This window comes from Erithacus rubecula, assembly GCF_903797595.1.
Source record: "Erithacus rubecula genome assembly, chromosome: 1".
NCBI lineage: Eukaryota > Metazoa > Chordata > Aves > Passeriformes > Muscicapidae > Erithacus > Erithacus rubecula.
Window position 1 is genome coordinate 84890527 of NC_136658.1, and position 134472 is coordinate 85024998.

General features: G+C 40.4%; 3 protein-coding genes across 8 annotated transcripts; 1 reads left to right on the plus strand and 2 right to left on the minus strand.

Moving 5' to 3' along the window:
- Nucleotides 1–21833: 21833 nt before the first annotated feature.
- Nucleotides 21834–52899, minus strand: TGFBRAP1 (transforming growth factor beta receptor associated protein 1). Of its 3 annotated transcripts, none has more exons than XM_079300644.1 (12): nt 52779–52899; nt 49744–50445; nt 43616–43810; nt 42530–42684; nt 36819–36901; nt 30904–31245; nt 29480–29537; nt 28079–28222; nt 26946–27092; nt 25523–25682; nt 23820–24253; nt 21834–23228 (listed from the first exon to the last, which is right to left on the minus strand). In XM_079300644.1, exons 2-12 carry the CDS (start codon nt 50426–50428, stop codon nt 23040–23042), a joined length of 2592 nt encoding a protein of 863 aa, XP_079156770.1. In that variant the 5' UTR covers nt 50429–50445; nt 52779–52899; the 3' UTR covers nt 21834–23039. The 3 variants fall into 3 exon arrangements, with proteins under 3 accessions (XP_079156770.1, XP_079156771.1, XP_079156769.1); XM_079300645.1 differs by having other exon boundaries at nt 52685–52899; XM_079300643.1 differs by lacking the exon at nt 52779–52899 and adding an exon at nt 52475–52620.
- Nucleotides 52900–56644: 3745 nt separating this feature from the next.
- Nucleotides 56645–63492, plus strand: LOC306799558 (ashwin). Its single transcript, XM_079300760.1, has 4 exons — nt 56645–56824; nt 58404–58570; nt 60830–61202; nt 63330–63492. The coding sequence occupies exons 1-4, from the start codon at nt 56693–56695 to the stop codon at nt 63384–63386; spliced, it is 729 nt and encodes a 242-aa protein (XP_079156886.1). The 5' UTR covers nt 56645–56692; the 3' UTR covers nt 63387–63492.
- Nucleotides 63493–66951: 3459 nt separating this feature from the next.
- Nucleotides 66952–119926, minus strand: FHL2 (four and a half LIM domains 2). 4 transcript variants are annotated; one of them, XM_079320623.1, is made up of 6 exons: nt 119784–119926; nt 79749–79924; nt 73069–73243; nt 69394–69563; nt 68571–68757; nt 66952–67822 (listed from the first exon to the last, which is right to left on the minus strand). In XM_079320623.1, exons 2-6 carry the CDS (start codon nt 79902–79904, stop codon nt 67671–67673), a joined length of 840 nt encoding a protein of 279 aa, XP_079176749.1. In that variant the 5' UTR covers nt 79905–79924; nt 119784–119926; the 3' UTR covers nt 66952–67670. The 4 variants fall into 4 exon arrangements, with proteins under 4 accessions (XP_079176749.1, XP_079176751.1, XP_079176750.1 ...); XM_079320625.1 differs by having other exon boundaries at nt 119780–119857; XM_079320624.1 differs by lacking the exon at nt 119784–119926 and adding an exon at nt 103238–103409.
- Between the last annotated feature and the right edge of the window lie 14546 nt (nt 119927–134472).

Consider the following 134472-nt stretch of genomic DNA (forward strand, 5'->3'; position numbering starts at 1 on the left):
AAGTTGTGAAGATCCCTTAATGATTTTATTTGACTAAGGCAAAATAAGAAAAGAAAACAATATTTAGAAAATTTCATTAGAACTACGTTTGCTTCTTTCTTTCTCTAACAGCCAGATTTCTGTATGATCTCTGCCTTAATTCATCGGGGATAGCTGGTTGCACCTGGTGTGCTGCTGGAGCTGATACTGATGGGCTGAGTGTGCAAAGCATACACATTACCCTCTGCAAGACTCGTGCCTCAGACCAGGAACATGCAAAACAGCTGCCCTATAGAGATACTCCAAACTATGGAACAAAAACTGGGCAGGAGGCAGAACAGCTGAGAGCAGCTGCAGAGAGTCAGGGGCAGCTGAACTTCCAAGAGCCCCAGGCCAACCCTGCCAGCTGCTGAAGTCTGGGGAAGCCCTAGGGAAGAGCCAGCTCTGTAGAGGAGCCACCTCAGGTGGTGAATTGCTGCTCGGTGTGGAAGTGTGGCACTGACTGATGCAGTGATGGGGTCTAGTGCTTCAACTGCTTGGGGTACCACCCTTCATTCATGAAGGATGGGGTTCCACATCACCCCCACCTGGCAGCTGGGCTGCTCTCAGATTGGCAGGAAAAAGTCTGGGAAGGGTTTCACTGTGGGAAGGAAGAGCTGGCTGGAACTCTCACGTTGTGCGAGGGCAGAGGATGTACCCCTTCCGTACAGCAATGCAGATGATTTTATTTGCCAGTAAAATGGGGACACTGGCTGTGTTTCATGATCCACTGTGAGCTTATTTTTATGTTAAGAAACTTATAATTTAGTATAGCATGTTATGTTAGCATAAAGTTTATCAGATGTTTAACTTCAAAAGTCAAGACTTCATCCACTGCCTGAATTTGGCATAAATCTGATTGGTTTCTTTTGTAGAAAGCCCATTTAGGAATCAATTATATATTGTGATGGGTGTGAAAACAGCTCTTCTTTGGTCATTGTAGTAGATTGCAGCTTGTAGTCTGACATCACTTAACTGCACAGCAAATTGTTTGAAAATGAAAACTCCTATTAGGACACTTAAAAAATTTCTGTTTCAAATGACTACTTAACAACCATTAAAGCGTCTTTATAGAAAATGTCACTACCCTCGTTACATCTGTACCTTTGGTTAGTTTCTTTCCCCCTTTCTAATTTTCTCCCAGCATCTTGCAGCTTGCCTATTATTTGGATGTATAATTAGAAATCTATTATTATGTTTTATGGAGATGTAAAGAGTAGGAAGAAAGCTGCATAACTACTTTTTACATACAGCATGCAAATTATCCACCTTGTGTATTTTGGCTCTGAATGTTCTGCAGATGTAGTTTCATTTCCCTTGGATCTCTGTTTACCCATTTTTATTGCTAGTCATCAAGTATAGAAGCAGAAAAATGAAAATAGGAGGGGAGGAGGGACCTTTCTAAAGAAGCAGCTTCTCCTGCCCCCATCACAGAGCAGTATCAAAATTAATGTGCTTCACCTACACAGTTCTGTGCATGGCCATTATTTATAATAGATGGTCATGGAAATGGTAGGGGTAATCAAAATCTCATGAGAAAATGGTCACTGCCACAGCTGAATAGTCAGGAAAGAGCTTTGAGGGATACAGTTTTAAATGTTCAATCCAGATGCTATGTGTGCTGAGGAAGGATGTGGGATGGGCCTTTGGATGTACCCACAGCTCAGGATGAGCAGCACCTCTTTCCTCAGCCTCACTCTTCCAGATGAATGGTGTTGTGGACTTGCCTAAGGATAATGTCAATGTCCCACTGTGTGCTACCCTCAGGACCTGATCTGACGTCAGTGGAAACCTTTACATCAGGTCCTTACATTTTTAAGGATTTAAGATCCCTCTGGTAAACTCTCATCAGTGCCTGTGGCACAGTGTTCTTTATGGGCTGCACTCCAGATTTTCCAGCTCACTGGAGAGTGAATGAGGTGGAGGTTTGTACTTTCTTCCTCTGCATCCCACCAGACAGAAATGTCTTGAGCCAAGAGGCTCCTCCATGCTCTGCAGCTGTTGATCAGAAAAATCTGGTGAGGCTCTGAAAGCTGGAAAAGCCTCTGTAGCTTGGCCACCCATTTTGATGCAGCACTGAGCACTGAATGCCTTGGGAGAGCTGCAAGCCTTGCTGTGCCTTTTGGGGTCCCTTGCTGGATCCCTGAGAGTGGGATCCATCCTCCCAGGTGGGAGGATGCCTCTAAGACAGGGAGGGCAATGTCTTCAAAGCAAAGGAATTACTTTAAATTGGCATTGGACATTGGGTCTGGTACCAGTGCATGAACATGGCTCTTGGAGAGGGTATAAAAACACATGATCTTTCTTTTTGGGGGGAAGGAGTAGGATGCCAGTGTTTGAGAATGAGCTGCCTTCACAAGAGAATGATCCTGCCTGGCAGAGGCCTGTGATGTGTGAATTAAGATTACACATAGCCTTGGTGATATATGGTTCAGTGTAACTTTTGAATATTAAATTCTGAAACCAAAAAAGGGCAAAGTGCACCTAGCAGGTATGCATTTTAAGAAATATATTCTGTTTTATTGAATATAAACTAATTTGTTTAGTTGCTGGCTGGACAAAATGAGATTTAACATCTTTACAATGTATTTTTCCCCATTTTAAGTTGCTGCTGGTGTGACTTAGCTTTTAATTTAATATAACTAGCAAAAGAATGGATTGCCCAAGAGTATCAACATCTTTTAGTCAGAGTTAAAGCAGGAAACAGGTTGTGGTCAACCAGATGCTAATACCTTATAATAAAATAATAGTTGATCAGTGTATTCTATGCATGTATGCATGAACACACATTTGCATCCAGGTATTACACTTATATCTATTAGAACTAGGGAAAATTCATAATTCTTTCTGATTTAAATAAATAAACTTTTCCTTGATCTAATTTGATAACTGTGCTATAAGGACTGGAACAATTCAGAATAAAGTTGCAGTTAGGAAGCTGTTATGATGCTGGACAAGCACACACTTAGCTCCTGCTTCTTTCCAGAGCTTGTATATGACTGTGGACAAATTGCTGACTGCCTGCCCATGAGCTGCAATACCTGAACAGTCTGTCCATCCTCTTGGCTGCTCTCAGGCAGCCTGCAGCTTCTGCTGCAGCCCTCATGCTGTGTCCTGAGCTCAGTCTTTGTGTCTGCTGGCCCCAGAGGTGCTGCTCTCAGAGAAGAGCAGTGCTACCTCCTCGCCTGCTCCCAGTCTGCCACAAGACCCCCAAGGGCTCAGTTCTACTGGCCTTTGGGACTTGTTGAACTTTGTATGGCTACACAGCTTGTAGCTGGTGCTCAAAACTGGCCTATGGCTTTTTGGAGCTGGAGAGGAAAGAGAATTGTGTTTCTAGGAGGAAAGGGGCAGGAGGCCACATCAGATCTTTCGTTTCTGCCATTAGCTATGCAGGAGATGCCATGAATGACCACTGCTTGGGGTGGCAGTGTATCATTCTTCAGAACTGAATTATATCCTTTCTCTGTGTCTTCCCCTCCTCCTTGATGTCAGCACTGGTTCCTGAGCTGGCTCTGGTAAGCATGAAAGAGGCACTAACACCGTGGCCAGTTTGCTGTAATGAGGAGTTTCCTCCCACAGGTGATGGATGCTGTGCCTGAGGCTCAGCTCTCCTGCTCATCAGGCTGGAAAGAGAAGCTTTGTCCAGCTGGAAGTCTCCCACAGTTATTCCCAAGAGACCAGAGAGCAACTTGGCTGCATTTGTGCAAACTTAGATAAGTTTTTTCATTTTAGGGTTGCTGTAACATTTTATCCTGACTGGCAGGAGAGGGTGGGATTTCGAGACATTGGGGCTGCTGCTTGCAGTGTCAGAAGTGATGAAGTTTGGCCAGGTATGGACCAGGACATCTCTAGCTCAGTCCTGTCCCATTTATGGATTGTGTCTTGCAGGTCCAACAGCTGTAGAAACCTTTTAAAACCACTAGTTTAAGAAGATATATCTCTGGATACACCCAGGGAGGAGATCTGTTGAGGAAGCAGGTGCCAGTTTTCCATAGTTACTTTTAAGAGCCAAATTGTGCCTTAGTGCTGATTTTTAGTTTTAAGGCAATATTGAGAATTTAAACACCCTTCTTTCTTTTTTATTATTTTTTATTTGATCCAGCTGGAGCTCATACTTCCTCTTTAACTTTTTCTTTTATTATTTAAAATCCTTAATTATCTGAGACAAAATTGGTAAGAAAATCTGCAGAATCTAGGGATTCCACAGAGCTCTCTCTATAAACACTCAGGCTATTCACTGTTGCCAAATAGACATGTGCCAACTCTGAAACACCCACCCACTCCCTCCTTCTGCTGCAGCAAACTAATAAGCACATTGATTACATTCATTTAAGGAAAAACACTGCTCTTTTAAACTTTACATCCCGCGTGCTTTAGATTTCTGATTACGAGAGATATCCTGTTTATCACACATCATGTGGTGAAAAAGCTACTTGACACACCTCAACGCATTAGATATTTTAAAAGAATATTTTATAGTGTACCAGCAAGTGGTAGTAAGAGATAATTATCATTTCCTGCAAGCTCTTGTACTATTTGCAAGATGAACGAGAGGTTTCTTAAATGTGATTTTTGTAAAGGTCCCTTAAATGCCTTCAATCCCCCCAAACAAAAATGTTCACGTGCAATCTCTCTCTTCCTTCCCTCTCTTCTCCCCATTTCCCCCCTCCCCAAATCTGGAAAAACTTTGTTACAATTATATGAGACATCCACTCAACGCCTAGTTTGCTTCTCTGTAGGAACCTGTATAGAATGACAATTCTATAGTTACATATAAGTGCATATGCATATTTTATATATATACAAAAGCAAAAAAATCACATATATGTGTGGTTCATACATTGATAAAATACATAGTGCATATTTAAGCCAAAGTTGAAACCCACATTTTTAATATCTGAGGGCTAGCAGGTATGTCCCAAGTTAGATGAAAATCCTTTCCAAATGTCCCATGCAGCTACGTGTAGTTATGTGCATAGACAAGCTTGCTTTCCTCCAAGGGACCTTTGTGGGAATCCCCCACCGAGCCCCAGGGCCCTGGAGCTGGCCAGCAGTGCTCCCTGGCTGTGATCCTGGCCAGGTTTCCTCCAAGTGTCAGTGCAGGGAAGGGGGGCAGATCTCCATGGAGCAGCTGATGCTGGTTACCACCTCAGAGCAGCTCAGAAACGAGCAACAAATTAATTGCTAAGCTGTGGAAAACCTTGCTTGGGAACCTCCTCTGGGCCTGTTTGAGATCACTGCAGTGAATTTTTGTCATGAATGAGTGATTTGGCCACTTAAAGAAACACTATGAAAGATAGTGGCAAAAGCAGAGTTTAATATTAATTTGTGAAAATATGACTGTTACAGAGTTTGATGGCAAGATTCAGTCTATCACATACTAGACAATTTAAAGCATCCGTAGGATGATTAGAAGCAATTTGGAATGATTTACATGGAAGCTAGGAATGCAAAAGGGGAAAGAGTGCCAAGGATGTGGATGCAAAGATAAGGTTACAAAAGGGGTTGGCAGCACTTCGAGTACTTTAACATTTACAAAGCGATTCAATACGGTTCACTACAAATATAACAATGACTTAACTGTAGATTTGAGAAAGTCACATGTATGCCATAATCAATTCCCACATACACAGGGCTGGTTTGTAAAATGGGGAAAATACCCAAACCCTAAGTAATAACCAGAATTCTGATTCATTCCTCTCACTTGAAATGCCCTGAATGAGGAGGGTTGATGGCAGGGCACCAGCCCAGTTGAGCACACTGGCTGAGCAGCAGCATCCCACAGGGATGGGACAGTGCCATCATAGCACCATGCTCAGTTTCCAAGGCTCAGTGTGTCACTTAACCCCCTGAGAGCTTGCAAGGGATTAATGACACAGAGGGATGGTGGCTGTACATTCCCTGGCATCCCACCCTGCAGTACCTCTCCAAGCAAGAACCATCATGTGCTGGCTCTGACAGTACAGGTTTGCATTTTCTTTTTGCTTCTCCAGAAAGGAGAGGTGATCTGCAGGTAGTAGAGAAATCTGTTGGGATCTGATTTTCCTTTGCTACTGAACTTCAGTATTTGTGATTCTGAATTCAATGCCAGGTGCTGTGGTAATAGGGAACAGAGACTTGTACATCTGTAAAACCAGTCACCATAATCCAAATAACCCCTCATGGGCATGGGGTAGTGTGAGTTTTTAAAATTTAGTCTGCTCATTTGCAACCTAGATTAAAACATTTGCCTCAGGTCCTGTTTGCAGACCACACAATGGCTATAACTGAAGTTGCATGGATGTTTCCACAGCTTCTCATTATTAGGCTGGGGCCTGCTTATATTTCATAGTATAAGCATGTATCCTCAGTTCAGATTCATTTTATTAGTTATCTTTAACCCTGTATATTGTTGTTCAAATCCATAAATATTTCTAAAAAGTGTGTCTTTTCCCATTCACCTATAGAGTACTAACGTAGATTGAATCTTTCAGTCAAACCCAGGTAGTGTTTGGCTTTGGGGTTTTTTCATTCCATATGTGTGCAATCTCCATAGCTAGTCTAGTAGACTTTTAAGGTGTCATTTACTAAGAATTCTTCCTAATATTTTGACTGCTAACCACAGATTTTTTCCCCTTAGAATAGCTTTTCTAATGGAACAATTCAGAAAAAGCACTATCATCATATCATAATGTACTGTGACAAGAACTCTTCAGCTTTATGTTTTGGCATTCAACGTATTCTCAGCTCTTCACTGTGTCTGGCAAGATATTATAGAGAAGTAGCTGAGAAAAATATTTGTAGTAGCAGATACAGGACAAATTGTAGCAGATGTCTTGCTGTTTTTCAGTTGTTTTTAATGTGCCTGTTTCTGTCTGACATCTTCCAGCAGAAGGGCAAGACACCAGCTGAAAACTTCTATGGTTTCTGTAGGCTTTCCAAGATTCAGCAAAGCTTGCTTCTGTCCTTGCAAAGAAGGGAGCAACTAACTCACACAGAAACCCTAAATATGCAGGAGTCATGGCTCAGAGTAGAGGGATTTAGTTGTAAATCTAAGTGAGTGAACTTAGTTCACTTCCAGAAACCTGAGTTCTTCAGACAAGAATTACTTCGTTTGGACATATGTCACAAATTAGGAATTTGTGAAGTTGAAGAATCCTCTGTATTTTCAAGTGCTGTTGAGAAGCCTTCTATAAAGGGATCACTAGAAATTTTAAAAACATTTCTCTGACTCTAAAGTCTTAGAAATAATTGACAATATAAATTTATGCTGTAGAACCTTGTTTCTCTTGCTACATATTTTTGTCGCTGTTCCTGTTGAGACTCTGCTGTAGTGATCTTTACAGGGACAATTCCCAGGAGGCCTGAAACCTTTCAGATCTTATTGCTTATATGTTTTCTTTTCTTGGCAGAGCAATATGAAATACCTGACCTTGCCCAGAGCAAGATCATTAAAGATAAACAAGATAACACTTGTACTGTGTCTTGGTCAGGAGCTCTCTAAAGCACCTCCCGAGTTCTCGTGGAACAAGAAGGAAGAAGAAAAATGCAGACAGTTGAAACACATGTGATGACAGAAAACTAATATTTCTTATTTGAACACAAGTAATAGTAATAATTTTTAAAAATAATTATATCTATCTATCTATATATGTTTAAAACAAATAAATGATGTGTTTTATAACCCAGAAGCTCATCTTGAATTTTTTTTTAATCATACAGTAAATGAAATTCAGACCTCGGTATTTTGAAGGACTTTTGTTTGAGGACCCACTAATGTGCTTTTACTAACAGGTGACCAGCAGAGGTCTGTCAGGATGTTTTCTACCTGATATCAAGCATAGGAGAAGATATGGAGCCCAGCTGACTTTATCTACCAACTGGCAACTGCATGTCAGTCAAGGTGATGGACTTGGGAGGGCTGCCAAAGGGCTAAGGAAGTGACAGCCAGCAGCTAAGGGGTGTACACAGCAATTTTCTGCACTGAACACAAGAAGACAAAAATTAGTTTTTGACAGACAGTAAATCTCCTCTTCCTTTTTTCCCTTACTTGGAGAGGAACTCAAAACACTTTATATATAGGTCCCATTCATGCAACACTTGTGTCCACACACTCAACTGGGCAAATATTTTAAAGTCATCATTCTCTTCCCCTTTTTCCCCTCAGTTTGAGGGAAGTCAGGGCCACATGCCTCTGGTGTGATGCTTGTGCCATCCAGTGTCCTGGAGAATGCAGCTGCCAGTTTAAGGAATGAGGTGATGCAGCCTGTTGGTGAAGCTCTGGGGGCATCACAGGCAATGCTCTGCTGTGGGCAGAGCTTTTTCCCTGCTTGCCTAGGAGCTCCATGCAGCTCCTTTATTTCAGTTCTCCTTTGTGCCTGCACAGGATCAGTAGCACTGAGGAGGGTGAATAGCTTCATGAAGAGGATTACTCTCCTTTCTGGATCACCTTTTCCCCTGCTCTGCTGGCTGTTATGTTCTTTTTCCCTGCACACCAGAGTTTTCCTAGGCTGGAGTGCCATTCAGAGCACACTTCCCATCCTGGAGATTGTAGTCAGCACAGATGGCTCTTTGTCACTGAGTATATGTGAGAGCTAAATTGAATGTGAGCTCTTGTCTAATATTTAACAAAGCACATATTGAGTTAATGACTAATGTGTCATTATTGCAGGAAGCTTTTAGTTCCAAAAGGTTAAGTGGTTCATTTGAATATTGCCCAAGTATCTTTGCCCTGTCAGGTTTTTTTTTTTTTTCCCCCTAAAGTTAATTTGCTATTGTTGTGATCATGTCTGACAAGTGGTGGGTAAAAGCAAAGGCAGGTTATGGGGGTCTGTTTCCATGACATTATTTTACTGGTTGGATTTATTTAGCTGAGTATCTCATTTGCATGGGCCCTTATTCAGGGAGGGATAAAAAGCCAGTTTTGACCATAGGGCATTGTCCACTGGGAATTGTTTGCATCAGAGGCATAGGACTTGGGGAGAAGTGATAGAAAAGTGGGCAAAGTTAATGGATCCAGAAGAGGTTACCAGAGCTACAAGAAGAGATTTGCTGTGCTTTCACAGGTAGAGGAGTAGGCTTTGGAATAATTGTTACATATAAAATTTTAATGGTTGAGTACTAGTAAAGCACCGTAGAAACAAATCTCTGCTATGCTGATATATTAATCATACAAACTGTTTATGACATGTGATCATGAAAATGGAAAACAAAACTTCTCCATGTTACTTTGCTTATGTTAAACTTTATGTTATTTGAATGAATTTTTCAGTGAAGAGCAGATTCCTCTTAAATTGATTCAGCACATATTTTTCTGTTAATCTGTTGGGAAGGGGAACACATATGCACATCATATGCACAGTGTCCTGCTTTGCTGCTTCCAGCACAGGAGCAGTGTGTGAAGCTCATCTGAACCTTGCAGGAGAACCACAGCTGTAGCAATTTATCAGCCCTTTTTCACCATGGTCACTGCAGCAACTTTGTCATCCCACAGCAGAGTGGAACACCAAAGGTTCCCCTTTGGCTTTGTAGCAATGGCATTTTTAGCATAGCTACTGCTTGATCCAGGTGTATTTTGAATAGATTATGGATTTTTAAAATTCTGGATCTTCAATTTAATATCTTTTTAAACTATTAATTAGTGATAACCTCCAATGACTCTACCTTTCTGGAAAGTAGTACAGCAATGCTAATACATAGGAAAAACAATCTTACTTTCAAGGTAGTGGGGGTGATTTTTTATTAGTTCATTTATTAGAGTTTCTACATCAATTCCTTGAATTAGACAAGCTTCTTTGTTCTAAATAATCTAAATTATTTTTTTCTAAATAATTTTTCTAATGCCACCTGAATTAAAATGGCTGTTTAATTAAGACTTGCTTGCAACCAAAGGTGAAATGTAGATAAATTGAAGTATCTCCTGGTTACATATTGTTTTTTAATTTGTAAGATAAAATTGAAGCTTCTTTTCAACTTTCAATTCAATAATAAAATCTGCCTTAAGCATTGGTAGGGAGAATATCCAGGAGCTAGACTGAGAACAAATATGCCTGTGTGCTAGTAGAGAGATCTGAATTAGAATTAACAATTAATTTGACACACTTGCAGGCTTCTTAGTCCAAACACCAAAAAGCTTGGACTTAAAAGTCCAAGCTTTTTGAAAACTTCTTTTAGAAAAATTAAGATTTATCTGTGGGCCTTTGAATAGCTTGGCATGTGTTCTTGCAGTGGAGTGGTTCTTCTGCAGTTAGAATTACAGGACTATTTAATTCCTTCTTCCTCAAAGAACAAACCCATTTCCTCTTTGTTTACTTTATAGTCTAAGCTCAAAATCTTTCTTCAAATAGTTTTCAATGCCTCCCTGTGCCTATTTTCAGCCCAATAACTATAATGAAAATCACATTCACATTTTTCATGTTTCAAGAGTCCAGAGAATTTTGATGTAAAGAATATTTTATTCTGCATTGCTTAGGGTACTTGAAGGAACTATTTTCTGGTGGGGAAAAAAGAAAGCTTGCCTAAGTGTGCTCTTGTGGCAAAGACCTTCATTTCCCAAGTCCAGATCTTTACCTTCCTCAAAGAGAAATGTCCATGATGGTTATCAAAGCACTGTAAAATCATATTGCTTTTCCATGTAAGTAAGCTTTGTTAAACCAGGGCTCTCTGTGCATCTCAGCATTGCAATTCTATGAAAGGACCAGTCTTCTTACTGTGAGTTTGGACCAAAAATAGGCACGAGGAAGTATTTTTGTAAATGTGCTCTAATTCATCCAAGGCATTACTCTGTAAGACTTAGTGAGCAAGACCTTACAGGAATGACCTGATTTCAGTCCTTGTTCAGGATCATCCTTTTTGGTAACATTTTCTTCCTGCCCTACTGCATCAGTAGATCCCTGCTTGTGGTGTCTCATCCCTTCTGACATTCAAAAATGAAACACATGGTCTGCAAAGCTCCTCAGAGCAGGGTGTTTCACAGTCAATTGGGCTCCCAGGGAAAGCATCTGAGCACAGAGCAACATGAGCATCACAGCAATTCCATACCTTGGGCCAAGACACAGAATATTCAAATGTCCAGGGAAAAAATGTTCCTTCACCACCTCAGGAGCACTTCAGGAGAGAGGAGTCACTGGGGGAAGGGTGACCAAAAGATCACCCACATTAGAGCACACACCTCTTCTGCTTCAGAGCAGAATAAGGCAAAGTGGCTCCTTTCAGCAGACACCTCACATTTCAGTGCCTCAACAGACACATAACCACAGAGCTCACCACAGTGGGGACCAGGGCAGCAGCTGTTCCCAGATGTGGGAACCTCTTCTTTGCCTGGCTGTGGGGCCAGACAGTGCAGTGCTGAGGCAGTGTGGAGTCTGTTTTACTTCAGGGAATCTGGAAAAGTTTGCCCATTGGCACGTTCTGCACAAAATGTCATGTAGCAATGTATTTGAATAGTTTAGGCCATAGTTTATGCCAGGTGCACCAGCCAAGCCATTTTAGCTGTTTTTCAGCTGTTTTATCAAACACTCTGGAATTTGTTAAGGCTACTGAAACATAAATTGTGCTAAATTGGGACAGAAGAAGCTTAAAAACTGAATACCAAGATTAGAAGGACCAAGATAAAGATGGGTGGTGAAGCACTGGATTGTAACCAATCATATTTCCTTCAAGGTGTGTGCAGAGTGTGTGGACAAGATAGAGGCACCAATAAAATAATGTGTGATTGTGTGGACATTAGTTGTAGAATGAATAAGTAGGGTATAAGGTAAACAGTAAAGTGGCTTCTGCATAATGACACTGATTTGTTGTTCAGAAGTCCTTTGTTCCTGCAGTGTCAGGGGCCATTAATGGGTTTTACAGACCTAAACCCCAAATGCATCCGAAGGAAATGCAGCAAGCTGCCAACCTCAGTGAAAAGACACCACCCTTCTTTTTCATGCATGTCAGTGACCTGAAATTGTTTTTACAAGAAGGAAGCTGAGGAAGGTGAGTGGCAGAGTGAAGCTGCCACATCTGTGGTTAAAGGCTTTTTTCCCACAGCTTTCTCCATTTTCCCCAGGCACCTGTCCAGCTGCAGCCTGCTGAGTTTCCCTCTGTCCTGTAAGCACAGCATTCCCCCTGGAGTTTCCAGTGCCTGCTGCTGGTGACAGTTTCCCTCCCTCTGGCAGGGGATGGTGGCTCTGGGTGTGCCCATCCTGCTGCTCCTCAGCCCAGCCTGCATCCTGCTCACTCCATCACTTCAGCAGATGTGCATCATTAATGGATTATTTACCTTTGCCTGCCTGATTATTATTTTTCTGCCTCTAACCTTTTCACTTTTACAAATATATTTTGAATTTGAAATTCTGGGGATTCCACATATAACCTTTATGTTTATTAGTGAAGTAGCTATTATTGGCCTGTTTTCCCCCTTCTTTCTAATTCTGGAGTTTAATTATATTTTTCCTTCTGCCTTTTAGTACAGGTGCAGTAATTAAATGGCATTAAATCTGTTTCATGATCATTAAGTAGGCTCGTTATTGTCCTTTTTGTATATATTTTAAAGCTGTAAATAAGTCACCTTTCTAGTGAATCTGCTTGGTATAACTTTGCCATGTCACTGAGATAATGATGCTATGGTTGTACACAAAAATGTCATGAGTCAGGTACAGTCCCTGTCCCTTCCCAGCCACCAGCACAGAGGGGTCAGGGTGACCAGAGGAGCACTGTGTTTGAGAGTGCAGCCCAGGACTTGTAGCTGGAATGAGCCAAGGGGAACAGAGGAGACAAAGACTTGGCTCTTTGGACTTCAAGACTTCACTTGGCTCTTTGGACCACCATTCTCAATGCCCTGGTGGCACATGTAGGTGCCTCCAGCCCTCAAGATAACCCTAAAAGCTGTGGGAATCTTATTTTTCTCTTATCATTTCTTTCTCTTGCTCTCTTGTGGCTGTTCTCCTCTATTCTCTCTGTAAAAACAACCCGAATTGTGCTGGACCTTAAATAATAAATGTAACTACTTAAAGCACTGACTACTATCAGGTAAAGATAAAGTTCATTTTTAAATTCAGGCTTCAAGCTCAGGATACTTGGATGAGACCCCTGACATTTTCTGTGGGCATGGGTTTTTTTTTTCAGTTTCTAAAGTACTATTGATGGAACAATGTAGTGTGACCTTTTTTTCAAACACTATTTAAGGGGTGAAACACTATATTGAAGCAGTGTGCATAATTACAGAAAGGCTGAATTAATCAGCTTTATGTGTTGGCTGTGCAGGAATGGAACTTGCATTATTACAAGGCCACACATTTTAAAATATGGTAGTGGGAGACAGGAAATGGAATAAAAATGTCTCAAAGGTGACTAGGGCAAGGAGCAGGGAGGAAGAAGAAGGGCTTCTTGCTAGCATAACTCTACAGTGTTAGAGCTCTTTTCCAGCTGAAGCTGGAAATTTATTCTCCAAGGTTACATGAGAGGAAAAATGTACTCATCTTTTGGGCCATGTCTACGGGTTTTAAAATTTTCTGGTAAGAATCCACACAGAGTGACAAGCATGACCTGAATAAACATTGCCTCTGCATGATACTTGCCTCCTTATACCATGAAAGATAAAGCTGCCAGTCTTTTTTATTGTGTGGATTTGTTTGGTGACCTTTGCTGGTGCCATCAGAGCACATTGCTCCTAAGGCCAGGCTGGGTAATTTGACTGAGGAAACAGCTCAAGTGCACAAGCTGGGGCATCACCAAGTCAGCTGAATGCTCGGAGTGAATATTCCTTTTTTTATAATATTGTTGTTGCTGTGCTGTAGGGTGTGTGGCACTGAAGCTGGTACCCATCTGTGATGCATCTCTGTCACTGCACTTTAGGAAGAGCAGTGTAGATCCTGTACATGTCCCCTCTTGAGTGCCCAGCCTCCCACCTGCTGCTGGGACTGGCTCAAAGAAGCCTCCATTGGAAAAGGATGAGTAAAGGACACCCTTGGAACAGCAGGTTTTGCTGCACAGCTGAGCCTGTGGCACATTTGCCTCTGATTTTTGTGCTCACCACAGTGCTGGAGCTGCTTCTGCCCCCACAACACCCCACAGCTGCAGGGAGCACAGTTATGCTGGAGAGGACTGGTTATACTGGCAGGGACTGGTTATACTGGCAGGGACTGGTTACTCTGGTGAGGACTCACTCTTGTCCTGGTGCTGCTTGCTTTCTCTACATTGTGGTTGTATCATCTACTGGAAAGTACAATCCATGAGATCACAGTTTTACAACCACCACTATCACTTCACAGGTAGGACATGACAGTATTCAAGGAGAAATTAGGTCATTTTCTACCTTGGGTACAGTTTTCTTCCCCTTAAATGTTGCAAAAGGAAAAAACTTTGTATATCAGAACATTCCCAGTGCTGTGACAACAGGAGGAGGGTTGTATAAAACTACAACAGATAGTTTTGATGATGCACAAAATAAGCACATAGAAGTTGCTAGGTTTTTTATGATTTTCATAGCACACAGCACTTAGGTCTTGGGTTATGCAGCACTCAAGTATCTAGATAAAACATGAGGAATAAATATGGATAGGGCTCATCTTTTCCTCCACTTCTGCCAGCTAACCCCCACCAGAGATACTTGCTATTTATTGTGTTATGCAAGTCCTCAGGCAGCAGGGCTGTCCCCTTGGCTTCCTCAGACCTCTGCAGAGCTGGACAGGAGGTGACAGGACTGCTTATAAATGCCTTCAGACCCTTTTTAGTATTAAAACAGTATGTATAAGATACTGATTCCTTAGTAAAATCATTGAAGACAACATTTCACCAAAGAGACTTCATTAAAGTAGTGGGTGTATGAAAACATTTCAACACAAAAAGATATTGCTACCAAGAGACCATGAATTGTTGAGTTAGAGCACAGCTTTGCTTTTATTTAATGCAACATCATTTAATAAAGACAGGAATCTCTTTAGTTTTACCTCAGTTTTATCTTCTAGCATTTTACTAAATCCTAATATCAAACTGTATGAATATGATACAAGACTGGAGGAGAAAAATTGTCAAATCCAGGCAAAGGGAGTGCTCCAGGCAGGGCCCAGCCTGCATTGTCCCAAAAGCCACACAGCTCTGCAGCCAGGAAGATATAGAAGAACAAGGTGTGGCCAAGTAAGAGAAGGTGGCCAGGGACCCACAGGGGCCTGGGGACAGAGCAGCCTGGCAGCCCCTGAGAGCTGGAGTAGCGTGGCTCATTCCCAAGGCAGGGAGGAGGGGCTGGGTGGAGGGAACTCTGCAATTTAAAAGTCACTGAAGTTTGTTCTGCTCTCACAGAAGTCAAAACCTGCTTGGAAAGTCACAAGGTGGGGAATTTTCTTTTCCCTACTCAACTCCTGAGCTTTTTCCATTTAAGCATTGTTCTAGCTCATTATTTCATGAGGCTTGGCTTTTGCATTCAGAGCCCATCAGGTGCTTTTAAGGGCACTTGCTTTGAAAAAAGGCCCTGTCAGGTCTTCTTTTTGGCTGCCTTCAAATCTTGTAATGGCATGGCTTCAATCAAGAAAATATTCCCCTTTTCCCTTCCACAGGGAGGAAAGTTATCAGCACAAGTGATTATTGGTATGAAACACAACACACTCCTGTGATTTGATATCAGACAGATGGGAAAACCAAAAGCTTAGGGTATTGAGGCATCAATAATTAACAGCAGCTTAGCAAGAGACTCCTCCCTCCTCTGGGATTGAGATTTCTTGGCTTTGTAGTTTTTAGTTTTGACCATCTGTGCTGGTTTTGGATGGGATAGAGTTGATTTTCTGTGGCTGGCATGGGGCTGTGTTTTGGATTTGTGCTGAGCACAGGGTTGATAATGTAGATATTTATTTTTGTTAGTGAGCAGGGCTTACACAGAGCTGCTGGTTGGGGTTAAACCATGACACCAGCACAGTCTTATGGCCATTCACACTACAGAATGAGCAGCCATGGGAAGTACTCCTGACACACTGACTGCAGTATCTGGAGGGGATGTACTGAGTGGCTGCTATCCAGAACAAGAGATTTCAGGAGGGTTTTGAAGCAGGAACACTAAAACTTCTGCTTGACAAATCAGCGTGTCACAAAAGGCCACAGAGATGCTTTGAAATGAGACATGACAAGTTAAAACCTAAAGATGGATCAAAAAAGGACAGAAATGAAAACCTTCTTTTGCTTTGCAAATACAAATCCCCAGTGAATGACATCTTTTAAAAAAGCAGATACAAATCCATCCTGTACTCCTCCCTCCCCATCTTCAGCTGCTTGTGATTCAAGTAGAAAAACCCCTTTTCTGTCACACTCTGGGAGCTTTCTGGCATGACACTGCTGAGTAACCTTGTATGTTACAGGGACTAAAGGGATTGAAACATCTTTGCATGCTGTCTCTGACTTTCAAACAGATATAAAGAATTTGCCTTTTATTTGAATATACTTCTCCAGGTTAGAGAGGCACAAAGTGCATAATCTTGAAGATGTCACCAGTAAGTAGCTAAGTTTTAGAAATCCCTGCTTATTTAGTCTTACTGTAATATTTGGAGAAACAAAAATGAACAAAAACAAACAAACTAGCAAATACCCTCCCCCAAAAAACAAACCAACAAAAGCACCCACACCACAAAACAAATTAAACTATTTATTCAAGACAAATGTAGCTTTTAGCCTTTTATCTTTCTTTAATAAAGTATTTTGGTGATTTAAACAATACATGCCTCTGGTAAAACATATCAGGAAGACCCTTGGGCCATTGCCAATCTGGTTTCAAGTTTGCCAACACTGGTTTAAAACAAGACAAGTAACCTAACACAGGATGACCCTGCATTAAGTTGGGCTTGGACAACATCATCTCCCCAGAACTCAACCAGCCTAGATTTTTCTAGGATTTAACAAGCATTGGGAGGTCAGGCCCCACTCAGTGCAAATACCATATTGACAAGGTGGTTACAGGACAATACCTTCAGGGGGTTATTGGCAATTATAGGCGTTGGTAATGATGTTCATGACTGCTATTGGATTTTTAGGCACTGTAATCAGCCTTGTTATCTACTGAAAACCTGTCATGTGTTCAGCCATCAGTTTTCTTCTGGCAGCCCTGGCCTCTTTGACCCCATGCTGTCCTGTTGCTGCAGTGAACTGGACCTTTGGGACTCATTTCTGCCTCAACTCAGCCTATACTCCATTGATTATTTGTCTTGGAAGGAGTTACAATCTGGATGATTAGCATTGACCATTTTCTAACCACTGTCTAGAGGCAAAAGTAGCTGAAATCCCACTGTGCTGGAGTCACAACTGGGTTTGGGGCTTAATGCTTTTTGTGTTACCTTTCCATGGATGGATGGATGGGAAATACAAACCAGGCCTCTCCAGGGTGTATTTCCTGCTGGCTGAGCTAATAAAGTCATGCTTGTTGTGTTAGCTTTTCATTCCTTCCAGCATTGTGCTGCACTCAACACTTGGATCCCAAACACCCTGTTAAGAGCATCCTGAGCACCCACCAATGCTCCCACAGCCTTCACTCCAGCCAAAGGAGCAAACCTTACCTGATGGGGCTGTAGAAACCTTGTCAAGTGAACACAGACCTGAACTCCTAAACAAGCCCTTCCCTGAAGCTCTGACTGTGTTGGCTTTTTGCCCTGATGGATCAGGTAAGCTGTGCACACAACCTGTCCTGCAGCACTGCCTGGCAGAGCTGGGCTGGAGAGCTGCATGCCCTAAACACTCCTCTTCTGCACTTCTCCCTTGCATTACTCTCTCACTCCCCTTGGAGATCACCAGCTTCCTTGGCTTACCACACTCTTTACCAGCCCTTGCACCCTTCCTTTCCAGGGGTTTCCTCATCCTACAGTGCCACTGTGGTGGCTCTGGCCCCTCTTGCTGGAGCTGGGGAGCAGCTGGTCCTTTGGCCCTGAATTAGTCCTGAGCAGTGAGGAGGAAGATGAGGAACACCAACACCAGTGCCTTCTGCAGAGTATGTAAGCACCAGCCTCACTTCCACAGGTCAGGGATCTGACCCTGATGAATCCTCTATCCTCTAATCTTTTCCCTACACTTGGACATTCCCATTCCAGGGTTTATGTATCTATGAATCCGTGACAAATGTAATTAAAAGATTCTATTTTATTAAAAATCAACATATTTATACATTTGTACATTCCACATACTGCTGTGTATGTTCACCAATATAACCACTAAATCCAAAAGCCTTAACAGTACAAACCTCCATCTGAACAAATTTACTGCAGGGGAACTTCAATTTTGAAATCAATCATACATTACAGAATGTTATTAACTTTTCTTCTTTTCCCTTAAAAAGTAGCAGCACATTTAATTACCAGTGTTCACAAGGCATAAGCCCCAAAGTGTTGTACAGCAAGAGAAAAATTAATTAGCAAATACAGGCAATAGGAAGAGAGCTCACAATGAAAATGTATTAGTTGCTGCCTGTTATGAACAGCAGGATATTAATAAATACTTAGAGCCATGCTGAATAGAGACTGCATCAAACCAGAAAAGTAATAAAATAAAAAAATTACTTCTTGATAGAACAGTATAAAACAAAATATTTTTAATGTCGTTCAGGACAGGAGTCCTGCGAAGAACAGATGTTGTTATAAAGACTCAGCAGTCAGGGTAATGCTTGTGTGTTTAAACATGTAATAAAGTTCTCAGAAAACACACACATACTCTGTCCCTACCACCACTTTTCCACAGCTCACATTAGTAGGGCTTTGTGTGGCTGAGTAATAAAGTGACATTTTACTGAAGACAGATCTGCTCAGGGGTCCCCCAGACCTCTTGAGATTTGTACCCATGTCAGTTAAGTGCTAGAAGAGTGATACTAATCAGGTAACAAAGGCTGGAAAGTTTCTGGAGATTGGGAGAAGAGGAGCAAAGAGAGAGAAATTCTCATTGTAGTCTGGACTCCTGTGCACACCTGAGCCATCTCAGTGTGGGCTGTCTGAACAAATCAGGTCATAGCTATCTGTGGTGTGTTCTGTGTAACAAACCCCAAGTGCTTGTTACAAGAATACTGATCTCAATGTGAAAACTTATCCATTTAAACAAAAGAAATGAAGATGCAACTGAATTCTTTCTCATGAATACACAGCCATGAATCTTATTTTGAGCAGAGTGACAGATTCTGAGCAATTTTTTTATTATTCTTCCTTTTACTTAAAGAGAGAAAACCTGCATATGAAGACATACACACATCATAGTAATTTTTATGTGAGGAAGTGTGGAGATATGAAAGTGTAGAATAAAGTTTAACAAGTGCTTTTTGTATGTACCAACACATCTGTAGTATGGCTAAAAAAGGATGGCTAAAAAAGTAAAGCTGCAGTATTTCAGTAACTGGAGGTCACAGGTTAGACAAATGTGTCTTGGTATCTGCAGAGGCATCAGTGTAAGAGAGTAATCTCATTTATTATGTTCTGAATCAGACAGGGTCACATTAAAAAACATTTGCACTACTCTTTTGGTTCTCACACATACAAAGTTGGAAGAGGCTCATTGGAAAAAGTGAGGGAGATGAATTTCAAATAATTTAGCAACAGCTAAATTTAGGATAAATATTTTGACAGAATCTCCACTCTCCAAGGGCAGGTCTTAGATACCATATTCCCTAACTAGAGATAAAAAGTTCACATTGAGCTTTAATTCCCAGAAAGCATTTCATTCCCAAACTAGAAGAATGGTCAGATAAATATTCCTCTTTTCTGGCTCTTCTCCTTCAAATATGCAGTCAGCAATTAACACCCAAATCTGGTTCCTTCCCTGTTCACTCCCTCTGTGCTGCTGCAGTCATAACTTACCACAGTAGCAATGCTGGCCCAGGATTTCAGGTGCATAAACCAGGAATCAGCAAACTCACAGTGCCAAAAAAAAAGAAGGAATGAACTCAGGTTCCCCAGAGGGAAGCTCTCTTACACAGGGGGTGTTCAGTTGTCCCACCTAAAGAAATTTGAATGCAGACCTTTCACCAATTTCCTGGTGACAAAGCACAGAACACCACACATGACTCTGATGTGGGCTGACATCTCCTCTGGTTGAGAGTTATCCCAGTTGCTCCTGTGCTGGGCACACATAGGATAGAAAATCATCCACCTGCCACCTCCCTGCTGAGCTCTTGCTCTGCCTCAGCCTCACATTGGCTTTCTTTGCTTTTTCCTTTAGTTACCGTGGGATTTCCATGTTAATTCATTCAGATGAGTTCTAGTAAAAACTCAACAAAGCAACAGGTAACAACATATGAATCCAACGTCAATTTTTTCCACTCCACATTTTGGGGGCTTAAAGGAACTAGATGTCCTCAACTTAAATATTAACCACACTTGATTGCAAAAATCTGGCTTGCATTATTCTGTTTTCTGAATTTGTTCTGTATGTACAATTATTGGTTTTGCTGCATTTTAGCCGAAGTACATTCCTGCAAAAAGATACTGACTTTTAATAAAGAATTGTTTATCTTTTATAGACATACTTTTTCATGCAATAGCAAGAACTTTTCTGAGGTCTGGAATGATCTTTATTCCATTGCAGCAGTAGTTCATCACTACCAAGTGGCTAAAATTACTCTAAATCATGAAGGGGTCCTTATTTCAGTACCTCCTTACTAAATAGAAACAAAACCACATTTAGGATGCTGGCAGCAAAAGAAAGTATTTCTTAAGAAATGCATGCTAGTGTACACAAAAGGTTTATAGGGTCTTTACAAAAATCACTTTCACTCTTACCAGCAAGTTTTTGAGGACAGGGGGCTACAAATTTTTCTATACCATTACTGCCAGTTGCATACACAGTGGTCAAAACCCATGACTACAAGATAGAGAATCTGCTTATACCAGTGCCACAGCAGAAGCACTTATGCCAGAACTGAATCAGAAATGCCCACACTTGCCTTCTTTCGAAGTGCCTCTCACTAAATGTGGCTTACATGTTTTAGTACAAAGCACTACAAAATTCTTAACTTGGGCTTTTGAAAATAAAATTCAACTCAACAGTTATACTTTCCTGATTTCAAAATCAGGAAGGAGAAAGATTCAAAGGTCTTTTGCTTTAAAGCAAAGTACTCCACACCTCAAGTAGAGCCTGGGACCCTCTCCTATGAAGGCAGGTTGAGACAACTGGGGCTGTTCACCCTGGAGAGAAAGCTCTTGGAAGACCTCCCAGCACCTTCCAGAAGCTGAAGGGAGGCAGCAAGGGAGCTGAAGAGAGACTTTGTACAGATGCATGTAGTGATAGGGCAAAGGGGAATGGCCTTAAGCTGAATGAGGGCAAGTATAGAGCAGATACCAGGAAGAAATTCTTTACTGTGAGGGTGGTGAGGCACAGGCAGAGATTGCTCAGGGAAGTTATGGACAACCCATCCTTGGAAGTGTTCAAGGCCAGGCTGGATGAGGCTTTAAAGAACTTGGTTTACTGTCAGGTACCCCGGCTTGTGGCAGGTGGTTTGGAATAAATGAACTTTAAGGTCCCTTTCACCCCAAATCATGGCATGTTTCTGTGAGAAAGTGAGGGATATCCTTTTTCCCTGGATGAGGTCTTGCTGCCCCTTCTTGGAGGCAGCACTGTACTAGAAGGCAGCTTCTTTAGCCAAAGAGGCTGCATCTGGACAACACTGAGCACATGGTGTGGCTCTGGGGTGTCCTGTGTGAGGCCAGGACCTGGACTCAATTATGCCAATGAATCCCTTCCAATGCAGCTTATTCTGTGATTCCAGAAAGGACCAAGCAGACATGCCATTTTGCTGAAAGTCTCTACTGATTTGTAATTCTGAAACAGGGAGCAGCCATATTAACTCAACTGCATGCTGGTCAGTAAGCCTGGTGTTTATTAGAGCTTTAAAGAATTAAAAGAAATGCTTCCATTTTGCAGTACTTAACTTTTATTTAAAGTTGTCATTTTAACCTCTCTTGGGGGAAGCTGCATCTTTTAAATCAACTGCTTTAAAATGGCTAAATAGCAATGTGCATACATATGAGGGCAGTTAAGTAAGGGGTCTGTGTTATTTGAAAAATTTTAGTTCACAGAATATTTAATAGAATATAAAAAACCCAGTACCCCTGTAGTGCACTTTTGCAGATTTCTTATAATTTTATACCTTCTCTCTGTGGTTTTGATTGCACAAAGTCATCCATAAGCACTAAAACCTATTTTTGTGGAGTTCCAACCTGCCTAAGTTATGTTATAGCAAACACTTAGCACATAATCTGTACACTTATGTATCAGCTACATCTTAATCCTCCAAGGAAATGCTAGATAAGATCAATTTATTCAACTGTATGTACAGCATATTTGCATATTAATAAATAAATCAGTATTAAAGTCAGGGCCTCTTCCCCCATATAAAAGTGACTACAGTCTGACCAGACAATTTTTTTTTTCTTCCAAGCTCACCATGTGATTGAGGCTATTGGTTTCCACTCAGTACATTACAGTAACTGCAAGAGCAGAAACCTCACAGAGCAGTGCTTACATGTAAATTCCATAGAGCAGGTGGATGGGAGGGAGGTACTAAAAAGTGCATCAAAAGCCAACATTTTGTAGAGCAAAAAATTGAAGTTGACAATGTGATCCTGGGGAAGATAATCCAGCCCAAAAGAAGACATGCTGCAGCAAGCACTAAAATCCATGGACATCTGTCTTCATAGTAAGCTGCACAATGCCAATCTTGTCCCATCACTCTTCAAGAATTCCAACTCCAATAGATGCCATCTTCCCCTCCACAAATTCATCAACACCACAGTCAGTGCAAAGTGACAATTCTTAAAATAACTGTTTGCCTTCACTCTGTAACATTCATCCTCACTGTGACGAGAAGGCTCCTTTTCTCTTAAGTGTTTACTCCTATTCACAGAAGAGCCCATATTTGCACCTCTCCATGTCTGGTAGTGAATTTTCTTTTCTATCTACATTCATTAGAAATCATAAAAGATAAGTAGCAGTATTTTATATTTACTGGAAGTCTTCCCATTAACCCAAAAACTAGCTGTCCATCTTGATTTATACTTAAAGTAGCTGCACCTTTTCCTTTCCAGCCCACTTTTCATGGGAACTGTGGGAATATTTCAAGTCTGATTGCTGGAGCTGGGAGAGTGATGAGTCACATTGGAATTGAGATGTCTGTTTGCAGCACAGTGCGTGTGGGCCATACTCCCATTCGGGTATCTTACAAACACAGGCTCGCAGAAAGGATTTTGGCACACCTGGCACACCTTTTTGTCTGAAAGAAGAATTGGGGCTCCTTTTTGTTTAACCTAAAGAGAGGGGGAAAAATCCAAATGTGAATCTAACAAGAAAGGAAGGGAAACGATGGAGCATAATTGCAAATGAATAAAACAAAAACAATTTAAAGAATCTGCTGTGAACTCTAAGCAACACTGTCCTACCTAGGAATAGAAGAAAGCTTCACAACTGAATTTACCATTAACAAAATCTACTAACAAGCTTCTATTAATACTAAGTACTAGATAATTTTTTTAACAAATTTTGACAGGTGACACTGTAAAAAAAATTTAATCCGAAATACTGACACTCCCTCCTAGTAAAAGGAATGCTAACTCACACTTGTTATAGTTTCTGCAAGAACTTTGGTAACCTGCAAATCCCAGATTCACTTCATATTCAGCCCAGAGGCTCACCAAGGTTATTCCTATTTTAAGACCCTATGTTCCCTTTGTTTTACAGAAAAAACATACAATTAATTTTGAATCTAGTAGTCATGGCAAAAAAAAAAAAACCAACAAAAAAACCCCCTAATAAATCCCAAAGACATGAAAACTTCTTTGATTACTGTATATCAAAGGATTCAATTTAAAGCTTTGAAGTGCTTTACCCCAGTAACATACCTTCTCGTGCTTGTAAATTAAGTTTTCAGCTTGTGCCAAGCCAAGTGCCACCTGAGTCATTCTTCTTGTGTGAATGCTTTGTCTCACTGCTCCAGCCAGGAATGGGGAGAGGAGCTGCACAGACCAGCTGTCAGGCACCACCTGCAGAACAAGCCCTGCATCAAACTCTGCAGGGTGGTTGTTCAAGAGATCCACAGCAGCCATGACGAGCTCGCAATCCGAACTGCCTGGAGCCAAATACACTGACAGCAGCAGATGGAAAAGCCTCTGCCTGTACTGCACCTCTCTGTTCTCAGAGTTCCACACACAGTAATCCTCAGCAGCATGGAAGTCCTTCAACTCATGGACAAGGATGTGCAAAGCCTTCTCATGTTCTTCCAGCTTCCCATATAAAATTGCACTTTCCATGTGAAGGTCTGTGCCCTGGATTTTGTCTGTTAAATGAGAAACAAGGTGATATGTGCTCAGTGGAGGAGACAAATGCTTCCTCTCCCAGTCATGTCAACTAGAGAGAAGGTAGATGCTTGTAAGTACAGGAATGCTCAGATGTATGGAAACACACCTCAAAAAAAAGAGCACCACAAAATATGGGACAAATAAATTAATAACAGGTGATAAACCACTGTCAGTGACACTTTTTAAATTCTAGCAGATACTGCTACCATGTACAACAAACTGTAAGATGAAGCAGCAATATTTTAAACTGCTTCTCCCAATATTATAGGAGGTCACAGAATAATCTTCATGAAAGACAATAAAAGTCAAATAGTCCTTCCCTTTAAGAAAAGGACACTACAAACGCTTAATCCAGCTGAAAGTTTAAGTGTCAGCAATAGGCAGGTAAAATGGCAAGTTCATCTGTGTTTCAAAATAAAGTAGAAAATAATCTAATTACTGTAAAGGTGACAAAGATTTGGCATAGGCCTATGTAAAATGCATGGAAATACAATGTTTTTCTCACCAAAATGTTTTGGTTATCAAGGAGGAAGATGCTAGCTTGAATTAATCTCACTTTCATGTAATGTAAGACTAGTCGTGAGAAATCCTTTATTTTTGAGTACATGGATTTCAAGAGAATAATCTGTTCTGTAATTCTTGCCTTGAAAAATTTGTTTAAAAATTGACTAAAAGATTAAAAAGAACAAGAGTTTCAATGACAATGTTCTACTTGTACATTATCCATCATATAACATTTTGCTGCCTGGAAAGGCAACACAATAATAAACAGTGGCAAATTATTTTAGCTGCTGCTCAGCCATTTTTATTTCCACATACACTAGATTTTTTCCCATTGAATTTCAAAAAGTCACTTCCTTTTCATCCACTATTCCATCATTCTTCAGCCATAATCCTCCAAACCAGAGAAGATTTAAACACTTGGCTTGCTTAATTGCATTGCATGTTTGCATTCCAGCAGATGAAATATTAAAAATTAACCATTGTAAGCACTGATCAAGGAAAATATTTAGATCAACTGTTGTTTGCCTTATGCCAACAGAAATACATATGTTGCTCTTTTCACTTAAAAAGATGCTCATGTTTTTATTTAACATGAACCCCAGAGTGAGTTCCAGGGTTATGGGTAACAAACAAGCCCTTGGCAAATAGATTTCTCAACCTTAGATCTTTCAGTTTTCTGTCCTTGTAAGGACTATTATTTGGAAATGACATACAGCATTTATAACAGACAACATGCAACCTACCTAAAATAAAGCGAATTCTATAAAGATCAGATTTCTGAAGCAGACTGCGAAGTTTCAACACCAGTTCAGTTGTTTCTGTACAATTATCTGTGGTCACAGATTTTAGCTGAAGTATTGCCTCCAAGTACAAGACAGCTAGATGAGTATGGTACTTTTCTTTCTACAGATGAATAGAACAATGTTAGCTCAGTTTACAAATCTCTTGGCCCCAGCAATAACAGTGATCAGTATTTACTTCATTACATAGAAATTGGTTTAACTTATCTAATTTGCATTAATCACAAAGTTTTTTGTCCATACAGGTAGATAACTTAATTCAGAGCAGTCTCACAAACCATACTGTAAATACAGGATTCCTCATATTCAGGTATGTTCTTTGACCTGTTCTATTTCTGCAATAAAATCTTACAAAGCCAGCAGACATAAAAAGCAATTTAAAGGCACAGTGTTTTTTGTGTAATCCAATATTTATTAAAACTTACTGATGATTTGACTCTTTTAAACATTCTCACTAAATCATTCACAACAATCTAGTAATTTTTAAAGATTAAGATTGATTTATAATTCAGCTTTTACTAACAGATAGATTTAATAGTAAAATATTTGTGAAAATATTTCACAAGGCACTGTGTTTAACTCAAAAAGTTAGTTTAGAAATATCCATGACATCAGACAAGTACATTCATCAGTCATGGTGTAACACACCTGCAACACCAATAAGGGGAAACCACTGATCTGATGTGCATTTGAAGAATGTGAATTAGTGCACTGACCATCAGTTCTGCAGAGTTCCTTCAGTGTTCATTTCCTTGCTTAATTTCCAGGTTAAAGGAATTCTCCTGTGCTTAAAATGTCTTATACCCAAATAGATTTGGCTGCTTTTGTATTTAGCAAAACCCCCCATGAGTATAATACACTATCACTTAGGACTTTTGAAAGCATCTTTGGGGCATTCAGCATCAATAGTGGTTTTGTGTTCTAGTGAAGGGTGCATGGTTTAATTTGATTGTTAATTGTTCAGATCTCTCCAGAAAGAATAAAATATTCTTATGTATATATATTGCTGCCACAGTGCAACAGGAACAGCAGTTGCTCAACCTGTTGTTGATTACTTTCTGTGATCTTACCAGAAGATGATTTGAGCCTCATCAGTGATAGAGAAAAGTATGCAATAACCAGATGTAAAAAAACCCCCTAAGTCTGAGGAGACATAAGTAACTGTCTATTTATTAAAAGCACTGAAAAATTCAAAATAATGAAAGATCCACTCCTCCTCTTAAAAACACTCCTACCCTACTCTGAGTACAGTTGGAAGACTTCATACTGTGCTGATTTCTTCCAGACACTGCCTATTTTCAGGCTTGTTGATCACAATCTGCATTCTGAATCTTATGACTATTTTTAGCATTCTCACAGAACTCACCTGTATTTTTCTTTCCAGTACTAGATGTTCTAGATATTTGACACGTGCTTTAGGATATTTGTTAAGGCAATTGATGATATCATCTGGATTAATATTGTTTTTCTCCTGCTCTTCCAAAGGCCTTTTAGTGAAAATCTGTACACCAACCTAGAAAGAGTTAATTGGCAGTTAATTAGTCATTTAGGAACTCAATGGCACCATTTTATTAAACAAGTATTTAAAATGAAAAAGGAATAGAACTATTGTTAATACATTTTTCAGGAAGATAAACACAAAACCCTGCTCAACACCACAGGATTGCACTACTCAGTTCTTATTGTGATATCACTCACTCCTATCTGCACTACCTTAACTTGCTGTCTATACATTGTCCAGCCTATAAACCTTGGCTTGGGCACAACTTCCACAAAAGTATTGAATGGAGTTGCACAACAGAGCAAGAGACTTCAGCCTTTGCAGCAGGAAAGCTCAAATTAGAGACCAGAATGTTCTAAGTCTTTTCACATGTGATGATACAGACAGAGAAAGACAAAAGATTTCTGTAATTACCAAACCAAAAGCTTAGAAATCTGACAATGCACAAAATAGCTATGCTTAAATTAATATAAATCAGGCAGTGACAAGTTCTAACAGCACAGACTGTCTGATACAACACCAAACACCACACAATTTTATTTTATTTTTTTGGCAGCTTAAGTTAATTCTTTTAGCAATAAAATTTTGTCTTGAATGGAGGCTATTTATTCCATGTCCTGGTGTAGACAGATACCACCCATCCCTTTAAAATAAAAAGCAGCAGCAACAGCTAATCTGCCAAGTGATTAATTTATTTATTTAAAGATTTGAAAATTATCTTACTCAATATGAAGAAAACAGAAGACATGCTGTATTTTTCATGCCCTAAACTGTGTCTTCCAAATAAAAAGAGGCAATTATCACTAGCACTTGCTAATAAAGGGACTTGGATGCATTGAGAAACCTGCAAGTTTTCTTCTGCTGATCACTATTTAACTGGCATTAAATATCCTGCAAAAGGTCCAATCAGCTATTAAGAAAAATTATCATTAAGGAAAACCCAAACATCACTGCAGGGAAAATACTCATGTTCTGTGAAAAGTATATCAATCACAAACCTCCTCATTTTTTTGTAAAATCCATTCAGAGTACTTCCACACTAGCTCTTGGTCTGAGCAGAACGTAAGGAAGTCTACTATGTACTCATAGAGATCTGAACGTGTAGAATCTTCAATGTCTCCATCAACTATTTTCACCCATAACTGCAACAAAAACACACAGATCAAAGTGCATAAAAATGTACTGGCTCTTCCACCTCCAAATTTATGTGAGCTACTAAAAGTGCAAAACTTGTGGAACTAGGGGTTGACAAGAACACCAATTGCAAGGAACATTGCTGGTCACTCACTTTTGCCATCACACCCTTGTCTTGCACCTGCCACATTCATCCAATTCAAGCCCCATATCATGTGGGCTCTCATTCTGAGAGTGACTAAAGGAGATACACTAATCACAAAGAAAGCTTTTATCAAAAGTCCTTTTCTCCAAGGTACGGTGTACTTTTCATGTGTTCTGTGTGTACAAGACAATTTAGAAGAAAAACTGGTTTTCTGCTTTTCCTTCATTTTGACTGAAGAATTACAAATACCACGTGATATTATTTTTAGAATAGTTGGAATTAGAATGTGCCACACCTAGTAGACCAGTTTAGCAGTAATCCTTGCTTTTTGCAGAATCAAAGAGTTTTTGCCCATGACAAATGTGTTTTTGTTGACCTTACCTGTTTTTTTCTCAGGCCATTATTGCTATTTACATAACTGACCTGAATGCATTTGATAGGGTTACTGTGATTAATGTATTCAAAGAGCCACACAGCAAGGCAAACTTAATATACTGGATATGGTCTGAGACACATCAAGAACATTCTAATTTCTCTAGATGAAATTTTGCAGACAGCAAGAACACAATTATTTATTCTGCAGTGTATAAGCCACTGCTAGTATTAGTGACATCAGATGGAAGGTTCTCAAAGGGATTACTAACCCATCTGAAACACACAGATCACCAGGTAAGGAAATAAATTCTCAATTGCTGTCAGTGTCTGCCATGAGATTACAACACTGTTTTGCTGTGTGTATACAGATCAATCAGCACAGGACATGATCCTTGAGCCCCATAAATATCTTTAAAGTCATTGCTTGATTATTTTGGCACTTTTGTCCATCTTTTAGGAGTATAAACATATGTTCTGGTCTGTACAGTTTTGCTTTAAAAAGATTATGCTGACAGCATCTAAATAGCTGTCAACTTCAGTAAGCTCTTCAGACTTATCACATCTAGCATATTAATTTATTCAAGGAAGTCTTGGCATAAGTTTCAAATTTCTCATATACACATACATACATATACAAATATCACAGCTTTTCAAACAGATAAATTAAGGCCTCATATTTTTATATCTCAGAGCTAAAACAGTATTTTGGATGGTTTACAGATGACACTAAAAGCTTTATTCTAACCTGAAGTGCTGCAGCATCCTGACCATTGTAGTGATACAGGAGACCAAGAGCAAAATACCTGTAAAGAAAAACAAGATAATATTAAAATTGCTACCCATTAATTTCATTATGGACTGATTAGTACAGAGTACAACAAATAATGGCTTACAATGACATGTACATGTCCATGTCTACACTTGAACAAGTCTCTGTAGGCTGATTTTATGAATCAAAGGAGACAAGTTCTGCCCTAAAAGTGTGTCCCCATCACTCCTGTCCCCAAGACAGTTTGTAGTTACTAGATCCAACTTACATAAAGTATGTGCCCAATTACATATACTCCCCATGCCATTCTGCCAGTTTTGTGTACAGACATAACACACACACCTCCAAGTAACTACTCATCCAATTGTTTATGAGCTGTCATTAACTTATCTTTTATTATGTGTTTATTTAAAACTCTCTTTTACTATCAGAAACGTTTTTCTTTATTGTGGCATGGAGTCAGGTCAGGCAAAGAAGAGCTTTGTACAGTGCAACTACAGAGCTGTTTTTGTGTACTCTAAGAAAAGTAATGCCAAGTTTTGTAATGGCTGTGCTCATGGAACAATGTCCATACATTGATTCAATTTACACTTGCAAAAGTATGCCACACAAACCACACTTACCAAAAAGCTTTAACAAAACACCTGAAATCAATGAAATCACCCCAAATATTATCACAATTAAAGACTCTTCCTCACCATTATAGTTGCTACTACTGCACCAGGCAGTTTAAAGCTAAAGAAACAAAAATTAAAATAGACATACTACATAAGCCTGGAGTTTGTATTTTACACGTTTACTCTCTAATATTTCCTGCTTAATGAGAGTAAATTCTCTGCCTGCTGGCATTTCTGGTTTGAAGTCATTTGCAGTTATCTTAAGGAATCTCTTTTTGGTCAATCAGTGGAACACAGAAATCTTGCAATTATAAGAGCTCTTTCCCTGAATAAGCAACTACAACTTTAAAGTCACTAACTGGTTGATACCTTTTACCTAAGGTAGTGCATGCTTTAAGGTATCTTTTCATTCTGCCTATGTACAACTACTGCAGCCATTCCACTCTCCCATTATCACAAGGACAAACAATTGACTTTTTTCACCAATTCTTTATTTTTGTGCTGGATACAGACTTCATGAATAATTCCGCATTTACCAGGATAACAACAGAATTCTTTCATTTCCTTTACCTTACACTTCAAGTAATAGCTTTTCACCAACATTTTAAAATGCCAACAATGCTAATTCAGACTTGAGTTGTCTTTTGGACAAGTGTAAGCACAGGAACTACAAGTACTCAAACAGATTGTTCTAGAAGCCAAGAGCATCTAAGGCAATTTTTCCCTCTGTTTAGAAGGTGTTATCTGGCCTAGAAGGTGCAATAATAAAAAAAATCCACTTACTTTTTGTGTTTTTCCAGCCAGGCAGCACTATCTGTTAACAAACAGAAGTTCTCTGAAACTAAGAGATCCAGCAGGCTTTCATGATTGGCCTCTGCATACAATTTGAGTAAAGCTGTGTCAATATCCTCCTTGTAGCCATTGGCAACCTCGGTGCTGCGGACCTCGTTCAAGTAACTCATGAGGAATCGTTTGCACTTTGCCATCTTCTCCTGGTCCCCTTGGGTCAGCTGGTTCAGGTCGGCGTACTCGTGCAGAGGGGGGTGGGACCGGATAAATGAAGAGGAAGTTGGCAACAGGAAGGGGTACAGAGAGATCAGCTCCCGGACATCAAGCTGGCCGCTTCTGCAATTACAGTGGCAAACTAGATGAAGCAAAAAGAAAGAGAAAGTATACATAGGCACAAAAAAAATAGTGTGCTCACATATGCTTAAAGTTAGGGTGCTAACATGTAGTCAGTTTCTGGAATATTTTTTGTTATATCTTTATCATTCTTCTTCCTCCTCTAGACATTGAAAGATCTGAGAATTCAGAGACTGGCCAGCCTTTTGCTTCTGACCCTCCACAGCTGTTCTCTGGCATATACAAAAACCAGCTGAACAGCCCTATAGCAGTCCTAAGACTGCCCTAGACTTCACCCATACATTATAGGAGCTAGCTTTCTGATGGCAGGAGGAAAAAAAAAAAAAAGAACCCTTTCAGGCAAGCCACAAAGACCACGTCAGTGTAATAATTCTGGAAAAAATAACAACTTCCTGTACAAAACTAAAGCTTTCAGAATATGTGTTTGCATGATGAAAACATTCTCCCCAACCCTGAAATGCACCAGATTCCTCATGTGGCTCTCCTCTGATATAGATTCTGCAAGCAAACCACAGATACTGATTGTGCATCCATTTAACCAGGACGTGTGTTGTACAGACAGAGGCCTTGGGTGTACATCTGTGGAGGCTCCTCTGCAGTGGCTTTTCTACTTCAGGTGTGAAAGACACCCTACACTTTTATTCAGCAGCAACTTGTAACATAGATATGCCAGACAAAACATTTTTCTTTCAGCCTAGACTGAAATACCTCAAGCTTTTAAAGAACGCATTTTGTTACAGAAGAATATTTTCTTTTCACATATGGCAAACAATCCCTAGTTTTCACAGCTAGAGTGAACTCTCTTTCCAGGCCTTGCTTAAGAAGAACACCAGGACATCAGGATATTTTATAATATTTTATTTCAGGGTCAAAGTTTTTATTCAGAATTCACATTTAAAAATTAATATTCCTGAAGTGCAGGAAATACTGCACTGAAAAATAAAATGAACTCAACAGTTCTCTAAAAGAAACCCTGTTTAGTTATTTTGCTTTAGAACTTTCTAAAAATAATTCTTATCTACCTGGTGATCAGCAAACTCAAAGACTTTCTCTTCACAACTTTGATTGGAATTAATTCTAAAAAGAAACAAATGGTAACACAGAAGTAGAAAAGCAGCAGATTTCTACAGGCAATAAAGTGTGAAAGATCATCATAAACAGGCTCATCCCTTCACTACAGGCATGCCCTGCATCATTCACTTCTTGCCAGAGACACAATTTCAAAACCATGCAGGAAATATGAACTAGTATGAATCATCACCATGACAATCCCCATTTAGAACTTTTCTTTCAAGCTAATATAGTCCTTTGGGTACAAAAATCTGTACCAGAAGAAGGTAATTCTGGGAGACAGCAGCAATAGCAAATTTAAAAGCAGCATCCTCTCTTCCAGAACCTACTGACTGCAAACCACAGGAATAGGAACACAGACAATAGAGAAGAACCACAACAGACAATATTGGGAAGCCTTCCCATGAGGAGAGGTTTGAACAGCAGGTTTTCCCCTTTTTTTCATACAGCCAACTCCTACAGCCTAAAACCCACCTTCACACTAGAAAGACCCACCTCTAACTGAGGGTAAAGCATTCAGGTCTACTTCAGAGACTTCTGCAGTTGAAGTTTCTTTTAATCCTTCTTCTGGGATTTGGCTTTGAAATTCTTAGATCTACATTATGATAAGAGGCAGAATAACCCAGAAGTAGCAAGTTCTGTCAGTGGTATGACCTGATGGTTCCAAGAATATTTGAGTTTTCAGTATTAATTTATTAGAGTAACCTAGCTGCAGTTTTAGCTACTGCAACTACTCTGAAATTTTAAGTCCTGAGAACCACCAGATTAAATATATTATATGACATGCCTTACACTAGAAAATTAACCTTGTTTGAAGAAAGATGTTTTTTCCCTTCAATCTGAACGAACCCATAACTTGAATATTATCTACAGAAGCCTCAAAATTTGTGCAAAAAAAGAGTCTTAATAAATCAGGAGAAATTAAAATAGAAACATCAATTCCCTTGCTAGCAATGCTGTCAAGTATTTAGAGGTGACCCCCAAGCTTGAGTTGGAGACTATGACCATTAAAGTGGATGAAGTTAAAAAATGTTATATATTTAATATGCCACTTTAATAAGTTTTAAAACCTTTTCCTACTTCTACAGTAGCTTCTGAGTCCTTTTATATTACCATCTAAGTTTTTCTCAATGAGGAAGTAGTCAACTACCATACCTCTGACTTCACAGATTCTGGCCTCGATTATCTGTTTCCAAAAGGAAAATCCACTTTCAACTTTGGCAAAGTCTGGGCTGTGAATCACCTGTGGTTTTCACAGCAGGTCTGACTCAAGCTCAGCTGCACAGTTTTGTTCTCCCCACAGCAGTGATAAGCAGCAATCAAGCAGCCTCCTTAAAAGTACCACATTGTCCATGAATTTCTTCAAAAACGTACCAAATACTAAACAATGACCCCACCTCCACAAATGACTAACATTCAGCTCAAGGCTTACAGCCACTGGGATTTGTGGATGTCTTGTGGATCCTTCCATCACATCTGGACAAAACTCTTTTAGAGCAGCTACAAAGGATCTCATCTCTTTTGAAAAAGATGTCTGAGCCTTCAGTTTCTAGTATCTCAGGCTCAGCAAAATACAGATAAGAATTTATCACATGGTAGAAAATAAACTCTTGAGACATCAGTGTTGTGAAGTAACTTCCCTTTGAGCGATTCTGCATTAATTCTCTTTGGGCTCCATGTATATAAAAATACAACAGGCAGAATATACAAGTTTTCAGGAAGCTTAAGTTTAAATTCAGACCTTTGTATCTACAGATATCAGAGATGCCAAAGAAGCCTACAGGGTTAACTGTTTTGACTAAATCCCACTGGCTGTACTGAAAGCTTATATTCTTGAATCACATTTAAGACGCAAATCCCACATCATTCCTACTTTTTATTTCCCCAGGTATAAGTACCAGCAACTTCTTAACCTTTTCAGTGTAGGAGAGACTTATACCTAAATTCTCTCTATAAGCCTTCCAAGGTAAGAAATACTGTGTAAAGAGTTAACATTTTTATTTGTTAAAAAGAGCAAGTTTTGAAAAGTTCCAGTATCCAGTGGGTCAGAAGGCAAGCAATATCTAACCAGTAAACACTAAAGAGAATTGGTTTCCCTATAACAGCTGCCAAATATCTCAATAAGGCATGGAAAATTCAGCAAATGACCTCCTAAAAAGCACTGTTTGGTACAACTCTAATGATAGCAACATTAAACAGCATAACTATAAATCACAACATGACACAATCACAATTCTGTCAAACCAAAGAAGCTCTACTGTTACTTCTCATTCAGTTTTAAGATCAATGGATCTAGCTGAAGAAAATTATCCTCCTTTTGTTGAACTATTTAAGTTCCCATAAAGCTACCACATTCTTCCTTTTTGCCAACCTTCTTCAGTATTCAGAAGCATCAGCATTAACCATGAGGAACTTGGAAAATTATTCCTCTTAAAAGTTCCAGTCTTTAAGAACTATGAATATAAGCATAAGATGTACCTGTTTCTTGACAAGGTTATCCAAGAAGGGTAATAATGCAAGAAAATGAAGACCTTTAATCCAATATAATTCCCCTTGCTAAGCAGTAACTGTCAGATATTTCCAAGTAGTAAGACAATCTCACTTCATATTTAGCCAGAAGCAGTATTACGTATCACACAAGATCTCTGAGGAACTGCTGCTACCCTGTTTCACCACTTAAATCCCTCTTTTCTCAGATAGGTACCAAGTTTCCCTTTGACATTAAGATTGAAGTGATTTGTAAGACCAGGTTGAAACATCTGCAGAGCAGCACACCAGGATGGGAGGAAATGTATTCATAGACTGCCACTATCTTTCTATTTTGCCTGTGAGCATTAGTAAGTTTAAAACGAACAAGACTGATTGAGACTGTACGGGACACACCCAGCTGTTACTCTAACTCAGTGTGCCCACCAGAGCTGAAAATCAAGGAACCTGATTACCATAACAAGTTTTGTCAGACTGACCAAAATATTTTGCTTAGCTTATGTATGGCTGGACAGAAGAAAAGCACAGAAAGTTACGCTGGCTTTCTTCCCTGAGCAGATATCTGCAATTCATTCATCAGCAGAACTGTTGTTCTGCTTTGGAGTTGCAGCTTTTAGAGGAAGGGAACACCCTGGGATGCTGACTCAGCTGCAAAATTTGTGGCTGGACAGCACATTTTCTCATGAAGCATGTTTGTTTCTATAGAGGAGCTCCCACAATCCTATTCATTAAGGCTTATTTGTCAGATGGACTGATAGTTGGAGGATGGATAAGCAATCTTGGCTCCTTCCATAAGGTGGTAGAACTCCCCACAGGATACATTTCCCTCTTTTTATTGCTCTTAAAATATTCTTAACTATACACCACCATTGTACTTCTGCTTCAGATACACAACCCAGGGGTCACATACCCAGGAGTCTGAAAGACTACAAGCATGGAGAAAGACTGCAAGTTGCTCACTAGTGACAACAATTACTAGGTGCTAGAGGAAGTGGTTGTGGCCAGAACAAATTGTCTCTAAATGCTGTTCAGACCTTTCCTGTCATTCTCTCATCTTCACTCAGTGTACACTGCTCATCCAAGCCCATTGTCTCCCATTATACTGGTGAGCAGGAGGCAAAATGGCAAAATCCCCCACCAATGGCAACATTCCTTAAAGCTTTACTTTCCTCAATGCATTTTCATAAATCCAAGGACAACTTCTTTCCTACACTGTAAATACACTTACAATTGAAAATTGCCTAACCCTAATCCTATTTCATAGACTCTAAACTGATTTAAAGTGAATTTCAGCAGGTAACAAGGAGAGTTATTTTGTGGTCAGCATGCATTCCACTAACTACAGATAGTGCTGCATCACAGAATGAGGCATGGCCAGCAGAAATGAAATTATCAGGTAGAAAAGATAACAAGCAGCATTTTCTGAACGAAAGTGGAATATTAAGGTCAATTTATAAACAAGTGACTGCTGAAATGGCTAAATCAGCAAGGTTAGTACAGACCTCAAGAACAAATCTGTCTTCTGGAAAAGGTCTAGCAGAACAAGTGTTAAAACAAATTCAGTATCAGCACCCTCATAAAAATTAGTGCAATTGTGTCAATAATACTTACATTGTATCTTACACTATACCTTTTGTTAAAAGTATTAAAAAAACAAAACAAAACAAAGCAATGTTTATGCTGCAAATCATAGCACAGACTCAGTGATAAAGCCTTGACCTTCATGGGCACAAAGTAAAAAAATTTCCATACATACAACACTAAATTATAAATGCTACTATATGTTAGCACCCCCCCCTCCAAAAATCAGTTGCATTAATTCTTCAGCTACAAAGTTGTTTCACCATTACTCTGTTCTTAACCCCAACAAAATCATTTTATTACACCAAATTCACATCTACATCAAAAAACATTTGAGCAACTAAATTTTTCAAACCAAGAACACTAACTCCTTATTTAAAGAAGGTAAAATATTAAATTTCTTGTCACACAATTACCTGAAGAGTTCTTTTGCTTCAAGGAACTGAAGCTGTGCAAACTGTATAAAACCTGCTTGCTGCAGGATTCGTTTGTACATTACCTATAAAAAAGAAGGAGGGGGAAAAAAGGTTTATTATATTTGTATTTTTATGTAGTGCTAGTTACTACTGCAATAGCTGCCTGCCAAAAAAGATTAAACAAATGATCTTCAGCCACACCTCACAAGTCCCAAGCAAAATAAAACTTGATCCTCTACATTTTAAATTATGTACCTGAATATATTGAATCTGCTGCCCAGACTCAGTTTCTTACACAAATGTGTATGAACACAACTCTGTTCATGAGTACTCACTAAAAGCTAAGTCAACAAACACCAAGTTCAAGTTTTTCTGTTCAAATAATGACTTGCCTGGTATCACACTGACTTGCCTCAAGTTTTTTCTCAAGTAATTTGCAAACACAAAAGCCAATGGTAATCTTTCAAGTTAACCACGATTCAGTAAGCACAAAAAATAAAGATGGTCCCACTTGACCACACACAGCCACTTTCTTCCTGTCTCATCTCTCTGGTGCAAAATTACTGGCAAGTCTCATAGTCTCATCCCCAGATGATGGCCATATTTTTGACTTTCTGTCAGCTTTGCTACTTTGATTTTTTTTTTTTAAATAAAAAAATTCTTCCAGAACAGCTCAACCTATCCAATATGCAGTACATTAAGCAATGTCCCATAAAAATATGGTTAAAAACCAAGTAAAGCATAATATGGAAGCTATTTGTTATCAAGCTTTACTGTTAAGGTCACACCTAGACAGAAAATGTTTAAACATTTAAACACAGCAGAATGAGAACACAAAAACTATTTTAAATTATAGGTAGTTATTAAATCTGAAAGGTTTACCACCAATTACAAGATTAAATGAAATCCTTGTGCTCAGAATATTTTCAACAGCAAAAGAGAAGTATTAAAAGCAAGAACCTAAACTGTGCCCTGCAGAGCATCCCCTTTTGTGACAACACTGGTACTTTGGCAAATACACCCAGCTACCTTCTCATGTCCTCAGTCTTCCCCCTCAATTGGCTTATGAATACACAGCTGTCTAATGTTTCACACTGTACATGAAGGCTGTTACTAATATCAGACTTAAAAAAACATTTCCAATAAAATACCCAGAGAAACTACAATAGGAACACATTCTAGGAAGGAATTGCTGAAGAGCACCAGACCCCAAGTAGAGTAGACTGATAGTCTGATGATTTTTCACCTTGATTGAAGGTTATGGATTTACCAATAGAAAAGCTTGGCTTCAGTCCACTTAGACTGTGCATGCTTCACTAATGGTTTGCCTAATGGAAATACTTAATCTCTGTTGTTAGCAAGTCTCTAAAATGGTTTCTAAAAGTGGGGGCCTTTTTTTGTCTCCCCAGTGTATAGGAGAAAAGGGGAAACAGAGAAACGTTATCAGGCATAGTTTTTCAGACAGGCATCACAACAGAAAATTAAACAAATAATACTTCATGACATCTTTATATTAACTAATACTTTACATTCAAGTGCAAGGATAAAAAACAGAGTTCACTAAAGCTAAAAGAGAATTTAATTAGAGTTACAAAGTAAAACTACTTTAGGGGATAGACTCAAAAATAGCCAAAATATTTTGGATTTCTGATAATGTTACTAAATCAATACACAGTAATCTGTGAACCAATGAATACCTACCTGGTCACCTTCCTAAGGAAACTGCTGAAGGATTTAATTCTGTGAATATTTTCGTCTCATGGCAGCAGAAAAATGTTAAAATCCAGTCTGACTTTCCAGGGAAAGTCTTCTCCCCCCACTGACTACTACCAAAAGTAGATAGGCTGGGGATTTTTCATCCCCAAAGCATGTTTTCAATTTTTGCAATAGAGTGATCACTAAAATTTACATATTTAGTCAATTATAATATTGTAATAAAGTTTGAATTAATCTCACTGAAAGCAGTGCTTTAATTGCAGAGCTTAGTCTGTATAGCATCTTTTTAACAAAAAGTAGAAAAGAGCTCATTGATAGTATAACTACAGGCTGAAGGAACCAGCTTTAAATTTGAACTGATAAAGTGGTATTCACTTTCATTTAAATGTTGACATTATCTTCAATTCTCCCTTAAAGGCAAGCTACAAAAAAATCGTGGAATAATGATTTCAGATAGACACTTAACTTTTTAAAGATGCAATGATGAGATAGACAGTACCCAAGTAGATTTTTAGCTAACAATATAAACACTAGATATTAAGATGTCCTAGGGTAAAAGTTATGGAAGAAAACAGAACATATCATGGAAAATCCAATATTCCCTTTCTCACAGATTTTTAATAATGGGCTAGACTTATATGTCAAACACACAGTTAAATTCAGTTCATGACAGAAGAAAAAAAAAGCTTCAGTATATTTTTTTGTCAGATTTAGAACAAGCTTCTTTTAAAAAGGTACTAAGCTACAGCAAGTCAAAATTCATCACATTATTTAGTCCTTCATAATTTCTGAAGAACCACCATAGGACTTGCAATTCTTTAGGCAAATTCTGCAGTGTTGAATTAATTCACATAAAAAAAACCAGTTACTACAAGAACATAAGTTTTGTATTAATTCACACCAAAAAAAGGAATAGGAAAAAGAAAGAAGACTGCTGAAGCTGTGTTTGCTGTAGTTGAAGTCTTAATTCTTTCAACTGCTAAAAAAGCTCTTTCTAAAATGGTCAGAATTACCAACCATATTGTCCAATGAAATTTTTCTAGAAAGCCACTTTGTCCTTTGGTCAGATTTGGGTGTAGTTAATATGTTTTTTGAAACTAAAAAGAACTAGGAAGGAAAAAAAAAAAAAAAAAAAAAAGAGAGATACCTATGCAAGATGTGTGTCAATCTAACCAAGGTCTTCACTACCATCAACCATGATTTCTGCAAACGTCAGCTGTCCTGAAAAATTAATAAGTAGTATTCAGTCATTTCATGGTAGCATGGTAGAAAAGCCTTTGTATTCTTCAATCAAAAATTCTATCCAGTAGAACCATCTCCTTGGAACACTTTTGCTTAGTGTTTTTTACCTAGCAGGAATTCGTCATGCTCAACAACAAAGAAATTTTCATCTATTATGGCAAAGCTAAATTTGCAGTCTGCAGGGACCACAAGCTAAATATCAGATTAGAGCTTTTCAGTCATGACCTGCTACTTTTCAATAACTAAAGTACAAATAATTCTGAGAGTTGATATTCCACCATCATTCTGTATTACAAGCATATATATACATATATATTTATGCTGTTATACAGAGGGAGTGCATGCACCCATGTATGCATACAATGACAAAGTATTGTACTGTAGGAGAAAAAAACCCATGTCCTCAAATCTGCCTGCAGTGTCCTGAGTTCAAGTGACACATAAGATGGCATCAGGCATTGCAAACTGCAGAACTAAAGCACCATATGACAAAGGGAACACTATACTTCATGAACCAGACAATAATAATCACTCTTATGCATGGATAGATTATCACTATACCAAATGGACCAAATGCCTTCATGCCAACCCTATGCTCTCTATACTACTGCTTGTACAAAATGGGAAAATAAGACCTTTGAAGTGTCAGCTGCTTAGGATTCAGTAATGCCTGCAAAACAGATACCAGAAGATACCCATCAGAAAATACAAATTTTCTAATACATATGTATTATCTGAGGATAGCTCTCGGAAAGGAGTTAGAAATGAGTGACTGTGTAATCAGTTCAAGTATGTCAAAGAAATGTTGCAAAAACATATGTAAGGCTTGCAATTTGGTTGAGGTCCATCAGACTTATATTACACAAGACTACAGTAAAGAAAGTCTGATGTGCCTGTAACAAACATGTAACAACAGCACCAGGTATCAGTCACCTTAGAAAGCAAACCAACATGTTGCATTTCCAGCAGCAGACAAGCTCTGAAAAACTGAAGGAATGTCTCAAAACTAAGCCGAGTCATTTTAATAGGAGTCAGTGGGAAACTCCATCAATTCAAGAATTTGAAAATTGGTTAATATCAGTTTGCAAATACACCCCAGAAAACAAACAGGTTATTTTGCTTGCAAGTACTATGTTTTCTGGTTTTCAGCTGTAGCCTTGAGTTAAAGTAACCAAACAACCTTAAAAGCACACTAAGTTAGAAAGAACTTACAATATTCTAGGAAACTAATTTCAGGAAGAGCAACCCTGTGCACTTAAGATATTTGTGAAAATAAAGTAACATATTTTAAAGGCTGAAAAATACTAAATGCAAGAAAACTTGAGGAGGAATGAGATTCTACATCATGTATTTTAGATAATGAATTGTAGTTCATCTGCGGCAAAACACAGAAAGTAATCTCCCACACTAAGTCTACATAAACTGCAAAGAAATAATTGGAAAATTATAGGTCATCACACATAGAAGACATTGATTAGATCATGCACCCATAATGAGATTTTTATTTGCTTCTTTAAACAGATTAGAAGAGAAAAGTAAGAAATGAAGATGCAAAGCAAAACATGCTGGAAACTGAACTCTGTTTTTGCCTAAATACTTTCCAGCTTCAAGTACTTTCAGGTAGTTGGATCTTCACAAAAGAATAGGAACAATTTTCTCAAAAAGGTTTTTAGCTCCAGCAGTCTACCAGCTGCTTATTTAAGAGAGGAGTTAAGGATCAAAATGAAAGCTGATACAAGTTTCATTTAATGACTGCCTTTCAATGGCCTTGACTGAAACTAAAATGAAAAGGAATTAAAAGCTACTTAAAATTAAAAAAAAAAAAAAAAAATCCTAACAGTCAGAATCATTTTTAACCATTGTAATCCTATAGCTTCCAGAGTTATGTGTCAAACTTTACACCTTCCTAAACAAGCCAAAAGTAACACAACTGTTTTAATGACAACAAAATGCTCCAAAGTATATCTAATAAAGGAAAAACACAGCTTTTCTGCAGGTTACAGATCAAATTTTGTTTTTACCATAGCAAAGAAACTAAGCCAAATATTTGCTCACCTACTCCATGAGTAGAGATGTCATGCTGCTTTTAACAAGTCTCTAAATAGGAACAAATACACTAGAATATGCATGGCAATATAAACCAGAGGTAGAAGGGAATGAGCACAAATCTTTAATCAATACTGTAACCAAATAGTTTGTAAGACACTTTAACACACAAAAACCTTTAAATCTGAGTTACACAGCAGTACAAGTAAGAGCTTGGAAGTAAGATGCATTTGCTTAAGATTTCCCATCATTTAACTTGGAAGTTAAGTGCTGCTGTGGAGTTTAGGATATGATGAGAATCTTTGATAAAAGAAGTAAAATTTCAAAATTCTACTTTGAAATAAAGTATATATTTTTAAACAGCAATAGCAAATAATAACAATCTAGTAGCAAAGAAGCATCCATTGGATTTTCTGCCACTAGGTTTCTGGTTTTGCTTTGTTTTCAATTCTCTTAAGTTACACACTTGAAAAAATTCAACAGAATCCCAGAAGAACAAGAGCATTCAACCCTGCCAATGTCACAGCTTCTGTAAGAATAAAACAATTCAGCAGAATACCTACTCCCTCAGGCTAAAATCATAAAAGGTATTACAATTTCTCTACAATGTAAATTCCTCCCCCACCTTCTCCAATCACTTGACCACTGGAACACATGACCCCATTGTGAAATTTACATTTTCATGAAAATTGAAAGGAAGGACAGACCTGAAATTTCTCTTTTGGAATATTCCTTCGAGCTCCTTTTGCTAGAACAAGGGCTTCTTCCACTCTGTGGCTAGCTAGAAGATCCTGAATCTGTTTTTCCAAAGGTAGTGGCACCAAGATATACACACCTTTGTTAGTAGCAACAATCACCTTTCCTAGACAGAACAAACAGATATATTTAATTTACAGCCTCTACAGAAAAAAGCAATTTCAGAAATAAGCTTTAAAATAAACAGTTTAAGATACAAGAACCTAAACAGTGTTAAAGTACCAAAAGTGACTTTTGCTGCTAAGACATTTACTTGATAGTTTACCTATGAATTCCACCTCAGAAATATAGAGATAAGAGTAGATTTATTTAGTAACAGCAGATTTTGTTCCACTCAAATTAAGAGAAATTGGCTAGAACCACTTATGATGAACTAAGCTGGTAAAGCCACTGAAATTATTGTTCAGATTCCAGAGAGTAGGAACTTTCAACTAAGCCATACATCAAATCTAGCAAGTAATATACAGCTCACAGTGCTAGAGTTTGTAGCTTTTCTGGGGGAACAAAAAAGTACTAGCATAGTATATTCCACACTTAAGAGTTCTCAATTGAAGAACAGATCAATAGAAATTTGTGCATTTTTTGGTTTATCAATTCTATGTGAAAGATCCAATTTTAAACCTCTTACACAGATATTTTAAAAATTATTCTTCTTTTGTATTCCTTTTTAATATGTAATAATTTTTTCAGAATAGTCAATGGACAAATGCCTGCAGGTGACAATTATTGAGCTGTAGCATGAAATAAACACTACTCCTTTGAAAGAAATAATCAAGTTACAAGAAAAAGCTCTAACTCCATAGATTCCTAACCAACAATTAACTTGACAGTTACAGCACATTTAGTAAGCATACATTTTGTTACAAGTGAGGAATTTTGAGATACTGAAGTCTACAACGAATGCAACCAGGAAAGTATTTGCAATAGAAGTTTCAACAGTCAACACACTTGTTAGATAACTTGTTTAAAAAACAAACCCAAGTGACTGCAGGGGCTGTTCCAGAATTAGTGATGCAATGAAGTGTCCTTTTCAATACCTTCAAAGTCCTGTAGAATGTGTCCTTCTTTAAAAGGCAGGGTTTGCTTTTGCTGCTGGTCCAGCATGCTGTGCACTGTGATGAACTCATCATCAAGAGCAACCACGTAAGGAAAGCACAAAGCTGCCCCAAGCACATTCTCTGACCAGTGCACCGGGGCGCGCTGTGAAATCCCATCCACAGTAGCAAACATGCCTACAAAAAGGGAAAAACAAAGCCTGAGCTTGGGCTACTTGAAGACTCTTGTTTTCCCAACACAAAGCAGGGGTACCAAGGTTCAGCAATGGAAAGTCTCAGAGCAGGTGGAGTATCAGGCAACATGATGACAACACATCACACTCCTGGAACTGGACAGATATGTTGGTTAATTCAGTTCTTTTTTTTTTTTTTTCATTCTCCTTCAGCACAGGAACAGACAATGCCAAATAAGAGAAGAGATGAATACTGAAACAAACTAGCAAGAATTATTCAAGTTTAGTAATTTTAAAAGTTTTCTTAAAGGAATTACACCATGTAGTTTGAATACATTTCAGAATAGTAACATTTACTGAGACTCAACTTTCAAACAATCTTGCCTTAGAAGGAGCTGTGGACCTGCACCACTTGACTTTTTGGCAATGCAGATGTGCTTGTTCTTGTAGTGTCCAATGTCTAAAGAGCATTTTAGTGGACACAATTGTTTACTTATACTTTTTCACTTTTGCTACAGCCAACATTTCCAGACAACAAGGGCCCAGCTCCTGAGGGTGAGTCACTTCCTGCGAAGCATCTGTGTTTTCTATCATTTCAAAAAATGCAGAGGCTGAGTATAAAGCAGCACAGAGTAAAGACTTTCTATAATCCCAATGAAAACTCCTATGATGTCTTCAGAATAACCAGATTAAAGCTTCAGTTCATTTGCAGTGTGGGTTTTTGTCATTACCCTTCCTCATGTCTATTCTGTCCTCCATTCTTCTCCTAGCTTAACAGACTTTTAAATTGCTTTAGGACCATATGCCACTGGTTCTATTCATGCTACTTGATATTTCCCAGTTCTGAAGAGAATTTTCAGTCACAATTAATTCCCAGAGAGAAGAGAAATTCAAAATTAATTCAAGAGAAATTTCAGTCACAATTTTCAGGCCTAGTTCCATAAAGATTTACTGGCAAAGTGTAAACTTCTGTTCTGCATATGAATTCATACTCCTTAAACCAAGTACTCTCATGCCATTAAAAAGACATGCCCCTGAAAATTGATCTTTGGCAGCAGTGAGCCACTTGACAGCTGGCAGAGTAAGTCTGAGCTCTAAAGAACAGAAGAGATTAAAAGATTACGTTATTCAATTTACAAAATCTCTTCCAAACAGAGGATAATGAGGCAAGGCGAGTTGGGTACAAGGACCTCTTTGGAATGAAAAAAAAAACAAAAACCAAAAGGGAAAACAGAAAACAAAACTGAAGGTTGTAGACTTTTACAGAACTACAGTGTAGAGAACAAATTTTTGGATCCCTTACAGCAGCTTTCAAATGATCAGCTCTTTCTCCTTGACTCTTTTTCACTATGATGATCAGCTTTTCAACTAGAGAAATTCCAGAAAATACTTTTTGGGTGGTTATATATAATTTCTAATTTACTCTATAGATTTTGATATTCTTATGACTCAGAAGTAAAATTTTATGTCAGGCAAAATGTACTGTCCAGTTTTAAAGGCTTTCAGTTGTTATTCCATTATATAATCCCACTTCAAAATGTGGGAGAAAACCTGTACTAAATACATACTAACCAGGAGAAAACTTAGGGCTTACTATATTAATAAGCCTAATAAAGACTAAAGCTTAATAAAGATTAATTCTTAGGTTTTTCTATTTCTATGATGTTCTAACAACACAAATAATGACAAACTCCATATTTTTTTAAATTAAAAAGGTCTTCTTTATGTAATTAAAAACATTAATTATGGAAGTGAAAAAGTATGCATTCAAGTCAATGTATCTCTATATCCCTCTACCTTCAATAGCTAGGGCTTCTGTGGCAGAATGATACATTATCTGTCTTCATCCAGTTCTCACCTAAGGATAACAATAAACATAACTACAACCAGAAACCACAGCCTTTTTATAGTACAGGAATGCAACTGATGAAACTTGAGAAGAGGCCAGCAATCAATTCCATATTAAAAATTGCATAGGCTACCCAAGGATTAAAAGAGTTACCTGAAACAAAGCTACACTGTTCTCAGGACCAAGAGATATTGAAATACTTTGTATCATCTGTAAACTTGTGAAAACCTTCCCTATCAGCCATATTGTTAAAATGATGTCTGTATTGACTCAGCATTGGGCCCTTGGGGTACAAGACTAGTCACTGGCTTCCAGCTGCACTCTGCTCTGCTGACTACAAATCTTTCAGCCAAGCTTTCAATCCACCTCAACTGTTCTCCAGCTCATTCTTCATCCCTTTGTCTACAAAGTATGTCATGGCAGAGAGCATCAAAGCCTTGCTGAACTTCACAGGATCACAGCTCTCGCCTCATTGACCAAGCTGGTACTTAATCACAGAAGACACACTAGTCAAACAATTTCCCCCTCTTAAATCCACATGGATTTCTTCAAATCATCTTCTTGTCCTTTGTATATTTGGAAACAGCTTCCAGGATTTTCTTAGCTCACCTTCGTGAAGATCAGGGTATGGCCAGATATACTTCCCTTTCTCTTTTCTCTTGATCACCTAAGGCAGAAGTGAAAACATTTGTTTTCTTCCAGTCCTCAGGAATATCCTCTGATCATCATGATCTTTCAGAGATAATAAACTGGCATCACAATGGCATTGATCATCGCCCTCAAGCACTCATGAGAATATCCCATCAGGTCCCATGGATTTGTCTGTCCAGTTTATTTAAATATTCCATAACGTGATCCTTCTCTGCTGAGGGTAGGTTTTGGTTGCCCCAGATTTTCCCACTGTTCCTAAGGGCTGATGATTCCTGAAATGTTGTATCAGTAGACTGATGTAAAGAAGGCATTAAGCACCTCAGCCTTTTCCATGCCCTTTGGCATCAGGTCCTCTGCTCCATTTAACAGTAGGCTTCCATTAGCTCTCCTGTGCTGATGATGTGCTTGTAATATCTCTTTTTGCTGCCCTACATGGTGTTCAGCAGAGTCAATGCCAGATGGACATTGGCCTCTGCCCTGGTTTTGGATGGAGTTAATTTTCTTCTTAGCAGCAGGTGTTTTAGATTAAGTAAGAGAAAAATGTTGATAACACACTGATGTTCAACAGAGAACACCCCTTCATCATCTCCTCAGTCACTATCAATGCACTCTAGAAAACTCCTGGCCTGTTTGTCTCCTGCTGTGTTGCCCCTTAAGCAGGTACTGAAGTGGTTCAAGTGTACCCTAAAAACCAGGGCCTACAAATATAGCTTTCTTCCTGTTCCTTAAAGAAAGTCTTCCTTATATCTTTTCCCTGATTAAGTGGTCTGTTCCAAGCACTCACTACAATGAGTTTGCTCAGCCATGTTAGTTTGCCCTCTAACCCAAATCCATAAACTCTCATCTGCCTCCTCCTTTGTTCCAAGGCAGCCCACCCATCCACCTATTGCTCCCCTGTAAAGGGAGCACAACTGTGCTAACTTCGCAGAAAAAGTGTGAGAGCTTCCACTACCATGTTTTGTAAAGACCTCTTTCTCTGCATATGCCTGAAGCAGAATTCCTCCAGCTGTTTGTGCTTATGAAGTCTCTTATGACACCACCTTGCACTGATTTGTTTGCCAACACAGCCTTACCACCACCACGCCTGATCTAAATCCAACTCACCATGTTGCTCAGTCAAGTTGGCAAAAGTGTTTTTGCCTTACTTGACTTGGTGGATCCCATCTCTTTCTTAAATAGGTTCCATAGTCCTTTAAGACAACACAAGCTGTCAATCAGTTGGTGATCTGCACAATTGAGGTACTCCTCCTCAAGATGTTCTTCCTTACCAGCAGGGTTGATGAGAAAACCCCCATCTCCAATATAAGGGAGTCTCCTACTACTATTGTTTGCTAATTCCTCCTGGTGCTTCCATTGTACATGCTCAAATGATTTGCTGGACAGCACTTCCTGCTTTTCTTCTGCTACTGTAAGCACTGAGCATACTATAAAGATGCAGATCAGCAAGCAGAGAAGGAGAATTCTTCCAGTTATGAGAAGTCACAAGTTTCCAGTGTTGGCTATCACAGAACAGCAGAGACTCAGCCTGTCCTTCCCCTTTGTACAGCTGGAGACTGAAGGCTCATGCCTGGATGCTGGATAAGATTCAATTTCTTTTCTGCCATCTCTGGTGCCATGTACTCTGCAGACCTCCTACTGCATCTCATTTACTTGGCAACAGAAATCCTCAACCAAGCACACACCCCCCATGGGCAAGGACAACATTTTTGCTTATCAAGAGGCAGGAGGCACTTTGTGCAGCTCAGGGTGTGAGGAGCTGCACCCTCCATTGGGAGCTCAGCCCTGAGTCAATACCTCAGACCTTTTGGGGCTGTTGCTCCATCTGGTGCTGGGGAGCATATCCTGTGCCAGTATTATTAAGAAGTATCTGCTGTAAGTTTAAACACTTAAAGCCTCTGCACAGCAGGAAATCTGATTAAAAACATGCAACCAGAGCTTCACAAACTCAAAAACTGAATTTTGGTAAGCAGTTTCATACATACCAGAAATAATTGATTTTCAATTGTAAAGTAACAAATTACTGGACAGAATGAAGAAGCACCGAAAATTAAGTTCCTCTTCCTTTTGAAAGAATGAGCTCAATACTAACTGCAAGCAAAGACAACAAAGTACCAAATGGCTGAGGAACTGCTATGAACAATTCTAACAGTAAGTTTAAAATCCAGTGTCTAGATAAAAAAAAAAAAAAGGTTACATACACAAACTCAGAAACTTTTTACTTAGAAAAGTCCTGTACCTAAAAAAAAAAAAAACAAGTTCATCTTGGAATGTCTTTAATTCGCATAAACTCAAATTCTATGGAGAGTCTACTTCTTTAGAGAAAAGTTGGTGAGTTGATGTACATCTCGCATTCTGGTCACAAAGCAAAATGTCAATATAAGCAACTGATTTTCTTTGGTATTTATATTGCACACTTGATTTTCTTTGGAATTTATATTAAAAAGCCAAAACCTGAATTAAGACCTTAAATAGCTGTGAACTTTGTGCCATGTTATTTCTAAAGTTTCAGGTAAAATACATAAACCGTGTCTCTTGAAAGGAGAGTCATATGGCAAACAGCATGAAAGCATTCTGCCTGTGGTCTGTCAGCTCTGGAATACTGCAGCTTTTCCAAAAAAAGCTCAAGATTACTGACCTCACAGCATATTGTTGATTTAGATAGATTACAGTAGTCCTTACAGTCATCTCTTAGACAACAGCATGATTTCATATGATCTAACTTTGATTTTGCAATACTTAAACTATCATTTTGTGTAACACAGAGCTGAAAAATATTACTAAAAATATTAAGCATATGGGAGCATAACAACTGGGTAGTATCTGTTAACACCTACAGTTAAGACAGCATTTACTATTATAAGAGTTAGGATGCAACTTGCTTCCACTAAAATTTCTTACTAACACTGTAGTAAAACACACCTTCTTATGAATCTGTTAAAACCTGCGCAATGGACTTCATATAAACTCCTCTGAATAGCAACTGAGGAAAAAATTAATTCATCTACACTATTTGAACAATTTTGTAGCAATGTGTAGCTCCACAAACCCAGTCACCCTAATCACTAGAGACTGTCTATCAGTCTCTGAAATTTCACTTGGTATCCATCAATTTGTTTGCTAAGGGCTGCAAGATACAATGAAATAAAGCTTTGGTTAAAATAAAACACATTATTAGAATAAAAATAATCATAAATTCTCGTGCATTAAAAACACACTCAGTGTGGTTTTTTTATAGTTGTAACAGAATTATAGAGTTAGAATATTACTAAGTATCAACAATTTATCATCCACCTTTTAATCTTAGCATTCCAATATAGACCTGTGAAGGAAAGCATCATTATTATGCATAACATTTAATTAGTAAAGCTTTGCTTCAGAAATTCAGAGAAATAAAGAGAAGTTAAAAAATTGCAAAAAATTAAAATCCTTAGTCTCACCTAGGCCTCCGGGGCCAGCCAACAGAAACTCTTGTCTGCCTATTCTTTTCACAATTGGCCGTTTCTCATCACTGCAATAAGGAAATAGGTCCTGGGAGACGCCAGTATTATAATTCAAAATTATATACTGTGTAGTAAGGGCAAGGCATAAGTAGTAACCATCTACAGCCACAGCACAGGGTTGCTCTGGAGTAAACACTTCCTTCACTATCTGGACTCTGTCTTCAAACACCATGAACATTTGAATGGTCCGACGCTTGACCGAGATAATGCAAACTTCAACGCAGAAGGGATCCCCACTCACAGGGTTTTCATTCAGTGTGAATGTCACAGCTCCTTTGATCCTAGCACCAGTGGGGACAGGCTCCAAGTTGATCATGTTCACTAGTGTTATCGTGTTGTCACAAAGCACAAGCAGTCTGGTGAGGGCAGAGGCTGCTTTCAACTCACTCACAGGCTTCTTCAAACCCAGGTATTTGTGTAGTTGCTTGGTGGCAGCAAAAGTTATTTTTCCAGCTGTTGATACCTTTTCATCCAACAGAAAGTGATAGATAAAGCAGTCATTGGTTCCAATATAGAGGTTCTTCCCACAACACTCAATGCACTCGATGTTGATGTAATTTTTGTCTCCCATTAACATCTCCCGCTCAACAGCAGAAACGAGCTTGAAAGCTTTAACGCTCATTGTGTCTTCTGGGTGATCTAATTAAAGAGAAAAAGACATTACTGTTTACCTCTGCACGTAGAATCAAATATCACAGACAGCAATTTAACATTCACTGATACAAAAACTTAACTACTGCACTTTTTAATAGCCTTTACTCTATTTCCAACCCGACTACATAAGGCAGAGCAAGCACACACATTAATAACCACAGAAATAAATCAAATTGTATGCTTCCACTTCTAACCTATTCTGAAACAGATTCACAACAGCACCCAGCTATTCTGAAGTGATGCATTCTCCACAAACAGCCAGCATGTTATTGGCTCTCTCAGACACTGGAACTACAAGAGGTTATTGCTTAGTTACTTATAAGCCTGTCATGCAGAAGTTTCTATCACATGAAAACAGATAAGCTTCAGGTCTTAGATTTCCTGAGAGCCACAAGGCATTTAGTGCTACTAGTTAACATGTCATGTTGCTTTACACTCCACTGTAGGCCTATTAATACAAAGTCTTTTCACAAAATGTCACAGGTATATTTTATTTTAATACATATTTTACATTCCTTAGTCTCCAGCAGTCAGAAACACATTCCAAGTCAATTCAATAATAACTTATACAAGGTATCATCCAACTCATAGTAAAAGTTGTTGGTTTGGGTCTGTAACTTGTTTTATTTTTTTAAACATATGCAGCACACATGGCCCATAAAGCATTCATTAAGCTCAAGATGCAGTATCACAGAAATTCAGTGTTTCTGTTCTCCACTACCACAATAATTCCAAAAGTCTTTCTTTAAGTGCTAACCAGCACTTCTAATATTTATTCTACAAACTGTATCTACCCTTCTGCAACCAAGCACCGTCAAGGGACAGATGCAATTTATGAAGCAGATAATACTGCTTTAAAAACAGTCCATGCAATTTTATTGTACTCCAGACTTGCATTACTTTTATAAGAAACCAGCAGACAACTGTGCTCAACGTTCCAAAGAGCAGATGAGAAATTGCTGACCCTGTTTAATCACCTTTTAACTTGTCATGACTGGTCTGTAATGGTCAGCCACTGCAGGGGAAGACACAACACTAAACATCTCAAACACACACAATTACTTCTACTCCACATGTACAGTGGTGATACAAAACATCAAATGAAATCTCTGTGGGCCAACAGAGACATCAACATCAACAAAATGCTCCTGTAAACAACACTGAAATTAAACACAGTCAAAACAAATTTAGTTTCCAATTATTATGTCCAACAAAACCCTTTGTTTTCGCAAGAGAGCTCTAAAAACCACAGTCAAAAATTTCTATAACTGAATGACAAAAATAAGGTACACAACTTACAGGTAGCCATGAAATAAAATTATATAAAACTAGGATTATGGCTAGAAGCAAACCATATTACCAATGTACAGCAGTAAGCATTAGCACCAAATACTTCAGAGTTTTTTGAGTTTTTTTCAGAAGTTAAAAGGATTTTAGTTCAGGTTTCCATGACATTTTCAAGTACCATCCTCCCCTGGAGTGTAAATTAGTGTCATGACCTCCCACACACAAAAATCAACCAAACAAACCCAGGAAGCACTAGAGAAACAGCCAAAGGTAAAATGATAATGCAAGTCTGGCAACACAGCCGGCTTATCCTCCAACATGATCAAAAGAACACAGCATTTTAAGTTAGAGAGGGCTGTCCAAAGGATGACTGCCAAAACAACCCCAACAGTTTTTAAGAGCCTGTGTGTAGCCTAAAGTGATAAACTTCCCTCTGAAGAGGTCAGAGCTATTGTACCTGAAGTTGCCAAAGACTTAGTTAATTCTCATTTATGAAACCTAAGGGGTCAGTGAGCAGTGTAAAAGACCAGATTTTGCAGAACATGCTGTTCCTTTGAAGTGGAACAGGCCACTCCGTAGTTACAGGCAGTATTTTGATACTACATTTAGATGCTCGGAAGTCCGGAAAAGAAGATAATGGGGATGTTTTGCTGTCAAACAAAAATAAAGCCAAATTATCAGTCTAGTAGACACTGATTTTCAAGCGCAACAACAACTCCGCACGTACTCATTTCCTGCAAGAAGTGGGAAGCGGCTCTCCCCCGCTCCACTTAAGCAATAACCTTGCACTGCATTGTGCTCTCCGCGCCCGGAGAGCAACACCCTGCCTCCCTCACCGCCGCACCGCTCCCGTGCCCTAATGACCCTGCGGCTAGGATTGCCCCGAGCCGCGGAGCCCCCGGGAGCACAGGGATGCGCTGCCCGTCCCCTCACACACCCCGCACGCAGCCAGGCCCACCACGGCCGGCCCCGCTGCGCCCGCCGCCCGGCCGGACACGGAGCCGCTCCGTCCCGCCGCCCTCCCGCAGCACCTGCCGGCGCTCGGCGGAGCCGGGCCCGCCGCTCCCAGGCCTCGCGCTGCGGTGGCGGCGGCAGGGCCGCCTCGGGGCGCGCTGCGATCCGCCGGGGCGGGCGGGGGACGCGCCGCTTCCGGGGCGGGCCGGCCCCGCCCCCGCCGCGTCACCGGCACGGCTGCGGCGGAGCCCGCGTCCGGTCACGTGCGGAAACCCGCCCGCGCGGCCGGGAGACACCCGGGAGAACAGACTCACACATTCCTGTATCTATATCTATATCTATATCTATATCTATATCTATATCTATATCTATATCTATATCTATATCTATATCTATATCTATATCTATATCTATATCTATATCTATATCTATATAATAGGGACATAAGAGAGTCCAAAGCCTTGGGATACACACACACACACACACACACACACACACATATATATATATGCATGGAAGATGCTTTTTTCAGATTCCCAGAAAGTGCCCTCACTCCAATTTGACTGAATAATAACAATAGTATAAGTCTCCTTTCTATTATAAGACTTTCAATTGTGCTGTTAGTATACAGTGGTTTATATAAGTCTCATATATTATAGGAAACTTATACTATCACTAATATTTATATAACTCTCAGCTGTTATACGTTGAAAAAATAAATTACTTGTCGGTAGAATTGTCTCGTTAAAGTTGAGGGCTTGACATGCCTCAGTGACCTAGGAGGAGGTTAGCAAAGCTTGGCGAGAAGGGTATGCTACTGATAGAGGACACAAAGAATGCAGACTTTATGGGCCACAAATGTATTTGGCAGAATTCCCGAGATAAGGAAAAAACTAACAAAGCCTGCTCAACAACTCGGCTAAAATCAGCTCGGACTGGGTAAAAGGTAATTTGGGCAGGGGGAGAGCCGCGATCACTGACTCATGGCCACCGACCCCAGAAACGCACTGGCTAAAGAGGAGTGAAAGACTGAGCGTGCAGGCTAATAGCATAAGAAATGAGGGAATCATTGGCCAATAGAAGACTAATCAATGAAACAACTATGCAATTTGTAGCCAATGAATATTAATGTTTGCTGAAGTATGTAAATGGTTAAATTTCGATGGTCGCTATGCTGGCTTTGTGGATTTGCTGCCCAGCACGTCTTTCTGCACAGAACTCTAAATAACACAAATATCTCAATTCTCTGTGTGGATTGGCTTCTTGCACACTGAGTGAAAGAAGCTATTTTGAGACAACACATACAGCTAATGAACAAAGTAAAGAGAAATGTATCAGAACTGATGTAAAACATTCTTTTTCTAATTTTAAATCTTAAAAAGAAAAGTAATGGAAAGTCGTAGCTGGTATCATTTATTTAAAAATACCCTACTGAATTAACCAAAAACAACCCAAAAACATAAAAGACTCTACTACGAAATGCAATAGAATCACTCAACAAATCTATGAAAACAATACAGCTCATTAAAATTCTATTATTTTTACAGCAATTGGAAGAGAAGCATTGTATTTTTATCAGGCCGTTTACATTTCATCAATTTCAGAACTTTATTGTGAGAGGACATGCTTTGGTTATTCAAAGAGGAACTATAATTTGGGTACAAATGCCTGCAAAGTAAATAGTAACATGAGAAAATCTCAGGGTAAAAGTGTTGATCAGCTCAACTAATTTGGTCAGCAAGGATATGTTTCTGTGAGGCAGAACTTACAAGGTGCTTTAGGAAGAGGGAAATGATCCATGTAATTTACAAGAAAGTAATTTCATTCGTTTCATTAATTGAAAAAAAAGAAAACAAAATACAGGCTGAATATTCACCCCAGAAGCCACACAAGATTACTGGAGTTCAGTTGATTTTGTGACAAAATTGGCTGAAGTGAGAAATGAATGAGAAAATGAAAATAGAACTAGTCTATAGCTGTGTGCCTACTGGGCACAGAACTGTAAAGCTGGGGCTTTGGGCAGCCCTGGCACCCAGCCCTTTCTTCCCCATGGATGCAGCTTCCTCGAAGGGAAAAAGCACAAGGGAACAAATTGTATATTCTGCCAGGAGACACTTTTAAGGAAGCAATATGATATAATGTTCCTACTTACTTGTACTCTTAAATGATTTTTAAATACTGGAATTTTGAATTTATGCCTTTTGAAACGCTGCATATATGCAGTTCTAACGTGACCCACATAGTCAAGTATCTGCAATTCCTTCCACGTGGTTGTACTTTTATTGTGTTACGCTGTTGCCTGTGCATTACAATTCTGCAAAGTGCATCAAGTACTGCAAATTACTTTGTAATTTTATGTTGTAACAACTATATGGTTATTTACTTGTAACCGTTTGTAATTCCCTATTCTGCTTTTAAACATGTAAGTGGGTGACAATCTCCAATGGGAAGGCAGCTATTGTACTTTGGAATTACAAAGCAACTTTTGTTGTTGCCTATCAAGCAGCATTAACCAGTGGGTGTAACAGCTTTGGGCAGGACGGAGATAGTGTTTAATTCCGTAGCAAGTTTCGGGCAGCAGCAGCACAACGAGTTCATTCTCCTGTATGCTGACAGAATGACAATAGAATAGATGTTCTCCCGGTTCCATGCTGGGAGAGTGACCTCACCTTATCAGCAACACCTAACTCCCTCAAGGAAAGAGAAGCCTTTCAGAGAAACCCAGACAAAACAGAGCTGTGCAACCACCAGTTGTATGAATTTTAACAAAAGCGAGTGCTGGATTTTGCACGTGGGATGGGACAACCCGGGATGCATGGAGAGACTGGGGAACAAGAGGCTGGAGAGCAGAGCCATGGAAAGGGACCCGGGGGTGCATGGAAAGTTGAACATGATTGAGCAGAGCCCTGGCAGCCAAAGGGACAAACCCTGTCCTGGGGACATCAGGGACAGCATCCCAGCCGGGCAGGGAGGGGATTGTCTGCTCTGCTCTGAGCTGGGGCAGCCTCACCTCTGTGCTGGGGCAGTTCTGGGTGACACAGCACAAAAAGGTGATAAAGCTGCGGGAGAGTGTTCAAAGAAGGGCCTTGAGGGGAAGCCGTGTGAGGAATGGCTGAGGTCACTTGGACTGTTCATCTTGGAGAAGACTGAGGGAAAAACCTTATCCCAGTCTACAGGATCCTCATGAGGGGCAGGCACTGATCTCTTCTCTGTGGTGACCAGTGACAGGACCCAAGGGAACGACCTGAAGCTGTATCAGGAGAAGTTTAAGCTGCATATCATAAAAAAGGTTCTTCATCAAAGGTAGTCAGGAACTAGAACAGGCTCCCCAGGGAAGTGACCAGAGCAGTAAGCCTGACAGAGTTCAAGAAGCATTTGGAAAACGTCCTCAGACATGGGGTGTAATACTTGGGGCTGTCTGGGTAGGGCCAGGAGCTGGACTTCGATGATCCTTGCGGGCCCCTTCCAACTCAGGATATTGTGTGATTCTGTGGGATTGTGCGCGTTTCCCCTGTCACGGCTGCCCCGCAGAGCAGCGCCGTCCCGGCAGAGCGCACCCCCGGCTCCCGCTGTCCCACCCCGCTGCGCGGCCCGGCTGTCCCGGCCCGGTTATCCCCGTCCGGTTGTCCCCGCCCAGCTGTCCCCACTCGGTTATTCCTGCCCAGCTGTCCCCGCTCGGTTGTCCCCGCCCGGTTATTCCTGCCCGGCTGTCCCCACTCGGTTATTCCTGCCCGGTTGTCCCCGCTCGGTTATTCCTGCCCGGTTGTCCCCGCCCGGTTATTCCTGCCCGGCTGTCCCCGCTCGGTTATTCCTGCCCGGTTGTCCCCGCTCGGTTATTCCTGCCCGGCTGTCCCCGCCCGGTTATCCCCGCTCGGTTGTCCCGGCCCGCTCCACCCTGTGACGTCACCGCGGCGCGCGGCTGCTCTGGAGACGCGTTTTCCTCCGCGCGCGGGTTTGTGGGAGTCCGGGAAGGGGCCGCCGGGGGAGGAAGATGGCGGCGCGGGGAAGAGCGGCGGCGGGCGGCTGCGAGGAGGAGCGGGGCTCTGGGCGCTCGGAGTCCGAGCTGCTGCTGCTGCACCCGGAGCTGCTCTCGGAGGAATTCCTGCGGCTCACCCTGGAGCAGGTGCGTCCGGGGAGCCGGGCCGGGCGGAGCGGCGGCCCCTGAGGCGGGGCGAGGAGAATCACGGCGCTCCGGGAAGAGCAGGCACCGAGTCGGTGCTCTGGACACCACGAACCTGCGGAGAGGAGGATCTGGCGCGGGAGATGTCTCAAAGTTTGCAAAAGGGCCGTGTTTGAACACCGAGGCTGCTAAAGAGGAGTTTGCCCAAATCGAGACAGTGTCAGCATACAGTGAAACTGGCTGTGGAAGGATGAGCGTTACACTGTTAAAATTGCCACGTCCATAGCCAGCGTATCCTGCTCTAGGTGACCCTGCCTCGGCAGGTCGGTTGGACTAGATCATCTCTGGAGGTCCCTTCCAACCCTAATAGTTCTGTGATTCTGTGAGTTAAAGGAATGCAGCCTATGCAGTCAGTCAAGCTACTGCTTTAATGCGTAAATATTGATACTTGATAATTGAAAAGTAATTGACTTTGAAAGACAGTTTAAGACCATACAAAGCTTTAGTTGATGTTGTTTGAAATACTAGTTACTGCCGTGGCTGAAAATTTCAGGTGCACGAAACAATAGTAATCAAAGTTTCAGGGTTTTGCATAAACTCAAAGGTTTTTCATATGCTTTTGTTTCTGTAGCCTATATGTACAGTTTTCAGCTAATATCAGAAGTCGTGAAGTGCAGCCAGAACTGGTAGTGGCAGAGGCTTGAGCTGCTCTCAGTGACCTCGATTTGTAGGATGTTAGTGGAGTTTTTTCTCATCCCATATATTTGGCATGAGGTACCAAGAAATGTTCACAACCTGATACACAACTAGAAAGAAAACTGGTGTTCCAACTGGTGGTTCTTAGAATCTCAGAATAGTTACGGTTGGAAGGGACTTCCGGAGATCATCTTGTCCAACCCCCCTGCCCAGGGAAGTGTGTTTAAGAGTGCATGAAAACATAAATCCATCAACAATATATCTATCATAACTTTTCCCTTTTTTGGCTGCTCTTTTCCTTGGGAAAACTTGCAGTATTTTGGGTAGAGAGGGGCTGCAGGATTGGCCTGTGTGGGCAAAGGTGAATAACTGCCCAGTGCTGGTCACAGCTGGATCCGTGCATCTCTCACACTGTCAAAGAATGCAGCCCATCACACCCCAGAATATGAAGCAGAGTTGTTCATGGCACCTGTGCACAAATACACTAAAAAAGGCAGCAGATACTCGGGGTCAGGAGACTTCAATGGACACACAGAAAGTGGCACATGAGGAAACACGTGAAGAACTGCACTTGCAGGTGGTGGAAAAGGAAACCACTATGCACTGTCTGAAACATCCCATGTTTCCCATTGCCTCACTGATGACATGAGCTGAGTGTAATCCATACAGAAAATGAAGGAAGTTGGCAATAGGAAGGTAGGAGACCAGGCTGTTGTTGGCACTGAGCTGTTCATGGTCTCTCCAAACCCCAGCCACACCTCTGCTTCTGGAACCCTGACTAAATAAAACACTTTACTGTGGATTTTGAAATAAGAAATTATACCACTCAGATGGTTGAGCATTGAATTTGTCATAAAATTAACAACTCTTTTTCTGTTCCCCACAGAAAAATATATTAGTTGAAAATGATGCAAAGATGGACAAAGATGGGCTCACTGATCTCTATATTCAACATGCCATTCCCCTGCCTCAGCGTGACTTGCCAAAAAGTAGATGGGGAAAAATGATGGAAAAGAAAAGGCAGCAAAATGACTTGAAAAGTGAGACTAAAAGGTAATTTGGCTTTATTGGGCCAGACTTGTACAATTTAGGACAATGGATTTAGTTTAATCTTCCCCTGATTAATGCAGCTTGTACAGCTTTTGGATATTGTTACAGTTTACAGAGAATGCTGCGCTGGCTTGCCTGTGCCAGAAGTGCTGGATTCCACTACTACAAAAATAGAAAAAAAGGGGAAGATTTTTTTTCTTTTCTCATCTAAATGTTATTAATGCTATCTAGCTTATAGTGCTTCTTTTTACAGAACCATCTTTCTTTTATATCCCCTTTAAGTACTGAAGGGCTGCAGTAGGGTCTTCTTGGAGCCATCTCTTCTCCAGGATGAGCAGCCTCCATTCTCTCAAGTGTTTCCTTATGATCATTTTCATGACCCTCCTCTGGAGCTGCTCCATGTCCTTTCTCCAGAGGCTCCAGATCTGGATGCAGCATTCTGTGTGGGGTCTCACCAGAGCAGAGTAGGGGGTGCATAATCACTTCCCTTGACCTGCTTGCCACACTGCTTTGGACATATTTGGCTTACTGGGCTGCAAGCACATGTGGCTGGCCTGTCTCCAGCCTCATCCACCAGTATCACCAAATCCATCTCTGCAGGGCTACTCTCAATCCCTTCACCCCCAGTCTGTATTGATCCAGGGGATTAGTATTGTTCTTTCATCCCCCAGCATGTATTGATAATGAGTTATTGGCAGATTTCAAGGTACTTTATTATGAGGAGAAAGGAAATATTTTTTGTTTCACTGTATAATTGCTACTAAATAATCGTGTTTGCAGTGTTTAAGGAAAGTACTAAAAGCATTTTTAACTATTGCTCCTGCACAGGGGTGGTCTACTCTATCTAGAGTGAGGGGTACATGCTGCAGCAATTTTGTGTGTTTCAAAACTAATGTTTGCTTTCTGAAAGAAATATTCTGCTTCATTTAAATTTTTTTTTCTGTTTGTGTTTGCTCAGAAATCAAAATGTTCTTCAAAAGTTTGTTTTACTGAATCTCTTCAGTTAACCTTCCCCCTGCCCAAGTGACATATGATATGCATGAGTAGTGTTCTGATGTGTTCAGCAGTAAATTCTAAAGAAAGGTGGATAGAAATTCCTGTACTTTTTCAATATAACATCTTGTTGATGTCTTGAGTTTCTTAGCTTTACCAAAGTTTCTAACTGAAGAGCTAAACAAATTCTGTCAAGTGATTTGGGAGTCTTTTAGGTGTTTTTTTAAATTATAGCAGTGGCCAAAACACTGAGCTGTCTTTTGTCAGGTTTATTTTCCCTGTGCATAAGAGGTTATAGTACCTCAGTTTGTTTATCTGCAGACTTGAGGATGGAAGCGTGAGGTTAGTGTTTGGGTAGGAAAATGTTAGCGTGATAAAATAGGTGCAAAAAAGCTTTCCATCAAAACTGAAAACTGAAGTTTTTAAACAGGAATATTATCTTTCTTAATGGTGATTTGAGTTTTTAATTGGTAATTTGCACTTTCCAAACACTGTCATTCTTGAGCATTGCATTTTTAAAACTGAATTCATATAGCGTGGGTTACTTTTTTTTCCTCAGTCAAGATGTTTCTGATAATACTGTTTGATATCAGCTTAATAGTATTCCTTTTCATGAATCAGTGGTTACTAAACTGTCCTGCTCTGACTACACATAGGCTTAAAGGCACAAACTATTAAAAAAATGTCATTAAATCTGCATAGGGTTCCTGTTCAAAGAAAACTTATTTTAAAAAGGTGTGTTTTTTTGCATAGTGTTTTTATTCCTTAACTAGCAATCTTTTGGACTTAGCATTATGATTTTGAATAAGAGTGGAAACAGGGACATTTAGAAATATCAGAATATGAGAGGGCATTCCTGCAGGTAAGGCAACACACCCTTTCTTAAATGCTCATCTTTTGAAATGCTTAACATTTGTCTCTGTAGAATAGCTACAGTGCAGAAGCACAGTGCCTTTGGTTATACAGCTGTAATTGTCTGCTTAGACAGTTCCTCACACAACTCTTGCTGGGTAACACTGGTCCTCACACAGCCCTCTGCACCTTTATATTTTGAAAGTGACTTTTATTGCTTGTTATTTTTATTGAAGTATATATAAGTGTATATATTTATTTTTATTTAAGTTTGGAGCACCTCAGAGCTTACTATTAATATTTTTGGGATATATATTTAGGTAGGATAAAACTAATTTTCACTCCTCATGTCATGGATATGCTGTTTTTTGATCATCTAACCTGCGTTTCTGAGAATTTTATGATTTGTATTTTCAGTGTCACAGCAGCTGAAGGTTTAAGGAAAAGGCCATTAATTGTATTTGATGGCAATTCCACAAGCACAAGCATCAAGGTGAAGAAGACGGAGAACGGAGCTGCCGATCGCCTGAAGCCTCCTCCAGCTGGAAGCACCACCAACACAGTTAGAAGATTATCAGTTCCTTCCAATGCCTCAACGTACATCTCAGCCTCCAGTTTGTCAGAGGACGCTAAGCTGGGAATAAAGAATAATGAGGCTCAGCAGAACAATATTTCAAAGACTGACAGCAGTGTGTTGACTGGTCTGAAGGTTTACCCTTTGTCTCCAATAGCAGGAACTACTGTTGTGAAGTTAAAGAGGTCTGTTCCAAGAGAAGAATCTGATTTGCCGGTATGTTTGTGCAATATCTTGTTTTGCAGCTTTTTGTTTGTTTCTTTATTTGTTTTTATTAAATTGAGATTTGCAGGAGCCGAAGTTAGAGCCTTGCAAGAGTTTCCAGGATGATTTTATTTTGGAGTAATTACAGTAGAGTATTTAGAAACGGATAGAAGAGTAGCGAGTTTGGGAAATGTCATAATGAAAGAAATTTGTACTTGTCAGTAGGAAGCTTCTGTGTAGGTAACAGTGCTGAGTGTAGCTGCCAGATGGGGACAAAGAACAGTGGTTAGTTTTGGCATGGTGTGATTACAGGGCTTGTCAGTGAGCAAGGAACAATTGGGCCATCTCTTAAAAGCATGGCACAATATGGAGATAGGTCTTAACACTTGTGTTGTATTCCTTCATTATACAAATCAAGCAGTTTTCACATTTCCACTGCAATATGGAATATGGAATTAATCTGGGCTTGAAGGAAGAAATATCTGTTCTCATTTGAGCTGCAGGGGGAGCTTTAGATATACAGTGTTTAGTTACATTGATTAGAATTTTCCCAAGGCATGACACTGAACTTTGTTTTCTCAATATTGCCTCATGACAAGCAATAAAATATTAATACAGTATTAATATTAATTAATAAAATATTAATGTATTTTTAAAACTCCTTAAAAGAATGTAGGTGATATTCTGCTGCATGGATTGGTGCATTCCATCAGACTTTTGTTAAACATGAGTACCAAAACACATGGCTGTTTTGAAGGATAGCTTTAGCAGCTTTTAAAAGAAGAAAGGCTTTGAATGAAATTGATGCTTGAGAGGTGTTCCTACAACCAGTATAACTAAATTCTTTCAGTATATAGAACTCTTCCAAGTATTGGTCAGATCTGAACCTACAGAGATTTTGGAACTTGTCTAGTATACACCTCACAGCTTCTTTGTGTTTAATTTAAATGTTCTGTAGACACAATGATGACATTTTTAAGTGCCACTGTACAACACACTCAGAAGCTATGACCTCTGACATTTGACTTTCTATGTTAGCCACAGTTCAGGTTTTCCAGTTAATACCTGTAAGCTCAGTCATGCCTTGGTTGATGCTGGTCAGACATGTGAAGAGAGGCAAGTGTGTTCTATGGATGTTACTCTACCATCTGAAATTAAAGAAGAAATAGCAAGTGATGCTGTCAGGAAGAATCAGTGTACTTGGAAGATGGCTGTAAAGCCTGGTCTATTTTTAGTGTAATGACAATAAAGACAATTATGTCTCCAAGCAAGTGACTGTTCCTTGAGTTTCAAGAAAAATTTAATGAATAGCACAGAACTATCCCTATTAGCTTTTTATCTAATTCCCTTAAACCTTTCAGTGGTTGCAGTCCACAGGATTCCTGTAAATAAACTAACTCTGAAAATCTTTTAAAGAGAAGAGAGATCTCTTGTGCTCCCTGAACCAGTGTGTTGCAGTATGTTCTTGGAAACTCATATTCCTGTCTTTACTCTGCTTATGTGAGCTATTAAAGCTCTAATTTCTCATAATTTTTTAATTATTATTTTAGATGGTGGAAAGGAATTATTTCAGCACTTCATCTGCCATACTTTGCTTTGGGCTTTCTTGATCTTTACATCTTGAAAGATGAGCTCTTTTGAGGCTTTGGCAATTATTTCTCTTCTTTTTATCCAGGTCATTACAAAGGAAGACAAAATTTTCTTCTTCCTTTTTTAACATTTTTACTGTTTGATAAATGTAAATTGGCTTCCTAGTTGTGTATTTGTGGATTTTTCCTTATACAATTCCATTTCAACAAGTATTTTAAGAAGACAACCTGAAATAACTTCAGAAGTATGTTTTGAAATTCCAACCTGTTTCTGAGCTGCAGAACTGAAAGAAATCTTTGAATGTTTAATTGTAGGTTGCTGAAAACCAAAACATATGCATGATTTGCAGGTAGTTAAATTCTTTTGCTGTATTTTTATTTTTACCAGAGAAGTTCTGTGATATTTAGCTTTCTCCACAAGATGGCAATAGAAAGCTATTATAGTAGCCTGTAGCTGAATACTGTACCAGATTGAAATATGTCAGATTAATGACTGGCTCTTGTTTGCACAGTATCTCTAAGAGTAATTATTTATTTTCTTATATTCCAGAATGACCTAAAGCCTTCGGAAGCAAAGAAGAAAATCCAGCATGTTACATGGCCATGAAGTAGTTAATGGTGCTTGAAACATAAATATTACTTCCATATTTTCAAATAGATAGGTCATATTTAAACACTTTAAATAAAATTATTTTGAAATTTACAGACTTACAGAGATTCAGATTGCTGTGAAGTTTTAATAAGTTTAACAGCTCCCTCTCATAAAGCTGGAGTCACTATCACCAGTCACCTTAAAAGTATCCACTCTTGTACACCAAGTAATTAATTACTTCTTTGAAAGGTGGTGATACTACACTATACTAAACCCCCCACTCTTAGTTTTCAAGATTACTATAGTTCATCTCCTCCATGTCACTGTGATTCACACATTGTTTCACTAAGATTCAATTTTATTCCATGTCTGGTTAAATAGTTAAAATAGCTATTGAAATTTAGAGTGATGCCTAGAGCCTTCATGGCTTTAAAAAGGCAATCAATTTAGGTGAGAAAACTGACCATTCTGCTGATAAGACAGTCTACAGATTTTGTTTTTCTTTTTGTTGCACAGGAATGTAGAATTTGCAGTGCAAGTTAGGTTGGTAATAAGAGATGAACTATTTCGACAGCATTACTTCAAATTGAAGTTTCTCTTGATATATTAAACAAGGAATGCACAGATGGAAATATGTGATTAGCCTGTTTGATACGAAACTTCGAGAGGAAGTAGTGAATGGATTAGTGCCATGTTCTCTGAAGTACACAGGCATATTTTATACATGCATAAGTGTAAAAATGTGCCAATGTAGCAAATTTGATTGTTTTCCTGGTTACAATCATGCTTATAAAATATGGGGAAAACCAGTGGAATGCAGACCAGTGCTTTCTCAGCTTACAGATGGTTGGAGAGGGACATGGATAGGAAGACAGAAGTACCTTGAGAGCATTAACACATGTCACTCTAGAAAAAACACCACAAACCTGTTTTTCCTTCCTTTGATCATTTAAGATGGATTTTGGTTTTCTGTGAAATTTGGTGTTTCATTTGGATTATTGGTAGTACCTCACAGGGCAAAAATCCAGTTAGGTTGATGGAGATATTTTAATTAAAACTCATTGGCTCAGGGTGAAGCCAGTTTAGATCTGTTTTAGATATGGATGGTTAATAATAACTGCTCCTGGACTTGGTAAAACAAAAAAAGAATCAACTTTTGAATCCACTTAGTTAACCCAGGAAAAGAAGCTCTCTAGTGATCTGAAAGCTTGTTTACATTTTAATTCACTGGTTTATATTGAAACCAAAAACTGTAGCTTAATTCTTTACAGAAGTTCTCCATTCACTGTTATGATGTAAAAGGCACTTCTCGAATGCTGTAAAATGGTAAGAATGTGTGTTTTGAAATGGTGTGACCTTTCCCTTTTACTAAACACTTGTGCAGTTTTTGTACTTGAGTACAGCGAACTTTAACATAATGTACATTTTGTATGTAAAGACTTGTCTTTTAAGTAGCCTTATCCTATTTAAGTAAATTAAATTAAAAATAAACAAAACAGTGCTGCCTTGTTTTTGTGATGCAGTTAAGCTTGTTCATTTTATACAGTTATATTTTGGTGGACTTGAAGTGATCAGCACTTAAAGGGTAAAAGGTCAGTAGCTGCTTTGCAGCTGTAGCAGCAGTTAGTATCTCCTGAAGTGCTGCTTTTTGCACTGTGTAACAGTCTGATGGGAATTCTGTTTTGTGGCTGGCAACTTGTCAGTGGTCTGGAGTCTGGGATTTATTTTGTGCAGTTCCAGTGGCTAGGAGCTTGCGTGTGTTGGTATAGGTTAGGGATGGATATGCAGAATTACAGTGGAATATAGCATGATGCTGCTCTTGCATGGTAGCAGTCTTGTTCCCAGGCTGGGATGCTTTCCAGCCTTGTCATGTTTCACCTACCTTTCCCCAAAACTGGGGCCATTTTGCCATCTTTTGTAGCACTTGGGAGGCAAGGTGCAAGCTGTGCTGCTCCTACTGCTTTCTTGGAATCATCAAAGTTGGGAAAGACTTCCAAGATCATCAAGTCCAAGCTTCAACTGAATTCCACGTGCACACTAAGTTGTATCACCAAGAGCTGTGTCTGCATGTTTTTTGAACACTTCCAGGGATGCTGGGTGACTACCATTCCCTGGGATCCTGTTCCATGGCTTTACCACAGCCAAGTGATTTCTACCAGTCAAGAAAATGTTCCTAATACCTGGCCTAAACTTCCCTTGTCAAAATCTGAGTCTGTTTCCCCTGTCTTATCACAAAAGAGAAGACACCAAGCCCCACCCTGCTGTCATCTCCTTTCAGGCAGTTGTAGAGAGCAGTAAGGTCTCAGCCCAGCCTTCTTTTCTCCAGGCTAAGCAACTCCCAACTTCAGCCCCTTCACCAGCTCCATTGCCCTTCTCTGGATGCACTCCAGCACCTCTGTCCTGCTTATAGTGAGGGGCCTAAAACTGAGCACATGACTCAAGATGTGACTTCTCATCAGTGCCAAGTACAGGGACACCACCCCTTTAGCTCTTCTCTGGGCAAAACTCTAGAGCAGAGCTGCAAGGTCCCCGGGGGGATAGGCAGGCCCCCGAGGAGAGAGTGAAGTGTGTGCCCTCCTTTTGGAGGTGTGGATAAAGAGGGATTTTTATGGCTATTTGCTACAGCTTTCATCATAGAATGAAATCACCGAGGGATAGAATCTAGTCATTCACTAAGTTCTGATTAGCACAGTATGTGCTTCAAAAATGTCAGCAGGCAAAGTTCTTCAAATGGTGTGCAAGAAAATAAATCTGATCTGATACATCCATTTAGATTGTAGAAATTAATGAGAGCTGAATGACCTGTGAGCACTTTGTACTTGGTACAAAGAGACAAACTTAAGAGTGGTGGGAGAAACTGGGAACAAACTCTCCCTACCCTGTAGCACACAGAGAAAGTATGTTCCTAAATCTTAATTTCACATCTGAAGATTCCTGTTGGAGGTATGACATATTTCTTTCCTCCTTTTTCTGAACACAAATGAATTCCATCTGGAAGGTGTACTGGGATTGTACATTACATAACATGACCATATTTCTTGCATTTTGCTTTGGGAAAAGGTTTATCTTCCTTTGTATTGTTTCCTTTTGATGTTTCTGTGCTGCCAAAATGCTGTTGCTGACAGTTGCTGCTGTAGCAAACATGTAGCAGAAATTATGCTGCAACAAAGGGTATTATGTATCCCAATAGAGAACAAAATTACAGCATGCCCTACTGTAGAAGTTAAACTTCTAACTTTCACAAAGATAGATAGATGCTTTGGATTGTCTTGACCTTCTTGCTTGCTGAGAAGAAAATTATTTTGGGCTTGAGTTTAGAGCCTGTGAACACATTTTTATCAGCTGCAGTCAGTTCAGTGTGTGTTTTCACACACTTGTTCATTTTTGCTGATAGTTTCCCCACTGACTTCAATTAGTAAAAGACTAAGTTGTACAGGAGGGCTCTTCTGAGAATTGTCTAAACTTCACACCCCCAAAAATATGGTGCAAAAAGGTTTGTGTTTGCATGCATTGTGTTTCTTCGGAATGTGAAAGCATTTTTTGTAAATATTATGTAAATACAATTAAGCCACAATCACAGTTTTGTTTTAAACAATTTTATTTTGAAAAATGCAATGTGCAGTGTAATGTCAACTAACTGTAATACTGACACTGTTGATCAGAACTTGTACCTCACACAATGATCAGCTAGACATGCGATAAAATATGTACCTGTCATGAAGCACTCCAACTTCCACTGTTTCATCATTATCTCTTTATGGCATGTCACAAATCCATGTACATGAAATACACTCTACTTTTGCAGTCTTTCCACAGAATTGACAGCACACACTAGTCACATAACTCAAGAACATTGGGGTTACATCAGCCTTATTGGAACTGAATGGCCTTTGCCATTGATTTCAGTGGGCTGAAGGCTTCACCCTGAATATCCACCTATGAATGTATGGTGTGTAGCCATTTTAATCCTTGAACTGTATCACTTGCTTGTAAAAGGAATATTTTTTAGGAAAGAAAAACTTTTAAAAAGTATATTATGTAAAAACTAGCCAAATAGTTTTACATCATGGGTTTTGCATTAGCTTTTGTTATTGGTAGAAATCTTAAGCACTGACACTGCTATTAGAGATTTACAAGTTATTTTCCCTCCAGATTTGGAGAGTATAAAGAAAAAAGCTAAGAAATGTTAATAGTAGTGAGACACAGAGTGGCAAAGCTAGCTCTGAACATCCATGTGTTTCCAACTATATATCGCAAGCACGGCTTTTCTCCCTTCTTCCTCACCTCTTAGTTTGAGCTTTAAATATCCTTTCCACATTCAGGGCAAAGGATGTCATCCCTTTCTGTGAGGAAGCCACGACCCACCAATGAAAGGGAGCACTTCTTACAGTTAAAGCAATCATTATGCCACTGCCGTTCTTCAAAAGAGATGTACTTGGTTCCTCCGAGTCCTGTTTGAAAAGCAAAATCGTTCTGTTACAAGAAAAGAATAGCAGGTCAGCCATCAGGCCATGCAGACTGACATGGAGATCTGACATACAGCAGTGAAAAAATGCCATTGTGACAAATCTGTGTTGCTGTGCTAATTTTGCCACTTTTATTCTGTAGTGACTAGTATTTTCATCCTCAAATACTTCTGTTGCTTTCAACAAAGTTTATGAGCAAGGCTGCTAGCCCTAGTGACAATGGCAGAAATGAACTTCCAAAGGATGGCCCTGCAACATACAGCAGAAGAAAAGCAAAGCACCTGCCTCTGAACAGAATTCTGGTTTTTTATAGAAACTTGTATGGTGCCTGAGTATGTTAATTTATGTTTTGCAGAGGTGCATTTAGATGCACCTAAAATGCACCTAAAAAAGAAGTCTGTCGTGTCATGACTTGATTTGTCACTCAGAAGGAAGAATGCCTCAGGAAAAGAAGCAGGTTAGTAAAAAAGCCTTCCAGTTTGAGGCCATGGCAGTTATCATCAGGTGTACTGAAGCTGAACAAAAGAAAACAAAAAAAAAAGGGAAAAATGTATGTTAGTAGTAATTGTCTTCTGCTTAACCTCAAAAATTACTATCTGGAAATCCATGAAAAGATTTATTTGGGCATCTCTTGTACCAGGTCAGACTTTTTCTTCAGTTTTGCCTTCAGTAGCAACTCAATGCACAAAACTGCCTTCACGAAATGTAAAGGCACCAGCCATAAGAGACCTACCACTGATTGGGTTTGTGCATCCAGCACACTTTTTGGCATAGAGGTTGCAGAAGCAGCTCAAGCAGTATGCAAACTCATCCCTGGAGGTAAAGCGCTGTCCAGACAGCTGCTTCTTGCACGCAGTGCACACGAAACACTCCTTGTGCCACGGCTGCTCCCGGTAGGTAACACCTCCTGTGGTGATGGCCTGGTTCAGGAAAACAAACCAAGAAAGTGTTTCCTTAAGAGTGGCAGGTTTGTATTTTGATTTGGTGAAAAAGGAGGGTGATGATATTTTTGTGGGTGGGAGGAGGGGAGGAAGGGTTAGCAACAGCACAATTATAATTTTGCTCAGAGTTGACCTTGAGAAAATCATGCAAGTTCTTTATTGTGATTTCCTTATTTGAAAAAGAAGCCCCATGCTAAAAGTACTTTATTCTGCATATATTGTAAAATCTCACTCTCAATTAGACTCTGTTTTTCAAGCTACTCTTTGTATGTTGCTTTTCTTATTCATGTACTAGTTTGTCTCATCACTGTTCCTTCACCTGTCCCTTTCTTCATGGTGGAGAAATTATCTGATGTGCTTCAACTTCCCTGTTACTTTCTTTGGGAAAGACTGCTTTATTTCATATTTTAGATGAAGTATCTACTTTCTGCTTCTCCAGACTTTCTCAGGGAGTTTTATCTTACAAGTATGTGCAACAGAAACTGTATAATCTCTTAAAACCAGTTAGTTTTTGATATCTTTGCACACACAAAAATGTGATATTCTGCCTAATTGGATGTAAATGGAATGGACTCCAATCCCTTAGGTTTCACATATGCAAAATAAGAGAAGTACCTTCTTGCACTGGACGCATTGCATGGCAAACTGCTTTTCATAGCAGGGTACACAAAAGTTTTGGCTGTCCTTGGGGATGAAGCTCTTTGTCCCAATAGGCTGTTGGCAGCGGTAGCAGATGAAGCAGGTCTCGTGCCAGCTGTTGCCCTTGTATTCCATCTTCCGAGTGCCTGCAATGAGACCAGAGCATCAGCTGAACTTCTGGGTGAGACAGAAGCAGTTTGTAGCTCTTGTTGGTCTGGCTGTCTGTCAAGAAGCACTGCAACTATGAGCTAGAGGCTATTTCATGTTCCTACCAGCTTTGCGTGATATTTGGTAACATTTCAGGGTTTAGGAGAGTAAGTGGTTCTTTTCCTGGAAAAGAACAAAATAGCTATAGCCTAGAACAGCTTTTTGTGGTGTTAGGCAAATAATGAATTCCAATGCACAGGAAGATTCAAGCAAATTGGACATACACCAACATGAGCTGCTGCTAGTGCTGAGTGCAGGAAAGTCCATTTCTCATTAAAGATTGACCTCATTTATATGTTTTGTTTCCTTTTCAAATAGCAGCAAGGTAATTGGCTAATTACAGACTCAGAAAATGATTTGGGCTGGAAGACACCTTAAAGATCCTTGAGTTTTAAACTCCCTGCCATGAACAGGGACACCTTCCCTTAGACCAGGTTCTCAGAGCCCCATCCAACCTGGCTTTGAACTCTGCTGGGGATGGGGCATGCAATTACTGGCAAGCATCTTTCCTCCTTTCCCAGTGCAATATAGTCACTGTCTCAGATAATGGATTATTTCATATCTTCTCAGGGGCCTTTTCTTGTTCTCATTGAGCTGTATTATAAATTTGCAATTGTTTCCAGCCCAACAACACCGATCATAAATGTTTTTTCTGTCTCTTGAACATTTCAGTAAGAAAGAAGCTTTCTCTCTGTTTTCAGCTGAATTGAAAATATGGTTGAAATGTGGAACTTAAACAATCCCTTATTGAAAAGCAGAAAATGGTAGTTAGGAAATAAATGTCCTTCTCTAGAACAAAGATTTAGGGTTCAGATAATGTTCTTTGCAGATTCACTCCACAGTATGGCAGTTGGACTCTGAGAACTGGTGATGCCCTATTGTATGGATAAATTTCTTTGCACAAGGTATGATTTCCTATCTACCAGTTTGAGCCAGAATATTTGGTATTGGCCAGAAGGATAAACAAATGTTCCTCCTGTTCTGTATCACTCTTGGGGCCTGTGACAGCAAACATAAAGTCAAATACTTGGAAGACTGGCAAGCTGATGGAGTTGGCTAATGATGAAAAACCACACTAATACCTTTGATGCTAATTCTGCCCACCCCTATTACTGCAGGGTGAAGTTTTACCATTTTTCCCCTTTGCAAGCATTAATTCATCTTTGTTTACTAGTTGCATATTTTTCTTCTTTTATGATCTCATTAAATTCTGCTGAGAGGCATACTTCAGGATTTATTTGGTGGTTTGTTTTTTCTTTTTAAATAGACTTGCATCAATAGTAAGTGAAATGTTAATTACCTTTCTTTCTGATGCTTACATTCTTGAATATTTCTGCTCCATTCTATTAATAGACACTTTCTACAAATTATGCCCTCTCTATGCTGGTAACTTCCTATATCATGTCAAGGAGCAAATAAATCAGTCCTTGAAAGAATAATATTCTGGAAAAATAAAATGTGGAAAGATTTTTTTTAGTAGTCTAGAATTTTATTTTCACATTTTCAGCTCTTCTCTCTTTGGGATGTTGTTGTCACTGAAACTCAAAGCAGGGACACCTCTCTTTTGTTAGCTGCTAGACTGAAGTCAGCATGAGCTGAGTTTGCAGAAGGACTGAAAGACCAAGCTTGTAATCACTTAAATGGGCATGTCATGATAAAGCTTCATTAAATCTATATTTTGTATTTAGTGGCTCAAAGCAAAGGTTTGCATTAACAGTCTCCACAAAGGATATCCAACCATTTCCTGGCTCTTTCAAAATGAATTATACTTTCACTGTAACTCCTATAGCTCCTATAACTACCACAATGTTCTGTGTAAGTAGAAAAAACATGCTGAGTGTACTGCTCTTCCAGTGTGGTGACATCTCAGCTATCAGACGGTAAGCAGCTAGAGACCAGTGGGTAGTTGTAAAGCATACAAAAATGAATTTCTTCTCTTTTGGATTATAAGAGAAGAAGGGGCTCTGTGTCACTGAACCCAGTTTCCATTACTGTATATCAATGCATAGCTGGCATAATAGAAAAAAAGAGATTAATTCAGTAAATCACTGAAATGGTGATTAATCCGATGAACAGTATTAAAATATATACACATACAATTATAGAATCATAGACTCATAGAATAGTTTTGGTTGAAATGAACCTTTAGAGATCATCTAGTCCAAACCCTCACAGTAAGCAGGGACATCTTCAACTCTATGAGGTTGCTCAGAACTCCATCCAAACTGACCTTGAATTTTTCCAAGCTTGGGGAATCCATCAGCTCTCTGGATAACCTGTTCCAGTGTTTTACCTTACTCCCTCATTGTAGGAAACTTTTTCCTTATATCTAATCTAAACCAACCCTCTTTTACTTTAAAACCATTACACTTTATTCTATTGCAGCAGGCCCTGCCAAAACATAGTCCCCATCTTTGTTGCAGGTCCTCTTTCAGTATTGAAAGGCTGCAATCAGGCATCCCCAGATCCTTCTCCAAGCTGAACAATCCCAAATCTCTCAACTTGTCTTTATAAGCTCCAGTACTCCTCTGGACCTTCCCCAGCAGGGTCTTCTTGTGTTGGGGTTCCCAGAGCTGGATGTAGCACTCCAGGTAGGATTTCTCAGGAGCAAAGTTATGGGGCAGAATCACCTCCCTTGACCTGCTGCCCATACTGCTTTGGATGCAGCCCAGGATACAACTGGCTTTCTGGGATATGAATGGACTTTCTTTGCCATGTATTTCCAGCTTTAAAACTAGCACTGACTATTCCCAAGCATGTCAGTTTTTATTGCTGTGTCGGTAAAATGGGTGCATATGGAGTATTAGGAAATGCCTAAACTTGGTCATGAATAGATAGGGTCATCTGCTTTTAAATATTGCGGTCCTATTTCATCATCAAGCCTTTATTTTTACACCCCAGGAGAAAAATGTTGTGGTTTTCTCTTTTTATCTGAGATGACCAATGTCAGAACCAGCTGACAAAGTAACTAGCAATCATTATGGAGTGTATATGAGGATTCTTCAAATCATCTTTAATATTTTATTTCTGCATTCATAGCACTTCGACTTCAAAGCCCTGAAATCACCACAGAATGCTACAGTATTGATGTGAGAAGACCAGATTTTAGCAATCTCTTATGTAATCTCATGTTTCATGTTGAAAAAGAAAATAGCTCTTTCCTGTTTCTTCATATCTTTGTGCTCAAGAAAGACCTGAGAGGCACTTATACTAATTTTTCATCTGTTTGAGAAAAGCTATATTTAGAGTAATGAGACAAAAATTTCACGTGAATGAAAGTTCTTCCATGAGCCATTATGAACATTACATGTTCTGGTCATGGAAGTAGCCTAGAATGCACTCTCACCTAAACATGACTTAGTAGAGATAGTCAAGGACAAACATTTCTCACAAGTGTTGCAGAGTTTGGTCTTGATATTTAGTCCAAAAAGTGAACATCCTAACCTGGCATAATAGTCTTCTTGCACTCATTGCATTTGGAAGAGTATTCATTGGAGTAGCAGTCAGTACAAAGGAGATATTCCTCTTTTGCAGCAAAAGGTTTGTCCACCAATGAATTCTTGCACTGGAAGCAGTAGAAGCAGGTTTCATGCCAGTGACGGTCCTTGTAAGACAGATCCTGTAGAAATCCAAAACCACAGTCAGTGGAATGAATGCACATTCCACATTTGCACAATTGGAAGCTCAGAGAATGCAAACATCCAAATCTGAACTCCAGCCTGGAGCTGGGGCTAATTTGAAGAAAACAAAATGTTCTGACTAAGGTAAAATTATTTTGCTGTGATAACCAAGAGCAGCTCATGACAACTGTCAACCCTTTTTCAGTCCAAGGTAACACTTTTTGTATGTGACAGAGGAGCAGCTAATTTCACTTAGGTACTTCCTTTGAGAATAAAGCCTTGCTTTTGAGTTGGATTAAAACTTATTAACCTGTTAGATATGATAGACTTCCCCTATTTGCCTTAACTATTGCTGATTTCTAGTTCATTTCACAGATATTTACTCCAGAACAGAGATATTTTTTCTCAATTGCATTCTGGTATTTTTTTGAAAGATTTACACCAAGGGAGGAATCAGCTTGATCTCTTTGGTTTTTTTTTCACTATGACAAATTTTTACTGACTCTTATGTTTTGGTTTATGTATATTTCAGATGTGGATTGTACTGAAAGATACAAAACCACTTGGTACCTGCATCCAGTGGTCCAGAGCACTGGCCAAAGCACTTAAAATACTCTTCACAGTGGTTCATTTTATTATTTAAAAGAAACAGTCCTTCTCAAAACTGTGACCTAAAAGGGTGGATTTGTCTGTTTAAAATTTAAATTAAGGTGGCCTGTTCATGTAACTCTTGAACAGTGTCTTAGCAGTTCAAACAGAATAGAGCTTGGATGATTACAAGAAATGGTGCCTACTCCAAAATATAGAGGCTCTGGTTTGGGTTGGGAGTGTGAAAGGCTAGAATTGTCATGAATAGGGAGTACAAAAACTCAGCAGAAAAAATTCTCAGGTTAACTCAAAATCTATTTTGCATTTGTTGCAGGCACTGAACAAATTAGGGTAACTGAAGAAAAAGAGCAAATGTTAGAATAATGAATTAAAACTTTTCAGTTGTGTGAAGCATCACAAAGGGTTCATACCTGATCTGGCATAAACTGTACTATGTCAGTCAGTACAGTCCCAGGTAACTCCAAATGTGCAATCGTAGCCCAAAGGAACCACAGGTTTAGGTTAACCTAAAATAACTGGTGGTTATTTTGAGCTAGCAGGAAACACTGAAATAGCTTCATCTAGCTCAGCTGATATGTGGTATGTTGAACTTTAGTAATTTCTCTCAGAATTTGACCATGCCATTAAGCATTTCTGTTTGGACCTCTGTGCTACTTACCTAAATTTTTTGAATCATTGTGACTAACAATACCCAATCTTCTTTCACCTCTGAGATTGCACTCTGTGATAGAATATCTAAGACCTCCACTTTACAGCTTTCAGACAATTGTTTATTCAGCTCATCTATTCATTTCAGCTAAATCCTTTTGAAACAACACAGATTTCTGACTGCAAAGTTTTAATCTTTTCTAATAACAAATTCAAACCAATCTTTTCTGGAAGTAACTTAATTTTTTTTTCTCTTTAGTGAAGTCAAATAGCCTAAATCTGCTCTCATATTACTTTTCCAACAGAAAAATACAATTTACAGTGCTTTCCAGAAGAACTGAAACTTGCTTTTTATAAAGTAGAACAACAGATCTGATTTTGTTTCTCTTGTAACATGATATATTCAATTATTTTTCCTCACTAGCTGTCATTTCCTGTTTTTACATTTTTCAGCCAGCTATTTTTTAATATTCAAAATTCATGTGCTGATGCATGCTTATTTTATCAATGGAATTATACCCTGAAGAAGGTGCATGTCTTCTAGAAGAGCAGTAATGAAGACAAAGATTAGGTGTCAATGATGAAAGACTTGATCCCTGAGTCAGTTATGATGGCAAGATTTTATAGGCAATGGCTGGGTAGGTGACAGTAGTAGATATTTCATCATGATGAAGTAATGAAGCAAAACTACAACAAAAAATACCCAGTATAAAAAAAGTGGATTGAATAATCTTTAGCTACTCTGGATTACTACAACTACTGTCATTGAATGTAGACAGAGTTCTAAGATGCCTGGCTTTGACAGTAGAGTATTAGACTGATGAAATGGATATTGTTTTTTCTCTCTGAACCTGTCACATCTGAAATAAGAAAGGTACTGATGAAACCATTTATGCATCATGAGTGTTCTTAGGTCACTGAAAAGGAGGTTTGGTCTATTTCAACATGCTTTATATATCACTGGAGCCTTTGGCTTGTCCATAAGCTGTGGATGTATTGTCTGTATTTTGGATATAAATGTGGATATATTGATCTGAAAAACTAACTTAAAGCTTTCTGAATGTCAGGCTGCTCCTCTGTTAAGCTGAGATAACATCAGATTTAGTCTAGACATGTGAACTCTAGTTTATGCTAGCTGATTGTAACCCAAATAAATCTGTTCCAGCAGAAGGTACAAGTGATATACAACTAATTCCTGTATTTTCACTTGTTTTCATTATGACACCCACAAAGAAAACTGTGACAAGATAACTGTTAACACTGTCATGATCAGGTTTTACAGCTTCTCCACAGCTCTGTAGAGTAGTTTAATTTGGCCTCTAAGGTGGGACTGTATGTGACAAAGAAAAGTGTGGGTTTAAAAAAAACAAACAAGAGAGCCCCTTAGACTGGGATTACCAGTTAACTGGGTTAAGCTTGGTCCTCATACCCTGCATTTATATTTCTTCTCCTCAGGCTTTTGAGGTCTAAGTAAACTGAAGCCATTACGCAATACCATTTCTCTTGAACAGGATTTCAACAGGGACCCAGTAGGAAGAAGGACATTAGAGAGCTTATTACCACAACAGTGACTGTATATGTTGTAGATGGCTTTTTTTGGCTGCCACAATGGTCTTTTCAGAAGATTGAATATAGGAAATGGGCTATGCCAACTAAATACTGTGCAGATTTTAGCTACACATACCCTGTAGCAAAACACTAAAGTATGTTAGACTGGCACATATCTACAAAATTATGTTGAGAAAAGGTGAAAACAAGCTATATTGTGCTGTACTCAGCCCTTTACATGCATGAGAAGATATTTAGGCATTTTCCTCTTTTACCATTTCACTTTACAACAACTAGCCTGAGATTCAGTAACCAGCTGAAAAAGTGTGACATGTTGGGACAGGGTTTAAATATTAAAAATGAGAAAAATATTTATTTTTCCATTTCCTGATCATCATTTCTGGAGGTTTTATTTTTTTTTTTTGTTTAGTTTATGTGTGAAAATGACCCTTTTGAGTAATTTTTTGGCCTGTGTGCTGACACAGTAGCTGTATCTCACAATCTACTCATAATTTAATTTTCACATTTCACAGAGAGAGTTTTTATCCCCTTCTGCCTGCCAAGGCCAGCTTGTGGACTGCATTAAATGCAGGATTACTGTAGGTATTTCCTGTGTTTGCAATGGTTTCTATACCATAGGATCTGAAAGTAGCCCTTCAGCAGTTAAGCCAATGGGCAGAAGATGTATGGATTTCCAGAAATAAGCATGAAACTGTAGGTGTGGTGAGCATTCACCAGGGTCTTAGCCAACAAAATGCCAATTTTTTTCTAGAAAAAGTAAACTTCTCCTATAACCTCTTGGCATGTGGATAATGTATAACAGGTGTGAAAGAAATGGCATTGTGTTTTCATGCTGCCTGCTGGTGCCTTCTACCACTCAGTGTATGAAGATTTTAATTTGTCTGTGAAAGTTTTGCAAGCATCAGCTAGAACTGTTTACAGTTAATGAAATGGCCTATGCCCAAGGCTGTCATTCAGACATATATTGTCATTCTGGAATTTTTTGGTGGAAAAGACTTATTTTAAAATAAAGAAAAAAATATTTATTACTCAGTTATAGTCACAGTTACCCATAAATTACTTTAAAAACTAGAAGTATAGTGAAGAAAATTCTCCCCCAACTTGAATTCAAGGTAAGTTTCTAAGCAGCACTGTTGTCTTGTGGGCTCTCAGTGCTATAGCTAAAACACAATGTGAAAATCCTGCATTAATTTCATTCTCTCAGAGTCTGGTTCTGTCAGAATTCGAGTATTACATGTGTCCTCTTCTCAACACCTGTGGCTTCACTATAACCTGCCAGTTATAGGAGGTTTGATTGTAATTGGGAGGGTGAGAAAGAAGGAAATTAAGAGCATCTGGTTCTCAGTGCAGCTTTTCTCAGTGTAGACAAATAATGGTGGGCAAGAAAGGACTCGTGATGTGATGAATCTGATGTGAGAACTATGTAATAAGGTTGTAATGTGGATGTAAGTGTGGACACCACTGCCAGATGAAGGGGCCTGGATGTGACCTTTTCTCATGACACTGTCACTCCATTAGGTTTTTCTTCCCAAATTTTACATTTTCAGGTTATGTTGAGCATATGAACAAATTTGAGTTAATTTCCTACATACAGTAAACACACTGGTTTCATTCCCAAACACAGTACAATTTATCTTCTTTGTTCAGGTGAAAAAGTAAATGCAATGTGTAAAAAGATTTATGCAAAAATGCATACATATGTGTGTGTATTTCTTATGTATTTATATACCTCTGTGTCTGTACAGTTCAATAAGGGGAAGACTGATTTTTTGTGACTGTTTCATGGCTAAGTTATGCTCGGTCATACAGTGCACACACTTCATCTGAAACTTATCTTGTGGCTGAGGCATTTGCAAGGGCATTCTCAAAAGTGTTCTCTGGTGTCTCTTACTGTCATTGAAAAACTACTCTAGTTTTCTTCTCATTGAGAACATTCATAGGATCTCCTTTTCTACCCAAACACGGAATTTTTTTTCAGAAAACTTGCAGGAATTTAAATTTCAACTTTTATCCATCTGTCAGAATTCACTTAAAATCAGTCAACAGCATCAAAAACCACAGCATAAAGCATGGATGGGCACAAACAGCCATCACAGAAACCAAAAAGGACATCTTTGTTTCTGGCATGTTCTATACCTCTTTAAGAAATCTTTATTTACTATATCTTAGTCATGTTTTCCACATATAGTTCTGTTTTTTTACATAGATAAAATATTCTTAGATTGCAGACAGTTGAGGCTTTTTATTTTTCTTTTTTTTTTCTATCTGACATTAAAGTGTGCCTCCCTTAAAAATAAAGCAAAGCAGTATATCAGATAACACCCACACTCCCTAAATACATAAATCTGGGTTGAAAAGTTCAGCCTGATTAATTCCTGAATACTTTGACCAAGATTTGTTGAAGCTGGTCCAAGTTTTTAAATTCTTGACTATCAACACGTGGAAATATCTTCTCAAGGGATTAGAAAGAGACCTTAAAGCAAAAGCACATTCTGGAACAAGGCAGGAATATTTTGCTTTTTCAGGTCAGGCCAGGCCAGCTGTATCTCATCTCTAACCTGAATATTTATGAGCTGTAGGAAAACTGGCAATTTTATACCTTCCTACAGATCATTGCCAGTTCCCTGTCTTGGTGGTGAAACATTTTTACCTTTTTAAGGCTTCTGAAAGGGACTTTCCTACTGATTTGCCAATAGGGTGTTGTAGATCAATTTGGAATGTATGAAACATTTATTTTTTCCAGTCTGAATAAGCATATATTTTTTGCATCCCTGAACTAGTGAGTGAGTGGTAGTAACAATAATGAGAATTAGTTTGTCTTTCTAGAGGTATGGATCAGCAGTGGAAAATCAAAAATCAGATTTCCTTGGGTCAATGAAGAATTCTATGGCCATGCAATACAAATTTAAGTTCTACTGCAATCTCACCCTGGGAAAGTCTTGTCTAACTTTGAACAGATCAATTTTATGCAGGGAGAATGTATATCAGAGGAAGTTGGTAGCTGTATAACAGACACTTCACTGGATGGTTCCTCTGTCTTCATTCAGGCAGTTGAAACTGGAATAAACTCCAGTTGTTTTAATTAATTTGAAAGAAGTACAGGTGGTCACAACTAATCTGTACCAGGCAGGTGTCTCCATGTGTTGTAGCAGTGCATAACTCCAGCAAGCGAGGCTTCTGCTCTGTCCATCCCATTTCCATCCCATTCTTTGATTAGACTCCACTATTATCATTCTGTATTTAAAGGCTAATTTTTCTAAGTCTACCTGATTTATTGCTTGGGCCAGCATTAGCTAGATTTCTGTGACCTACAAGTTAGCACCTTAGCTTGAGTGTGTCTCTTGATGACCACAGAAGTGTGGTCACTGCAAAGCCAGCAGTGGCTTAGCTCCCTCTGACCTAAAAGTAGGCTCAACCAGGTTTTGTCGCCCTTTCAGATCCCAGCTGGCCCTGAGGAAAGGTTCTCCCAATTAATTAAAGAGAATTTCTTGCATCAGAGCATCAGATCATTCTGTGCTTTACAGGAGTGCATTTCTATTAATATGCTGGGTAAAGAAGGATTTGCAAAGTAATGACAACAAACATGCTCTCCCATTGAAGGAAACCCCTGTGTAGGTGTTGGATCTCAGAGCTCTGTATCTGTTGAGATTTCTGTAACAAGACACAAATCCAACATACCTTGCAGTCAGCCCCAATAGGTTTTTTGCATTCCTCACAGGTGTTGGAATAAAGATTTTCATAGCATTTCACACAGTAGGGGCTGTCCTCCTTCAGGATGTACTTCTTACCAAAGAGAGACTCTTTGCAGTAGTGGCAATCAAAGCGTTCAGTCATGTTGCTGGAGTCCAGTTATCCTGCCACAAAAACAGGAACAGGCACATGTCAGACTACACTTGATCCAGTCCCCCAGGAAAGTTTATCAATTCTTGTTTATCACATTGTACCTCAGTTTTAATCCAACTTTCAGTCAAATAAATGAATAAATAGGAAGAAACTGGGCTATAAATTTTGCAGTGCAGCCCATCTGAATTAGCCATCTGTTGATCCATCTTTGGCCAGACCTAGTGATAGAGATGAGAGGGAGGAGTAAACTCTGAGTATGAAAAATTGTCATGGGATTTGCAAATGGAATTTGACCTGTAGTTCTGCAACAAGAAGATGCTTCTGTAGGGGATGGAGACAGTCAAGTCCATTAAGAGGATGAGCCTGCTGATCTTCAGAAGCAGCATCTCCTGCATAAGGCAAGAGGAAGGTTTACATTGCTAGTAGACTTTAGTCATGCACAGCCTATCAGGCATCACAGTTATATCCTCCTGCACCTTCATTCTCTGCATTCTCAGTATCTCAGTGTCTGGCAATCATTCCCCCACAGACAGACACCAACCCTCCATCTCTGCTCATGCATGGGACTATGGAGACAAGGTGTAGGATCCATGATTGTCTATCTGATTCCCCTCTGATACAACTGAAGGAGTTATGCAACAGCTGTAGTGTATTGGGACACAACTGGGAGTTGGGTACCAGGTGTCCTGGCTCAGACAAATGTCAAACAATGATTATGGAAGAGGAAAAGCATGTAGAAAAAATTGCGTATGGTGTTTCAGCTTGTCTGAATTAGGGACAATTGAAGTTTGCTCCTCAGGTTTTCTTATGTCTCTATAATTTTCTGAATGCACACACAAGCAAAGATGACATAAATGCCTTTGATGAATATATATTATTGCCTGGGACAATTTATTTTGGGTTTCATTACAGTCATCACCTTCTTTCTCTACCTGAGGCTTGCAGCACGTGTTGCATCTGAGATCTGTTTGGAGGTTACAGCTGGAGCAGGGCATGGCTGCCTGCTTAGGAAAGGGAATTTCCCAAGCAGAAAGTACATGTCACCTGGACTGCATGATCTTCACTGCCTGCCAGGCTGCATCTCCTCTTTAAGCCATATCTGATCTATAAATCCTTAAATGTTTTGAGTACTAACAGCTTAAGTGGCTACCTCTGTCTTTCATGCACAAGTGACATTTACAGCAGCTGCAGCCCTTTCGCCAACTTCAGCTCGCAGTTTTAAACAAAATGTTACTTGCTTAGTGTTCTTGGCATAGGTTGCTGATTTCTGGAGTTTATCCTCTCCCTCTGACAGTGGGAGCCACCCATAGGACATTCTGAAATCCTGAGTTTTCCTCTAGGATTCCAGTTTTTATTATCATCTTTTTTTCTGTCTAGCTGGGAGGGGATTAAGATTTTAGGGTTGCCTGAATGGACAAGCTTTAATTTGATGACTAGAAAGCTTTTTTTTTTTTTTAGGCGTCAATCCACTGCTGAATTTTGTGGTAACTATCACAAACTGAGGGGTGAGTGATGTCTCAACTGGAAAGTCTGAATTCCAAGTAGATACTTAAGAAGAGAGACAAACTAGCAAAGCCTAAGATGTGCTTGTGGGAAGCACAAATCCTGGCAGCTGGTTACCTGTGCTCCTGACCACCCAGGACTAGCAGTACAACTGCTTTGGCCTTAAAGATGGTCTAGGAACTAATTAACTTTCCTATCCCAGGGGGAACTGGGAGTGTGTAGGGTACTCTTTGTCCTTAAGGGGTAGAGAGGATCATAGGACTGATAAGAAGACAGAAAGTAAGAAGAAGTGCTGGAGAGAGAAGTGCAATGACACCCAAAGTTCCCCTCTAGCCCATTTTCAGCAGCAGCTAGCAATGGAGGCATAAGGCAGGAGCTGCTTTCAGCAAGTTAGTTCTCTCTTGAGCTGCACCTGCAGTCTTTGCCAGAGCATTTAAAGGATGATCACGGAATTTCCTCTCTGTTTTGAGCCTGTTTGCACCCCAAACCTACATAATAGATTTGGACTTTCCCAGGAAAGAACTAGTCAGGACTTAATTTCCTTCTGGAGTAATCTCAGCAAAACGTATGGAGTCAAACCAAGGTATGCTGAGTTACATGTGTAGACATTGACTAAGTCTGACGTGAGTGATAGCTTTTGTTCAAATGGTCTGTATTTTGGTCAGAAATCTGCATTTTTTTTACCAGACTATATTAGGCGTATTTTCCCCAAATGATAGGATTTTGTTTCCTATTTAATGTGCATTATTGCTAAGTTCAAATGTGAGCAGAAATAACTTATGAACTTACATTTGTCTCCCTTCTTCAGAATTACTTCTTTCTAGCCCTGATTTAAAAGTAGATGCGTGATACTGAAGAGTGAAATGTTTCTCTGCACTCATGATGTGTGAAAGCAAAAACTATAGAGTGTGATTACTTTACAGGTTTATACCACTTCATCTAAAGCTCTAAATGTAAAATATAGAAGTTCATTGTGACTGGAAGAAGGACTGTTCCCTTAGAGGTGGATGTTCCTGTCTCTTGGTCACAGGACTTTCCCTCTTGAGTGCTGTAATTATCTTCTAGGTGCATTTCACAGGAGCAGAAGCAAGCATTATATAATATATGTATTTAATAATTTAGGCAATAATGTAATAATTCAACAATTAAAAATAATTCAGCAATCATTCAATAGTTACTGCCACTATTTCAGAAATTACCAGGACACTGCCTTCCTATCCTGAAAAGGATCTAGTTTTGTTAAATGTGCTCTAAGATTGTCCCAGGGGATTGTCCCCCTCACCCTGAGCAGGAAGAGGCAGTCCTCATTTCTACATCCCAAACAGATTTAAGGATGAACTCTGCTCTGTGAAGACAGTGCAGGGGCACCTCTGGATGAGATTTGACTCTTAAAGTTAGGAATTCAGGTTCATTCAGTAAGCTGGAATTAAGAGTGAAGCATCCCAAAATTCCAGGCTGTTTAAATCCATGCCTTGGACTGAATCTCATGATCTGCTATGTGATATTTGAGTATATTGTACAGGGTTTTTTCTGCTCCAGAGATAATTAAATATGAGGTAATAATGGGTCCTATCTACTAAATACTAGAAACAATCTCAAACAAATAATTTTACTGCTGTCTTACAATCAAGAAATGTAAAATCATACTGAGCAATATTTTTGGCTCTCACTTTGTACACATGGTCCTTTACATTGCCTGTTCATTAATTTCTGTCATATAAAATCACATGTTAAGCTTAGTGTAGGCTTTATGCAATGTTTTGGACTTGAAGGGAAAAAAACAAATCAGGAGACTTGCACAGCTCTGGATGGACACAATTTGCAATTCAACCTCCTTGCCATTGATCTATTTCTTTCTCTTGTGTTTGATACTTGCTGACTGTAAAGTGTTGTGGGACAGAAACTCATCATTATTGCAGCTCTTTGTGGCAAAAGGTCTTTAGATTTTATCACTGTAGTCATTCTATACTTATGCTTTTTCAGATTGCTCTCAATGTAATTATGATGGGGAAATTGATTTTTTCTGCCATTCAGTCTCCCTCCTTCAACATCAGACATAACAAGTACATCCCCGAAAGGAAAAGATCTTTCAGTTGCACACCCTAAAAAGAAGCTTCAGCTTATGCCAAATGTTAGTACTACCCACACTGTGTCTCACAGGAAGTAAGAATTGGCAGGAAAATTACCAAAAAGTTAGTAGACTGCCTCAAAATCTATGCTGCTTTCCCCATTGGCTCAGTCTTCTTTTACTGGCAGCAATTCCTAAAGTTGTCATATTACCACATAAATATCAGGGCTCATCATGTCATTAAGAAATATTCCCCCATCCCATGACACTATTGACTACTGAAAAAGCAGACCTTACCAGCTTCTTGAGCTATGTCTGCAAGCCTAATAAATGCTGGTGTGTCCATCTCTTATTTCAACTCTTCTTAAGGGGTGTTGAGCACTGAGAGGTGCAGATGCACAAGCAGAAGAAAGAGGCCAAGGGAAAACTGTCTAAAACATGTAGGAGTTGTTTAGTTTATTCAGTGAAGTTCTGATCTCTTGTTGTAACAGCATCTGGAGACACAGAATTAAGCCCCTGTAGATGCCAAAGAGGGGCTTGCTGTTGAATTAATTAGGTCAGTAGTGCTGAGGCTCTCTCCACCTGTGACCCTGGATGGGAATGTTGTGTTAGCCACCTGCACAGGAAACAGAGTCTACCTTCAAGATGCACAGATATTTCTCCCACCTGAATATTTTTCCAGAAGAACAGTACACATGGAGAATTTTCTCTCTGTTTATTTCTCTTCCCCTGAGGAAGGAAGATTTGTGTCTGGCAACTTCAGTGACATGAGCCATGCAGGTCTAGAGCATTTGGAAACAATTTATATTAATGCTCCAAAGGCTAAAATGAAAAGATTTATTTACAACCAAGATCTGACAGTTCAAACTGTGCTCATCTTTCTGGCAAGAGGTGACTTTTTTTCCTGTAACTTAGCTGCTCTTACCATATTCATTATCTATCATCTTGTTTCAGCAACAGGAAAACACTCTTGGAAGACATAAGTGTCTTTCCAAACCAGACTATAAGGCCATGCAAGGGGAAAAGAGGGAAACCTAATTCTATTTCTTTTAAATTTGGTTTAGAAAAATAAGAAATTACCATTTTCTTGCAGTTTTGATGAGAGATGGAGGGTAGGGGAAAGTTATGTATGGTCAGAATTCACCTGAAGCTGGTGTAGATGTACACCACAGATACCCAAAGCACTCCTGTGTGTTTAGATTCATGAGAACACATTAAGGGCTGCTAGTCCTCTTTATTTGCCTGTCCAGGTGTATGTTACCCTCTTCACTGAGTACCCACAAATGCTGTCATGATGGAGCAAAGGGACCCTGGGTGCTTGGAGGTGCTGCTGGCCATAGGACAGGTGTTGATGCTTTGAGTTGTCAGAGCTGTGACCCTTCAGCAGCAGCTCCTGGCCATGGGGAGCCAAGACAGCTGATGCACAAAAGGCTGGGGCCACAGAAGGACATTTGCTGGCCAATGCAAAGGCTAACCAGGCTATGAGGGACAGTGGTCTGGGGTTTACTCTTAGCCTGTAAATGAGACAGGGATGTTTAGGCAGATGTGGCTGCACTCCTTGTCTTTTAAATTTTCAAGCTGAGAAGAAAGCAGAAGCCTTTTTCTCTTTCTGCTGCTATGGAGGAGCAATCCTGAACTAAGCACAACAAAAAGAATTTAGCACCCTGTCTTCAAGAAAGCAAGATCCTTATGATATATCATTTATCTCCCAGAACAGCCCTGTTAACAAACTCAGTGGTTTACCAGGGTCCACATCAAGTTTAGAATATTGAAAGTACTCAGTTACAGAGGTGTTCATTGCTGTTTCTTAAGCTTAGAGTAGATATTCACAGATGTCTTAGAAGCTCTTTGTCAAAAGCCAGGAAAATCTGGTTTAATATTTTAAAATAATAATAATAATAATAATAATAATAAACAATTAAAATTTTACCCCAAGAAAAATAGCCCAGTCATGCCTTTAGATGCTATATTTTAACAGATATTTAAAGAAAAATAAGTTTCATTTTTAATAAAGTTACAATATTCCTCAAAATTACTTTCAGATTTTTCCAAAGACTCACCTTTCTTGGAAATGACTGACTTATTTTGCATATAGTATAATATTCTGATCTCTCCTTTAGAGTTTTAAAAAATCTGTTTAGAGCAATTTTCTGACCAGACAGACTGCATTAACATATGCAGATAACCAAAGCATGTCTGTTTCCTGTTTTCATTGCACAGTCAGCCTATCATGACCTGGAAAGTGGATAGTGTGCTGGTTATTCCTCAGCAGAACATGAATAACAAAAATAAATAGACAAATAAATAAAATAGCAAACGTTTCTTTTTCTTTTGTGGCAAGGTTCCTCATGCCTCTGGGTAAAGTAATCCCAGTTATAGCAGTGGGGAAGGAACACTTCACTTGTGGTTTCTGTGTGGTTTATTGTGTTTGGCAGTCAATAAAGGTCTGCTCCAGTCTAGAGCCACTCCAGCAGTGGTAGACCAAGAACCAGTGGTAATATCTACAAATGCCACAGAAGAACTGAGCACTGACACTTTTTGAAAGTGTACCCCAGAGAGTTTGCTCTGTGGTTATCTCAGGCTGATAGTGAAATGATGGAGGGTCTGTGGTCTTGCCCATATCCCTGCACACATTTCAGTTACAAAAGAAGCATATTGAAATAACATGGAGCATGACTTAAATCTGCCACAGCAAGGAGGAGCACAGTTCAAGTGGAAAGGCTTGCTTTTATTTTCTCTGTTAAAGCCTTTTGAAATTGCTGTCCTCCTTCTTTCTCTTGCAAAATAAGCAAATGCTTGCTCAAAGGAAAGGTCAAGTACTTGATCCTGCTTAAGCATAAAAAATTATGTTTCTAATAAGAGCATTTAAGTAGATAACAGATGATGATACAGGAGAAAAACAGTATAAGATTAATAAACCTTGTTTTTATTTCTGGCACTATCCTGCAAAAGTAGTGTATAAGCTAAATGTCTGCAGATACTAAACTCCAACAAAGATTTGTTTTTCCAGAAAAGGATTACAATCTCTTATTGACAGGAATACTAATAATCTCAGAGAAATTAGACTTTAAAATAAAAATACTCTGAAATGACATGTGCTACCATTCAGTCATATGTCCAAATTTTTCTGTGTTTTTTAAATCCTGCATACTACTACCCAGTGCACAAAACCAGAACAGTGTGCTGTGCTTCCTTCTTTAAAGAAGGGATGAAGAAGAACAGTTGGGATGATTGTGTGGAAGGAGAATGCTCTGTTATTTGTTCTGGCCTCCAGCAGCAGAGCTCTGGTTCTGTTTGCTGAGCTAAGACCACAAAGCCCCCTTGTGTCTAAGACAGTTGGTGCTCCTGGTTTGGGGATCAGTTAATGCAGATCTTACAGCTGCTGTACAAAACTGCTGTGGCAGTGAATGCCTCAGGGCTCTGGGTATCCAAACCTTCCTGCTCAGCTGCCATGCCCATGGTGTTCCCAAACAAGGTAAAAGAGCTAGGTAAACCTTGGGGGCACCCATGCAGCTGGGCACATCTTAACAAACCAGATTGACTGCACCTGGGTGAAATCAGTTAGGCCCAATTTGGGGGGGGTTTGTGGCTGGAAACTGGACATAGAAAAGAGAACATCTGCTAAGGTTGAGCCAAAGCACCTGTAGTGCATGAGAGGTAGAGAAGAAGGCACAGAGACATGGAGAGCCTGGTGACATGAGCATAGGCAATCTTTATGTAGGCAAGATTATTTCCAGCTGAGGAAGGAAGATGTTGAATCCACCATGGTGACCTGCATGGTATAGTATGGAGAGGTGGAATTCATTAAAGGTGAGAGCCTGATCTCTGAAAAGACTTCTGCCCTAAATCTCAAGGGTTCTTCAGGGCAATGACAAAATGCATCTATGCAAATGCTTACAGGTATTTCATGCCTTTATGCAATTTGCTGCTTTCATTGTGCAAGATGAAGTGAAGAAACAGTGGTGGGTTTTGAGCCCTTATGCTTATGCTTGCTGAGGGTCTAGAACTAACTCACACCATCAGAGTGATACCTTAGACCTTTCTTTGCAGTAGTTGATATATTTGAAACTTTAAATTCAAAAATTTCCCATGAAATGGAGTGGTGAATACATTTATATCAGTGTTATGCTCACCTGCATTCCTCTTATGGCATATTATTATATGCACAGTAACCATTCAGCATCCTAGTTTCTATAATCCAATATAATATAGAAGGGTACGTGAAAAGGAACAAAATTAACTTTTTCACCTGGCATGAGTATTTTGATATTCATCCTTAGGAGAAGGCTCTAGTGGTTTATAATAAAATTCTGTCTATATACAGCTAATTAATATTGTTGAGATGTTAATGCATCAGTGGCTGTCAGTGTATCCAAGATTTATTTTCATGAAACCTGTCATTACCCTGCCATTTCACACTATCACTTGGGGTGAATCTGCATCCCAAATAACTGTGCATATGTAAATTAAATATTAAAACGACACCATTAGAATTAATCAGTCTAAAAATGCAAATTATGAGATTCTCCCAGTCTCTGAAGCAGTATCCAAGTGAGGGAAGATGATTGCCTACAACACTGCACCATTCAGAGTTTGTCCAGAGATGCTCAGGACAGATTTACCCATCAGAGAAACATGAATGAGACTTAGACCTGAATGCTCCTGGTCCATGGGGACCTTGACAGACTGTGGGCATGCTGGCCAGCAGCAACAGGCATTGCTTGTGGCTGATGGGGTAAGCACTTGTCTGACCTTCCCTTAGCTCTGAATATCCTGGCCCCTGTGAGATGAGGCAAGGCAGGGAGGTGAGGATATCAGCAGGTAACACATTTCTTGGCTCTGAGGCTCAGAGATCAATGCCCTGGAGAACTGAGCCAGGGGTCTCTCATGAATATAGGTCTTTGGAGCCCTCCTCATCCCTTTCTTTTGGGAGGAAAGCTTGAATTTGCAGTGCAGGAGAAACTCTCATCAACTCCTAGAATTATAGAAGTTGTACATTGTCACCAATGTTTTGGCATTGTTGTTTTTTGGTTTTTTGTTTGTTTGTTGGGTTTTTTTTTTTTTTTCTGACATTCAAAGCATGATGGAATCCAGGCAGACTGTGCTGTGTGTGATCAAAGTGTTGCCTGATCTATTTTCTCATGCAAGGTGTGCCATCTGGGAGAGCTGATGTCTGTATGGACAGGAAAGATGTGATTTCAGGGAAATGTTGTCCCTAGACTTCTCTAAGAAGTGGGAAACATAATTCTTTGTACCTGAGTTCTTCAATTGGGAATCACCCTTTCATGCCTTACATGGTAGGAACTTCACATGGACAAAGAATATCTGACACAATATAGCCACTGCTGTGAGGTAACAGTGATTTCACAAAAACTAGCAATATTTTCCTGCAAATCCAAACCACCTGGAAGTGACTATTTGGTGCTTGCATATGTAGCACTGCTGATTTCTGTGGGAGCACATTTGGCAGAATGGTGAGAACCAAAAATAACTATGTTTTATCCCAGCATTTTAGTCATCTTGAGCTTTTTCAAAAGACCACAAGAACTGGTCCACTCCCTAGCCTATGTGTGCTATTTGGATGGAAATGTCAGGTGGGAACCCCGGGTAATTTTTACACATTTGATTCCTCAACAGCAGCATTTTATGTCTTTTCAGCTGCCCCACTCATCTCAGCCACATGTTGGTTCACAAGCCAGAGATCATTTTACCTATGGCTAAAATACAGTTTTATTGGTGCTCTGATGAGATTTTGGTAGTAATGCTAAGGTGTGTCAGGAACTGAGTTTTTAATATAGCAACTCATATCCTTTTTAAAAAAAAATATTTCTCCAAATGTGACCAAGAATTGGTCAGGTTCTATTGAAAAAGGAAACTTTAAAATCCATTCACTCCCAGTTATATTTACAGGTGCACAAAACAGACATAAATGTTTGTAAATTTTTTTTTCTTTTAATATCCAAACACCTGAAGCAATCATTTTAAAAGTTTACCATCTGGCTGATAAAAGGCACAGAAGATTTTGGTCAGAAATCTTAGAGCCCTATAAACTTAGGAACTGCTGAAAATAAGTTTCACAACAGAAACCCAGAGACAACCTTAATTGTAGCATTCTTTCACATCTGGATGCATTTGTGCATCTAAAAATACAGCCTTATATTGGTCCTTTTTAGAACAATTCCTATTCAAGACAACATATAAATGCACAAAATCATCAATAAATATTACAGCTGCTGACAATCTCAATGTCAATTAGCAATGTTAGTTAATATACCTCTAGATTGGAGTCAGTGGAGTGGCAATCATAGACTTGCAGATATATATATATATATATATTTATCATTTGCTGCTCTGGTGTACTCAGCAAAGTGTGTCTCTGCACACTGCAAAGCTGGAATATGCAGGTGTTTGGTCAACTAAATAAAAGCTATATTCCTTGAGGGCAGTAAAAAAGTTTGGAACAGCCACCAATGCAGACAATGAAAGTTAGTATTTCCTTTATTATGTACACAGAGAAATCCACATTAGCGCACAGTAAGGACCGGGCTACAGTGGCTGCACACACATGCACAGAGAGAAGGACCAAAAGAAGGGATGCAGAGCGATCAATTGGGATTTGTATTCTAATTTATTCTCCCCACATAAAAAGAAGCAATACGATGCTGACGGCTCCCCGTTTTTCCATACACGATCTGTGCACACTGTTTCCCCTGCAAAGAGGAGAAACCTTTGTTTCGTGTGCATCTGCTCCTGCTACAGTACAAAAATGCTCCTTTGTTGAGCTCGGCAGCAGGAGTGCACGGAGGTGTAAGGAATCTCAGACTCCATCTCCCACTTTTTATCACCTTCCCGGTGGATTACACACGCAGCACAATACAAATAGTTACACATGGAAAGACCCGGCACCTCATCGGCTCGCCGATGTGTCGCTTTACTACGGACATGCAGCAGTAATTGCTGCGATGAGAAATTTGTCATTTTGTCCTCTCCGTGCACTCAGGAGAAAGGGGGACCTGCAATCTCCCTCCTCGCATCCTTCCCCACCAACCCTCTCCTCCTCTCCGCACCCTTTGTTTAAAGCGACACCCCCAAAGGTACATTCTGTGGGTAGTGGGAGCGAAGGGGAAAAAAGGGATAATTACTTACAGAGCAGCAGCGGGCAGTTAATGCCAGGTCCGGGAGCGGGGACAGGGGTCACATCCATGGGCAGATGTGCAGAGCACAGTGGCCTGGCCGAGGGCAGAGCGGCACAGGCGGCTGGGCTGACCCGCGCCCGCGGAGCGGCTCTGCAGCCCCAGCCCCAGCCCCAGCCCGCAGCCCCAGATCGCAGCCCCAGATCGCAGCCCCAGCCCCAGCCCCAGCCCCAGCCCGCGCTGTGCCGGCAGCCGCCGCCTTCCCCAGCCCGGAGAAACCCCTCGCTATCATTTTACCATATAAGGACACAAAAGCACCGGAGACTTTCATTCTTTGAGGCGCTCTGCAGCTGGCGTTCGACACTTTCTCTAGCCCAAGGGTGTCGATGCTTCCCCCTCCTAAACATCTTGTCTTTCTTGGCCCCCTTCCTAAAATAAGGCTCCCTCTCCCCTCCTCCAGCCTTTGTTTCTCTAAACCCCTGATGCTTATTAATAACACGGCTTTGCTAAATCTCGCTCTTTGCAGAAGGAGAGGTTTTACAGCAGCTCCAGCCCATTTGTAAGGCTCTTCACCTGGCTGAGAATAAAGTCCTTGGCTAAAATTGGTATGAGGCTTTATTTCCTTTGGTCGGTTTGCCTGCTGCATGTCTTGCCAAAGAAGAGTGAAACAACCTGTCTCTCTTTGTGGACAGGTGCACATTTTTACAAAGACCAAGTGTGCAGACATTTCTTTGTGAGCATTCAGACCCCAGTCTAGTTCCTCTCCACCCTTTTTTCTTTCCAAGCTTCCCCATAGTCAGGAGAAAAACGAACAAAAGCAAGAGAAATCAGTGAACCCAAAACCAACCATCTTTTTGTAAGAGAAAGCCAAAAGAACAGATTGTCTCAGCACATGCTCAGTACCCAATCGAGAGCCTTGCCAGTGTGCACATGGTAGGGAGAGGGGGAGCTATTAATCCTACTATAATCAGGAACTACTTTTTCTGCTACAAAATCCAATTTCATTTATCGACCATCCTAGCAGAAATGCATTCTGCTAATCAAAACAGTGAGGGTGCTGAGAAACCTCCCAGAGGGAAGAATTGGATCAGAAGACGTGGGAGATGTCTGCTCTCTGCAGCTTGAGGGGTAGGCTGGGGAGGCATTTCAGGGTAATTCTTCAGTAATGACTGGTGTTTGCCAAAGGGAGGTGCCTTAATATGAATGCTTTCAACCTAAAGGGAAACCAGAAGGATTAATATGTAAAGCCCATTATCCTGAGAGTCTTGCTGTTGTTTTACATCCAGAAGATGCCAGGTAGTCCAATTCTGGGTACAGGGTTCTGGCATGTGCCTGAGCAGTGGTGTAGATGTGCACATGGGTTAGATAAGGGTTTCTCCTGCAAAACAAACTTTTTCCAGAACCCTGTCCTGTACTTGCTGTCCCACTATGCACCCAAATGAAGTCGGATTTGGAATGGGGGTGAAATGTGTTAGTTGGTCTCAGTGCTGTTCCAAATCTAGAAAAGCACAGAATAAAATGGTGGGGCAGGGTCATTCCTAGTTCTTCTATCAGAAGTCAACTCTCCTTTACAGATGTGAGTTATTTTGATGACCAGCAATGATCTGCTTGTCAGTTGATCAGCCTTTGCTCTTGAGTTTTCAAAACACAGGCATCGTGCCCCAGAGGACTGACAATGGGCATACAGGATTAAGAATGCCATGGCAAATAAATCCTATTTAAATCAAAGCTGCTGCACTCCCCAGCCACATGGGGAGTCCCTGACTCTTCCCTTGAATTTGCAGTGGCACTGTAAAATGAATTAAACCAGAGAGTGAAAAATTTTCTTTGAACTCGTGAGCTACCTTGGAGCTGCACCTATATCTGGGGAGAGCTGCTGGTTGGGTTTCCAGTCCCATCAGTGACTTTCTGGATGCCCTTGAACAGGACATTTCATCTTCCTGTTCATTAGCTTCACTGTCTGTAAATATAAAGCTCAGGACAGGCAAACTCATGTGTAAGTTTCCAGGAAATTTACAAAGGACTAGGGCATTAGCTAGGGCATAAATATAACAGCAGTAATAGTTTTTCTCTTTTAGGTTAAACTATTGCACAGTGGCAAAAATAATAATTTATTTCCATCTTAGTCATTGTTCTCTTACCTCTGATTTAGTAGTGTACATAAAAAAGGAAAAAGGCCTTGAAGGTAATTAGAATTGGGCTATTTGAATACAAACTTTTCTAAACAAACTAAATATTCTGAATGTGCTAATTGATTTTTTTCAATGTCCATGATATTTTTATTTCCACATCTGTCTGTTGACAGCTACTGCAACAAGTCTGTGGTCATACAAGGCAAATGTTTTCCACAATTATAAATTTAAATGTATACTGGCTCCAGCTGAAATGATTTCATTTATCAGTTGCAGGTCTGGGTTGACTTAAGGATGATAGGCAATTTTTGCCTAATTTAGTATAACACCACTGACTCCTTGAAGGCAGAAGAGCCTCTGCTGATTTAAAATCCATTGACTTGTGGGCTCACTATGGGACTTGACAGTCAGCAGCCTCATCAAGACTGTGAGAAGCTGTGAATGGGATCCTTCCCTCATCCCATGATAAGCTGCATGTACTCCACCAAACACTACTAGGGAAGGAATGGGGAATGTCAGACCTCTCACCCTCCTTCAGGACCACTCACTCCTCATTTATCTGGCAAGTAAATATTCATCAGAGGGATTGGCAGCCCTCCTCAGCCCCTTTCCCACCAGAATAAAATCCAACAGGTGTGGGTCAGTAGGTGGGAGAGCCACAAATTTCACCAATTTTCAGAGAGATGGGGAGGAAAGGGCAGAGGACCTTTCACTAACAAATTTATTAAGCAACCCACTTTTTCTTTTGCAACATCTATATTTTTTTTTTTTATTTTTACTTCACTGGTTCTTGGAAGAACCAAGCAGAGTTCAGGCATCTTCAAGGCTTCAGAGGAGTCAATGTAATGAAAACAGGGGCAGTGCTTCCAATGGGGGCCTAAACCAAGAGTGGAAATGCAAGTATTGTACAGTGATTTAGAAACTTATCCTATGGTTTGTATTTTCCTCATGTATATAGCATTTATTGCTTGTTCTTCAGTGATCTGTGTGTTTAAAAGGTTAATTCTATGTGTAGAATGCTGTACCCCCATGTGGGGAACAAAGGTGGAAATAGTACCTTTATCATAGCAGGACTTCCCAATGGTTTTACTAAACCTTCATCAGTCTCACTTCAGCTACTGGGCTGATGCTGGAATAGCTGTAATTTCAGAACTTATCTCCTTTTCTAGCTGAAAAGAATGAACAAAGAAAAGTAGTGGAAAGAGACAGTTGGAAGTGGAATATTTTTATTTCCCCCAGTTTGAGACACAGAGAAATATAATGTCTCTGAGAGGGCAGGGGAGGAGGAAATATACACTTTAAGGCTTGAAAATGGCAAAGCGACTGGCTGATTCCTTACTCCACCAATTTATCCTGGAAACTATTAAGTTATTCTATCAGAATTCAACTAATTTCCTTTTTGATGCTTGAATCTCTGTAACACAAGCTGCAATTGAATATGAGAGGGTGCATTTAAGAGAGCTGCTATTTTTGGCACTACTACTTAGGAAGGAGTGTAGACTAGTGCAGATGTTGCATTTTAGTTCATTAAACTTAAAATAACAGCTAGGCAAAATTAAATCTTCCTGAAATTTCATTCTCATAAAATGCTCACAGATATGTATTTTCCCCAAGATTATGAGGAATTTGCAAAGGATAAAAAGATATTTTCTTTCCCAATTCAGTTTCAAAGTCACAAGGCTTTTAGCAATATTCTGATCTTCCTTTCTTCCCCTAGGAGACTCAAACCTTAAGTAGAAAGACACATCAGGTAAGAAATATCAGAGTTTCACAGATTCTGATGAGGGAATTACAGACATCTTTGGACAATCCATTAAAACCACCCCAGCAAAGGCAGACAGACAAAATCTGTCTGCTTTGGGATGATGCAATACTTCTATTATTGATGCTTAGCCTAAATCAATGTGGAAACATCAGTGGTTTAGAAACTCCAATCTAATATGTAAAAAATATATACTTCCATGTTTGCTTTCTTAATATGTTTGAATAGCTTTCACATGCAATGTTAAACAATTTTTTAAAATAATTTAGAGAAAGGTGTCATGGCTCACTAGCATTAAAGAACTTCTGTTTTTCATAGTAAAAGTTATCTTTAGAAGGATAATATGATGCTATGTGATAAGACAGATCATTGAGACTCAAATACAAGTGTGTCTCTGTGATAGCATGTGATATCTCTGTGATAGCATGGCTGGGATAGAGACAAGTATTTTAGACCATTATGGTCAGTTTGCACAAAGATTTCATTAATTTTTCTGAGCTAATCAGAACTTTTGATGCAGTTAGCCCCAGTTTCATTCAGAGAAATCTATCTCCTGAAAGAGATGTCCCAAAGTGAATATGGCAGTGAAACACCTGTCAAAATGTGAGCTGTCACTTTCTGTGTAATTGCTTCCATAGCCTTCTTTCTCTGGACAATTGAGATGTAAGAGAGAGCTTGCAATGGATGACCCAGGCAGAAAGACAGCTGTGTCCATTTTATGCTGCTTTCCTCTATCCCAGCTGAGTAGACAAACAGCTTTTATCACTGATGTGTAGAGGAATACAATTTGATCACAGAGAAGTGTAGTGGTGCTTGATGAAGAAGCAGACAGAAGACCAGAGCAAGCTTCAAGGATCAACCCAGAGCTTAAAGGAGTGGTATCTGCTAAGGAAAATCCCTCTTGTTGACAGATGAGTTTCCAAAAGCTTGGAGAGGTGAGGCACCATTTAACAGAACTGACAGATACTTCACTGGACAAGCAGCATTGTAAGAAAATCTATCCCAGGACCTCATGGATTTAAAAGAAAGCCATGCAGGCCATTGCAGGATAAAAGCAGCCCATCAAACAACTCCCCAAGCAGTAGCTGTCTGTACCATGTGGGGCAGCCACCCTGAGCTCCCTCACCAGGCTGAAAACTGCTTCAAGAAATAATGAAGAGTTACAACAAAGAGAGTGGAAGACAATTCATATGTCTTTCCCCTGTATTCTTATGGAATACAGTCTTTCCTCTTTCTTTCCCTAGCATCCCTTCTCATTCTTGCCCCTCACTAGGGAATTGATGGTGCCTTTACTTTTAAAGAAACTGGAGTGAAACATTTTGGTCTTTGCCATCTTCACTCTTCTTTGGCTTCTGAGTGTTCACCAAACCCCTCACCTCCACTGTTTGTTCATCTGTAACCAAAGGTAGAGATCTTGGTGGTATGTCTTCAGAAGTGCTTTGGGATAGAGACACCCCCCAACAACAGGTGAGGGATCTTCATATGACTCTAAATTAAAACAGTACAGGGACCTATGCAGAGGAGCTCTTGCTTCTTCCCTTTCCTCTGGATTCAACTTGACTGCCGTGTGGCAGATGGGAAGAGCCTTTTGGGTTTCTACCCCTGCAGATGGAATCTGGGATGTCAAATTACCACAGAGGTTGCAGTAATTGCTGGTCTTCTGAGCTGGCAAGTACTACCCCTTAATTTAGGATTTATTAATTTTAGTATAATCATGATTTATCATTCCCTGTTCCAGACGCATGAAACAAACACTCTGTGATTGTTCCAAGAAACTAATCACTCTGAGTTTCTGACAGCACCACAGACATGCTATTCTGGAAAAAATAGCTCCCATTCCCTGTGCTCCTAGCAGCACACTTCAGCACTCTTAGGCAAAATCCCCTTTTCATAGTCTTTCCCCTTCTCACTGCCTCACTGCTCATAGCTTCTCCAAATTTGCTTCTGCTCCCCTTAGGACTTTTTCTGCCTGCACTCATAGCTGTTATCACCCTCTGGAAATAACCAACAGCAACATTGGAGACTACCATTTCACTTTACCAGACAGCTAGAGTCCTGAGGAACTTCTGAGCAAAGGTTTGAAAAACTGAGCAGTTGGCAGACACCTTAAAAACTTACCTAATTTATTTCCAAGACAGAAGTGACAATGTCCAAGTTACTCCTGGCAAATCTTTGTCTAATTTGCCCTTAAGGATTAACATTAGGACCAAGGAAGGAAGGAAGATTTAGACTAAAGTCTAACATTCATGCTTGCAAAGGATGAATAGTGTCAGACAACTTGTCATTTGTAGTTATTCAGATCACACCATAGCAATATGAGAATCACTGAAAGCAGGGTTCCTCCAATTTGTTATGCTGCTCTTGGGAAATGTCTTGGGAAGGAAGTGAGAAGATAATGTAAAGATATCTCTTCATAATAGTCTGCCAGCCTCCAGCAACTTTTGGCTTGGGGATTTCTCAACCTGGAGGCAGTATATCCATACTGAATGTCACTTTCATGAACTTGCAGTTCCCTCCTGATTGCCTGAAAGGAAATTCAGTTTCCAGTAACAGGTAGTTCTACTCTGTGTTGCTGAAGAACCATCCTCCTTGTGTTAATTTGGAATATATTACCTACTAGTTTCATCTTGAGGCCTCCTAGGTCTTACCTTTGGAGATATAATGAGAAACTGTTCTTTATTCATATGCTACAGGCTGTTCATGTCTTTGTCAATCTTTATGATATCTCCCCTCAGCCATCTCTCCTAGGCCAGTGTCCCAGTCTACCTGCTCAGTCTCTATGAAAGCTACTTCTTGTGCTTTATCATTCCTCTTCAAACTTTTTCAATATAACAATTTAGTTTTTCAGGTGATGTGGCCAAAACTCTAACATTCAGTTTGCATTTTGGCTGCTTGTGTTCTGTTGTTTTGGGTTTGTTTTTTTTGTAAACCTATATAACCTCTAAATTTCATACCCACCTAGACATTTCAGAAACATTACTTAATGGCTAAAGTTACATTTTCCCCCCACATTCAGTGTTTTATGCTCATCTACATTTAGTTTGAGATGCTGTTCTAGTGTCCACTCACCCTGTTGCCCAAGATTCTTTTCTCTCATCTGGTTTCTCAGTCTTTGAAGAATTTGCACTAATAATCTGCTATTAATCTCTACTGTAAAACCTGTCTATCTTTCAACTGATTTTATGTGATACATGCACATATTTTACCTCTTATCCTACTACTGCTTAAGTGTTTTTAAGGTTTTGGGGTGAAGGCTCTTATTGAATACTTGGAAAGGGAGAAATAGGGAGATGCTGTCAACCAAAGATCTGCATCTCCATGCTGCTTATTACCTTACAGGAACCTGATGGATTTGCAGAACATGATTTTCCTTGCCAAGCTATACTGAATTTCTTCCAATGTATCATATTTACCCAGCTTCTCTACCCTGTGTAGCAATTTCTACTAAATTTATCAGTCTTACCAGGCTCTATTTCTCCCATTTTCTCTTGGAAGAATTTAAAAAGGCTGATGCTGTATTAGATACATTCAGGTGCTCCGTTCTAAGTCTGTTTTAAATAAGAAATAATGAACTATTATTATTTAAGTTAATTCATCCTTCAATCCCTTTAAATCTGTTGGATGAGTACCCTCTGGTTCTAACATTTTCTTCTATTCTTTTGTTTATTTGCTCCATACATCTTCTACAGACATTTCAGCTTGAAATAGATCCTCTGACAATACTCACAAGGAAGCATGCTGCTGCAGGAAGCTCTCCAAGTTCCTCACAATAAACACAGAAGTAAAAAAGAGATATTTTACCTCTTCTCTTACATCCATCTCTTCCTCAAGGGCTGGTTATCTGTTGGCCCTATCATTCCCCAAACCCTTCAACTTGCCTAATATTCAAAAGAAACATAGGTTGCAAATAATTTCCCAAATTACTTCAGTCTCATCATATTTTGATGTGAGTAGAAATAGTCACCCTCTCCAGTCTGACCATGACTGGGGACATCCTGATTTGAAGAAAGATCCTCCTGTATGGCAACAATTATTTTTCTTCCCAGCTACTGTTTGCATACACTACAGATAAACTGAGAGGGTCAGAGATGTAGGCTCAGACATATATTATGATTGAGTATATGAGCTTAGATTGTGCACTTTGAAGTAGAGTACTTGCTGTTGATCCTCTTAGGCCTGTGCTTACTTTGAACCCTATAAGTGCTCAGGTCCTTTAAATAATAGGATTAAACTAATCATTTGGTTGCTGATGTGAATTTCATGTCTACCACTTCACATAGAGCTGAAAAAATATACCATCCATTGTCAGCCTGATAGGCATATGGATTGTGTTTGTCTCTGCCAAGTTTATATTCCCATGGCTGTCTAGTGGAGCTGCTCTCTTAATGTGAATGAAATTCAAATGTGAGTGAAATGAAAGAAAGACTTGTAACAATAGCTTGTCTTGAAGATGAAGTGTCTTTTGCTGGAAGATAAGTAATTTTACAGAGGAATCAGAACTCACATTATGAAGCAGTGCTAGTCCTTTTGCTTATCACTAACAGCTGCCCTCAGATCTGGTCCTTAGAAGACCCTTACTTCTTTTTTTCTGAGTTAGGAACAAGTGCCATTTTTCTCCCCTAAAATAGTGTTAAGAGAAGAAATACTTGATGGTGAAATGCAGGTCGTGCAAGCACATAACAAATCACGTTTTTAACCTGTGCTCACACAAATTCCTGAGTGGGGCTTATGTGAAAAGTACAGCAGAGTTTGTTCTGAGAACTTCCTCTCTGTTATTGCTCTGTACCAGAAGTGCCATGCTGTATCTCTCTCTTTGTGTTATAATCAGTGTTCTAAGCCCCTGAGTGTCCTACTGCCTTCTACACCCAGTGCTGGAGGCTGGGAGATGTGCTGCAATGGAAACCAAGCACAGGGAATTAGGAAACCAAGCATTTAAAAATGGGATAAATAACAGAATAATGGGCTTCTGTGTGATGGCATCTATGGCTTCCAGGTATTTCTGTTTTCATATGGTAATCTCTAGGCATGTTGGACTTTGCTTCCCTAACCATAAACTATCAAAAAGGAGCATTAGTCAATGCTGTCTATGGTTTCCTTCATAAAGAAAGCATGCAAATTTTTAGGAAGACTTTGGGGAAAATCTGTTCAGCTTGACAAAGAATGTGCTGATCTGAAAGCCCACTAGCTTTGTTTATGGAGTTTGTGAGACAGCTTCTGTCTCTACTTATGTGCCCATTTTATTCTCATGACAAAGTACTTATTTTCCTTTTTAAAGGAGAGTTTTACTCTCATTTGTTGTGATATGGGATTCCACAGACACTGCAGGAAAAAGAAAGAATATTATAAAAGAGAACCTGTATAAGTGGCTTCATAAAAATATTACTGAAAATATGAAGTGAAACTGAGGAAAAATAGTTTTTCTTCTAGCTCTTCAGTTCCACTAGTTCTTGGTAAGCATCTCTTAACAGTAGCCAGTAAATCAACCTGCAGCAGAAACATTTTGAATTTTATTAAGTTGATAGATCCCTTTGAAATGTCTGTGCTAGTCCTCCTTCCATGTTTGACAGAGGGAATTGAGCAAAACCAGGCAAAATTGTTCCAGCTGCTTTCAGGAAAACTAAGACTCTGTGCAATATGACCTATGCTTCTCAAAGCTGATCAGCGTTGGATGATGAACATTGTTGAAACAGCCTGAGATTTATCAGCATGAAACTGTACTCACTGTGATATAAAGCCAAAGATAAAACATTGCAGTCAGTAATAATTCATCTCACTGAAAAACAGCTGTGTCAGAGTGTCTGTGGTTTGGTTAGACAACACACAGCCACAAAGAAGGAAAACTAGTAAGAAAAATATGCAAATGCACTTTTGTGGTACAAATCGATACAAGTTTTGCATTATTAAAATTAGGAGAAAAATAAAGAGATCTGAGTTTTGTTAAAATAATCCCTGGATGCATCTGAGAGAGCTTCCACTGATTTCTGTGGGGCCAGGATTTCACCCCCAAGTCAGTATTCACATCCACTTCCTTCTCTGGTTTTCTTCCTTGTAAAATAACCTTTTACATTTTCTGCATTGAAGAAGTGTTTGAATGAGGCTGCCCCCTCACAGCCTCTTGCCAGCTGCAGTCAAAGGTCTGCCTTGTTCTGATGGCTTACTGTTTGCAAGGGAAAAACTAAAGTTATTCATCCACTAATCATATTTTTAAATGCTAGGTAAGAACAAAGTATTATTGTTGGAGATTGCCTTTAGAAACAGCTTCGCTTTGGAAACAGGCTTTGGGTCTTTTTGTTTAATTTCACTTTTAAATTCAAATCCCATGAAAAATTGCAGCATTAGTATGTATGTTCCTGTATTTTGTTCCAGCTAAAGACTTTTGGCCAACACAGTTTTTTAAAAAAAGCTAATGCTTTGCTGTACATGATTGGAATGCTGCTTCTGCTTCTTGTTTTTAAAAGGGAACACTGTCAATACACCAGTGGCTGCAATATTTTAATTCTAAGTGCCCAACCAGGATGATTTTCTCATTTTTATTGTTTTAGCTTAAGGCTTGGAAGAGAGACAAAGAATTTAAGGACATGAGAAAATTTCTATTATGTGAGAAGCGAGACTACTCTTTTAAAAACTACTGGTTTTGTACACAATTTCTTTATTGCACAATTTTCTGTGGAAGCACATCAGTTTAACTTAATATCAGGATGTTGCAACAACCAGATGAGTGAAGGCAGCTGCCATGTCCCACTGGTGTCCCTCTAAAACTCTGCATTCTGTGGTGGGACACGGTATCTTTGGGCTCCAGGTAAACTCATCTCACCAGAGGGGAGCAGGAGGTTGGAGCTCTGTGCAGATCTGACCAGACCATGCTGTAGTGGCAAGATGGTTATGGCTGGAGAACAGAGAGAAGTGCAGGTGCTGGCTGCACTGTCTGGAGATGTTAAACTCTCCAAGGCATCCAAGCTCCAAGATAAGGTAAGGGTATGTGCAGATAAATTGATATTTTCTATTGCTTTATTCTTCCACTTTAGTTATGTGCTGTTCTTGACATGAAAGATGGAACAAAGTTGTCCCTAAGCATGTGGTCTCAGCACTATCTACACTGACTGTCACAGCCCACACCACCATAACCCTGGAAAGCTAAGCCGGACATGACTTAAAACCTGAGAACATCAACCATGGCAGTGAGTGCCTGTCACTGGTGAGGTTGGGTGGGGGCAACCTCAGAGGCTATGTCTTCACTCATAAACCAAATAGTGCCAGGATGTTCCCAGGCACAGAGATTCAGTCACCTATGATATGTAGGGCTCTGTCCCCTGGCCATGGCCTAAGGGCAAATCCTACCCCAAGGATGTGTTTTGGATGTTCCAACTGATTTCAGAGGCCATGAGTGTGTAAGGGCAGGGCTGCATTCCCTGCAGGAGCACTGCCAGGGACATGCTGCCATGGCAGAGCCCAAGAGACAGCCCTGGCACCAGACCAAAGAGGTGCCCCAATTGCACAGATGTGAACACCTGCCTCTCATCTTAAGTCAGCATCTTTAGACCAAGCAATCATCTGACCTCCTGCCTTTGAAACCCTCAGGTAGGATCTGACCTCAGTCCCAAACACTTTGAGTTAAGCTGTCCTTTCCTACAAGCACTGGCTTTGGATTGAGTCTGAGTCCTGCTCCTCAGGGTACCAGGGACCTGAGATCCTGTCAAAGCCCATGACAGACTCAGCATCTGAAAAAACCTTTATTTCATTAAAGCTCTTGAATAATGGAATAGTAAACAAACTCTAGTGCAGTGTTTGATAGCTTTAGCTTTTAGGCTAAAAGTAAATGAATATTTCTTAACTTTATATCATAATTTATGATCCTTAGATTTAAAAGCCTTTGGTTATAAGAATATTCATAATAAAAATGTAACTGTAAATGAATCCAAACAAATGTATGCACATGCACATATAATCTTATTTTCCCTAAAAGGTGTTCTTTTACTGGCTTGATTTGAAAATTAATGCTATCATGAGATGAAGTTAAAAGAAATTTAGTGTAACAATATCCTGATAATTGGCATTTGGCAGTTATTGCTAATGCTATTTTACAGGCTAGTTTTGATGAATTCTTGCTTTGACACACAGTTATGATTCAGTGCTTTGCTTTCTTTTCCCTTTTCCCTCAGTTGCTGTAACAACTAATTGTTTAAAACATGAAATCAGCAAGCATCACCTGTAATTTTCCTTTTTTCCTTTCATGGTTTGAAACTGGAAAAAAAAGTAAAATGTTCCTTCTTTCTGTCCACTTTTTCCTCATTATCTATTCATTTTCCAAACATTCAACATAAATAAGAAAATGCTGATAGAGGGGGGGGAAACCCTCCAAAAACTAATTAAAAGCTTTCTGCCTGAAGTAATTCACTTTGCTATTCAAACCAAGGAAGTGTGTATAGTCAGATATGGTTGTGTTCCTTGAGAACATGAAAACATGACAGTGTATTATCAGTGAAGAAACTAAAGAGCAGCTGTTAGTTAGCACCTGGTTCCCAACAGCAGACTGGGAGTACAAAGAAAGACTCTGTGTGCCCTGGCAGCAAGAGAGGAGCAAACCTCCTAAAGTCCACTCTTCCCCTGAGAAAGCAGCACTCCCCTCAAATGTCTATGCAGAGCCCTGAGAAGTGATGGCAAATGGCAGGTGGGAAGCAGAAAAGGGCTCAAAGGACAGTGAAAACCAGAACAAGGTGCTATCTTACCTTGCTGCAGCTCAGTTCTGCCTCTGCTCATGAATCTGTGAAGAGAGAGGACGGGACAGATTTGCCTCTTTATTGGATTGCCCAAGCTATATGTTTCATAATTAGGCAGTCGGGCATCTGTGCTTGGGTGAGCTATAAATATAATATCTCAAAGCAGCAGCCATGGGCAGGAGATAAGGGCTGCAGCATCTCTGTGCTAACCAGCCTTTTAAGGCATCACAGCAGAGGTGCATGAGGGATCTGATGGAAAGGGCTGCTGTGCTCTTGGGTAGTGCCAGCCCATCACATTGCTGCATCTGGGAGTCCTTCAGGAGGTGCTGCAAGGCACCCCGAGGAGATGGCAGGATTTCAGGGCTCAGTGTTTTGTCTGAGGTATGAGCAATTCTAATTTATCAATCAGATCATTTGTCAGGCCTTTGGGATTGACAGAAACACCTTAAGAAGTGCTGACTGCTTTGTGGATGTAACAATCTCCAACACTCATTCATCTGTCCATCTGTCCACCCCAGGGGTGCAGCCCTGTTGCAGGGTAGTTTGTGTCTTGTGTCCTGCTTTGTTTTTGTCCTGCATTTCCCTGCAGGAAGCTGTAGTACCACCTCACCACAAAAGACAGCAACTTTAGAGATTAGCCTGGGATCACAAAGTAAGGCTGTGCTGGCAGCAGGACTGCAGCTCAGGAGTGAACTTTCTGCTCAGGACTGGTCATACCCTTCCTGTGTGATGTTGGGTGAAGGGAATATTTGTACATAAAAAAGCAGCAAGATTTTTGAGGTGGAAAAAAGCTCTTCTAGTCGCTCCCATGGGGACAGTCATACTGGCTTGGGGGGAAAACCTGTCCCAGCAAGGCTCAGTGTAGAGGTGTGGTTACAAGCTGCCTACCTCCTTGCCAATGTTGGGTCCATCTCTGCATTTCAATGCACTTCTGCAGAGAAAGGTGTAGCAGAGGCATGGTCCTTGGTACAAAGTTGAACTATTTTAAGGGGAGGAAAAGGAAAACCTCTCTGTAAGATGAGGTGGTGAAGAAGTAACATCAGGCAGAATCTGTGTGCAGGCAAATTCTTTCCACAGTGACATACTCATCTGAAGAAGTGTGGTGCTGTAGAGCAGAGGGTGCCAATTGTTCCTTCCCCTGGCTGAAGTAACAGTACTTGATGAGGGATTCAGATCCTTTGCTGATTTATTTATTACTTCCATGGTCCTGAAGAACACCTCATTCCCTTCATCTCCTGCTTCTGTCTCTTTTTTCAGAGCTCTGGTTCAGCAATCATCCTTAGGAGAGAACATCACCCCCCAGCTTGCCTCTGGGCAGTTTGGGCAGCAAGTGTAGGTCAAGCTGCAGACTGGATACTGACACAAGCTATGTGCCAGGCTTTTGGCATGACAAACTGATTTATGGCTTGACATGGAGCCCAGTCAGGTTTTATGGTTTTAACTCCAAACCAATGAGAAGTTGGCATCTGAGGCATTTATCCTACCATTGAAAAGCTCACAACAGCATGTCCTCAGCCTCTGCCAAGCAACATGATTTGACAGCCTGAGTCAAGCCTCTGGCAGAAAATGATTTTCACACATCTCCTTTTATCCTTTCAGAAATGCCTAGCTTCCAAACATTATGGATGAGGAGCATGGCCTAGAGACTTTGGTAAGGGAAATAAGAGAAATATCCCACAGGTTCCTAGGGAAAGTATTGTTCATCCTAGATCTAGTGGCCTTTTGCCTCACATTTCTTTAGCTACCATGTAAACAGCCCTTTCACATTTCCCAGAACAATAAACAGTTATGAAAAGCTGTTTAAGCAGCAAAAATGGGGTATTTAAGACATATGTTTGGACAGCTCTGGAAAGCCTCAACCTTTTCATGTTAGCCAATTTTTTTGTTTGCATGATTCAAAGGTCCAGCTGATGTTGTAGAAACAACCTGGATAAACGATGGTTGTCCCCTGCTGCAGTCCAGGATGTTCTGGGCATTAATGACATATTTAATCCCCAGGTGTCAGCCTGAATGAGAACATTTTTGGATCTGGTGTGTACATCCAGCAACCAGGGACCAGCTTGGGGTAAATGTTGCCTTCCAGACCACTTAATCTAAAAACTTCAGATGGATTACAGATCTGCAAACTTTACTATTTCTCTCTGATAAGAGCTAATGCTCTCTAAAGCTGGTTACCTCACATTGTCCTGCTGGTTAAACTGTCCTAGTTCCATTTTAGGTGTTGCTTTATTCTCAAGGACCCTCACCAGGGAAAGGACTCCTTGAAAAAGGATGCTGCCAGGAAGATAAATCATCAGCAACATGTCAGGCCTTGATCCTGTGCTCCTGGCAGCAGGTGACAGCTCACCCACTTCCTTGAGACAGGCAGGGGAGTGTCCCCACACTTAGGGGAACAGCACCTCCAAGGCACAGAAGGGTGGCAGGCTAACAGTAGAGGAGAAATATTCCTGTGGATGTTGTCAGGAGCAGAGACATCTCCAGGTGTCTCAGCTATATTGGAATTCAGTCTTTTTGAAAAGGGATGGGGGCTGAGACTCTCTATCCCCCAGCAGTGATGGCATTGCTTGGCACAGGCCCCCTTGCCTTTCCAAGGGGCTGTAGCCCCAGAGCCAGCCCTGCTGCTTCCATGACTATGGCACAGGCAGGAAGAAAAGCAAGAATTTCAACCAGTTCTCTACTCCAAGGCAATGGGATGTATATGCACAAGAAGAGCTGCTTGACAATCACAGAACCATTTAGGTTGGGAAAGATCTTTAAGATCATTGAGTTCAAATGTTTATTAGAAATGGAAAGGAAATGCTGCAAGCTGTAAAGCACAGCTCCCTTGGAAACCATACCAAGGTGCCATTAACCATCCATTGCACTGAGGTTAGAGGATTTGCCACTAATTCCTCACAATCAGGATTCGCCCTGCTGCTCTCTGCAAGTCACAGAAGATGCCAGAGTGTGGGCATCCAAGGACATGTAAATGTTCAGGATAGATTTAACAACCCAAAATCTAACCAGCTTGCCCTGGTAGTGTGTTTACTAAAAGAAGAGCTCTACTAACAGATATTCATGGGAATCTGCCTTTGGTGTTCTGACATTTGTGTTCATGGTGGATAGCACAGTGATTAAAATTGTGTTATTATGTTGCTGAGCCTTTAATCTAATTTGGGGGATTTAGACGTGGGTTCTGTACATATGATATTGCCTGTCAGAAACTGAGCAGCAGAACCAGAGGGGAAGAGGGCACCTGTGGAGATTGTGCTGGTAGTCAGTATTTTGCAAACACTTCACACTCAGGTTCTCACAGTGAAAAGACAGGATCAGTATTTGCTGTTATGAGCAGGGTTAGCTGTGCTAGCCTGTTGGCTTCTTCTAGCCCTTCACAGCCACAGGTCACACTAGTGCCTTCCAAATCAGACACCTGCACATAAAGATCCACATCCAGCCCCTCCACACCTGGGGGAGTACCTGGAGGATCCCAAACCCCCCTCCCTCCAGGTGGGCAGCTGTCCTCACTGACACTTGTGCCCAGAGAGTGGAGCACAGGCGAGATGTAGGTGCTTTCATATGAAGCAGCAAAGCATGGTGATGTCCAAGGGCCTCATCTCTGCCTGATTTCCCCTCCTGCCCTGTGTTTTGAGTTCCAAGTAGATGTCATTGCTGCAAAGGTGTGCTCAGGCTTGAGACCAGGTTGAAACACTGACAGCCCTGTGACCTGGGTGTTTTCCATGGATGCTGTCATCAGCAGCTCACATCTCACAGTTTTTGCCATGATAAGCTGGCATCTGGTGTAAGCCAGTTATCTGTGCTCTCTGTTGGGGGCTGGAGGTGCCTATCCCTTGCTGCTTACTACCTGGTGAGAGAAGATGGCTCACACCAGACTTTCCTTCACATAAATTTTGTCACCAGCTAATTTCTGGTCACTGAATTTATGTAAAATGTGCCTCACTGAACATGAGATGCCCTTGCTTTAGTATGCACAAAAATGTCTCAATTGAGTGAGTTGTAGGTTAACCTAGCCTATTTTCTTCCCTCCATCCAGTAGTTTGTGCTTGTGAATATATATCCCACAACAATTGTCTGAATTCCTACATGTTTTGGGTTGGGATCTCTCTGAGACAGAAGCAAATTATATTTTATGACCTTGATGCATTTCTTTTTCTTTTCTCTCCATGAATTTTCTACTGTTTCTGATCCCAAACACTTGAGGTGTTTGTTCTGTCCCATGCCCAGTCTCTACAGCTTGTACCCCTTGGGCTGGTGGCTGTGAGAGCTCAGAGCACAGGCTGGAGCTCTTCCTAGCCATTCCAATTCCAAGGAGCTCTTCCAATGCCACATTTGGGTAAATTATGCAGATGAGCCTGAGTTTGAAAATTCAGACACCCAACTCTCTCCAAAACCTTTAAAACCAATCTTTGCATGGAAAACATAGAGAGAATTTCCATTTCTCCCCCTCTCCATCCTGTGTCCCAGTCAGGGAGTCCCCAATCCCCAGGCTGCCTTTCTGTGCCTACTTAATGTCCCATGTCTCACACTGCAGACCTGGTGGCACAGCACTGACAAGTGCCTGGGTGAAGAGAGACCTGGGTGGTGACTCTTAAGCCAGAGGGAGCTCTGGATATATTTTCGGAGTACAAAGTTGGAAGAGCAGAAACCATTTCTTCTTTACTCCTCCACTTATCTGCCCAGCAAATATCACATCTCACAAAGGGCCACTGCTCTTAGCAGCTGTTTCACAGTCCCATCTCTGGCCTCTCCCATTTTGGCTGAAATACTTGTTCAGTATGCTTTAGCTGCTGTTTATGGATCATGCTAAGGCTTCTTCAGTCCAAAACTAAATCTACCCTCACAATCCTCCAAAGCAAGTCCTTACAAAGTAAGCAGGCTTCACTTAACAACAATAATACCTTTTGTGGTTTGTAGTGACAAAGGATCCAAGTGATTGCCTGAGTTCAAAGCAGGTGACATGAGCAATCCCTGTAACACTGAGTTTTGGTGCTCTTTTTTGCCCACTTATCTGCCTGTTTGAACTAATGCCTTCACCCCTCTCTACCTAACTCCACAAGTAAGTATATGTGTGCAAAATTCTTTCAGGGCTGCTTTTGAAAGAGAGGAATTTTTTCCTGAGGTAACTCTTATCTCAGAGAAGTACAATGCTATGACCCCAGCAGCAGGAGTCAGGAGTTGCCTCTAGCAAAATGAAGAAATCAAGAACCCAGGCTGCCTCCTCTGCCTCCAAGTATGAGGCTGTTTGTATGGATTAGGAATTTTAGACTAAGCAGTTTTATTTTGGCATGCACAAACACAAAAGCAGACTTTTGCAATAGAAACTGTAGATTGCCTTAAGCATAGGTGTAATCACCAGCCTGCCCATAATAAGTAACAGTAGTCCCAGCTCTGACATTAATTCATAGTGTGACCTTGGACATGACATTTGCATCCATGTTATCCAACCTGGCAAGTAAATGCAAGTCCCAGTGGTGGACAGAGATGGCACAAGTGCCAAGCACTTTAAAAAAAATCAAATTAAGCTTCCAAGGGCTCAGGTTTCCCACTTGTAGGGGAAACTATGAGAGAAATCATTCCTCAAGAGCAAGATCTGAAAAATGCACAGAGATGATAAAAACTCCAGCCCCCTGTGGACTTTGAGTTTCCACACCTCTACAGCTAGTAAAAGGGTCTTTCTGTCAGGAACCCATTTCCCAACAAAAATGACTCAAGGCTAGCTGTGATAGCTCTTCCCCATATCTGACTAAAGTTTCATGCTGAGTGAGGAATACATGGCCTTGAATAGAGGTGCTTCAGCACTTCAAAATCATCCCATCTGTACCCATTACTCCATTGCAATCAATAAGCTTTTCTTAGGCTATATAAAGGAGGACTTCAGATGCAAAATTGTATGACATTCTACTACCTCCAAAGGCAATTCCCAAAACAGTGTGCAAATATAAACTAGGATAATGCAGCAGGAAATGATGATAAATCTAAAATCTTGCACAGAACTGCTTAAGCCTTGTATTGTGCCTGCACTTTGTGGAGTAGGGCACTAAGCACCTATTTTGATATTGCCCTAATGCAAGCCTGGTGGCTCAGGTTAACCTGCTGGAGGCATCATGTGCAACTTGAAACAAGCCCAGTGATATTAAAAAGTTGTGTTTATAAAGAGCAGCTGTTGTTGTTACAGAATATATCTTTCCCCTGGACACAGAATCAGCAGGTAACTCAATCTTTGCTGGAGCTTTGCAGAAAGAAATGCACCCTAGGGCTACCATGTACCTCTCAGGCTTTTTTAGCACAATGAGAGGAATTTCACTATAGAGCCTAGATTAGTCTGGATGCAAGTGCTCAGATTAATGTCCAACCTGCCACTGCCCCTTACCCAGTTCTTGTATATGACTGCAGGAAACTTCAAATGCTACTTTTCTCTTTATGTTGGGTCACTCATTTTCTCCTCCATAAGATATAAACTCTGAAGATGAATGAATTAATACTTCTCTGTTTCAATGATGCCTTTTGTGAGCGCTCATAGTGATTTCACTGGCTGATTGAAAAAGATACATATATTAAAATATCATTAATTTTATGGTTAAGTTTAACAGATAGCATGACATTTACCAGGAGAACATCACTCTATGGCACCTCAGTTAAAAAATAACCTCTTCTGACATAATTTGGGCTGCTCAGATGTTTCAAAAATGATTCAAAGACAAATTATCAGCTCTATGGACATGCATTAATTTGAGAGACATGTTCAGCTATTAAGTTGTTGGACGACAGAAATCAAAACCAAAGGATGATGAGCAAAGGCATGACATATCTCTGCTATATAGCCTTCTTAGCTACATTTTTACACAGTGATCAGAATGCACAAATAGTTCTCTGATTTTCAAATTGTTGGGGGTATAAAAAACCCGGTGTATTTTTTATGCTTTAAAAAGATGCATTTACATTCTGTGTGGCTGAAGAGCAGTGAGATTAGAGTCTTTATCATGCAAAACCTGCATTCTGTTTTTTCACTTATCCTGACTATGAATTTGCTGACCTTTTTCTAATGATAACTGTATGCATACCTCCTAAAACCATCATCCCATGTAATTCTAGACCACCATACTATTACCATTACCAAAATTTTCTGCATTTAATTCCATGTTCCACCACCTCTTTTCCTCTTATGTGCTATGGCTGGCAGACCACATGTCTCCCCTGCTTCCTTTCTGCCCCAGACATCTGCAGTGTCAGCATTATGGTGTTCCAACACCCTCTCTCCACTCAAGCCATGAAACCTGCAAGGTAATCCTTTGAATTGCTGCCTCCTTAGTGTCCTTGCCACCACTTCCTTTCCCTCAAGCATTAACAGATGTTTTCTCAAAACATCTGCCACTTCTCATCTCCCCCTCACCTCCCCATTTAACCTTATTTCCCTGCAGCACTTTGTTACTCTCTGTTTGCCACTGACAAATGTCCTTGTGGTATTCCTCACCTACCCAGCCCCACACCAGGTGCACGCCTGGCCCCGTTTTTGGCAGGGTGTGCCAAACCAGGGCAGGAGCTGTGGCCATCTGTTGCAGCTGTTGTTTCATGGCTCCTGGCAGTGCTGGAGCAGCCCCTGTCTCTCAGGCAGGAGGGCTGCAGAGAGCAGCTGAAGTCAATAAATCACCCAGGCACTCCAGGTATGCCCAGCAATAAGGGCAGATGCTGGGCACAACCCAAGCACCTCTTGGAAAACTGTTCTGCAAACAAATCTGTCGTTGAATTTTTGGGCACAAATATTAAACATTCTGCACAGCACCCTGCTGAGATGGAGATGAGAGGTTCACAGCTCAGTTTGATCTGTGATTGTGCCAAACATGGCTCCTGCTCAGCACACAGCAATGCTTCTTTCTGTCTTTTAGGAAGATTCTGCTCTTTTGCTTGAGTGTCTTTGAGAAGATGCTTTTTTCAGTCTCTGCATGAGCCATGTAGTTTGAAATTGATCTTGGGCCTGAAGAGATTCAAGACTTGCCAAATCTAAAGAAATATTAAAAGAAAGACCTCCTGGAATTGAAGAATATAGAGCTAAGGGAGATGAACAAGTGGAAAGAAAGAAAAGTTATCTCTGCCTTGCATGCTGAAATGCATTTAGAGCATTCAGTTCTGCATATAATCTCAACACATCCTAAAGTAAGACTGGATCCCAGACCTGTGGTTTCCCAGACTCTGATTCTGCTCTGGTGTTGATCTTTTGTGTCAGAAAGGGCTCTGGAGACAACTTGGCCTTATGGAAATCAAATTTTAAGAAAAATAGATATTGACTATTGACAGATATTGATGATGATGAGGAGAAGGAGGACGAAGAGTAAGAAAAGAAGGAGGAAAAAGTGTGGTGGGAAAAGACCAGGGAATCCCAGAAACACAGCTCTCAAAGTAGCCTTTCTGGCACAGCTGTGTTAAAGGACTGAATTGAGAAGCCTTTCACATGTGGGACCATTGCTGCCATGATAAAAAATGACTTGCATCATCTCAATGTGACTAGAGCAGTTCTGCTCCTTTTCAAACATGTCAGCAGCTCAAATCACTCAGCTTTTTCTTGGTGGTTCTGCAGATAGGAATGCCAGGATCTTACTGAGGATAACCATTTTGTGTAACACTGTCCAGCCAGCACTGCTTGTGCAAAAACAAAAGTTATTTTTAAGTCAAAACCATTTTTCACAGAGATATGATCATGCTAATATCAAGCAACCCAAGATTATTCCTCCTGTTGTGACCATTGTAAGTGTATCTATCTATAGTCCATACAAAATAAGCAAAATTTTTTGCCATCAGTGATCAGTTTTGAAACTTTGCAAGTGAGGATTTTCACCACTGTCCCATAGGAAAATTAAACACTGGGATGCTTGATGCATGGCTAATGTGAATCCTGGATTTTGGAGAATAGATGAAGAATAAAATTGCATTAATAGAATATCAAGTATGATAAATTACTTTTGGTTTTAATGTTTTTCAGAAGTCTCTAATCCAGAACATCAATACTTTTGAAGGAAGAGTATGCCATCTTGGAGTATTGCATGGGCATATTTCATGCCAAACATGTTCATGTCATTTTCACCCCAAAATAATTTGATTGCCACTAATTATTGTCTGAATACAGTCAAGATCTAATTAAATACATGTATTATCACTGTCTATATCTACTATGATTTTTAGATTTTTTATATATACTAGCTGGTGTTTTCACTATAAAAAGAAATAGTACAAGGAGGCCTGGATCTTGCTCTGCCTTTCAGGAGAAGCTCTCCCTCACAGTCAGCATGCATTAAGGCAAGTGCCAAGATATTTTGTCTGGGCAGAAGAACCCACCTATTCAGCAGGCACCAATGCTTCCCAGCTCAGGCAGTGACATGATGGTGTGATGAGGACCTGAAATAGCCCAGGGGAGAAAAGAGGTGTGCAAGGACATGCATACCCCTTATAAACATCCCTTCCATGAAATACATGCTGTGGACCAGCTTTTGCTTAAGACAAGTTTCAAGCTGAAAGGTATGTAAACATGCTGAGAGCATTTCAACAGGATGAAACAGATAACAGAATAATCTGTCTGCAGCTGTAAGTTTTCTTTTCTTTATGCACAGCTTCCTCTAAATAAGGAGATTGTAATGCTGATCTTTGGATTCCTGAATAAATTAATTCCTTACTTTGTCTGCAGGCCTGTCTGGTGGTACGAGTGATTTAAGTATAACTGGCAAGCCAGCATCATTCCATTCCCATATAAGCCACAACTCACTAAAGGGATGGACTGTTCTCCTAGAAAATATACAAAGCCAAAGGTAGCCAGATGCTTCTCCACAAGTTGTATGAGACATTGTGAAAGTTGATAATAAGGCTTACAAAGGAAGTCTTCTTGGGACCCAGTCTTTATCTCTGGAAAGCTGGAAAAGTGCCTCAGCAAGGATGTCCATCAAGTTCAGGGTGCTGGGGTTGGCTAGCACCAGCCTAGGATGTAGGTGAGGCTGCTGCAGCTCTGTGTGATGGCTCCAGCCTGTAGGGAGGCTGAGCTTGTATTCCTGATAGGCAAACACACACACAGACACAAAATGCACATTGCTGGCTGTATGGGTCAGCACTGTACCATGTACCATACACATACCATGCTGTGTCTTGGCATTCCTGGCTCCACAGAGGATGTCTAAACAAAGTAAAAATACCCCTTAAGCACAGAGGAATAGCTGGATCTCCAATTCTGCTTGCATGTGTAAGACCAGGCTTCCACAAGTTATCTTGATGGATTCCATCTTGGAATGTCCAACTTGAAATACATAAAAGAAGGATGATTTCTAGAGGATTCAAATGCTAATTAAATTCGCTCCTATGAAAGCTTCATATTCCCACATAACAGAATTTCTCTGCTCTCCTGGAAGCACAAGTGCTGTGTATATCCTCAGCATCTTTGCCTCACATACTCCTGGATCTGAAATAACCCTAATTGCCGTAATTTAATTAAACTATCAGTTTGAAACGTCTGAGTGTTGCATTGAGACTGCATGGAAAGTATGAGTGCAGATAATTGTGTTAGCTAGGAATAATCAAACAGCTTGCAGCATAAGAATAGGCTGCTGTTAAATGTTATACAAACTGACAAATCCTGAGGCCATGGTGTTAGGCTGTTCCTGTTGTGGGCTGCTGAAGAACTGAGGCTGTAAATGTTTATTTTAAAAATGGGCATCCAAGGGTGTGTTCCAGATGATTTGTTACTCCTTGCTGAGGTTGTGTGTATTCCCTCAATACCCACTATAGATATTAGCCCAGCCCCAGTGTTTGATACTGCAAGAGCAAAACCATTTGTAAGGGGGAAAGCACAAGACCTGGATTTACTGTTTGCAACCTAGATCATGGAGATGCTTAGAGACTGACCACACCTAGGGAGGGTTTGGCCCCTTTAATTTATACTCAGATGGCTTTTTCCTTTACTGGCATTATGTTTATTTTCACCTCACTCAAACTGCAGAGCTATCCTGTGAGAAAGAGGAGAGCTGTAAGAGAGATCATGGCAGTGACACAACACTCTCCACTTCTGAGAAAGGTTTATCATCCACTGTATCCCAGCTGGTGAGCTGTGCTGTGTGGTTTTCTCTGAGTTTTCCTCTGTGCTCTAGCAGAAGAGAATTCTGTGACAGGGCTGTACAATAACCTTCTGCTCTATCCTCCAGGCCACTTCAGCCTTACCAAGTGGTCTCCCTACCCTCAGCCCCTCCTGGCAGCTCCTGCACAGGCAGGTGGGTGACAACAGATCTGATATTTGAAGTGGCACAGCTGGAGATGGCTGTTAGTGGGGAGAAAGCAACACCACTATGTTTTCTTATCCCTTATCAACTTACTTTGAATAAAAGACCATAATCCTTGTTGATTATATTGACATACATTAAAAAGAGCCTCTACCAAGAGATTGGGAAGTCATCTTTCAAGGCAGCTAATTAGTAGAAAAGCAATTAAAAGACATTTTATCTTAAAAGTAGCAAGGTGTGAAAACTCTTTTTTGTTTTTGAGACTGATCAGTTGTGTGTTGTCAGTTCTAAGGCAAGATCATAAAACAGGCTGCTAAAGGCAATCATTAGAAAATAAAGAACTTGATTTTCCAACTGAGGATGTTATTTTTAGGGTGTGTGTTAAATGCATCAGTGTGTTTCTAAACCAAAAGATGTGAAAGGAAACAAATGTGAGACTTGTTTCACATCAGCAGCTTGGCTCACAGGGCTCTCACAGTGGGAGGTTGCATTTTGGGCTTTGTCAAAAATGGAAAAGCAAAGCTCAGTTCAGCCTGAACTCAACCCAGATAATAAAGACTGACTTTGGACCAGGCCCAGACTAAAACAAATCACAGCTCTCGTTGTCCTAAATCAAACCTCTGCCCTTCCTGTGGTTTGCTCACCAGCTCCTGGGCAGTGCCAAGGGCTGCCCTGGTCTGTAGGCTCCCTGTGAGCCTGTGGGCTCAGGGCTCACCCCATTACCCTGTGAAGCTGCTGGGCACCTTCTGTCCCTCCTGGCAGCATCAGCCCCGTGTTCACTGGGGAGGGGACATCTGAGACAGCTCTGCCACCTCCTCCTGCCCAGAGCTTCCTGCTCCCCCTGGCCCTTCAGGAGCCCTGGCTGACAGCTGGGGCCTGGACCACATTTCCCTGCAGGAGCTCCTGCTGCTCCATTTCAGCTGCCAGGCAGCCCTGTCCTTACCAATCAAAACAGGAAGGGAAATATAACATCATAAATAATCCAGGCATTAGACTATGAGTTGCTATGGGGAATCGAAACCCAAACAACCAACAAGAACAACAAAACCCTCAAAACTCTCTAAATGCCACAGTATCCTTGTTATCTCTGTTGAACTGTTTTCCTGGGTCTTTGCAAGAGAAAGAGTCAGTTTATCTTTTCCCCTCCAGGCTGTTGGGTAGCTTTTGGACATGATCCAAACTCCCCTGAAGTCAGTGAAAAGTTTCCAAGGTCTCAGAATCAAGCCCCAAATGCAAGATGGCAAAAAGTGTGAGTATCCTGCCTTATACTCCAGGCAAAAATACACACACTCTACAGGTGCCAAACACCAGAGCTCAGTAAACAGTTCTTTCCCTTCCCTGTTTCTCCAGAGCATGAGCAAATGTCTCTGATACAGCAGATGAACCTCTTCTCAGAAAGGAGGGCAGGTCTGGCTCCCTTCTGGCAGTGAAATTGCTATTAGCAGTGGAGCTGCACATCACAGGAGTGGTCTTTCTCCTGGTTCTTGACTGCACAATTTCACACAAAGCCCCGTTTCACTGATTTTGTCACCATATGAGACACTTTACCTCATAGCACTCTAGGTCTCTAAATAATAACCCTCTGCTTTTGGTCAGGCTGAAGAATTGTGCATGCTAAGAATCTCTGAATAGTCACCAAACTGTCCATATGGCCCAGGCTATCTGTGTTTTAAACAGTCAACCTTTAAGTTACCTTCTCCAATCAGCAAACAACCTTAGATAGCACAATTTCAGTGGCAACCTGAGAGATGAGACATTGACTGATGCCACAAGCAGATAAACTTCTGCAGACCTGAGTGCCTTCTACTCTGACCCCATGCACCAAGGATTTTAAAGAGGACAGATAAGGACCTGGCCATAAAAATAGTTCCACAGGCAGAGAGACAGAGCAGTAGAGGATAAAGTGATGGCAAGCATTTTAAACCCTCTAATTCATTCAAATTGCTGTATGTTAGACCAACTATGCTCACAAAGAGCCGAGGTGAAGGCAAAATACTTACCTATGACTTTATAAGCTCTTTTCAATACAGTTTGTGCCAGGCACAAGGACAAGGTTTGGAAGAGCCTCTCATGAGGGTCTGTCATAAAGGAATTGAATTTTGTAACAAAAAATACACATTCCCCTCCTCACTTAGCACCACCTTCTAGTGAAAATGAACATCACAAAGATGTAAGGATAACCCCATATCAAGCCACCACTTGCTATAGCAGCTTGATTTTTCCAGAAGCAATGCCTCAGGCAAGCTTCAGAATTTAGATTTCTGCTACTCTTCACATTTCCCTAAAGCTATTTTTTTCTTTTTTCCCTAAGCTGTTACAACTCCCTGAGAAATTCAGGTTCTGTGTGATTTCTTCCAGCTTTCCTCCTCCTGACCATGGGACTCACTGAACACCACAGTGTCACAGAAAAACAAAGCTGGATCTTCTGCCCCTGGGCAAGATCAGCTACAGACATACAATTTCTGACAGATGTCCTGAAAAAATGATATCTTGCTCTTATTCAACAGCCTTTCTGAACTGTGTCAGCTTTTTTTGCTCACACCTGACTCAGATCTTTAGCTTGATCCATAGATAAAACTTCATGAGTCTTTCTGCAGTCAGTGGAGGCCTCCAGAAGGTGGGCCAGAGGTGGCTCGGGTAGGGGCACATGTGCCCTGGACAGGTTAAGGTTAGACAACATGAACACCCTGCTGTGTGCATTTCCATAATGTGCCAGGCTGATTTGGAATAGAACTCTTGCAAGGTTTTCCTCTCAACTCCTGTGTTCTGGTAAAGGCCAAAGGGGTGAAGAACATCTGGCCAGCTGTGTTGTAGGTACACAGAAGAACAACCAGTGCTGCCACCATAGGTGAGACATGCAAAGATAAGAAAGAAGAGATTTTTTTTTTTTCCCCATGACAGCTGGCAGCCATTGCCAAAATTCCTCTTCTTGGTACCAGTTATTTTGAAAGTTTTGCACACACACACTCACCACAAGGCAATGAGAGTGTCTAGGGCTCATCTTCAACCACCTTACACCTTCACTTCTCTGCTGTGGGCAGCCCATCCCACACTGATTAATTATTGCTGCCATTATAGTTATGATTATTGCTATTACTATAAAAACTGCTATCAATGTTAATAAATATACCACTGGGTTTAGATTGGCTTCTCCCTTTTTAGTGGAGTAGGGTTCCTGCTGAAACTTCTTCCTGCCTGCAAAATATTACTCTGAACCCTTTCTTCCATTGTAGTCACAGCAGACATTTTCCAAGTACTCTGGGTCACAGTCACTCCTTGGAAATGTCAGACATGCCTCTTGTGAAGAGCTCCTCTTTTTAACAATAGATTGCTATTTCAAGCAAATACTTGGTGAGTCTCCAGGTTTTGCCAGTCCTGGCATCTTTGGAAAAAAAAAAAAAAGGATATTTATGAGCAATGTTGGTGGGTGGAGGGGTTTACATCAGGCATGTAAAAAGCATACCTTGTGGTTTTAGTGCTGCATGAATTGTAACCACTGGAGGTAGTGAGGTGCATTCCACTCACTGTGACAAAGATAAGGATTTGCCTTCCCAATTATTTATGGAAGCCTGGTGTTCAACTATGCAATGCTGTCATGGATAGATTTCCTTTCAGAAATGCACTGCAATATTAGCTGCCCCTCAAAACATCCACTCTGTCATTTTTGCATAGATGAATGCTGACATGACAGAAGTGCTATTTGTTGTACAGGTGTGACTGGAGTGTAGGGCACACAGGAGTGGCTCTCTGTGCTCCCCAGGTACATCATGTTGACCTCAGAGACTCCATGAACCAGGAACATGTGTAGCTGCCCAAAAATGAGTGTCTCAGCCTTCTAGGTGAAACTCCAGAGGTGCAAGTCCTCTCCCTCCTGATTTTCCTTTTAGCTTTTCTCTCTTCCCTCTCTCTTTACGCCAGATTACACTCTGGTCAGTTTTAACATGTCATCTGCCAGGCATCTTTTAGCTAACTATTATCAGATGGCTTAGATAAATACTGCCTTTTCCTGGTCTTGACTGCTCATTCTTACCCACAAAGTACCTTCCCTGCTAGTCTGAAATAATTGTTTTCAAAAATATGTCTGGTTTTTTGACTGAGTGAATCACATCAGGCACCACGTACAGCCTATGGAGCCCAAAGCAGCATTCAGCTTACCCTAAAGTGTGGGGACTTTATAAACATCCTCACCTTTTAAACATCCTTACTGCTAAAGCAAAACAAGACAAAACCTCCCAGATATTAACTATAAAGACTACTACAGGAAAAGAGTTGCTCCAAGTCAACATTTAGGTGGAAATCATCCCTGGTGGAGCTGGATTCAGAGAGGGAAAAGGGCAAGAGAGCCTGTGATCCACAGATAACTTTTACTGTTTTCCCCTTTTGCCACTCAGTGCTTTCACCCAGCTGTAGCAGCACAGCACTGAAGAAACCAGGACTCTGCCTGCTAAAACAAAGCTAATCCATGCACATGCTGGTCTGAGCTGACATGGGCTGGCAGCAGAAGGTTTTAAAGGAGATCTTCTTAAAGCCTGCTAGTGGCTGGAGGGTCATTTGCATGTCAGGGAACACTCCCGATGGAAACAAGCAAGCATAAACACCTACCCTTTACAAGCCTGCTTTCATGCTTAAAGAAACCTGATGCTCAGCCATGTGGAGAAAGCATTTCTTTCCTCTCCACAGCATAAAGTTCACTGAAATGGAAAGCAGCTCTTACAGCTGAGTGCTCCAACTGGAATTATTAAGTATTTTTGATAACTAGCAAAATGATGCATTCACATTATCTGTTATCATGTAAATACTCTGTACTGAATGCACAAAACCTTTTTTTTTTTTTCCAAGATTAGCTTGGCTTAGATACATGTGATAAGAATTTTAATTAAAATGTTTAGGTGTGAAACAGGATTTAAATATTATTGCCTATCACTTTAGTGCCTTTATATAAAGGCAAATGTGATCCTCTGTGTTTAAATGGCTTAAAGAATCCAGCTTAAAATGCATTACACAAGAACTTCTGTGTTGCCATTAATAGCCCAGGCTTTATTTGAAGTGCAGAGGAAAAATAATAACCAAAAGGTGAATTTCCAAGTTTTTTCTAGTTTAAAGAAATCTCAATCTCACTTCTATTAAATAATGTGATTTATTTGCAAAGTTAGGAGAATCTCTAAAAAGACACTAAAAGCAGAAGTTATAAAGCATACAGATTACCTGGGCTGCCTCGAGGAGTCTCTCTATAATGCATGCTTGCCTGGGCTCATCCTTTAAAACTGAGGTAATAGGGATTTAATAGGAAAACAGTTCCACACACTCACCAGACTGGCAGCCACGGCTCCCTGCAAGGATGCCCTCCTTCTGTGTCCTCGTCCCTGCTGTCCCTGCTGTCCCTGCTGTCCCTGCTGTCCCTGCAGACAGTGGTGCCCTCTTTCCCCACATAAGGCTCACCCAGCACCAAAGCTCTACTGAGTGGGTGGGAGGAAATGTGTTCTGTTTGCAGGACAAGGAGGCCACTGTATTTTTAGTACCTGGATCCTTGCCTATCTCACTGCCCCTCTGGGATCAGCTCCCTACCTTAGTTTTTGAGCCTGTGAGCCAACAGTCCCAGGAAGAGACAAAAACCTGCTCCCAGCACTGAGAACTGTGCATGCTTAGGGAATGTTTAACCCAATGGGCATTCACACACATTCAAATCTTCTTCTGGCCCCGGGTCTTAGGCATGTACTAAGACTTTAGGAATCTGTTTCAGAGAAAAGTTTCATAATTTGGAAGCACTGCCCAGCAAAACTCAGATATTTGTTGTCCTGGAGCTATTGACACTCAGCCTGAGGACTCTCTAGTAAAAGTTTAGGGTGGTCTGAAACATGAATCTGGGAGGGAGCCCCTGAGTTGTTCACATTTGGTCACAGCTCTTTTCCTTCCAGACCAGAGGCAGGTGCCTCTCCACAGTGAAGTTATGCTCCCAGCAGGAGCTCTCCAGCCTGGCACCTCCTCACCTGTGGGCATCATCCAACAACCCTCAGGCCTCTGCTGGAGGTTTTCGTGTTCTACTGGTGATTCTTGTCACCCTTCAGTACATTTTATTTTGAAACAAATTAAACCTCTTCTATCTATAGGCTTCAATGGTTTTAAAATATGATTTTACGTTATCTGAATGGTCGGTTAATATTGTGCAAGACTTCATATCTGGAAAAAAGTCTGCATTTTTCACCAGTCATCAGCCCTGCAATGACTAACTCCCAAGAGCTGTGAGACCATTTTATAAGCAGGAGTAAAGTGATAAATCTGGCTTTTGCAGCAGGAGGCTCCTGCATCCCTCTCTTCTGTAAGCCTGTTAAGGCTGGGCAGTGTGCCAGCAGGGAGCAAGCATTATGACTGAGGCCATCCCTGCCTGGTCTGCTGATGGCTGAGTCTGCCCTCACTGTTCCTTCTCTTGTATGACAAATAACTCTGTTTGCAGCCCTCCTCTACTGGAGAAGATGATTCTTGTTCTACCACCTTAAGTTTTCTACTAAGGGATGGTCCAGGAGAGCAGAAAGCCTGAACGGTGAGTTGAGCATGGATTGCAATGGCTACAGCTGTGATGGAGGAGTGTGTGCTTTGGAAACAGGAGCCAAGCATGTCTGGTAGCCTATAAATAAACAACTTGGGGCCCAGACTTTCAGACACTCATGTGTGTCACAGAAAGGCCTGTTACAGCTCTTCAGCACACTGGAACTGATGTTAATATCTACAGGCACATGGTGGGGAGCCAGAGTGTAGAAGACCTGAGATGTACAGCAGGTCACATGATATTTGTAAATTATGATAGAGCAACTTCACCCACACAGACAAATGAAAGAACTAGCAGGAAGTTATCCGTGTCCCATGTCTAACCTGTTGTGCTATATCTCTCTTATTTTGGGCCCAGATCATCAAAGCTGGAAGGGATCTCCAAGATCAGCTAGTCCAACTGTCAAACCAACATCACTATAATCACCCCTAAAGCATATTGCCAAGTGCCACACCTCCTATTTGGTGTACATTGATTTCAAAAAGAAAGGAAAGCTTTGAGGAAATTTTCCTGAAGCAATTAATTTGCCTTTTTCTAGTCTCCTAAATCCATTCCTCTGCTCACTGATAGATTCAATTCCCTTCACAAAGCTGCATTCATAGGTGACAAATCTAGCTGATCTAGATCATTTCAGTGTGACATGTGTTTCCATGGATAACTCTCCCTGTGGCTACACCACTATCAGCAAAACCCACTCCATCTCTCCTCCTGCACAAGCCCCCAGATTCCCACCTCTGCTACCACAACACAGGACAGAGCTGGATCAGCTGAGTGGGCACAGCCCTGCCTGAGTCTGTGCTGAGACAACTGGGCCACCTCAAAATACTCTTTAAAAAATAATAATATAACCTAGATTGCTCCTCTGCTTGGTTCTGCAAGTACTTACCCCCCAAAAATGTAGCAGCACAAGTAAAGTGGGAACATGGCATTGGAAACTGCTGGTGAAAGTGGGAAGGCTGGCAGAGGGTCTTCTATCTGAAGTCACATAGAAAGGAAATCTGTGATATCACAGAAAGCTTCCTGCACCACTGGAAGATGTCATGGTCAGAAGGTTTCAGACCAAGTCTCTTTGTTTCCAACCATCTGCTTCCAAGAGATCAGGAGAAAAAAACAATGCAGGAGTTAACAGAGGTGGCCAGAAAACGTGGTGCATATCTGTGGGTTTTTCCCCTTCTTGTTCAACACCACACAGAGCCCACAACTTACACTATAGAGCAGCATTACTTGGTGTGGGAAGGTGAACAAATCACTCGAAATAAACAGGACAGCTCAACAGAAGCTTTCTGCTACATTTGAGGTGTAAAATGTTCCTTACTTCACATTTTTTCCCTTGGAAAGAGGATGTGAAATCTGCCTGAGAGACTCAAGCAATGAGTTCAGTCTCATGATTAAGGGAAATAAAGTATTGGGACCAGCTTGTGCATGGGAAGCAGAACTGTTTTGAGCACAGTTTGGGACAGTGCTTGTTCAGTGCCATGGTTTAGGAATGGTACTCCCAAATCAGTACCCCCACCAGTACTCTCTCAAACAACTTCTTTCTCTTGATCCCACTTCCCCTCCCACTTCTCACTGTGGCAGGATGGAATTGAGAATTGGAGGCAAAAAACTTGAAGATAACAGATTGAGGCAAGAAGAATTTACTGGAAACAGCAATGAGATAATAACAGCAAAATATTAACAGCAAAATTATATGGAGACAACAATTCATGTGCAAAAATGCTCACCACAGAGACTGTGACAATAAAAAATACAAAAAAAAATTACAGTTTTTCCTCTTTTCCTCATAATTTTAACAGAGGCATATAACAGGAGACATTTTTTTTAAACAAATGCAAACACAGGGTTACTGGAGTGTTATGATCTGATTATTGAGAGATGCCTCTACCTTTATAAATGAACATTAGTTAACACTTAAAAATTTCCATGTTAGCCAATTAATGAATTCCAACACTCATTTATTCCTTCACCATCTCATGCTTTCATTCATCAACAATGAAGAGGGCTGCATTAAGCTTTGAAGCAGCTTTGTGCCTTTCAGGACCTCTGGCATCAGTGGATTACTATCCCCTTTCACATCCTGACAAGTTCAGTTTAGGGAAATGTACCATTTTGGACCCAGACTATTATTCTGCTTGCCATCATGGTCTCTGCACAGGTGGCTGTTACTTATTCTTGTGGTCAGTCCTTAGAAGCCCTACAAAGGGTCAAAAAGCCAAGACCACAGGTTGCTAAAAATGAAACAAAAGATGAGTCTAGAGCAGTGAATGTTCTCCCAAAGTGCCTGCAATCCTTTTCAGAAGAGCAGGAATAATGAAGTGGTCCCTTTTCACAGAGTTCCTCCTGGACTCTGCTGTGCTATAGCCCTGTATCTTATAGCAGCCCCCTCAGCAGGAGACCAGGACTTTGGCCCCTGAAATTCCTCCTGACAGCTGCTGCAGAGCTCAGGACTGCTGCTGCAGAGCCAGCTTTTGCCACCCCTCCCCAGGAGCTGAGTTTCTGAGAACACTCTGTGCTGCCTATCAGCCACACTTCAGAGGTGATGAATTGCTGTTGATAGCACTCCTCAAGTGAGCCAGACACACCAGGAGGAGCCCTACGAAGCTTTGACTTAGATTAAGGCAGGTAGTGGTTATCCACCATCATATGTCTGTCATTAGCTATTCATTAAACTAAGCAAAAGATAAACATTGGCTTTAGGAATCATTTCCAGGTATTATAAGGGTTTGCCCTCACTTTATATTGATACCCTAGCAGTGGCTATAAGCAAGTTAAGTAGCTCTTAAATTCTTTGGCTGTATGTTTCACACAGTATTTGCTCTTAATTTTAGAAATGTCATCCTGCTTTTGGAATGGCTGAAACTTTATGTAATGTTCAATTTTTAGCAACATGCCTACTGTCAATCTACACCAATGACAGTAACTAAATCTGTCTGGGAGTCTGAGGAGGATTTCCAGGAAAACCCTTGATAGGATGATACAGTGCATTGTTCAAGTTGGTGCTGGCCTATCTTCTTGGCTCTGAAGCCAAGTGCATATTTTGGCTGATATGGGGCTTCCCCCACAGCTGCTGCTTGTCACCCCTTCTGCAGCACATACAATGGCTGCTAGCAGTCCCTGGGCTGTGGGAACCTGTTGGGAGCAGGCATTCCCACATGAGAATCTTCCAGCCCAGCTCCTACTACTCTGAATCTGACTCCCCCTGATCCATGCAGTTCCCAAACACAGGTGTGCCCATGGAAGCAAAGGATATGGCAGTGCTGGCACCACATGGACTTACTGAGCTGCCTCACTGAGCCCACAGTTAATGAGTCTCTGATCATCCATCCCAGGAGTTATTGGGTGGCTGGGACATTTTTCCAGGTCAGCCATCCCCACATGTTCCATCTGCTTGCATCCAGCCATGGAGGTGTATTCCTAGTCAGAACTTAGCCAAGGGCCTGACTTTCTGCTGCTATGGCAGTGAGCTCTGGCTCTCTTATGGTAACACAGGCCATTATTCTGAAGTCTAAAAATCAAGCATCTCTTTTGTGCTATGTTGTTTTCTTCACTGAGACAAAAATATCAAAGTCAGATAGGGAGGAGACCTGCTTGGCCCAAAAAGCAGGAATATCTCCTGTTGTCTGCTATTTAGATAGCAAGCTCAGGTAGTGTAAGCTTAGTCTGTGTTTTTGATGCAGAAATTCTTGGAAAATTTCAAAAATTGCAAAATTTGCAGAAAGCTTTCTATGAAAAGGAAATAATTGCTGGTTAAAAATGATGCTTTTTATTCAAATAAGGGCAACATTTTTCAGGAGCTAACAGAGGATAATGCCATTGTCTTAAACTAGAGTAAAATTGAAAGAGGATACAATAAGACACACTTTAATTGGTGATGAATGTCATCACAAAAATCATCCTAGTGATGTCTCAAAGGAAAAATTCATCTGTGTCTTCCTTATCATTTACTCTCATGTCTTTTCCCTACTGATTACTAAATGTTCCTAGAAGTCTGGAGAGAAAAATATTAAAGAATAGCTTTATGTTTTAGACATTGCTCTCTTCTCTATTCCTTTGTAATCCCCATGTCTTATTTTAGCACATAGTCAGTTTTTTAATATGTTTAGCAAATAGGAAGAAAATATTTATAACATTGAACCTAAAGGACATCTTCATTTCTATTATCTTGGCAGAGTCAAGATACCAAATTTTGTAAGATACTAGATTTTGAAACATCTGTGCTCTGAAGATCCTTGAGTTCTGAGTGTGAAAGAAATGAAGCTATAGCTTTAATCTCAAAGGGTTTTTGCAAAAATTAAGTTCAGAGTTTTTTCTTAGCCTCTCATCTCATGGACTTTTTCCCCATATTCATCCACCATGAAAAAAATTTAAGCTTCTGCCTAAACTAGCATGATATCTTTGTGGATCTCCTAAGGCTTGCCAGATGAAACAGTGCTTGCTCAAGTCTAGCAAAGTCTCAGCAGTAGTCATGAACCATTTTGCAGTGTGGGTTCTGCCTGAGAAGTGAGTGAACTTTCAGCTTTGGGGGTTCATTACTGCTAAGGCTTGTGCATCTTCTCTGCCACTTTGCTGCTGGTCCTCTGGAAAGCAGCACAGCCCAAAGGATTTTGAAACAATGAAGTAGCATTTATTGTTTTGCTTGATAAGTACATGAGCCTTTGATCTAATGCATCTGTGCCTGTCTCAGTGCATGATATCTAGCCACCACAGTTTTCCAGCTTTGCCTAGACACTCCCCTCTGCAACAATTCCTTTTCAGAGTGTCTCCTTGCCTTGTGCCAGGCACTTTGCTATCCTCCTGAGCAGATGGAAATATGCATGCCTCTAACAAATGTGACCTTGTTAAGCTGCTCATCCTTCATGTCTGAGTGAGAGACAGAATAAAATGTTACACCCACTACCTTCCAGAGGGCAAAAAGCCTCCGAGAGGCACAGTGCTGTGCTGTGAGGTGTCTCCTGGTAACGCTGCCTTGGTATGATCAACATTGCAGCTACTGCTCCTCAGCACCTCAGCCTTGCCATAAAGCATATGCTTGCTGCACACCAACGCCTGCTCTCTCTTCTCCTCCTGGAAAATGCTCCTGGGGGCTAAAGTGGGCTGCAGGGAAGGAGCCATGGCACAGCAGTAACTGTCTTTCTGGCAGACAACGTGAGAGATAAGCAGAAAAACAGAAAGGTAATGGGTGAAAGGAAAAGAGGATAAATGGAGGTTTGTAAATAGCTTTGCTCTGTGACCTGATCCTAAAAGAAAGTTCTAAAGAATGACTGCAGCTGCTGCAGAGTAACTGGGGCTTGTCTCACTTCATACAAGATACAAGAAAGTTGTAAGTCTAAAGTCTGTGAGCATGACTGAAGAAGTAGAACATGAACCTCCAGAGAGTAATTCATGTGATCCCTCTTAGGTGCTTAATTGTCCTCTGGAACAGCCTATTTGTTCCCAGAAAAAGAAATTATATAATTCACAGGGGGCTGTTTCAAGCCGCTGGATATACTCTGGTGTCCCTGAGACCCCTGCACGGGGCAGGAGGGAGGACACAGGAGCTGGAGGTGGCCTGTGCTCTTGTGGCTGCATGAAGGGCACACACGGTGCATTAACCAAGGTGTGGGCAGAAGAATGAACTCCCTAAACTTCAGGTTCTTACATCAGGGCTGATGAATCTTCTCACAAATACAATACCACCAACAACCACTCTCAGCCCAATGTCTTAATAAGGATAGAAAGTGAGCCTGTTATAACTCCATGAACTTCAGGCAACCAAGCCCCACCCCTGCTCCTCTGCCAAAGTGCTCTGTAGATTGTGAGGTACAAGGACTGCTCCCAGTCTGAGTCACAGCTGAGGGCCACATTTCAGTGCCTTACAAGTTACCTTCTCACCTTCAGCATTGCCCTAGTAGTGGAAGATCCTTGAGAAGTGGCAGAGGAATCCAAGGGAATGGCTGCAGACCAGTGAGGTTGGAGAGTGGGAGGATTGACGGTGAGCAAGGAAGGGATTGCAATGACCTTTGGTGCATCTTAATCCTTCTCTCCCCTCCTCCACACCTCTTTGTAGCTTTTACACTCTCTTCATCTACTACTGGCAATTCTTTCCAAGTTTTGTAGCTGCTGAATACAAGGGAAGGAAGAATATGCAATTAGAATATATTAATAGAATATACCATTAAGGACACATAGGAATTATTGTCTCTGTGTTCACATAAGATGCAACTGGCACTACAATAAATTGAAATTGGAAAAATCTAGCCCCTTCCAGCATATTTAAGACTGTTGAAGCCTGACAATTGGCAACAGAATGACTTGGCTTTCATCTTTCACCCTTTGTCTTTGGTGGTGGGATCTCACTGATGCGGTGGATAAGGAGTGAGCCACTAAAACCTCATGTCTGTTTTTCAGACAGGGCAGTGTGGGTGAATGACAGCAGCACTTAAAAAGTATTGGCTCACTGAGTAGTTGTTAGCAAAAAACAAGAAAGTCTTAACGGCCAGACAAGCCTAAAAATTAGAATCAAGTTTACACTTGGGATAATTTAAAAGCAGTTACCAACACCCAATGTCTCTCCTTTGTTGGGGTGGTGAGGTGGCTGCCAGACAAGTGTGTGTTCTCTCCTTTTAGGGTCTAGGTCCCTGCTGTTGCAAATTGTTTCATGTTTGGTAAACTTGTGACCTATTAACTGCTGACAAGTGAAGAGGGTGCTCTTCTATCACTGGTATGATAACAAAAAAAATAATAGGCCAGATTATTGAAGCTGATCTGGTTCTTCTGTGGTGTTCAGGAGATGAAAAAGAGCTGGCAAACATCCAGCTGCAAATAACCAGCTAAAAATGCCTCTTCTGGTCTCCTTGATTCACAAGAAGAGAAAAAATTGAGAAGAACCAGGTAAAGATGTTCCCCATGCAAAGCTAAACTTAACCCATGTCCCTGCATCAGTGTGAGTGAGGTGTCTTAGCCCACAGGTACAGACTATTGAGAAAGCACAGCTGGACTCATCCTGGTAAATCTCACTTTCTGGATCTAACCAGAGCAGGCTGTAGGTCAACCAAGCAACTGACCTCAGCTTTCTGCCAAGCTGCATTCCTTGGGGTAACCCATGGTGGCACAGTGCTGTGTCTGAAGAAGGGCAGAGAGATGCTATCAGCAGGTTCTAAGTAATGTTTCAGCAGTGAAAAGAAGGAGAAGAGTCTCTTTTCCCACTCTCCTTGACTGACAAAAATTCTATAAACTTCCACTTTTCCTTCCTTCCCTCTTGAAAAAACCTCTCTTAAAAGGGGCATGAGATTGCTGTCCTCCTCCTTAGCTGCTCTCTCTACAGACAAGGGAGAAAAGGCAGCCTCAGAGTGGTTCCAGAGGTATCTCCAGGCTTCACTGGAAAAAAACAGAAAAAACCCCCTTCTTTTCTGGCAAGGAAAATGCTGGCAGCATTAATCATTGCCAGTGCCAAGTGTTAAGAAAAAGGCAAACAATGAGGCAGATTTCAACAAACACAAGATTAAAAGCAGTGCCTCTGGCTTGTGTTAATGGCCTCCTGATACTCCAGCGTGTGGTGTTAAGGAGAGGTTGCATATGTGTGGGATGGAAAAGATTAGATGTTGCTCTTACAGGTTTGCTTTATGTGTCTCTAGTGTTGAAAGTGTCTTCTTGAAAAATTAAATCTGGGATTCTAACTCAGCCTTGTGTTTTCAGAATGTAAGGCTTGATATAAAAGATCAAATAATTGAACAAAATGATAAATGGTCATCACGTGCAACGTGTTTTGGCATTCTTTTCTTAAACATATTGGTATTTTTGATTGAAGTATCATACAATAATCTTCTACCACAACTAAGACCTGGGAGAAGTATGCAGTGATTGTCTCAATTTTAGATCTTGTGGCTGTGTAGACTCATGTTTCCTCTGATCAGATACTGAGAAACACCACAAACTACAGGACCCATACTCTAATTTTTGCTTAAACAAGTGTCCTGGTCCCATCAGGACAGGTTTAATTTTTGCAGTAGCTGTGATGGAGCCATGGCCATCAGCTGGAGGTTGTTCTATGTTCATCATTGCCAGGTGTGGGGAGAAGGGACTCTCTTCCAGGGACAAGGGCTTCCTTCTGGTCAAGCCAGCATGGCAGAAGGAGCACTGCTCTGAGCCATAGGGGCAGTGGGGGTGGTGTGGAGGAGGGGGCAGTTGGATTTTGGAGTCTCTGTGGTGAGCAATGATGTCTATTTTCTTATTTTTCTGTTTTCTTTCTTATTTTCAGTACTGTCATCAGTACTACTTCTCTTATTGTTTGTTTTCTTATCTCATTGCTGTTTCCAGTAAATTGTTCTTATCTTGACCTGTGATCTTTAATTTTTGTGCCTTCAATTTTTCTCTCCAGCCCATCACAGGGGAAGAGGGGGAGGAACAAGTAGGAGGGTACCAAGCAAGCAGCAGTGTGGTTTGGAGAGTCTCAGTGGGAACACTAAACTGGGGGATACCATTCCTAAACCATGACAAGTAGTCCAAAATCTTCATTCAAAATTGTATTTGGTGAAAACCAATGTAGCATTTATTTTCCCAAATAAGTGTTTGTTTTCCAAGATGAGTATTTACTTTATTGAGAAAATAAATTTAGTTAATTGAAACCTTGACCCTAGGACCATATGGAAGTTTGGTTCAGTGGTTCTCCTGCATCATCTTGATTCCTATCATGTTCCACTGCTTCCCCAGGGAACAGGACTCTGTAGCAGCAGAGTTGCAAGGTCCCAGGCATCACTTGCCCAGCAAGCCTGCTGTGTGTGGAAAGCATGTGGATGTGAGAGAGCTAATAAACAGATCTCAACAGTCACTGCAATGACATTTCTAAAATACCTTGGTTCTTGGTGGAGAGCTTTTTTTAAATGAAAAAAAAAATAATATATATATATATAGATTGTTTTTATTTTGTTTGGTTTTTTCCACACAATTAGTTTTTCCTTGCAAAGTGAGGAGGAAGCATTAGTTTTCTCTCAGCTGGTACAAACTATTTTTGCACCTGTGTCATTGGGCACTTGATACATTCATTATGTTTCTATATTGCCAATAGTGCCTGAGAGCCCTAACAGAGACCAGAACTTCAGAGACACCAGAACATTTCTTTCTTGAAGATGAGGTAGCAGATTTCTAGATGACAAATAGAAAATCCTTAAATTTGTTTGACAAAATTCTTAGTACCTTTCAGACCACAATAAGAATTTAAAATAGGCCAAACTAAAATAAGGATGTGTTGAGATTTCAGTCTATAAGATGAAAAATATGAAAAATTGCCAGTTTAGGTGCAACATGTACACCAGACACAGCTAGAAGCAGAAAATTTTAGTAATTAAGAGAGGTTCCTACTGTTCTATGCAAATAAAAGGTTGGAAAATAGTTGTTTATGGATGTATGTTAGATGCAGCATTATCAAACAATACCTACCTAAGCTCAATCCAAAACTTTGTTTGGTGTCAATTCTCTGATGTCTAATGAGGAGATAATCCTATTTCCTTTTAGGGTTTTGTTCCTCTAGTTAACTGCTTATTTTCATGACTCCTGAAGGGGAAAAAAATAAAATACTTCTACTTGGGAACACCACCCTTCTAACAATGTATATGCAATTATCAGAGTCTTAAATGGCTGTTGGGTGATACACACACAGTGTGACTGGACAGAAGGACATCTGCAACAATGTGCCAAATAGGATGCTCTCCCTCTTTCAGACTTTTGAATGTTTAGGTGTCCAGCAGCCAAAAAAACCTTTCCTATTAGGCTTCTCTCTATCAGTTTAAATATGAAAAGCACTTGAAAGCTATTTTTGCCTTTATGATGGTTATTTCAAAACTTTCCCCAGAATCATCTCTCATGTGTTAAAGAAATTCCTATGTGGGAGGAGAGAAATAGTGCTGAGCAAGACCAGGAACAGCATGGGAAGGCTGTCTGCCAGATTTTGCCTTATCATCCTCAAATTCAGTTCTGAGGGAGTCATGAGTCACTTTCATGGGTATGAAGCAGAATATTTGCACAAATCTAAGTAAAGATATGGGATTTTACTTCCACTTTTCTGCTGGTTTCTCAGCTCTGTATTTTTCTTGCCCGTTTTTTCATTTCATCCTTGGATTTTCTTAGCCCTCATCTGCTCAGTAATTTGCTACAGCCTTGTTAGTCTTGCTGCTCAGATGCTGCAGGAAAGCACAGAATGCTGATGTTCAGAGGAAAAAGAGAAGGATGGGTAGATCAGATCCTACCTCTGCTAGATTCATACCTGTGCTGTGGCTGACCTGTTGTATTGTCTGGGGGTGTCTCCCTGCTGGGTACCCCAGAGAGTCCCAGCCACACCAGAGGAAAGGCTGTCACCTCTCTGACAGTGTGGTAAGAGAGGTGAGGAGAAAAAGGAGGGAAATCTTCAGGCAGAAAAAAAAGTGAAATGGCAGATTTCCCTGTCTCTGGCAAAGGTTAAGGCAAGTCAAGACACGGACAGGAATCTCATTAAATTGTTGAGAGAGAAATATGAAAAAGAGTAATACTTAATCTGATATGGTTGCTCGTGGTCCTTGAGTAAGGGAGGGCGAACAATCACTAGTGCATTTATAGATGGGTTAGGCAGAAGCATGGGCAGTGTTGGTCAAAAACTCTTCAGTCATCAGCAGACCCCAAGTCTCTTCCATGGCCAGGGAGAAGGGCAGTTCTCTTCCACCAGTGCCATTCCCAACCTATTTGACTTTAAAAAAAGAGTGGCTTGACCCTTACTCATTGCTCTTTTAGATAATAGCATAAAGGTCACCTCTGGTTTTCACAGCCTTTTAAAATAAAAGAGTTGAAAGGTCACATGGACTCCAATAAATGGTTAATCTTTGATCATTCTGCAGATCTTTTCTGTGTCATGGGACAGAAGATGAAATTGCTGTTGGCCTTTTCTCTTGAAATTCATAAGGGAGGAGAGGGAAGTTTTTACCTTCATCTACAGAAGTAACTCAGTAAGGTATATCAGGAAAAAACTTCTGTATAGAGATGGTTTCAATGTATAACTGGATCATATCATAAATCTTCTACTTTTAACAGGTATTATTTCAGGTTACAAAGCATGGTAACTGAGTTCTTTTTTGGTTGTTCTAGTTCTACTGATTTATCTTTTCCTTCTTGCTTCTTCCTTGAAATTTACCTAACAGTCAGTCACCTGCACTACCTCATCTAATTGTATGAGAATGTCCAAGTCTTTTGATGAGGAATAAAAAGTATTAGGGCATTCTGCTTATCTATTGCTGAAACCCATTTTAATACCTTCATTAACAAATTAGAGGGAATACACTCCAAGATCAACATGAAATCCAGAACTGAAGCAATAAGTCAACAACATATTTAAGGTTTTCAGGTGGTCTGTAGGACTGAATTTTAGTCAGTAATTTCATTTAAAGAATGGTAGCTGATTGAAGATTATAAGATAAGTGGAGGTCATACAAGTTTCTGCCATAACAGGACTGCTTATTTAGAAATAAAACCTGATTGATCCACACACACCACTGCATCAGGATATCCATCTAGGAAATGTACCCAGGGAATAAGGCTTATATATTACTGATGTACAGCTGCTTTAGGAAAAGAATGTTCCACAACTACTAATAATCAGGATCTGTCCATCCTTGCCATTATTTAGAAAACAGCTTTCTTTTGGGGGACTATCATAACCTGTCATAATAAAACTACAGTGTCATAATCTGCCTCCTAAGGTGTCTGAAAAGAGCTACATAGACACCAGTAGAAGAGCAACAATCCTCCCCCCACAGTGTCCTCTCAGTATCCACAAATGACTACAAATGACTCTCACACTGATTTTTTTTAGAAAAGGCATAGTATGTGTAAACAATATTTTTTGAAGTGAGATGCTGCAGTTAGTTAACTTTAGAAATTTGCACTGTAGGAGTAGCAGCAAGAATGACAATTAGCAGGAAATACCTCTGTGAGTTCTGATTTTGTGTATTCCTAACTACAGAAGATGAGAAGGGGAAAAAAAAAAAAAAGGAGTCTGTTGGAAGAAACCTGATTGGAATTATTGATAACATTCTAAAAGGCACATCTCCCCAACCTCCCCCTCATGCTACAGCTCATTTCAGCAATCAGAAGGCCATACCCAAGCTCCTGCTGGACAGTCAGCAGTGAGCATCATTCCCCTGGGTCTGCAGAGAGGCCAGTTCCAAGTCAGCAAGCACATCTCCAGGAAAAACATCTTTATTGTTTTAGTGTGGCCACTGTTCCATGGCCTCTTTTTTGAAGTTCATTGCTTTCAAGAGTTGTGAGCATCCAGATGTCTCTCATCTCAACTGAGAGAGCTTCCTGAGCAGTTTTCCTTGCCTGCCCTTCTGCAGTTCATAACTCTGACATGAACCATCTTTACATGGGATAGAAAGTCACTTCATGAAATCAGTAGGACTACATTTCATGGATCATTAGGCAGCCCAGCACAGGAGGATTGTTTGGAGGAACAAGGGAAAATGGAGAGTATTTTTACTGTCATATCCTACATCCTGAACGCTTGAATATTTTATGCCTGTGCACAGATTCCTTAGTGAGAAGACAAAACAAAATCTGATAGTGTTTATTTTAAGCAAGTCTCAACAAAATCATAGATCTTGCTTGCCAGATAATGAAGCTGCTGTTTTTCCTTCTCTTTTTTGAAGGCATTGTATGAATTTTTGTAGTCTTGGGTTATTGCCCTGGAGAATGGCCCATAATTTGACTGACTGAACATACTGTCTTTTTTATGACCTTGAATGGGGTTCGTTCTAAATAAATTGTGAATAACAAGAAAAAAAACACAGCAAACAAACACAGAAGCATTCATATGGCCAGATCAGACAGGACTAGCCTTTTGTATCCAAGTAAATCATGTGGTGGGAAGTGGATCTGCTCACATTAAAGTGACAATTAAAAGCCCTGCAATGGCTGCAAACTTTGGATGCCCATCACATGATGGTTCGTGTGCTTCCTTACACTTTTCATGGTGGGCTTTCTCAGGCAGCAGAGAAACCCCTGCCTCAGTGGGAAGGTCAGACAAGACAAGTTCAGAAGAGGAAGCCACATGAGGCCTTCAGCAGGACAGCAGGGAGCTCATGAAGGGTTGTAGGGCATTCAGGCTTATTCCCCTCCTAGAGCAGCAAGATGAAGGAGGACCAGGGCTAAAGACAAATCCTTTTGGAAAAGGATCAGCAAAAGACTGTCTGGCAGCTATGTAGGCATAGGGTTATCCATGTATTGAGACAGATTCATTTTCTCAGCTGGCACATCCAACATAATTTGTGGGTTGCCATCATTTCGTGTCTGTCAGTCAGACTGAATTGATCCAAACACCCCTTGTGGGTCAGCTGGAGAGCATCTGCACAGAGAGGTGCTTCTCTTCAGATCAGGCTTCTTGCCACCACTGCATGTGTTCCTAAAAGTATGGCATGCAGGCTGTGCAGGTCCTCCAGGAAAGGACAGAGACAAAG

Bases quoted from the DNA above. Each gene is read 5' to 3' on its own strand.
- FHL2 (XM_079320623.1), bottom strand. From the start codon at position 79,904: ATGACTGAACGCTTTGATTGCCACTACTGCAAAGAGTCTCTCTTTGGT. The intron at 69,564-73,068 runs GTTAGGATGTTC...GTCTCATTGCAG, and splicing joins CAAGAAGACTATTATGCCAG to GCACTCGGAAGATGGAATAC. The intron at 67,823-68,570 runs GTAGGTCTCTTA...CTTTTCAAACAG, and splicing joins ATGCACAAACCCAATCAGTG to GACTCGGAGGAACCAAGTAC.
- LOC306799558 (XM_079300760.1), top strand. From the start codon at position 56,693: ATGGCGGCGCGGGGAAGAGCGGCGGCGGGCGGCTGCGAGGAGGAGCGG. The intron at 56,825-58,403 runs GTGCGTCCGGGG...TGTTCCCCACAG, and splicing joins TGCGGCTCACCCTGGAGCAG to AAAAATATATTAGTTGAAAA. The intron at 58,571-60,829 runs GTAATTTGGCTT...TTGTATTTTCAG, and splicing joins TTGAAAAGTGAGACTAAAAG to TGTCACAGCAGCTGAAGGTT.
- TGFBRAP1 (XM_079300643.1), bottom strand. The intron at 31,246-36,818 runs GTAATTGTGTGA...CTGTAATTGCAG, and splicing joins GAAGCAAAAGAACTCTTCAG to AAGCGGCCAGCTTGATGTCC. The intron at 23,229-23,819 runs GTATGTTACTGG...CCCTCTCTTTAG, and splicing joins TAATTTACAAGCACGAGAAG to GTTAAACAAAAAGGAGCCCC.